Here is a 137,500-nt window from a genome sequence, read left to right as displayed (position 1 = left end):
AGTAACATGCCCATGTCTTACTGTAATACAGTAACATGCCAATGTCTTACTGTAATACAGTAACATGCCCATGTCTTACTGTAATACAGTAACATGCCAATGTCTTACTGTAATACAGTAACATGCCCTTATTGTAATACCGTAACATGCCCATGTCTTATTGTAATACAGTAACATGCCCATGTCTTATTGTAATACCGTAACATGCCCATGTCTTATTGTAATACAGTAACATGCCCATGTCTTATTGTAATACAGTAACATGCCCATGTCTTATTGTAATACAGTAACATGCCAATGTCTTACTGTAATACAGTAACATGCCCTTATTGTAATACCGTAACATGTCTTATTGTAATACGGTAACATGCCTGTGCCTTATTGTAATACAGTAACATTCCAATGTCTTATTGTAATACAGTAACATGCGCATGTCTTATTGTAATACAGTAACATGCCCGTGTCTTATTGTAATACAGTAACATGCCCATGTCTTATTGTAATACCGTAACATGTCTTATTGTAATACAGTAACATGCCCATGTCTTACTGTAATACAGTAACATGCCCATGTCTTATTGTAATACCGTAACATGTCTTATTGTAATACCGTAACATCCCTGTGCCTTATTGTAATACAGTAACATGCCCATGTCGTATTGTAATACAGTAACATGCATGTGCCTTATTGTAATACAGTAACATACCCATGTCTTATTGTAATACAGTAACATGCCCATGTCTTATTGTAATACAGTAACATGCCCATGTCTTACTGTAATACAGTAACATGCCCATGTCTTATTGTAATACCGTAACATGTCTTATTGTAATACCGTAACATGTCTTATTGTAATACCGTAACATGCCTGTGCCTTATTGTAATACAGTAACATGCCCATGTCGTATTGTAATACAGTAACATGCATGTGCCTTATTGTAATACAGTAACATACCCATGTCTTATTGTAATACAGTAACATGCCCATGTCTTATTGTAATACAGTAACATGCCCATGTCTTACTGTAATACAGTAACATGCCCGTGTCTTATTGTAATACCGTAACATGTCTTATTGTAATTCCGTAACATGCCCGTGCCTTATTGTAATACATTAACATGCCCACGTCTTACTGTAATACAGTAACATGCCCACGTCTTATTGTAATACAATAACATGCCCGTGTCTTATTGTAATACCATAACATGCCGTGTCTTACTGTAATACAGTAACATACCCTTATTGTAATACCGTAACATGTCTTATTGTAATACAGTAACATGCCCTTATTGTAAAACCGTAACATGCCCTTATTGTAATACAGTAATATGTCCTTATTGTAAAACCGTAGCATGCCCTTATTGTAATACCGTAACATGCCCTTATTGTAAAACCGTAACATGCCCATGTTGGTTAGAGGGGGCTGGAGCTAGCAGTGTAAGGGTTTGAAGGGTAAGGAAATGTCTTTGTCTGGTATTGAAGATCCACAACTTAGATGTGAGTTGATGTGAGAGGCCAGTGGATGGGTTGGGACATGGGTTTTTAGCTAAAGAAAGACTCTGTGGTCAAAGTCCAGTGTCAGTGGTTGTGTCTTGGACACTCTGCCAGGGCACCAACTCTCCCCTTCACACAGAATAACCTTTCCCTTGTTGTGTTCATGCAATGTTTTCCAATATCCTAACTGAATTGAACACATCAGGGATGTCTGGTAGAACCAATGTCTGTCCTTGAGGGAAGCAGTAGTTGGTGAACCACTATGGCTGTATCTGTAATTTATTGGTCATTATTTAGGATCACTGTGTACATAGGACACACACACTCACACTCACACACACACACCCCCCACACACACACCTGGCAGCAGGGAACTATTGGAAGCAGAACCCTCCCTACATTCCACAAGTTCTGTCTCCTCACACGCTAACATTCTCTACATCTCAGAGATACGCTAGAAAGCCCAGGAGGACAAACACACCTGGAGAGGAAAGAGGGTGTGGGTTTACCTTTAGCTCAAAAGTACACTTGTCAGACATGACAACAATACAGAACATTAACAATAGGTCAACCAATGAACTTTCAACTTTGGCCAGGATTCAAACCACCGCAGATTATCGCACTGATCTTGACTTGTAGAATGTTTACACTATGACAGGTGGAACTGAGTAACAGCAACCAAATCACAAAGCTTAGCCTACTAAAAAAATATGTTTTACACATCACTTTTTAATATGGATGCTTCCAAGTGTGTGATATTATGGGATATCAAGTTAGCCCGAGTCAGTTACTTATGGGATTTCAAATCAAATATAGCCCTTCTTACATCAGCTGATATCTTAAAGTGATGTACAGAAACCCAGCCTATAACCCCAAAAATCAAGCAATGTAGGTGAAGTAGCACGGTGGCTAGGAAAAAACTCCCTAGAAAGGCCAGAACCTAGGAAGAAACCTAGAGAGGAACCAGGCTATGAGGGGTGGCCAGTCCTCTTCTGGCTGTGCCGGGTGGAGATTATAACAGAACATGGCCAAGATCTTCAAATGTTCATAGATGACCAGCAGGGTCAAATAATAATAATCACAGTAGTTGTTGAGGGTGCAACAGGTCAGCACCTCAGGAGTAAATGTCAGTTGGCTTTTCATAGCCGATCATTCAGAGTATCTCTACCGCTCCTGCTGTCTCTAGAGAGTTGAAAACAGCAGGTCTGGGACAGGTAGCAGGTCAGTGTTCCATAGTCGCAGGCAGAACAGTTGAAACTGGAGCAGCAGCACGACCAGGTGGACTGGGGACAGCAAGGAATCATCATGCCAGGTAGTCCTGAGGCATGGTCCTAGGGCTCAAGTCCACCGAGAGAGAGAAAGAAATAGAATTAGAGAGAGCATACTTAAATTCGCACAGGACACCGGATAAGCCCGGAGAAGTACTCCAGATATAACAGACTGACCCTAGCCCCCCGACACATAAACTACTGCAGCTTAAATACTGGAGGGGTCAGGAGACACTGTGGCCCCATCCGATGATACCCCCGGACAGGCCCAAACAGGCAGGATATAACCCCACCCACTTTGCCAAAGCACAGCCCCCACACCACTAAAGGGATATCTTCAACCACCAACCTACCATCCTGAGACAAGGCTGAGTCTAGCCCACAAAGATCTCCGCCACGGCACAACCCAAGGGGGTGCACCAATCCATAACAATTTAGCCCTAGTCAGTTACTTGTGGGATATCAACTTAGCCCTCGTCAGTTACTTATGAAATATCAATCAACCCTCCTAACCCTCCACACTCTCCCACCTCTCCACAACCCTCCTAACCTTCCACATTCACCCAATCTGCCACACTTTCCCAACCGCCCACAACCCTCCTACCCCTCCACACTCTCCCAACCCTCCACAACCCTCCTACCCCTCCACACTCTCACAACCCTCCTACCCCTCCACACTCTCCCAACCCTCCACAACCCTCCTACCCCTCCACACTCTCCCAACCCTCCACAACCCTCCTGACCCTCCACTCTCTCCAAACCCTCCACAACCCTCCTAACCCTCCACACTCTCCCAACCCTCGAAGACCCTCCTAACCCTCCACACTTCCTCCTTTCCCCCAACCCTCCACACTCTCCCAACCCTCGACGACCCTCCTTACCCTCCACACTCTCTCCTAAGCCTCCACAACCGTCCTAACCCTCCACACTCTCACAACTTTCCACAACCCTCCACACTCTCCCAACCCTTGACGACCTTCCAAACCCTTCACACTCCCTCCTAAACTTCCAAAACCCTCATATAACCCTCCACATAACAGTCCACAGCCTTCCTAACCCTCCACAATCCTCTTACTCCTCCACAACCTTCCTAAACCTCCAAACCTTCCACCTCCCTCCGAACCCTCCACAACCCTCCGAAACCCTCCACACTCTCCCAACCCTTGACGACCCTCCACACTCCCTCCTAACCCTCCTAACCCTCTACACTCTCTCAACCGTCCACAGCGCTCCTAAACTTCCAAAACCCTCATAAAACCCTCCACACTCCCTCCTAACCCTCCATAACCCTCCTAACCCTCTACACTCTCTCAACCGTCCACAGCGCTCCTAAACTTCCAAAACCCTCATAAAACACTCCACAGCCCGCCTAACCTTCCACAACCTTCCTAACCCTCCACAATCCTCCTACTCCTCTACAACCTTCCTAAACCTCCTAACTCTCCACATCCCTCCGAACCATCTACAAGCCTCTCCAACCCTCCAAAACCCTCCACACTCTCCCAACCATCCACAACCCTCCTAACCCTCCACACTCTCCCAACCATCCACAACCCTCCTAACCCTCCACACACCCTCCTAACCCTCCACACTCTCCAAACCCTTCCTAACCCTCCACACTCTCCTAAACCTTGTTGACCCTCCTAACCCTCCACAGCCCTCCTACTCCTCCACAAACTTACAAACCCTCCTAACCCTTCACACTCTCCCAATCCCTCCACAACCCTACTAACCCTCCAAACTCGCCCAACCATCGACGACTCTCCACACTCCCTCCTAACCCTCCACAATCCTCCTAACCCTCTACACTCTCTCAACCCTCATATAACCCTCCACACACCTCCTAACACTCTACAGCCCTCCTAACATTCCACAACCTTCCGAACCCTCCACAATCCTCGTACTCCTCCACAACCTTCCTAAACCTCTTAACTTTCCACATCCCTCCGAACCCTCCACAACACTCCGAAACCCTCCACACTCTCCCAACCCTTGACGACCCTCCAAACTGCCTCCACAACCCTCCACACTCCCTCCTAACCCTACCTACCCTCCACACTCTCCCAACCCTCGACGACCCTCCACACTCCCTCCTAACCCTCCAAAACCCTCCTAAACCTCTACACTCTCTAAACCGTCCACAGCCCTCCTAAACTTCCAAAACTCTCATAAAACCCTCCACATCCCTCCTAACCTTCCACAACTCTCCTAACCCTCCACAATCCTCCTACTCCTCCACAACCGTCCTAAACTTCCTAACCATCCACAACCCTCCTAACCCTCCACACTCTCCTAAACCTTGTCAACCCTCCTAACCCTCCACACTCCCTCCTAACCCTCCACAACGCTACTAACCCTCCACACTCTCCCAACCCTCGACGACCCTCCACACTCCCTCCTAACCCTCCACAATCCTCCTAACCCTCTACACTCTCTCAACCGTCCACAACCCTCCTAAACTTTCAAAACCCTCATATAACCCTCCACACACCTCCTATCACTCTACAGCCCTCCTATCACCTCACAATCGTCCTACTCCTCTACAACCTTCCTAAACCTCCTATCCTTGCACATCCCTCCGAACCCTCCACAACCCTCCACACTCTCCCAACCCTTAACGACCCTCCTAACCCTTCACAACCCTCTACATCCTTGTAACCCTCCACACTCTTTCAATCTTCCTAACCCTCTACACTCTCTCAACCGTCCACAAGCCTCCTAAACTTCCAAAACCCTCATAAAACCCTCCACACCCCTCCTAACACTCCACAGCCCTCCTATCCCTCCACAACCTTCCTAAACTTCCTAATTCTCCACAACCCTCCACATTCTCCCAACCCTCCACTCTCTCCCAACCATCCTCAATCCCTCAAATTGAGAATTCCACTGACTGTGGAGGACAGAGAGGGGATTACCATAGTGTGGGATTACCATAGTGTGGGATTACCATTAATATACTGTTGATATTAGGGATGGATGTATTTATGGATATTCTCTGACCATCTAGAATGTAATCTACTCTGACCATCTAGAATGTAATCTACTTTGACCGTCTAGATGTAATCTACTCTGATTATCTAGATGTAATCTACTCTGATTATCTAGAATGTAATCTACTCTGATTATCTAGAATGTAATCTACTCTGACCGTCTAGATGTAATCTACTCTGACCATCTAGATGTAATCCACTCTGACCGTCTAGATGTAATCTCCTCTGACCGTCTAGATGTAATCTACTCTGACCGTCTAGATGTAATCCACTCTGACCGTCTAGATGTAATCTCCTCTGACCGTCTAGATGTAATCTACTCTGACCGTCTAGATGTAATCCACTCTGACCGTCTAGATGTAATCTACTCTGACCGTCTAGATGTAATCTACTCTGACCGTCTAGATGTAATCTACTCTGACCGTCTAGATGTAATCCACTCTGACCGTCTAGATGTAATCCACTCTGACCGTCTAGATGTAATCCACTCTGACCGTCTAGATGTAATCCACTCTGACCGTCTAGATGTAATCTACTCTGACCGTCTAGATGTAATCTACTCTGACCGTCTAGATGTAATCCACTCTGACCGTCTAGATGTAATCCACTCTGACCGTCTAGATGTAATCCACTCTGACCGTCTAGATGTAATCCACTCTGACCGTCTAGATGTAATCCACTCTGACCGTCTAGATGTAATCCACTCTGACCGTCTAGATGTAATCCACTTTGACCGTCTAGATGTAATCCACTCTGACCGTCTAGATGTAATCTACTCTGACCATCTAGATGTAATCTACTCTGACCGTCTAGATGTAATCCACTCCGACCGTCTAGATGTAATCTACTCTGACCATCTAGATGTAATCCACTCTGACCGTCTAGATGTAATCTACTCTGACCGTCTAGATGTAATCTCCTCTGACCGTCTAGATGTAATCTACTCTGACCGTCTAGAATGTCATCTACTCTGACCGTCTAGAATGTCATCTACTCTGATTATCTAGATGTAATCTACTCTGATTATCTAGAATGTAATCTACTCTGACCGTCTAGATGTAATCTACTCTGACCATCTAGATGTAATCCACTCTGACCGTCTAGATGTAATCCACTCTGACCATCTAGAATGTCATCTACTCTGACCGTCTAGATGTAATCTCCTCTGACCGTCTAGATGTAATCTACTCTGACCGTCTAGATGTAATCCACTCTGACCGTCTAGAATGTCATCTACTCTGACCGTCTAGAATGTCATCTACTCTGATTATCTAGATGTAATCTACTCTGATTATCTAGATGTAATCTACTCTGCCCGTCTAGATGTAATCTACTCTGACCATCTAGATGTAATCCACTCTGACCGTCTAGATGTAATCTACTCTGACCGTCTAGATGTAATCTACTCTGACCGTCTAGATGTAATCTACTCTGACCGTCTAGATGTAATCTACTCTGACCGTCTAGATGTAATCCACTCTGACCGTCTAGATGTAATCTACTCTGACCGTCTAGATGTAATCCACTCTGACCGTCTAGAATGTCATCTACTCTGATTATCTAGATGTAATCTACTCTGATTATCTAGGTGTAATCTACTCTGACCGTCTAGATGTAATCTACTCTGACCGTCTAGATGTAATCACTCTGACCGTCTAGATGTAATCTACTCTGACCGTCTAGATGTAATCCACTCTGATCTAGATGTAATCTACTCTGACCGTCTAGATGTAATCCACTCTGACCGTCTAGATGTAATCTACTCTGACCGTCTAGATGTAATCCACTCTGACCGTCTAGATGTAATCTACTCTGACCGTCTAGATGTAATCCACTCTGACCGTCTAGAATGTCATCTACTCTGATTATCTAGATGTAATCTACTCTGATTATCTAGATGTAATCTACTCTGACCGTCTAGATGTAATCTACTCTGACCGTCTAGATGTAATCCACTCTGTCTAGATGTAATCACTCTGACCGTCTAGATGTAATCCACTCTGACCGTCTAGATGTAATCTACTCTGACCGTCTAGATGTAATCCACTCTGACCGTCTAGATGTAATCTACTCTGACCGTCTAGATGTAATCCACTCTGACCGTCTAGATGTAATCTCTCTGACCGTCTAGATGTAATCCACTCTGACCGTCTAGAATGTCATCTACTCTGATTATCTAGATGTAATCTACTCTGATTATCTAGATGTAATCCACTCTGACCGTCTAGATGTAATCTACTCTGACCGTCTAGATGTAATCCACTCTGACCGTCTAGATGTAATCCACTCTGACCGTCTAGATGTAATCTACTCTGACCGTCTAGATGTAATCTACTCTGACCGTCTAGATGTAAACTCTGACCGTCTAGAATGTCATCTACTCTGATTATCTAGATGTAATCTACTCTGATTATCTAGATGTAATCTACTCTGACCGTCTAGATGTAATCTACTCTGACTGTCTAGATGTAATCTACTCTGACCGTCTAGATGTAATCCACTCTGACCGTCTAGATGTAATCTACTCTGACCGTCTAGATGTAATCTACTCTGACCGTCTAGATGTAATCTACTCTGACCGTCTAGATGTAATCTACTCTGACCATCTAGATGTAATCTACTCTGACCGTCTAGATGTAATCCACTCTGACCGTCTATGGCCCCTCTATTCAATAAGCACTTGGACAGACTTGACCACCATCTCATGCAGAAACTGACTGACTTGGTTTACTTTTCAACCCTCTGTCGGTCAGTGTGTCAGAATTCTACCTTCAGTAAATGTCTGTTTCACTCTTGATGGATGAGATGCATTTTATCTGATTTGTATAGTGGTTCCTGTGTAACATTAAACTAAAGGTCTCAAAACACAGGTTCCATTGTTTCTTATTCAGTCAATGAGATCTGAACAACCAGGCACAGATGGTCCTGACTTACTTGTATGGTATGCCAAAATACTCCAAAACATCCTCTTTCCAGGGTAGGCTGAACATACTGAGGGCTTTGTAACGCTAGAGGCTCAGATAGCTAACCTGCGTGCTAGTGGGAGCCTAGCTGTGTGTGTTTTTAAACCATGAAACATTGAACTTGAAGGATTTCTGCGCTGAAAGAAAAATCACATGGTGCCAAAACCGTATTGCCTCCAGTCCTCCTCCTCCTCCAGTCAGTTTGTCCTCGCTGCTCCACACTCTCCGCTCTCTCCTCTGCTCCACTCTCTCCACTCTGTTCCTGTTGCTCCACTCTCTCCTCGCTGCTCCACTCTCTCCTCGCTGCTCCACTCTCTCCTCGCTGCTCCTCTCTCACTCTCCTCGCTGCTCCACTCTCTCCTCGCTGCTCCACTCTCTCCTCGCTGCTCCACTCTCTCCTCGCTGCTCCACTCTCTCCTCGCTGCTCCACTCTCTCCTCGCTGCTCCACTCTCTCCTCGCTGCTCCACTCTCTCCTCGCTGCTCCACTCTCTCCTCTCTGCTCATTGCTGCTCCACTCTCTCCTCGCTGCTCCACTCTCTCCTCGCTGCTGCTCCTCTCTCCTCGCTGCTCCACTCTCTCCTCGCTGCTCCACTCTCTCCTCGCTGCTCCACTCTCTCCACTCTCTCCTCTCTCACTCTCTGCTGCTCCACTCTCTCCTCGCTGCTCCACTCTCTCCTCGCTGCTCCACTCTCTCCACGCTCTGCTCCTCGCTGCTCCACTCTCTCCTCGCTGCTCCACTCTCTCCTCGCTGCTCCACTCTCTCCTCGCTGCTCCACTCTCTCCTCGCTCTCTCCTCGCTGCTCCACTCTCTCCTCGCTGCTCCACTCTCTCCTCGCTGCTCCACTCTCTCGCTGTTCCACTCTCTCCTCGCTGCTCCTCTCTCCTCGCTGCTCCACTCTCTCCTCGCTGCTCCACTCTCTCCACTCTCTCCTGCTGCTCCACTCTCTCCTCGCTGCTCCACTCCACTCTCTCCTCGCTGCTGTCTCCACTCTCTCCTCGCTCTTCACTCTCTCCTCGCTGCTCCACTCTCTCCTCGCTGCTCCACTCTCTCCTCGCTGCTCTGCTCTCTCCACTCTCTCCTCGCTGCTCCACTCTCTGTTCGCTGCTCCACTCTCTCCTCGCTGCTCCACTCTCTCCTCGCTGCTCCACTCTCTCCTCGCTGCTCCACTCTCTCCTTGCTGCTCCACCCTCTCCTGCTCCCGCTGCTCCACTCTCTCCTCGCTGCTCTGCTCTCTCCACTCTCTCCTCGCTGCTCCACTCTCTCCTCGCTGCTCCACTCTCTCCTCGCTGCTCCACTCTCTCTTCGCTGCTCCACTCTCTCCTCGCTGCTCCATTCTCTCCTTGCTGCTCCACTCTCTCCACTCTCTCCTCGCTGCTCCACCCTCTCCAGTGCTGCTCCACTCTCTCCTCGCTGCTCCACTCTCTCCTCGCTGCTCCACTCTCTCCTCGCTGCTCCACCCTCTCCTCGCTGCTCCACTCTCTCCTCGCTGCTCCACTCTCTCCACTCTCTCCTCGCTGCTCCACTCTCTCCTCGCTGCTCCACTCTCTCCTCGCTGCTCCACTCTCTCCTCGCTGCTCTCCACCTCTCACCTCTCCTCGCTGCTCCACTCTCTCCACTCTCTCCTCGCTGCTCCACTCTCTCCACTCTCTCCTCGCTGCTCCACTCTCTCCTCGCTCTCCAACCTCTCCTCGCTGCTCCACTCTCTCCTCGCTGCTCCACTCTCTCCACTCTCTCCTCGCTGCTCCACTCTCCCCACTCACTCCTCGCTGCTCCACTCTCTCCTCGCTACTCCACTCTCTCCTCGCTGATCCACCCTCTCCTCGCTGCTCCACTCTCTCCTCGCTGCTCCACTCTCTCCTCGCTGCTCCACTCTCCCCACTCTCCTCGCTGCTCCACTCTCTCCTCGCTACTCCACTCTCCTCGCTGATCCACCCTCTCCTCGCTGCTCCACTCTCTCCACTCTCTCCTCGCTGCTCCACTCTCTCCTCGCTGCTCCACTCTCTCCACTCTCTCCTCGCTGCTCCACTCTCTCCTCGCTGCTCCACTCTCTCCACTCTCTCCTCGCTGCTCCACTCTCTCCTCGCTGCTCCACTCTCTCCTCGCTGCTCCACTCTCTCCACTCTCTCCTCGCTGCTCCACTCTCTCCTCGCTGCTCCACTCTCTCCTGCTGATCCACTCTCTCCTCGCTGCTCCACTCTCCACTCTCATCTGCTCTGCTCCTGCTACACCTGTGTGTCTCGGTTCGTTTGCCTGTGAAAATATTTGCATTGCTGTCCTCCTTTATTAATACGGTGGGTAAAGATGGGTTGCCAGGATCGGTGGTTAGTAAACCGGTGACGTCAAAGTGACAATATTACATGTTTTGTTTTTAATACAAATATATATATACACTACCGGTCAAAAGTTTTACAACACCTACTCATTCAAGTGTTTTTCTTTATTTGTACTATTTTCTACATTGTAGAATAATAGTGAACACCTCAAAACTATGAAATAACACATATGGAATCATGTAGTGACCCAAAAAAGTGTTAAACAAATTAAAATATATTTTATATTTTAGACTCTTCAAAAATCCACCCTTTGCCTTGATGACAGTTTTGCTCACTCTTAGCATTCTCTCAATCAGCTTCACCTGGAATGCTTTTCCAACAGTCTTGAAGGAGTTCCCACATATGCTGAGCACTTGTTGGCTGCTTTTCCTTCACTCTGCGGTCCGACTCATCCCAAACCATCTCAATTTGGTTGAGGTCAGGTGATTGTGGAGGCCAGGTCATCTGATGCAGCACTCCATCACTCTCCTTCCTGGTCAAATAGCCCTTACACAGCCTGGAGGTGTTTTGGGTCACTGTCCTGTTGACAAATAAATTATAGTCCCACTAAGCCCAAACCAGATGGGATGACGTATCGCTGCAGAATGCTGTGGTAGCCATGCTGATTAAGTGTGCCTTGAATTCAAAATAAATAACAGACAGTGTCACCAGCAAAGCACCCCCACACCATAACACCTCCTCCTCCATGCTTTGCGGTGGGAAATACACATGCGGAGATCATCCGTTCACCTCTGCGTCTCACAAAGACACGGCAGTTGGAACCAAAAATCGCCCATTTGGACTGCAGACCAAAGGAGTAATTTCCACCTGTATTAATATCCATTGCTTGTGTTTCTTGGCCCAAGCAAGTCTTCTTGTCATTGGTGTCCTTTAGTAATGGTTTCTTTGCAGCAATTTGACCATGAAGGCCTGATTCACTCAGTCTCCTCTGTACAGTTGATGTTGAGATGTGTCTGTTACTTGAACTCTGTGAAGCATTTATTTGGGCTGCAATTTCTGAGGCTGGTAACTCTAATCAACTTATCCTCTGAAGAAGAGGTGACTCTGGGTCTTCCATTCCTGTGGTAGTCCTCATGAGAGACAGTTTCATCTTAGCGCTTTATGGGTTTTTCAACTGCACTGAATTTTTCCGTATTAACTGACCTTCATGTCTTAAAGTTGTGGACTGTCATTTGCTTATTTGAGCTGTTCTTGCCATAATATGGACTTGGTCTTTTACCAAATAGGGCTATCTTCTGGATACCACCCCTACCTTGTCACAACACAACTGATTGGCTCAAACGCATTAAGAAGGAAAGAAGTTCCACAAATGTACTTTTAATGTACTTTTAAGAAGGCACACCTGTTAATTGACATGCATTCCTAGGTGACTACCCCATGAAGCTGGTTGAGAGAATGCCAAGAGTGTGCAAAGCTGTCATCAAGGAAAAGGATGGCTATTTGAAGAATCTCAAATATAAAATATATTTAGATTAGTTTAACACTTTTTTTGGTTACTACATGGTTCCATATGTGTTATTTCATAGTTGTGATGTCTTCACTATTATTCTACCATGTAGGAAACAGTTAAAACAAAGATAAAGTAGGTGTTCTAAAACTTTTGATCGGTAATGTATGTGTCTTTGTCATTATGGGGTATTGTGTGTAGATTGATGAGAGGGGGGAAATAATAATTGAATCCATTTTAGAATAAGGCTGTAACATAACAAAATGTGGGAAAAGTCAAGGGGTCTGAACACTATCCAAATGCACTGTATGTACTCACAGAGAGCTGTGACTCTCCTCTCTGTAACTAGATCAACAGTAGTTGCTTTGAAAACTGTATATTTGTCTTACAATAGCATTTTGAACAACGGTCATCTGCTTGCGTTTTTTAGAATGTATCGGTCCCTTCTCTGTAAACACAGTGGGGAGAGGGAGTGAAGCTAACCACATACTAGGTTTGGTTTGCTTCTAGCAGCACTCTGTGATGCGAAGTCAACATCTGTGCTTGGCATGCTCACTTCATTTAAAAGACCATTGCTTGAACATTTTGAGAGAAAAACCGCCAGCAATATTGCTGTTTGTCCCATTAGCAACAACCTAGCCATTATAAACTCATAATCTGTCATAAATGTTGATGTTTTTGCCCAGGAAGTCTTAGCCATGTTGTTTTAAGTCTAACTAAAATGTTTGCTGCAGTATTTCTCCAGGTAAAAAATGTGCATGAAAACTAGTTGTCTCTCGTTGAATGACAACAAAAACTAAATTCAAAGAATCCCGTCCATAGTTCCCACTCCTAGGAGTTGTACTGTTGACCAATCACCGCGGAAGGGGTGTAGACCTATTGAACATTGCCTTGGTGCAAGAACTTTTGAAAGAAAACACCAAAACAAACAAAAACGTCACAAAATGTTGTCATAATATATGCACTAACTGTTTAGACTAGAAAGTATACGACAGGCTTTCAGAGTCAGCGGTCCCCATTGAAACAGGAACAGGCAGATACTGTCATAGCAGGAATCAACATAATGTATAGGCTGTTACTGTTGAACAAATAATGGTTCTAGAACAATCTACACCAACTTTGTGTAGGAAAATCACAAAAAAATTCAGGAAGGCTATATGGATGTCCTAGCCCAGCCTCATAGGAGCCACTACAGGAAGGCTATATGGATGTCCCAGTCTCATAGGGGCCACTACAGGAAGGCTATATGGATGTCCCAGCCTCATAGGGGCCACTACAGGAAGGCTATATGGATGTCCTCAGAGGGGCCTTTGATGTCCTTTGAGACGACTGTACAACCATTAAGATTAATTGTCAGATTCAACAGAAGATCTCTTTGTTTCTTGGGACCTAGAACAAGCATCTCTGTTTTGTCTGAGTTTAAAAGTAGAAAGTTTGCAGCCATCCACTTCCTTATGTCTGAAACACATGCTTCTAGCGAGGGCAATTTTGGGGCTTCACCATGTTTCATTGAAATGTACAGCTGTGTGTCATCCGCATAGCAGTGAAAGTTAACATTATGTTTTCGAATGACATCCCCAAGAGGTAAAATATATAGTGAAAACAATAGTGGTCCTAAAACGGAACCTTGAGGAACACCGAAATTTACCGTCGATTTGTGAGAGGACAAACCATTCACAGAAACAAACTGATATCTTTCCGACAGATAAGATCTAAACCAGGCCAGAACTTGTCCGTATAGACCAATTTGGGTTTCCAATCTCTCCAAAAGAATGTGGTGATCGATGGTATCAAAAGCAGCACTAAGGTCTAGGAGCACGAGGACAGATGCAGAGCCTCGGTCTGATGCCATTAAAAGGTCATTTACCACCTTCACAAGTGCAGTCTCAGTGCTATGATGGGGTCTAAAACCAGACTGAAGCATTTCGTATACATTGTTTGTCTTCAGGAAGGCAGTGAGTTGCTGCACAACAGCCTTTTCTAAAAATTTTGAGAGGAATGGAAGATTCGATATAGGCCGATAGTTTTTTATATTTTCTGGGTCAAGGTTTGGCTTTTTCAAGAGAGGCTTTATTACTGCCACATTTAGTGAGTTTGGTACACATCCGGTGGATAGAGAGCCATTTATTATGTTCAACATAGGAGGGCCAAGCACAGGAAGCAGCTCTTTCAGTAGTTTAGTTGGAATAGGGTCCAGTATGCAGCTTGAAGGTTTAGAGGCCATGATTATTTTCATCATTGTGTCAAGAGATATTGTACTAAAACCCTTGAGCGTCTCTCTTGATCCTAGGTCCTGGCAGAGTTGTGCAGACTCAGGACAACTGAGCTTTGAAGGAATACGCAGATTTAAAGAGGAGTCCGTAATTTGCTTTCTAATAATCATGATCTTTTCCTCAAAGAAGTTCATGAATTTATCACTGCTCAAGTGAAAGCCATCCTCTCGGATTGTTCTTATTTTCCTCAATTAAGATAGAGCCCTTACTGCTGCTCGATCATCCTTCGGTACTGCACGGTACTGTCTTTCCAAGCTAGTCGGAAGACTTCCAGTTTGGTGGAGCAGCAGTAAGGGCTCTTCGGTACTGCACGGTACTGTCTTTCCAAGCTAGTCGGAAGACTTCCAGTTTGGTGGAGCAGCAGTAAGGGCTCTTCGGTACTGCACGGTACTGTCTTTCCAAGCTAGTCGGAAGACTTCCAGTTTGGTGGAGCAGCAGTAAGGGCTCTACGGTACTGCACGGTACTGTCTTTCCAAGCTGGTCGGAAGACTTCCAGTTTGGTGGAGCAGCAGTAAGGGCTCTTCGGTACTGCATGGTACTGTCTTTCCAAGCTAGTCGGAAGACTTCCAGTTTGGTGGAGCAGCAGTAAGGGCTCTTCGGTACTGCACGGTACTGTCTTTCCAAGCTAGTCGGAAGACTTCCAGTTTGGTGGAGCAGCAGTAAGGGCTCTACGGTACTGCACGGTACTGTCTTTCCAAGCTCGGAAGACTTCGGCGCCATTTCCGTTCCAATTTTCTGGAAGCTTGCTTCAGAGCTCGGGTATTTTCTGTGTACCAGGGAGCTAGTTTCTAATGAGAAATGTTTTTAGTTTTTAGGGGTGCAACTGCATCTAGGGTATTGCGCAAGGTTAAATTGAGTTCCTCAGTTAGGTGGTTAACTGATTTTTGTCCTCTGGCGTCCTTGGGTAGACAGAGGGAATCTGGAAGGACATCAAGGAATCTTTGTGTTGTCTGTGAATTTATAGCACAACTTTTGATGTTCCTTGGTTGGGGTCTGAGCAGATTATTTGTTGCAATTGCAAACGTAATAAAATGGTGGTCCGATAGTCCAGGATTATGAGGAAAAACATTAAGATCCACAACATTTATTCCATGGGACAAAACTAGGTCCAGAGTATGACTGTGACAGTGAGTGGGTCCAGAGACATGTTGGACAAAACCCACTCGATGATGGCTCCGAAAGCCTTTTGGAGTGGGTCTGTGGACTTTTCCATGTGAATATTAAAGTCACCAAAGATTAGAATATTATCTGCTATGACTACAAGGTCCGATAGGGAATTCAGGGAACTCAATGAGGAACGCTGTATATGGCCCAGGAGGCCTGTAATCAGTAGCTATAAAAAGTGATTGAGTTGGCTGCATAGATTTCATGACTAGAAGCTCAAAAGACGAAAACGTCATTTTTTTTTTTTTTTGTAAATTGAAATTTGCTATCGTAAATGTTAGCAACACCTCCGCCTTTGCGGGATGCACAGGGGATATGGTCACTAGTGTAGCCAGGAGGTGAGGCCTCATTTAACACAGTAAATTAATCAGGCTTAAGCCATGTTTCAGTCAGGCCAATCACATCAAGATTATGATCAGTGATTAGTTCATTGACTATAATTGCCTTTGAAGTGAGGGATCTAACATTAAGTAGCCCTATTTTGAGATGTGAGGTATCATGATCTCTTTCAGTAATGACAGGAATGGAGGTGGTCTTTATCCTAGTGAGATTGCTAAGGCGAACACCGCCATGTTTAGTTTTGCCCAACCTAGGTCGGGGCACAGACACGGTCTCAATGGGGATAGCTGAGCTGACTACACTGACTGTGCTAGTGGCAGACTCCACTATGCTGGCAGGCTGGCTAACAGCCTGCTGCCTGGCCTGCACCCTATTTCATTGTGGAGCTAGAGGAGTTAGAGCCCTGTCTATGTTGGTAGATAAGATGAGAGCACCCCTCCAGCTAGGATGGAGTCCGTCACTCCTCAGCAGGTCATTGTGGGTGAGTCCCAGAAAGAGGGCCAATTATCTACAAATTCTATCTTTTGGGAGGGGCAGAAAACAGTTTTCAACCAGCGATTGAGTTGTGAGACTCTGCTGTAGAGCTCATCACTCCCCCTAACTGGGAGGGGGCCAGAGACAATTACTCGACGCCGACACATTTTCTAGCTGATTTACACGCTGAAGCTATGTTGCGCTTAATGATCTCTGACTGTTTCATCCTAACATCGTTGGTGCCGACGTGGATAACAATATCCCTATACTCTCTACACTCGCCAGTTTTAGCTTTAGCCAGCACCATCTTCAGATTAGCCTTAACGTCGGTAGCCCTGCCCCCTGGTAAACAGTGTATGATCGCTGGATGATTCGTTTTAAGTCTAATACTGCGGGTAATGGAGTCGCCAATGACTAGAGTTTTCAATTTGTCTAGGACATCCATATAGCCTTCCTGTAGTGGCCCCTATGAGGCTGGGACATCCATATAGCCTTCCTGTAGTGGCCCCTATGAGACTGGGACATCCATATAGCCTTCCTGTAGTGGCCCCTATGAGACTGGGACATCCAAATAGCCTTCCTGTAGTGGCCCCTATGAGACTGGGACATCCATATAGCCTTCCTGTAGTGGCCCCTATGAGGCTGGACTGGGACATCCATATAGCCTTCCTGTAGTGGCCCCTAAGAGACTGGGACATCCATATAGCCTTCCTGTAGTGGCCCCTATGAGACTGGGACATCCATATAACCTTCCTGTAGTGGCCCCTATGAGACTGGGACATCCATATAGCCTTCCTGTAGTGGCCCCTATGAGACTGGGACATCCATATAGCCTTCCTGTAGTGGCCCCTATGAGGCTGGACTGGGACATCCATATAGCCTTCCTGTAGTGGCCCCTATGAGACTGGGACATCCATATAGCCTTCCTGTTGTGGCCCCTATGAGGACATCCATATAGCCTTCCTGTAGTGGCCCCTATGAGGCTGGACTGGGACATCCATATAGCCTTCCTGGGACATCCATATAGCCTTCCTGTAGTGGCCCCTATGAGACTGGGACATCCATATAGCCTTCCTGTTTGGTGGCCCCTATGAGGACATCCATATAGCCTTCCTGTAGTGGCCCCTATGAGGACATCCATATAGCCTTCCTGTAGTGGCCCCTATGAGGACATCCATATAGCCTTCCTGTAGTGGCCCCTATGAGGCTGGACTAGGACATCCATATAACCTTCCTGTAGTGGCCCCTATGAGGACATCCATATAGCCTTCCTGTTGTGGCCCCTATGAGGACATCCATATAGCCTTCCTGTAGTGGCCCCTATGAGGCTGGGACATCCATATAGCCTTCCTGTAGTGGCCCCTATGAGGCTGGGACATCCATATAGCCTTCCTGTAGTGGCCCCTATGAGGCTGGGACATCCATATAGCCTTACTGTAGTGGCCCCTGAGGCTGGACTAGGACATCCATATAACCTTCCTGTAGTGGCCCCTATGAGGACATCCATATAGCCTTCCTGTAGTGGCCCCTATGAGGACATCCATATAGCCTTCCTGTAGTGGCCCCTATGAGGCTGGGAGATCCATATAGCCTTCCTGTAGTGGCCCCTATGAGGACATCCATATAGCCTTCCTGTAGTGGCCCCTATGAGGACATCCATGTAGCCTTCCTGTAGTGGCCCCTATGAGGACATCCATATAGCCTTCCTGTAGTGGCCCCTATGAGGACATCCATATAGCCTTCCTGTAGTGGCCCCTATGAGGCTGGGACATCCATATAGCCTTCCTGTAGTGGCCCCTATGAGGACATCCATATAGCCTTCCTGTAGTGGCCCCTATGAGGACATCCATATAGCCTTCCTGTAGTGGCCCCTATGAGGACATCCATATAGCATTCCTGTAGTGGCCCCTATGAGGACATCCATATAGCCTTCCTGTAGTGGCCCCTATGAGGACATCCATATAGCCTTCCTGTAGTGGCCCCTATGAGGACATCCATATAGCATTCCTGTAGTGGCCCCTATGAGGACATCCATATAGCCTTCCTGTAGTGGCCCCTATGAGGACATCCATATAGCCTTCCTGTAGTGGCCCCTATGAGGCTGGGACATCCATATAGCCTTCCTGTAGTGGCCCCTATGAGGCTGGGACATCCATATAGCCTTCCTGTAGTGGCCCCTATGAGGACATCCATATAGCCTTCCTGTAGTGGCCCCTATGAGGACATCCATATAGCCTTCCTGTAGTGGCCCCTATGAGGACATCCATATAGCCTTCCTGTAGTGGCCCCTATGAGGACATCCATATAGCCTTCCTGTAGTGGCCCCTATGAGGACATCCATATAGCATTCCTGTAGTGGCCCCTATGAGGACATCCATATAGCCTTCCTGTAGTGGCCCCTATGAGGACATCCATATAGCATTCCTGTAGTGGCCCCTATGAGGACATCCATATAGCCTTCCTGTAGTGGCCCCTATGAGGACATCCATATAGCATTCCTGTAGTGGCCCCTATGAGGACATCCATATAGCCTTCCTGTAGTGGCCCCTATGAGGACATCCATATAGCCTTCCTGTAGTGGCCCCTATGAGGACATCCATATAGCCTTCCTGTAGTGGCCCCTATGAGGACATCCATATAGCCTTCCTGTAGTGGCCCCTATGAGGACATCCATATAGCCTTCCTGTAGTGGCCCCTATGAGGACATCCATATAGCCTTCCTGTAGTGGCCCCTATGAGGACATCCATATAGCCTTCCTATAGCTACTGCAACATGGATGAAAGGCCAGTAATACAGCATTTCAGTCTACTTACGGTAAACACTTTCTATCCGTCTCTTTTCATGTTACGTGTTGAAGTATCTTTTCCCGTCCTATTTTCTACCAATGGTTCACCATGGCATAAAAGTGGTCAACCCCAAAAAATGTTAATTGCCGTATGGCATTTCTGTATAAATAGGTCCTGAACAGACCGTGGACTGGAGGACAAAAGAGAGGAAGTGTGCATGTGTCCATGTACAGGAAGTGTGGACAATATAATCTGGTGGGGCCCTTCGAAGCAAAAGTCTCAACTTTAAATCTTCGTCATACTTTTGACTTCTTCTTCTTCATCTTATTATTATTATTATTATTATTATTATTTAGCATGCTACTCCTCTTACACCATTATTTAGCATGCTACTCCTCTTACACTATTTAAACTACAAATGCCTTTCAAACTTTGAAATGTGTAGACTGGCCAGGACCGATGTGTTGACTGGCCAGGACCGGTGTGTTGACTGGCCAGGACCGGTGTGTTGACTGGCCAGGACCAATGTGTTGACTGGCCAGGACCGATGTGTTGACTGGCCAGGACCGGTGTGTTGACTGGCCAGGACCGGTGTGTAGACTGGCCAGGACCGGTGTGTAGACTGGCCAGGACCGGTGTGTAGACTGGCCAGGACCGGTGTGTAGACTGGCCAGGACCGGTGTGTAGACTGGCCAAGACCGGTGTGTAGACTGGCCAAGACCGGTGTGTAGACTGGCCAAGACCGGTGTGTAGACTGGCCAGGACCAGTGTGTAGACTGGCCAGGACCAGTGTGTAGACTGGCCAGGACCAGTGTGTAGACTGGCCAGGACCAGTGTGTAGACTGGCCAGGACCAGTGTGTAGACTGGCCAAGACCGGTGTGCTTACATTTTCATATCTTTTATTAACATTTGGATACTTTTTAAATTTTTTATTTTTTTTGTCTTCCATCCACTTCCTCAACATTCTAAAGGTCCCATTGTGACATCATCACTTCCAACATTTCATTCAGTGTAAATACCACAATGCTACTTTTACACGAATCAGCTACTTTGACAAGAACCAGTGGTAGACATCTGGTCTAAGACCCTGCTATTCAATTGGGAACTTTTATTAACATTTGGATCAAATCTTTTCAAATTATTTTTTTTGTCTTCCATCCACTTCCTCAAGATGTTAAAGGTCGAAATTGTGACTTCTAGTTCCAACAATTCAGTAATAAAGTGTAAATACCACAATGCTAATTTAACTAACAATCAAAAACTTTGTCATAGACAGTGTAAGGGATAAAGAATATGTACATCTTGGTCTATATGAATGCTATTCAAATGGGAACATAATTGTTGATTGGCCAGGACCGATCTAAAACGTTACAGCCGTTTTAGTAACTGCAGCAACAACATTTTCTGTTCCTTTGTTTTTATAAACAACTGACATTTTGACCACTTTCCCAAACAAGTTAGACAGAAACAGCTGCTACGTATCTAACGATACAGTTGTTTTAGTAACCGCATTAACATATTTTTTCCTAACTTTTTCCAAACCTCCGTTTTGACCACTCCAACAAGTCAGACAAAAACGTGTGAAAAAAACGTGTGAAATCTTCCTACTTCTCTGCTTTGAAATCGTTGCATGTTGCATTTATATTTTTGTTCAGTGTAGACGCAGTAAGTCAAGTCAGAAGCTAGCAGATTCATTGCTTACCAACAACAGCTGCAAATTCCAATTAAACTACATCACGTATCAAAGTTCACTGTCCTTGCTTTGTCTGGCAACAATGTCATGAATCTACCAAAGCTGTTTTGTGGGTCAGGGTGCGGTATTTATTTAGTTTCATAGCACAAACATTTGTTAGCATGTTTCTCACACTGGTTTTAGGCATGGAGGGAGGGAGCCTGCCAAGGCAACTGTGGCTTCCCCGGTCTGGACGACCTGGAATGAGCATTAGAAACAGAGAAGGTTTCTAATGCTCACAAGCTTCCTCCTCCTTCTCAAGATCACGCCTCATGCTCTAAATGACTGGATAGTTTGCCTGTCTGTAAAGAAAATGGGGGCTGTACGTTGATTGTGCTGCTCTGATTGGATAGAGCGAAGCTGTGTTATTTCACTCGCTTCATAGTTCACCCGATCGCTTCTCATCGCGCTTCTTTCAGTTTCCACACGCGACAACTGTAGTTTAGCCACTGACCACAACCACACAACTACTGACCACAACAACACAACTGTTGACTACAACAACACAACTACAGACCACAACAACACAACTACTGACCACAACTACTGACCACAATTGCTCAAATATTGACCACACAACTACTGTAAACAATGTAACTTTTGACACAAAAAAAAATTCTGTTAATAATGTAAAATTAACATCTGTACAGAAAGACTCATGTGAAGCCAAATTACAGAGGAGGAGGTTCTTGATGCAATTAAAGCCTTTAAGTCTGGGAAAACTCCAGGGCTGGATGACATACCAGTGGAGGTAGACCAAACTCCAGGGCTGGATGACATACCAGTGGAGGTAGACCAAACTCCAGGGCTGGATGGCATACCAGTGGAGGTAGACCAAACTCCAGGGCTGGATGGCATACCAGTGGAGGTAGACCAAACTCCAGGGCTGGATGGCATACCAGTGGAGGTAGACCAAACTCCAGGGCTGGATGGCATACCAGTGGAGGTAGACCAAACTCCAGGGCTGGATGGCATACCAGTGGAGGTATACCAAACTCCAGGGCTGGATGACATACCAGTGGAGGTAGACCAAACTCCAGGGCTGGATGACATACCAGTGGAGGTTTGTGGTTGTACTCATTGGTTCTGTGGTTATTAGCATGTTTTAACCACTCCTATATAAACGGTAGATTATCAGACTCTCAACAAGGTCTGATTTCATTATTACTGAAACAGGATACAAGTTGGTAAATATAAAGATCCAGTCCATTAAAAAAATAGAGACCCCTTACAATTCAGTGTTGTAATGCAACAATTCTAGCGAAATGTATAGCCCATAGAATTAAAAAGATACTGTCAGGCCTCCCGAGTGGCGTAGCGGTCTAAGGCTGATGCAGTACTAGCTGCATCACTACAGATCCTGGTTCAATCCCAGGCTGTCTGGGTGCAGTGCATGCTGACACGGTCGCCAGGTGTACAGTGTTTCCTCTGAAACATTGGCGTGGCTGGCTTTCGGGTTAAGCAAGCATTGTGTCAAAAAGCAGTGCGGTTTGGCGAGGTCATGTTTCGGAGGACACACGGCTCTCGACCATCGACTCACCCGAGTCCATACTGGAGTTGCAGCAATGGGACAAGACTGTAACTACCAACAACAACGAAAACGAGACATGTACATTATTCATTCTATTATTCATTCTAACCAAACAGGTTTTTTACATGGACTATACATTGGCGATAATATAAGGCAAGTACTGGAAACAATGGAACACTATGAAAAATCTGGGAAACCAGGCCTGGTATTCAAAGCTGACTTTGAAAAGGCCTTTGATAAAGTACAACTGGAGTTTATATATACATGCCTGGAAGATTTCAATTTTGTAGAATCTCTTATAAAATGGGTTTAAAATCATTTATAGTAACCCTAGCTGTGAAATAGTAAATAATGGCTACTTCTCAGAAAGTTTTAAACTGTTGAGGAGTAAAACAAGGTTGTCCACTATCGGCATAGCTATTTATTATTGTCATTGAAATGTTAGCTATTAAAATCAGATTTTTTTTTTTTTAAATGTCCACATTTATTTAACCAGGTAGGCTAGTTGAGAACAAGTTCTCATTTGCAACTGCGACCTGGCCAAGATAAAACATAGCAGTGTGAACAGACAACACAGATTTACACATGGAGTAAACAATTAACTAGTCAATAACACAGTAGAAAAAAAGGGGAGTCTATATACATTGTGTGCAAAAGGCATGAGGAGGTAGGCGAATAATTACAATTTTGCAGATTAACACTGGAGTGATAAATGATCAGATGGTCATGTACAGGTAGAGATATTGGTGTGCAAAAGAGCAGAAAAGTAAATAAATAAAAACAGTATGGGGAACTTCAGCGACTTCCAACTTCAGCGATTTTTGCAATTCGTTCCAGTCACAGGCAGCAGAGAACTGGAACGAAAGGCGGCCAAATGAGGTGTTGGCTTTAGGGATGATCAGTGAGATACACCTGCTGGAGCGCGTGCTACGGATGGGTGTTGCCATCGTGACCAGTGAACTGATCAAACAATAATATCAAGGGATTAGAAATCCAGGACTTAAAAACAAAGGTGTGATTGTGCCCTGATGATTCATGTTTTCTTTTAAATCCACAATAAGAGTCTCTCCACAGCCTCATAGAGGATCTAGATTTTGTTTATTGAGTACAACTGAACTATGATCAGGGCACCATATTACGTATTAGATTGCAAAAAAGTACAACTTTTACATTTGTTTTCCAATAAAATGGTCTGACGGGGATGTGGACATACTCTGTATATCCTGAAATAAATTATCTCACTCCAATACATTTTTATAGAACGTTAGCAAAAATAGATCAGATCTTGCTACCATAGAAAAAAGGTAAATACCTTTCTGTTTGTGGTCAAATCACCCAGATTAACTCTTTAGTCATATCCCAGTTTACCCTGATTAACTCTTTAGTCGTATCCCATTTTACCCTGATTAACTCTTTAGTCATATCCCAGTTTTCCCTGATTAACTCTTTAGTCATATCCCATTTTACCCTGATTAACTCTTTAGTCATATCCCAGTTTACCATTATTTGCTCTAGTCATATCCCAGTTTATCTATTTGCTTATTGTCTTGCCTACACCTAGCGAACAGTTTTTTAAATTATATGAGAAAAAAATATCCCATTTTATTTGGAAGGCAAGCAAGACAAAATTAAATGGCCTATTTATATAATGAATATGAATTCAGAGGGCAGAAATTATTACATATTAAAGCATTAGACCTCTCACTAAAGGCTTCAATCATACAAAAGTTCAACTTAAATCCAAACAGGTTCTCAGGCAAATCAGTAAGAATGTCTCACCCTATGTTCAAGAAGCCTTTTTCCCAAATATTCTGAAAAGAAAATCATCCCCCAAATATCGTTATTTTTAAAACAATTCCTAGAAAGTTGGTTGCCATTTCAGTTTAATCTACCAGAAAAGACAGAACAAATAATACAACCAATATTGTGGTTAAACTGAAATATACTAATTGATCAATACAAATAAACATTTGTTTTTGAATTTAATAAAAATATATTATAATCTTCATAAATTATATCATAAATAAGACTGGTGGATTTATTTCACACATGCAGCTAACACAGACATATGGAAATGTCTGCTCTACCCAACATTACAACCAACTAATTGCGGCGTTATGGCAAAAATGGAAGAGGAGAGTGAAAGGAGGAAAAAGTAAGGAGCTTCTCTGTTCTGATAAATAAGAAAAGTATACCAGTTTCATGTAAGGACCAAAACACTGACAGCTGTGCCATATAGATTGCAAAATAGTTGGGAAGAGATTCTTGACATACCGATTCCATGTCAAATGGTTTATGAACTGATATGGAAAACGACACCGAATTCAAAACTTCACATTTTTCTATTTAAATTATCATACAACATTCTTGCAACCAATAGAATGTTATTTATATGGGGGATACAACCTTCCCAGCTCTGCAGAGTTTACTGCAAAGAGACAGAATCATTAGATCATTTGTTTTGGTACTGTCCATACTGTGTGTAGCTTGTTTTTGGTCACAGCTCCAGGAATGGCTGAATAATTGTAATATTTACCTGGAGCTAACCCTGCAGATAGCACTACTGGGTGATCTGGAAATAATTAGTCAATCGATCAATAATATAATAATACTTTTAGCAAAAATGTTAATTTACAATCTGTAGAAACTATGAGAATAGAAAAGTTCAGAACTTTCAGTTTCAGAACTAACAACACAGTTAAAACATGTATGGCAAATAGAAATCCAATATGGATGGTTAAGAGATAGATGGGAGGGGTTGAATGGAGTGGAAGGGTGGGACTAATAACAAGATAACTAATGTAAAAGATTTGGCAAATAGAAATCAAACCGTATGGACATCAGTAATAGATGGGAGAGGTTGAGGGTAGAGGAAGGACATCAGTAATAGATGGTTGAGGGTAGAGGAAGGACATCAGTAATAGATGGGGGAGGTTGAGGGTAGAGGAAGGACATCAGTAATAGATGGGATAGGTTGAGGGTAGAGGAAGGACATCAGTAATAGATGGGAGAGGTTGAGGGTAGAGGAAGGACATCAGTAATAGATGGGAGAGGTTGAGGGTAGAGGAAGGACATCAGTAATAGATGTTTGAGGGTAGAGGAAGGACATCAGTAATAGATGGTTGAGGGTAGAGGAAGGACATCAGTAATAGATGGGAGAGGTTCAGGGTAGAGGAAGGACATCAGTAATAGATGGAGAGGGTAGAGGAAGGACATCAGTAATAGATGAGGGAGGTTGAGGGTAGAGGAAGGACATCAGTAATAGATGGGAGGTTGAGGGTAGAGGAAGGACATCAGTAATAGATGGTTGAGGGTAGAGGAAGGACATCAGTAGTAGATGGGAAAGGTTGAGGGTAGAGGAAGGATCTCAGTAATAGATGGGAGAGGTTGAGGGTAGAGGAAGGACATCAGTAATAGATGGTTGAGGGTAGAGGAAGGACATCACTAATAGATGGGAGAGGTTGAGGGTAGAGGAAGGACATCAGTAATAGATGGGAGAGGGTAGTGGAAGTACATCAGTAATAGATGGGGGAGGGTAGAGGAAGTACATCAGTAATAGATGGGGGAGGGTAGAGGAAAGACATCAGTAATAGATGGTTGAGGGTAGAGGAAGGACATCAGTAATAGATGGGGGAGGTTGAGGGAGGAAGGACATCAGTAGTAGATGGTTGAGGTTAGAGGAAGGACATCAGTAATAGATGGTTGAGGGTAGAGGAAGGACATCAGTAATAGATGGGAGAGGTTGAGGGTAGAGGAAGGACATCAGTAATAGATGGTTGAGGGTAGAGGAAGGACATCAGTAATAGATGAGAGAGGTTGAGGGTAGAGGAAGGACATCAGTAATAGATGGGAGAGGTTGAGGGTAGAGGAAAGCAATCAGTAATAGATGGGAGACATTTAGGAAGGACATCAGTAATAGATGGTTGAGGGTAGAGGAAGGACATCAGTAATAGAAGGTTGAGGCTAGAGGAAGGACATCAGTAATAAATGGTTGAGGGTAGAGGAAGGACATCAGTAATAGATGGTTGAGGGTAGAGGAAGGACATCAGTAATAGATTGGAGAGGTTGGGGGTAGAGGAAGGACATCAGTAATAGATGGGAGAGGTTGAGGAAGGACATCAGTAATAGATGGTTGAGGGTAGAGGAAGGACATCAGTAATAGATGGTTGAGGGTAGAGGAAGGACATCAGTAATAGATGGTTGAGGGTAGAGGAAGGACATCAGTAATAGATGGTTGAGGGTAGAGGAAGGACACATCAGTAATAGATGAGGGGAGGAAGGGTAGATGATGGGGTAGAGGAAGGACATCAGTAATAGATGGGAGAGGTTGAGGGTAGAGGAAGGACATCAGTAATAGATGGTTGAGGGTAGAGGAAGGACATCAGTAATAGATGGTTGAGGGTAGAGGAAGGACATCAGTAGTAGATGGGAAAGGTTGAGGGTTGAGGAAGGACATCAGTAATAGATGGTTGAGGGTAGAGGAAGGACATCAGTAATAGATGGGAAAGGTTGAGGGTAGAGGAAGGACATCAGTAATAGATGGGAGACGTTGAGGAAGGACATCAGTAATAGATGGTTGAGGGTAGAGGGACATCAGTAATAGATGGGAGAGGTTCAGGGTAGAGGAAGGACATCAGTAATAGATGAGAGAGGTTGAGGAAGGACATCAGTAATAGATGAGAGAGGTTGAGGGTAGAGGAAGGACATCAGTAATAGATGGGAGAAGTTGAGGGTAGAGGAAGGACATCAGTAATAGATGGTTGAGGGTAGAGGAAGGACATCAGTAATAGATGGTTGAGGGTAGAGGAAGGACATCAGTAATAGATGGGAGAGGTTGAGGGTAGAGGAAGGACATCAGTAATAGATGGGAGAGGTTGAGGGTAGAGGAAGGACATCAGTAATAGATGGGAGAGGTTGAGGGTAGAGGAAGGACATCAGTAATAGATGGGAGAGGTTGAGGGTAGAGGAAGGACATCAGTAATAGATGGTTGAGGGTAGAGGAAGGACATCAGTAATAGATGGGAGAGGTTGAGGGTAGAGGAAGGACATCAGTAATAGATGGGAGAAGTTGAGGGTAGAGGAAGGACATCAGTAATAGATGGTTGAGGGTAGAGGAAGGACATCAGTAATAGATGGAAAGAGGGTAGAGGAAGGACATCAGTAATAGATGAAAGAGGTTGAGGGTAGAGGAAGGACATCAGTAATAGATGGGAGAAGTTGAGGGTAGAGGAAGGACATCAGTAATAGATGTTTGAGGGGAGAGGAAGGACATCAGTAATAGATGTTTGAGGGTAGAGGAAGGACATCAGTAATAGATGAAAGAGGTTGAGGGTAGAGGAAGGACATCAGTAATAGATGGTTGAGGGTAGAGGAAGGACATCAGTAATAGATGGGAAAGGTTGAGGGTTGAGGAAGGACATCAGTAATAGATGGTTGAGGGTAGAGGAAGGACATCAGTAATAGATGGGAAAGGTTGAGGGTTGAGGAAGGACATCAGTAATAGATGTTTGAGGGTAGAGGAAGGACATCAGTAATAGATGAAAGAGGTTGAGGGTAGAGGAAGGACATCAGTAATAGATGGTTGAGGGTAGAGGAAGGACATCAGTAATAGATGAAAGAGGTTGAGGGTAGAGGAAGGACATCAGTAATAGATGGTTGAGGGTAGAGGAAGGACATCAGTAATAGATGGGAAAGGTTGAGGGTTGAGGAAGGACATCAGTAATAGATGGTTAAGGGTAGAGGAAGGACATCAGTAATAGATGGGAGAGGTTGAGGGTAGAGGAAGGACATCAGTAATAGATGGGAGAGGTTGAGGGTAGAGGAAGGACATCAGTAATAGATGGGAGAGGTTGAGGGTAGAGGAAGGACATCAGTAATAGATGGAGAGGTAGAGGAAGGACATCAGTAATAGATGAGAGAGTTTGAGGGTAGAGGAAGGACATCAGTAATAGATGGGAGAGGTTGAGGGTAGAGGAAGGACATCAGTAATAGATGGGAGAGGTTGAGGGTAGAGGAAGGACATCAGTAATAGATGGGAGAGGTTGAGGGTAGAGGAAGGACATCAGTAATAGATGGGAGAGGTTGAGGGTAGAGGAAGGACATCAGTAATAGATGGTTGAGGGTAGAGGAAGGACATCAGTAATAGATGGGAGAGGTTGAGGGTAGAGGAAGGACATCAGTAATAGATGGTTGAGGGTAGAGGAAGGACATCAGTAATAGATGGGAGAGGTTGAGGGTAGAGGAAGGACATCAGTAATAGATGGGAGAGGTTGAGGGTAGAGGAAGGACATCAGTAATAGATGGGAGAGGTTGAGGGTAGAGGAAGGACATCAGTAATAGATGGTTGAGGGTAGAGGAAGGACATCAGTAATAGATGAAAGAGGTTGAGGGTAGAGGAAGGACATCAGTAATAGATGGTTGAGGGTAGAGGAAGGACATCAGTAATAGATGGTTGAGGGTAGAGGAAGGACATCAGTAATAGATGGTTGAGGGTAGAGGAAGGACATCAGTAATAGATGGGAAGATGGTTGAGGGTAGAGGAAGGACATCAGTAATAGATGGTTGAGGGTAGAGGAAGGACATCAGTAATAGATGAAAGAGGTTGAGGGTAGAGGAAGGACATCAGTAATAGATGGTTGAGGGTAGAGGAAGGACATCAGTAATAGATGGGTAAAGAGGTTGAGGGTAGAGGAAGGACATCAGTAATAGATGGTTGAGGGTAGAGGAAGGACATCAGTAATAGATGGGAGAGGTTGAGGGTAGAGGAAGGACATCAGTAATAGATGGGAGAGGTTGAGGGTAGAGGAAGGACATCAGTAATACTAGATGGGAGAGGTTGAGGGTAGAGGAAGGACATCAGTAATAGATGGAGAGAGGTTGAGGAAGGACATCAGTAATAGATGAGAGGTTGAGGGTAGAGGAAGGACATCAGTAATAGATGGGAGAGGTTGAGGGTAGAGGAAGGACATCAGTAATAGATGGGAGAGGTTGAGGGTAGAGGAAGGATATCAGTAATAGATGGGAGAGGTTGAGGATAGAGGAAGGACATCAGTAATAGATGGGAAAGGTTGAGGGTTGAGGAAGGACATCAGTAATAGATGGTTGAGGGTAGAGGAAGGACATCAGTAATAGATGGGAAAGGTTGAGGGTAGAGGAAGGACATCAGTAATAGATGGTTGAGGGTAGAGGAAGGACATCAGTAATAGATGGGAAAGGTTGAGGGTAGAGGAAGGACATCAGTAATAGATGGGAGAGGTTGAGGGTAGAGGAAGGACATCAGTAATAGATGGGGGAGGTTGAGGGTAGAGGAAGGACATCAGTAATAGATGGTTGAGGGTAGAGGAAGGACATCAGTAATAGATGGTTGAGGGTAGAGGAAGGACATCAGTAATAGATGGGAGAGGTTGAGGGTAGAGGAAGGACATCAGTAATAGATGGGAGGGTAGAGGAAGGACATCAGTAATAGATGGTTGAGGGTAGAGGAAGGACATCAGTAATAGATGGTTGAGGGTAGAGGAAGGACATCAGTAATAGATGGTTGAGGGTAGAGGAAGGACATCAGTAATAGATGGGAGATGTTGAGGGTAGAGGAAGGACATCAGTAATAGATGGTTGAGGGTAGAGGAAGGACATCAGTAATAGATGAAAGAGGTTGAGGGTAGAGGAAGGACATCAGTAATAGATGGTTGAGGGTAGAGGAAGGACATCAGTAATAGATGGTTGAGGGTAGAGGAAGGACATCAGTAATAGATGGTTGAGGGTAGAGGAAGGACATCAGTAATAGATGGGAAAGGTTGAGGGTAGAGGAAGGACATCAGTAATAGATGGTTGAGGGTAGAGGAAGGACATCAGTAATAGATGGGAGGAAGACATCAGTAATGAGGGTAGAGGAAGGACATCAGTAATAGATGGGAGAGGTTGAGGGTAGAGGAAGGACATCAGTAATAGATGGGAGAGGTTCAGGGTAGAGGAAGGACATCAGTAATAGATGGGAGAGGTTGAGGGTAGAGGAAGGACATCAGTAATAGATGAGATGGTTGAGGTTGAGGAAGGACATCAGTAATAGATGAGAGAGGTTTGAGGGTAGAGGAAGGACATCAGTAATAGATGGTTGAGGGTAGAGGAAGGACATCAGTAATAGATGGGAGAGGGTAGAGGAAGGACATCAGTAATAGATGGGAGAGGTTGAGGGTAGAGGAAGGACATCAGTAATAGATGGGAAAGGTTGAGGGTTAGAGGAAGGACATCAGTAATAGATGGTTGAGGGTAGAGGAAGGACATCAGTAATAGATGGGAGAGGTTGAGGGTAGAGGAAGGACATCAGTAATAGATGGGAGAGGTTGAGGGTAGAGGAAGGACATCAGTAATAGATGGGGAGGTTGAGGGTAGAGGAAGGACATCAGTAATAGATGGTTGAGGGTAGAGGAAGGACATCAGTAATAGATGGTTGAGGGTAGAGGAAGGACATCAGTAATAGATGGTTGAGGGTAGAGGAAGGACATCAGTAATAGATGGTTGAGGGTAGAGGAAGGACATCAGTAATAGATGGTTGAGGGTAGAGGAAGGACATCAGTAATAGATGGGAGAGGTTGAGGGTAGAGGAAGGACATCAGTAATAGATGGGAGAGGGTAGAGGAAGGACATCAGTAATAGATGGTTGAGGGTAGAGGAAGGACATCAGTAATAGATGGTTGAGGGTAGAGGAAGGACATCAGTAATAGATGGTTGAGGGTAGAGGAAGGACATCAGTAATAGATGGTTGAGGGTAGAGGAAGGACATCAGTAGATGGTTGATAGATGGGAGATATTGAGGGTAGAGGAAGGACATCAGTAATAGATGGAGAGGTTGAGGGTAGAGGAAGGACATCAGTACTAGATGGGAGAGGTTGAGGGTAGAGGAAGGACATCAGTAATAGATGGTTGAGATTGGGTAGAGGAAGGACATCAGTAATAGATGGTTGAGGGGTAGAGGAAGGACATCAGTAATGAGGGTTGAGGAAGGACATCAGTAATAGATGGTTGAGGTAGAGGAAGGACATCAGTAATAGATGGTTGAGGGTAGAGGAAGGACATCAGTAATAGATGGTTGAGGGAGAGGAAGGACATCAGTAATAGATGGTTGAGGGTAGAGGAAGGACATGAGTTATAGATGGGAGATGTTGAGGGTAGAGGAAGGACATCAGTAATAGATGGTAGAGGTTGAGGGTAGAGGAAGGACATCAGTACTAGATGGGAGAGGTTGAGGGTAGAGGAAGGACATCAGTAATAGATGAGAGAGGTTGGGGAAGGACATCAGTAATAGATGGGAGAGGTTGAGGGTAGAGGAAGGACATCAGTAATAGATGGGAGAAGTTGAGGGTAGAGGAAGGACATCAGTAATAGATGTTTGAGGGTAGAGGAAGGACATCAGTAATAGATGAAAGAGGTTGAGGGTAGACAAAGGACATCAGTAATAGATGGTTGAGGGTAGAGGAAGGACATCAGTAATAGATGGGAAAGGTTGAGGGTAGAGGAAGGACATCAGTAATAGATGGTTGAGGGTAGAGGAAGGACATCAGTAATAGATGGGAAGGTTGAGGGTAGAGGAAGGACATCAGTAATAGATGGTTGAGGGTAGAGGAAGGACATCAGTAATAGATGGGAGAGGTTGAGGGTAGAGGAAGGACATCAGTAATAGATGGGAGAGGTTGAGGGTAGAGGAAGGACATCAGTAATAGATGGGGGGAGGTTGAGGTTAGAGGAAGGACATCAGTAATAGATGGGAGAGGTTGAGGGTAGAGGAAGGACATCAGTAATAGATGGGGAGGTTGAGGGTAGAGGAAGGACATCAGTAATAGATGGTTGAGGGTAGAGGAAGGACATCAGTAATAGATGGTTGAGGGTAGAGGAAGGACATCAGTAATAGATGGTTGAGGTAGAGGAAGGACATCAGTAATAGATGGTTGAGGCTAGAGGAAGGACATCAGTAATAGATGGGAGAGGTTGAGGGTAGAGGAAGGACATCAGTAATAGATGGGAGGGTTGAGGAAGGACATCAGTAATAGATGGTTGAGGGTAGAGGAAGGACATCAGTAATAGATGGTTGAGGTAGAGGAAGGACATCAGTAATAGATGAGAGAGGTTGAGGGTAGAGGAAGGACATCAGTAATAGATGGGAGAGGTTGAGGGTAGAGGAAGGACATCAGTAATAGATGGTTGAGGGTAGAGGAAGGACATCAGTAGTAGATGGGAAAGGTTGAGGGTTGAGGAAGGACATCAGTAATAGATGGTTGAGGGTAGAGGAAGGACATCAGTAATAGATGGGAAAGGTTGAGGGTAGAGGAAGGACATCAGTAATAGATGGGAGACGTTGAGGAAGGACATCAGTAATAGATGGTTGAGGGTAGAGGAAGGACATCAGTAATAGATGGGAGAGGGTAGAGGAAGGAAGGACATCAGTAATAGATGGTTGAGGGTAGAGGAAGGACATCAGTAATAGATGGTTGAGGGTAGAGGAAGGACATCAGTAATAGATGGGAGAGGTTGATGAGGGTAGAGGAAGGACATCAGTAATAGATGGGAGGTTGAGGAAGGACATCAGTAATAGATGGTTGAGGGTAGAGGAAGGACATCAGTAATAGATGGTTGAGGGTAGAGGAAGGACATCAGTAATAGATGGTTGAGGGTAGAGGAAGGACATCAGTAATAGATGGTTGAGGGTAGAGGAAGGACATCAGTAATAGATGGTTGAGGGTAGAGGAAGGACATCAGTAATAGATGGGAGAGGTTGAGGGTAGAGGAAGGACATCAGTAATAGATGGTTGAGGGTAGAGGAAGGACATCAGTAATAGATGGTTGAGGGTAGAGGAAGGACATCAGTAATAGATGGTTGAGGGTAGAGGAAGGACATCAGTAATAGATGGGAGAGGTTGAGGGTAGAGGAAGGACATCAGTAATAGATGGGAGAGGGGTAGAGGAAGGACATCAGTAATAGATGGGAGAGGTTGAGGGTAGAGGAAGGACATCAGTAATAGATGAGAGAGGTTGAGGAAGGACATCAGTAATAGATGAGAGAGGTTGAGGGTAGAGGAAGGACATCAGTAATAGATGGGAGAAGTTGAGGGTAGAGGAAGGACATCAGTAATAGATGGGAGAGGTTGAGGGTAGAGGAAGGATATCAGTAATAGATGGGAGAGGTTGAGGATAGAGGAAGGACATCAGTAATAGATGGGAAAGGTTGAGGGTTGAGGAAGGACATCAGTAATAGATGGTTGAGGGTAGAGGAAGGACATCAGTAATAGATGGGAAAGGTTGAGGGTTAGAGGAAGGACATCAGTAATAGATGGGAGAGGTTGAGGGTAGAGGAAGGACATCAGTAATAGATGGGGAGGTTGAGGGTAGAGGAAGGACATCAGTAATAGATGGTTGAGGGTAGAGGAAGGACATCAGTAATAGATGGTTGAGGGTAGAGGAAGGACATCAGTAATAGATGGGAGAGGTTGAGGGTAGAGGAAGGACATCAGTAATAGATGGGAGGTTGAGGAAGGACATCAGTAATAGATGGTTGAGGGTAGAGGAAGGACATCAGTAATAGATGGTTGAGGGTAGAGGAAGGACATCAGTAATAGATGGTTGAGGGTAGAGGAAGGACATCAGTAATAGATGGTTGAGGGTAGAGGAAGGACATCAGTTATAGATGGGAGAGGTTGAGGGTAGAGGAAGGACATCAGTAATAGATGGGAGAGGTTGAGGGTAGAGGAAGGACATCAGTAATAGATGGAGAGAGGTAGAGGAAGGACATCAGTAATAGATGGGAGAGGTTGAGGGTAGAGGAAGGACATCAGTAATAGATGGTTGAGGGTAGAGGAAGGACATCAGTAATAGATGGTTGAGGGTAGAGGAAGGACATCAGTAATAGATGGTTGAGGGTAGAGGAAGGACATCAGTAATAGATGGTTGAGGGTAGAGGAAGGACATCAGTAATAGATGGGAGTTGAGGGTAGAGGAAGGACATCAGTAATAGATGGAGAGGTTGAGGGTAGAGGAAGGACATCAGTAATAGATGGGAGAGGTTGAGGGTAGAGGAAGGACATCAGTAATAGATGGGAGAGGTTGAGGTAGAGGAAGGACATCAGTAATAGATGGGAGAGGTTGAGGGTAGAGGAAGGACATCAGTAATAGATGGGGAGGTTGAGGTAGAGGAAGGACATCAGTAATAGATGTTTGAGGGTAGAGGAAGGACATCAGTAATAGATGGTTGAGGTTGAGGGTAGACAAAGGACATCAGTAATAGATGGTTGAGGGTAGAGGAAGGACATCAGTAATAGATGGGAAAGGTTGAGGGTAGAGGAAGGACATCAGTAATAGATGGTTGAGGGTAGAGGAAGGACATCAGTAATAGATGGGAAAGGTTGAGGGTTGAGGAAGGACATCAGTAATAGATGGTTGAGGGTAGAGGAAGGACATCAGTAATAGATGGGAGAGGTTGAGGGTAGAGGAAGGACATCAGTAATAGATGGGGAGGTTGAGGGTAGAGGAAGGACATCAGTAATAGATGGGGAGGTTGAGGGTAGAGGAAGGACATCAGTAATAGATGGGGAGGTTGAGGGTAGAGGAAGGACATCAGTAATAGATGGGGAGGTTGAGGGTAGAGGAAGGACATCAGTAATAGATGGTTGAGGGTAGAGGAAGGACATCAGTAATAGATGGTTGAGGAGGGTAGAGGAAGGACATCAGTAGATGGGAGAGGTTGAGGTAGAGGAAGGACATCAGTAATAGATGGGAGAGGTTGAGGGTAGAGGAAGGACATCAGTAATAGATGGGAGACGTTGAGGAAGGACATCAGTAATAGATGGTTGAGGGTAGAGGAAGGACATCAGTAATAGATGGTTGAGGCTAGAGGAAGGACATCAGTAATAGATGGTTGAGGGTAGAGGAAGGACATCAGTAATAGATGGTTGAGGGTAGAGGAAGGACATCAGTAATAGATGGTTGAGGGTAGAGGAAGGACATCAGTAATAGATGGGAGAGGTTGAGGGTAGAGGAAGGACATCAGTAATAGATGGGAGAGGTTGAGGGTAGAGGAAGGACATCAGTAATAGATGGGAGAGGTTGAGGGTAGAGGAAAGACATCAGTAATAGATGGGGAGGTTGAGGGTAGAGGAAGGACATCAGTAATAGATGGGGAGGTTGAGGGTAGAGGAAAGGACATCAGTAATAGATGGGGAGGTTGAGGGTAGAGGAAGGACATCAGTAATAGATGGGGAGGTTGAGGGTAGAGGAAGGACATCAGTAATAGATGGTTGAGGGTAGAGGAAGGACATCAGTAATAGATGGGGAGGTTGAGGGTAGAGGAAGGACATCAGTACTAGATGGGAGAGGTTGAGGGTAGAGGAAGGACATCAGTACTAGATGGGAGAGGTTGAGGGTAGAGGAAGGACATCAGTACTAGATGGGAGAGGTTGAGGGTAGAGGAAGGACATCAGTACTAGATGGGAGAGGTTGAGGGTAGAGGAAGGACATCAGTAATAGATGGGAGATGTTGAGGGTAGAGGAAGGACATCAGTACTAGATGGGAGAGGTTGAAGGTAGAGGAAGGACATCAGTACTAGATGGGAGAGGTTGAGTGTAGAGGAAGGACATCAGTACTAGATGGGAGAGGTTGAGGGTAGAGGAAGGACAGGAGTTAAAACAAACCAAAGAAAATGATTTTAAAATACAGTGCCTTGCGAAAGTATTCGGCCCCCTTGAACTTTGCAACCTTTTGCCACATTTCAGGCTTCAAACATAAAGATATAAAACTGTATTTTTTTGTGAAGAATCAACAACAATTGGGACACAATCATGAAGTGGAACGACATTTATTGGATATTTTAAACTTTTTTAACAAATCAAAAACTGAAAAATTGGGCGTGCAAAATTATTCAGCCCCCTTAAGTTAATACTTTGTAGCGCCACCTTTTGCTGTGATTACAGCTGTAAGTCGCTTGGGGTATGTCTCTATCAGTTTTGCACATCGAGAGACTGAAATTTTTCCCATTCCTCCTTGCAAAACAGCTCGAGCTCAGTGAGATTGGATGGAGAGCATTTGTGAACAGCAGTTTTCAGTTCTTTCCACAGATTCTCGATTGGATTCAGGTCTGGACTTTGACTTGGCCATTCTAACACCTGGATATGTTTATTTTTGAACCATTCCATTGTAGATTTTGCTTTATGTTTTGGATCATTATCTTGTTGGAAGACAAATCTCCGTCCCAGCCTCAGGTCTTTTGCAGACTCCAACAGGTTTTCTTCCAGAATGGTCCTGTATTTTTCTCCATCCATCTTCCCATCAATTTTAACCATCTTCCCTGTCCCTGCTGAAGAAAAGCAGGCCCAAACCATGATGCTGCCACCACCATGTTTGACAGTGGGGATGGTTTGTTCAGGGTGATGAGCTGTGTTGCTTTTACGCCAAACATAACGTTTTGCATTGTTGCCAAAAAGTTCAATTTTGGTTTCATCTGACCAGAGCACCTTCTTCCACATGTTTGGTGTGTCTCCCAGGTGGCTTGTGGCAAACTTTAAACGACACTTTTATGGATATCTTTAAGAAATGGCTTTCTTCTTGCCACTCTTCCATAAAGGCCAGATTTGTGCAATATACGACTGATTGTTGTCCTATGGACAGAGTCTCCCACCTCAGCTGTAGATCTCTGCAGTTCATCCAGAGTGATCATGGGCCTCTTGGCTGCATCTCTGATCAGTCTTCTCCTTGTATGAGCTGAAAGTTTAGAGGGACGGCCAGGTCTTGGTAGATTTGCAGTGGTCTGATACTCCTTCCATTTCAATATTATCGCTTGCACAGTGCTCCTTGGGATGTTTAAAGCATGGGAAATCTTTTTGTATCCAAATCCGGCTTTAAACTTCTTCACAAAAGTATCTCGGACCTGCCTGGTGTGTTCCTTGTTCTTCATGATGCTCTCTGCGCTTTTAACGGACCTCTGAGACTATCACAGTGCAGGTGCATTTATACGGAGACTTGATTACACACAGGTGGATTGTATTTAATCGTCATTAGTCATTTAGGTCAACATTGGATCATTCAGAGATCCTCACTGAACTTCTGGAGAGAGTTTGCTGCACTGAAAGTAAAGGGGCTGAATAATTTTGCACGCCCAATTTTTCAGTTTTTGAATTGTTAAAAAAGTTTGAAATATCCAATAAATGTCGTTCCACTTCATGATTGTGTCCCACTTGTTGTTGATTCTTCACAAAAAAATACAGTTTTATATCTTTATGTTTGAAGCCTGAAATGTGGCAAAAGGTCGCAAAGTTCAAGGGGGCCGAATACTTTCGCAAGGCACTGTACATTGTGTCTGTAAAATGTTTATATTCTGTATAAGTTGCAAGTAGAAGCCTAAGTGTTATTGTTCATTGGTTTACTCCAATTAGGGGAGGGGTGGGAGGGTTAAAAAGTAATAAAGGAAAATGTATATTTTTTTAAAGATATGTATATATATGTATGTGTATATGTGTATGTATAAACTGTGGCAATAAAAGTACAGTGGGGCAAAAAAGTATTTAGTCAGCCACCAATTGTGCAAGTTTTCCCACTTAAAAAGATGAGAGAGGCCTGTAATTTTCATCATAGGTACACTTCAACTATGACAGACAAAATTGAAAAAAAATCCAGAAAATCACATTGTAGGATTTTTAATGAATTTTTTTGCAAATTATGGTGGAAAATAAGTATTTGGTCACCTACAAACAAGCAAGATTTCTGGCTCTCACAGACCTGTAACTTCTTAGTTAAGAGGCCCCTCTGTCCTCCACTCGTTACCTGTATTAATGGCACCTGTTTTAACTTGTTATCAGTATAAAAGACACCTGTCCACAACCTCAAACAGTCACACTCCAAACTCCACTATGGCCAAGACCAAAGAGCTGTCAAAGGACACCAGAAACAAAATTGTAGACCTGCACCAGGCTGGGAAGACTGAATCTGCAATAGGTAAGCAGCTTGGTTTGAGGAAATCAACTGTGGGAGCAATTATTAGGAAATGGAAGACATATAAGACCACTGATAATCTCCCTCGATCTAGGGCTCCACGCAAGATCTCACCCTATGGGATCAAAATGATCACAAGAACGGTGAGCAAAAATCCCAGAACCACACGGGGGGACCTAGTGAATGACCTGCAGAGAGCTGGGACCAAAGTAACAAAGCCTACCATCAGTAACACACTACACCGCCAGGGACTCAAATCCTGCAGTGCCAGACGTGTCCCCCTGCTTAAGCCAGTACATGTCCAGGCCCGTCTGAAGTTTGCTAGAGAGCATTTGGATGATCCAGAAGAAGATTGGGAGAATGTCATATGGTCAGATGAAACCAAAATATAACTTTTTGGTAAAAACTCAACTCGTCGTTTTTGGAGGACAAAGAATGCTGAGTTGCATCCAAAGAACACCATACCTACTGTGAAGCATGGGGGTGGAAACATCATGCTTTGGGGCTGTTTTTCTGCAAAGGGACCAGGACGACTGATCCGTGTAAAGGAAAGAATGAATGGGGCCATGTATCGTGAGATTTTGAGTGAAAACCTCCGTCCATCAGCAAGGGCATTGAAGATGAAACGTGGCTGGGTCTTTCAGCATGACAATGATCCCAAACACACTGCCCGGGCAACGAAGGAGTGGCTTTGTAAAAAGCATTTCAAGGTCCTGGAGTGGCCTAGCCAGTCTCCAGATCTCAACCCTATAGAAAATCTTTGGAGGGAGTTGAAAGTCCGTGTTGCCCAGCAACAGCCCCAAAACATCACTGCTCTAGAGGAGATCTGCATGGAGGAATGGGCCAAAATACCAGCAACAGTGTGGGAAAACCTTGTGAAGACTTACAGAAAACGTTTGACCTCTGTCATTGCCAACAAAGGGTATATAACAAAGTATTGAGATAAACTTTTGTTATTGACCAAATACTTATTTTCCACCATAATTTGCAAATAAATTCATTAAAAATCCTATAATGTGATTTTCTGGATTTTTTTTCCTCATTTTGTCTGTCATAGTTGAAGTGTACCTATGATGAAAATTACAGGCCTCTCTAATCTTTTTAAATGGGAGAACTTGCACAATTGGTGGCTGACTAAATACTTTTTTGCCCCACTGTATGTGAACCCTTTGGAATTATCTGGATTTCTGCATAAATTGGTCATAAAATTTGATCTGAACTTCATCTAGGTCAGAACAATAGACAAACACAGTCTGCTTAAAGTAATAACACACAAACAATTATACGTTTTCATGTCTTTATTGAACACACCATGTGAACATTCACAGTGCAGGGTGGGAAAAGTATGTGAACCCCTGGATTTAATAACTGGGTGACCGTCCTTTGGAAGCCATAACCACAACCAAACATTTTCTGTAGTTGCGGATCGGACCTGCACAGCGGTCAGGAGGAAGTTTGGACCATTCCTCTTTACAAAACTGTTTCAGTTCAGAAATATTCTTGTGACGTCTGGTGTGAACTGCTGTCTTGAGGTCATGCACACTGCATCTCAATCAGGTTGAGGTCAGGACTCTGACCGGGCCACTCCAGAAGGTGTATTTTCTTCTGTTGAAGCCATTCTGTTGTTGATTTACTTCTGTGTTTTGGGTCGTTGTCCTGTTGCATCACCCACTTCTGTTGAGCTTCATGTGGCAGACAGATAGCCTTACATTCTCCTGCAAAATGTCTTGATAAACTTGGGAATTCATTTTTCCATCGATGATAGCAAGCTGTCCAGGCCCTGAGGCAGCAAAGCAGCCCCAAACCATGATTCTCCCTTCACCATACTTTACAGTTGGGATGAGGTTTTGATGTTGGTGTGCTGTGCTTTTTTTTCTCCACACATAGTGTTGTGTGTTCCTTCCAAACAACTCAACTGTAGTTTCATCTGTCCACAGAATATTTTGCCAGAAGCGCTGTGAAACATCCAGGTGCTTTTTTGCGAACTTCAGACGTGCAGCAATGGGTTTTTTTGGACAAGTGGCTTCTTCCGTGGTATCCTCCCATGAGCACCATTCTTGTTTAGTATCTACGTATCGTAGACTCGTCAACAGAGCTGTTAGCATGTTCCAGAGATTTCTGTAAGTCTTTAGCTGACACTCTAGGATTCTTCTTAACCTCATTGAGCATTCTGCACGGTGCTCTTGCAGTCATATTTGCAGGACGGCCACTCCTAGGGAGAGTAGCAACAGTGCTGAACTTTCTCCATTTATATACAATTTGTCTTACCATGGACGGCTTTTAGAGATACTTTTGTAACCCTTTCCTTTATGCAAGTCAACAATTCTTAGTCTTGGGTCTTCTGAGATCTCTTTTGTTTGGGGTATGGTTCACATCAGGCAATGCTTCTTGTGAAAACAAACTCAAATTTTGTGAGTGTTTTTTATACGGCAAGGCAGCTCTAACCAACATCTAACCAACATCTCCAATCTCATCTCATTGATTGGACTCCAGGGTAGCTGACTCCTGACTCCAATTAGCTTTTGGAGAAGTCATTAGCCTCGGGGTTCACATACTTTTTCCAACCTACACTGTGCGTTTTTAAATGATGTATTCAATATAGACAAGAAAAATACAATAATTTGTGTGTTATTAGTTTAATAAGCAGACTGTGTTTGTCTGTTGTTGTGACCAGTTTATGCAGAAATCCCAAGTAATCCCAAAGGGTTCACATACTTCTTTTCTTCTTGCCACTGTATATATATATATATATATATTGCAAAAATATATATGGGGGATTGGAGGTGATGCAGACAATTACATTAGTCCAACGTTCTAACCACTAGGCTACCCTGCCGTATGAGACAATGAGTAAACATCGGGACTTTGGATACTAGTCAGCTACCTTGACCACCTGGTCTACTTCTCTGCTATTCAAATCTAAAATCAGAACAGCAATATCTACTACCAATCACTACTGCTTGGCTTAAGTAAAGACATGTTAAAGTTCTTCTACTACCACAAAAATACTAGTTAAAGCCCCAACAATTTCTCTTCGTGGAAAATTACTATCTAGTTTTCTTTTAATATCTAGAAAAAGACACCGGTGGTGAAAGTGGGTTAAACCTCAGTCTGTTATTTTATAATTGGAACATTGCAACAGTCTATTCTGAACGGAGGCTAGCTAGGCTGTGTTACTCTGTTGCCAGTCCTCTGTCTGCACTACACAGCAGACTGCAGCTCAAGGCCTCTGGTTGTCCTGTCTTACCTAATGCTTTGCTGCGTCAAGTGTATCGTGTGTACGGTGGCCCTGCAAGATTTGGATGGTGAAGGTCCCTGTCACAGAGACTGTCTCTGCTTCCTGTCTTTACTGCAACAACAGACTGGGGATGCCTTCCAAATGGCTCCCTGTATAGTGCAGTGCTTTAGACCAGAGACCTATGGGGTAAAGGGTGCCATATGGGACACAGCCTGCCTGTCACTCAGAATGCTGACAGGGGAAGTTAGAAAACCCTTCAGTGGAAGCAGATGTCTCTGGAATTTGAACTTTCATGAAGTTAGAGAGAGAGAGATGTATTTTTGGGGGTCCCATTTTTATTTATTTTTTAGCTTCTCTAATTCCCCCAACCCTCCTACACTCTTAGACAAAAAGGGTTCCAAAAGGGTTCTTCGACTGTCCCCGTTGGAAAACCCTTTGACGTTCCAGGTAGAACTCTTTTCGGTTACATGTAGAACCCTCTGGGGAAAGTAAACATGATTAAATAGTTTAAAATGTTGAATGTCTCCGCTCAGATTGCAAGGTGGCCTTTTTCTCCTAATGTACCGATGAACGCTGAGAGGCGGAAAGCAAGTTCACGGAGTGAATATATGTAATTAATAAATGGACATGACAGGCTGTAGTTAATACCATAGACTATCATCTACACTTCCACAGGACAGGCTGTAGTTAATACCATAGACTATCATCTACACTTTGGCAGGACAGGCTGTAGTTAATACCATAGACTATCATCTACACTTTGACAGGACAGGCTGTAGTTAATACCATAGACTATCATCTACACTTTGGCAGGACAGGCTGTAGTTAATACCATAGACTATCATCTACACTTCCACAGGACAGGCTGTAGTTAATACCATAGACTATCATCTACACTTCCACAGGACAGGCTGTAGTTAATACCATAGACTATCATCTACACTTTGACAGGACAGGCTGTAGTTAATACCATAGACTATCATCTACACTTCCACAGGACAGGCTGTAGTTAATACCATAGACTATCATCTACACTTCCACAGGACAGGCTGTAGTTAATACCATAGACTATCATCTACACTTCCACAGGACAGGCTGTAGTTAATACCATAGACTATCATCTACACTTCCACAGGACAGGCTGTAGTTAATACCATAGACTATCATCTACACTTTGGCATGTAGGATCATTATTTATGGACCTTTACATAGATTTATTTTCTTAGCAGAATAGCTCGTGTTTGTTGTTTTTACAAATCAATTGAATTGGCTTTTTGGTTAATGGCCTTTGTGGCCTAGCAGATGGCCTTGGTTTCCTGGCTATTCAATTCACTTTTGTTCGTAGTTTATCATAATTAATCCCAGAGGTACATATGATCACAAAGAAGTATATACATCCAAATAGGTCCAAGTTAAATCCTAGGCAACAGTAAAAAAAAAGATTACTTTGGAAACTGTTGGAATACCCGTCTATAGTACCAGGACGCTCAGTGACCATAGATATTGTTACAGTGACCCTTTTAAAAAAACAACGTGTGTACCTCTAATCATTTGATATCAATGAGATGGGCACATGACATAGTAACAGACAATCTAATGTATATATGTACAAAATGACCAAGTGGAGACCTGGATGGCAGGACAAATCACGTAAGAAATGGTCCCACATCAAACTCTTGGTTCAGACCTTCAGGACTCTTGGTGGACTAATGGTGAATCCAATACAATTCTCTCCTCAGTTATAGATGATCAGTATCTCCTCCTCTCCTGTGAGTCTGAACATGTTCCATACCAATGTATCTCAGAGAGCTGATGTTGTGACGAGCCTCCATGAAATGCTCAGCAAACAGGGTTTCTCTGGTCAGAGGTCCTGATGTTACTGCTGTGTTCTGTTATCCTTGTTTCTCTGGGTAAGGGTCCTGATGTTACTGCTGTGATTTGTTTTCAGAGCTCGTTTCATTGTTCCTACACAGCATAGACCACAAATACACTTGATCAGGTATATCACGTTGTTTGTAGAACACGTAATGATACCCTTAATCTTAATGATCTTCCCTGTGATGGGGGTCTTCCCGTGATGGGGGTCTTCCCTATGATGGGGGTCTTCCCGTGATGGGGGATCTTCCCTGTGATGGGGTCTTCCCGTGATGGGGGTCTTCCCTATGATGGGGGTCTTCCCGTGATGGGGGGGTCTTCCTGTGATGGGGGTCTTCCCGTGATGGGGGTCTTCCCGTGATGGGGGGTCTTCCCGTGATGGGGGTCTTCCTGTGATGGGGGTCTTCCCTGTGATGGGGGTCTTCCCTGTGATGGGGGGGTCTTCCTGTGATGGGGGTCTTCCCTGTGATGGGGTCTTCCCTGTGATGGGGGTCTTCCCTGTGATGGGGGTCTTCCCTGTGATGGGGGTCTTCCCTGTGATGGGGGTCTTCCCTGTGATGGGGGTCTTCCCTGTGATGGGGGGTCTTCCCTGTGATGGGGGTCTTCCCTGTGATGGGGGTCTTCCCTGTGATGGGGGTCTTCCCTGTGATGGGGGGTCTTCCCTGTGATGGGGGTCTTCCCTGTGATGGGGGGTCTTCCCTGTGATGGGGGTCTTCCCTGTGATGGGGGGGTCTTCCCTGTGATGGGGGGTCTTCCCTGTGATGGGGGGGTCTTCCCTGTGATGGGGTCTTCCCGTGATGGGGGGCCTTCCTTGTGATGGGGGGTCTTCCCTGTGATGGGGGGTCTTCACTGTGATGGGGTCTTCCCGTGATGGGGGTCTTCCCTGTGATGGGGGTCTTCCCTGTGATGGGGGTCTTCCCTGTGATGGGGTCTTCCCGTGATGGGGGGTCTTCCCTGTGATGGGGGTCTTCCCTGTGATGGGGTCTTCCCTGTGATGGGGGGTCTTCCCTGTGATGGGGGTCTTCCCTGTGATGGGGGGGTCTTCCTTGTGATGGGGGTCTTCCCTGTGATGGGGGGTCTTCCCTGTGATGGGGGTCTTCCTGTGATGGGGGGTCTTCCCTGTGATGGGGGTCTTCCCTGTGATGGGGGTCTTCCCTGTGATGGGGGTCTTCCCTGTGATGGGGGGTCTTCCCTGTGATGGGGGTCTTCCCTGTGATGTGGGGTCTTCCCTGTGATGGGGGTCTTCCCTGTGATGGGGGTCTTCCCTGTGATGGGGGTCTTCCCTGTGATGGGGGTCTTCCCTGTGATGGGGGGTCTTCCTGTGATGGGGGTCTTCCCTGTGATGGGGGTCTTCCCTGTGATGGGGGTCTTCCCGTGATGGGGGGGTCTTCCCGTGATGGGGGTCTTCCTGTGATGGGGGGTCTTCCCGTGATGGGGGTCTTCCCGTGATGGGGGGTCTTCCCCATGATGGGGTCTTCCCTGTGATGGGGGTCTTCCCTGTGATGGGGGTCTTCCCTGTGATGGGGTCTTCCCGTGATTGGGGTCTTCCCTGTGATGGGGGTCTTCCCTGTGATGGGGGGTCTTCCCTGTGATGGTGGGGGTCTTCCCTGTGATGGTGGGGGGTCTTCCCCGTGATGGGGGGTCTTCCCTGTGATGGGGGTCTTCCCTGTGATGGGGGTCTTCCCTGTGATGGGGGGTCTTCCTTGTGATGGGGGGTCTTCCCTGTGATGGGGGGTCTTCCCTGTGATGGGGGCCTTCCCTGTGATGGGGGTCTTCCTGTGATGGGGGTCTTCCCGTGATGGGGGGTCTTCCCCGTGATGGGGGGTCTTCCCGTGATGGGGGTCTTCCCTGTGATGGGGGGTCTTCCTTGTGATGGGGGGGTCTTCCCTGTGATGGGGGGTCTTCCCTGTGATGGGGGTCTTCCCGTGATGGGGGGCCTTCCCTGTGATGGGGGTCTTCCCTGTGATGGGGGTCTTCCCTGTGATGGGGGGTCTTCCCTGTGATGGGGGGTCTTCCCTGTGATGGGGGTCTTCCCTTTGATGGGGGTCTTCCCTTTGATGGGGGTCTTCCCGTGATGGGGTGGGGTCTTCCCGTGATGGGGTGGGGTCTTCCCGTGATGGGGTTCTTCGCCGTGATGGGGGGGGTCTTCCCCGTGATGGGGGTCTTCACCGTGATGGGGTCTTCCCTGTGATGGGGGGTCTTCCCGTGATGGGGGTCTTCCCTGTGATGGGGGTCTTCCCTGTGATGGGGGGTCTTCCCTGTGATGGGGGTCTTCCTTGTGATGGGGGGTCTTCCCGTGATGGGGGTCTTCCCGTGATGGGGGTCTTCCCTGTGATGGGGGGTCTTCCCGTGATGGGGTCTTCCTCGTAATGGGGGTCTTCCCGTGATGGGGGTTCTTCCCCGTGATTGGGGGTCTTCCCCGTAATGGGGGGTCTTCCCCGTGATGGGGGTTCTTCCCCGTGATGGGGGGTCTTCCCCGTCATAGGGGGTCTTCCACGTCCGCGGTGCTGCTGAACCCTGTTGGACCTTTCAGGGTTTCCTCTTCACCCTTGTTTGTGTCCCAAAAAATATCCACGCCCATGGGATTCATCGCTGTAATACTCAATCCACAGACAGCTGATCGTCCTCGCAGTGTCAGACCACGTGTAACAACACCTGCACAGGATCGGGACATCCGAACATCACACCTGTGGGACAGGTACAGGATGGCAACAACAACAACTGCCCAAGTTACACCAGGAACGCACAGTCCCTCCATCAGTGCTCAGACTGTCCACAATAGGCTGAGAGAGGCTGGACTGAGGGCTTGTAGGCTTGTTGTAAGGCAGGTCCTCACCAGACATCACCAGCAACAACATTGTCTATGTAAACCCACCATCGCTGGACCAGACAGGACTGGCAAAGAGTGCTCTTCACTGACGAGTCATGGTTTTGTCTCACCAGGGGTGATTCGTGTTTATCGTCGAAGGAATGAGCGTTACACCGAGGCTTGTACTCTGGAGCGGAATCGATTTGGAGGTGGAGGGTCCGTCATGGTCTGGGGCGGTGTGTCACAGCATCATCGGACTGAGCTTGTTGTCATTGCAGGCAATCTCTGGTTATGATAACCACTCCCTGGTTATGATAGTCTAGTCTAATGTAGTGTTCACTCCCTGGTTATGATAGTCTAGTCTAATGTAGTGTTCACTCCCTGGTTATGATAGTCAGCACCTCACATCAAATAGGATACAGACTCCTGTCTGCTACTCTACTCCAACAGCACCTCACACCAAATAGGATACAAACTCCTGTCTGCTACTCTACTCCAACAGCACCTCACACCAAATAGGATACAGACTCCTGTCTGCTACTCTACTCCAACAGCACCTCACACCAAATAGGAAACAGACTCCTGTCTACTATTCAACTCCAACAGCACCTCACACCAAATAGGATACAGACTCCTGTCTGCTACTCTACTCCAACAGCACCTCACACCAAATAGGATACCGACTCCTGTCTGCTACTCTACTCCAACAGCACCTCACATCAAATAGGATACCGACTCCTGTCTGCTACTCTACTCCAACAGCACCTCACACCAAATAGGATACCGACTCCTGTCTGCTACTCTACTCCAACAGCACCTCACATCAAATAGGATACCGACTCCTGTCTGCTACTCTACTCCAACAGCACCTCACATCAAATAGGATACCGACTCCTGTCTGCTACTCTACTCCAACAGCACCTCACACCAAATAGGATACCGATTCCTCCCCCTGTGGTTCCTTGCTTTCCTTTTATGTTAATGGACTAAGTCACCTTGTTTAATACCCAGCTGTTAAATAACTGCTCCGGCTGGAAGACTGGATGATGTAATAGCCTGCTATGTATAGAATATAGACCTGTTCAACATGACTGGTATAGAAGTTCAACATGACTAGTATAGAATATATACCTGTTGAACATGACTAGTATAGAATATAGACCTGTTCAACATGACTAGTATAGAAGTTCAACATGATTAGTATAGAATATAGATCTGTTCAACATGACTAGTATAGAATATAGACCTGTTCAACATGACTAGTATAGAAGTTCAACATGACTAGTATAGAATATAAACCTGTTCAACATGACTAGTATAGAATATAGACCTGTTCAACATGACTAGTATAGAATATAGACCTGTTCAACATGACTGGTATAGAAGTTCAACAAGACTAGTATAGAATATATACCTGTTGAACATGACTAGTATAGAATATAGACCTGTTCAACATGACTAGTATAGAAGTTCAACATGATTAGTATAGAATATAGATCTGTTCAACATGACTAGTATAGAATATAGACCTGTTCAACATGACTAGTATAGAAGTTCAACATGACTAGTATAGAATATAAACCTGTTCAACATGACTAGTATAGAATATAGACCTGTTCAACATGACTGGTATAGAAGTTCAACAAGACTAGTATAGAATATATACCTGTTGAACATGACTAGTATAGAATATAGACCTGTTCAACATGACTAGTATAGAAGTTCAACATGATTAGTATAGAATATAGATCTGTTCAACATGACTAGTATAGAATATAGACCTGTTCAACATGACTAGTATAGAAGTTCAACATGACTAGTATAGAATATAAACCTGTTCAACATGACTAGTATAGAATATAGACCTGTTCAACATGACTAGTATAGAATATAGACCTGTTCAACATGACTGGTATAGAAGTTCAACAAGACTAGTATAGAATATATACCTGTTGAACATGACTAGTATAGAATATAGACCTGTTCAACATGACTAGTATAGAAGTTCAACATGATTAGTATAGAATATAGATCTGTTCAACATGACTAGTATAGAATATAGACCTGTTCAACATGACTAGTATAGAAGTTCAACATGACTAGTATAGAATATAAACCTGTTCAACATGACTAGTATAGAATATAGACCTGTTCAACATGACTGGTATAGAAGTTCAACAAGACTAGTATAGAATATATACCTGTTGAACATGACTAGTATAGAATATAGACCTGTTCAACATGACTAGTATAGAAGTTCAACATGATTAGTATAGAATATAGATCTGTTCAACATGACTAGTATAGAATATAGACCTGTTCAACATGACTAGTATAGAAGTTCAACATGACTAGTATAGAATATAAACCTGTTCAACATGACTAGTATAGAATATAGACCTGTTCAACATGACTAGTATAGCAGTTCAACATGACTAGTATAGAATATAAACCTGTTCAACATGACTAGTATAGCAGTTCAACATGACTAGTATAGAATATAGACCTGTTCAACATGACTAGTATAGCAGTTCAACATGACTAGTATAGAATATAGACCTGTTCAACATGACTAGTATAGAATATAGACCTGTTCAACATGACTAGTATAGCAGTTCAACATGACTAGTATAGAATATATACCTGTTCAACATGACTAGTATAGAAGTTCAACATGACTAGTATAGAATATAGACCTGTTCAACATGACTAGTATAGAATATAGACCTGTTCAACATGACTAGTATAGAATATAGACCTGTTCAACATGACTAGTATAGAATATAGACCTGTTCAACATGACTAGTATAGAATATAGACCTGTTCAACATGACTAGTATAGCAGTTCAACATGACTAGTAGAGAATATAGACCTGTTCAACATGACTAGTATAGAAGTTCAACATGATTAGTATAGAATATAGACCTGTTCAACATGACTAGTATAGAAGTTCAACATGACTAGTATAGAATATAGACCTGTTCAACATGACTGGTATAGAATATAGATCTGTTCAACATGACTAGTATAGAATATAGACCTGTTCAACATGACTAGTATAGAATATAGACCTGTTCAACATGACTAGTATAGAATATAGAGTTCAACATGACTAGTATAGAATATAGACCTGTTCAACATGACTAGTATAGAATATAGATCTGTTCAACATGACTAGTATAGAATATAGACCTGTTCAACATGACTAGTATAGAATATAGACCTGTTCAACATGACTAGTATAGAAGTTCAACATGACTAGTATAGAATATAGACCTGTTCAACATGACTAGTATAGAATATAGACCTGTTCAACATGACTAGTATAGAATATAGACCTGTTCAACATGACTAGTATAGAATATAGACCTGTTCAACATGACTAGTATAGAAGTTCAACATGACTAGTATAGAATATAGACCTGTTCAACATGACTGGTATAGAATATAGATCTGTTCAACATGACTAGTATAGAATATAGACCTGTTCAACATGACTAGTATAGAATATAGACCTGTTCAACATGACTAGTATAGAAGTTCAACATGACTAGTATAGAATATAGACCTGTTCAACATGACTAGTATAGAATATAGACCTGTTCAACATGACTAGTATAGAATATAGACCTGTTCAACATGACTAGTATAGAATATAGACCTGTTCAACATGACTAGTATAGAAGTTCAACATGACTAGTATAGAATATAAACCTGTTCAACACTACTATTACACTACTATTACTATAACACTACTATTACTAATTATCTGTAGAAACCAATTAGGAAGTTGTATTATTTAATTAACTAACACTTTCTATTTGTTCCTAGCTTCTACAACTGGGAGACCCAGGTGTCCACGTCCAATGTCAGCGCTAACTACCAGGTGATCGCTGAGAACTCCAGTGGTCTGCTGTTTAAGAACAAGACAGACAGAAAGATTCTCAACGTGGACCCTAAGGTATGTGGTGTGATGGTGTTGTGCTCTCCTCTGGTCTATGTTTCCCAGACAGAGAGAGAGAGAGAGAGAGAGAGAGAGAAGGTGCTGCTGTCAGACAGACAGAGTTAGGTCCCCTGCTGACTGTCAGACAGACAGACAGAGTTAGGTCCCCTGCTGACTGTCAGACAGACAGACAGAGTTAGGTCCCCTGCTGACTGTCAGACAGACAGACAGAGTTAGGTCCCCTGCTGACTGTCAGACAGACAGACAGAGTTAGGTCCCCTGCTGACTGTCAGACAGACAGACAGAGTTAGGTCCCCTGCTGACTGTCAGACAGACAGACAGAGTTAGGTCCCCTGCTGACTGTCAGACAGACAGAGTTAGGTCCCCTGCTGACTGTCAGACAGACAGAGTTAGGTCCCCTGCTGACTGTCAGACAGACAGAGTTAGGTCCCCTGCTGACTGTCAGACAGACAGAGTTAGGTCCCCTGCTGACTGTCAGACAGACAGACAGAGTTAGGTCCCCTGCTGACTGTCAGACAGACAGACAGAGTTAGGTCCCCTGCTGACTGTCAGACAGACAGACAGAGTTAGGTCCCCTGCTGACTGTCAGACAGACAGACAGAGTTAGGTCCCCTGCTGACTGTCAGACAGACAGAGTTAGGTCCCCTGCTGACTGTCAGACAGACAGAGTTAGGTCCCCTGCTGACTGTCAGACAGACAGAGTTAGGTCCCCTGCTGACTGTCAGACAGACAGAGTTAGGTCCCCTGCTGACTGTCAGACAGACAGAGTTAGGTCCCCTGCTGACTGTCAGACAGACAGACAGAGTTAGGTCCCCTGCTGACTGTCAGACAGACAGAGTTAGGTCCCCTGCTGACTGTCAGACAGACAGACAGAGTTAGGTCCCCTGCTGACTGTCAGACAGACAGACAGACAGAGTTAGGTCCCCTGCTGACTGTCAGACAGACAGAGTTAGGTCCCCTGCTGACTGTCAGACAGACAGAGTTAGGTCCCCTGCTGACTGTCAGACAGACAGAGTTAGGTCCCCTGCTGACTGTCAGACAGACAGAGTTAGGTCCCCTGCTGACTGTCAGACAGACAGACAGAGTTAGGTCCCCTGCTGACTGTCAGACAGACAGAGTTAGGTCCCCTGCTGACTGTCAGACAGACAGAGTTAGGTCCCCTGCTGACTGTCAGACAGACAGAGTTAGGTCCCCTGCTGACTGTCAGACAGACAGAGTTAGGTCCCCTGCTGACTGTCAGACAGACAGAGTTAGGTCCCCTGCTGACTGTCAGACAGACAGAGTTAGGTCCCCTGCTGACTGTCAGACAGACAGACAGTTAGGTCCCCTGCTGACTGTCAGACAGACAGAGTTAGGTCCCCTGCTGACTGTCAGACAGACAGACAGTTAGGTCCCCTGCTGACTGTCAGACAGACAGAGTTAGGTCCCCTGCTGACTGTCAGACAGACAGAGTTAGGTCCCCTGCTGACTGTCAGACAGACAGAGTTCAAATCAAATCAAATTGTATTTGTCACATACACATGGTTAGCAGATGTTAATGCGAGTGTAGCGAAATGCTTGTGCTTCTAGTTCCGACAATGCAGTAATAACCAACAAGTAATCTTACTAACAATTCCAAAACTACTGTCTTATACACAGTGTAAGGGGATAAAGAATATGTACATAAGGATATATGAATGAGTGATGGTACAGAGCGGCATAGGCAAGATACAGTAGATGGTATTGAGTACAGTATATACATATGAGATGAGTATGTAAACAAAGTGGCATAGTTAAAGTGGCTAGTGATACATGTATTACATAAGGATACAGTCGATGATATAGAGTACAGTGTATACGTATGCATATGAGATGAATAATGTAGGGTAAGTAACATTATATAATGTAGCATTGTTTATATATTTACATCATTTCCCATCAATTCCCATTATTAAAGTGGCTGGAGTTGAGTGTCAGTGTGTTGGCAGCAGCCACTCAATGTTAGTGGTGGCTGTTTAACAGTCTGATGGCCTTGAGATAGAAGCTGTTTTTCAGTCTCTCGGTCCCAGCTTTGATGCACCTGTACTGACCTCGCCTTCTGGATGATAGCGGGGTGAACAAGCAGTGGCTCGGGTGTTTGATGTCCTTGATGATCTTTATGGCCTTCCTGTAACATCGGGTGGTGTAGGTGTCCTGGAGGGCAGGTAGTTTGCCCCCCCGGTGATGCGTTGTGCAGACCTCACTACCCTCTGGAGAGCCTTACGGTTGAGGGCGGAGCAGTTGCCGTACCAGGCGGTGATACAGCCCGCCAGGATGCTCTCGATTGTGCATCTGTAGAAGTTTGTGAGTGCTTTTGGTGACAAGCCGAATTTCTTCAGCCTCCTGAGGTTGAAGAGGCGCTGCTGCGCCTTCTTCACGATGCTGTCTGTGTGAGTGGACCAATTCAGTTTGTCTGTGATGTGTATGCCGAGGAACTTAAAACTTGCTACCCTCTCCACTACTGTTCCATCGATGTGGATAGGGGGGTGTTCCCTCTGCTGTTTCCTGAAGTCCACAATCATCTCCTTAGTTTTGTTGACGTTGAGTGTGAGGTTATTTTCCTGACACCACACTCCGAGGGCCCTCACCTCCTCCCTGTAGGCCATCTCGTCGTTGTTGGTAATCAAGCCTACCACTGTTGTGTCGTCCGCAAACTTGATGATTGAGTCGGAGGCGTGCGTGGCCACGCAGTCGTGGGTGAACAGGGAGTACAGGAGAGGGCTCAGAACGCACCCTTGTGGGGCCCCAGTGTTGAGGATCAGCGGGGAGGAGATGTTGTTGCCTACCCTCACCACCTGGGGGCGGCCCGTCAGGAAGTCCAGTACCCAGTTGCACAGGGCGGGGTCGAGACCCAGGGTCTCGAGCTTGATGACGAGCTTGGAGGGTACTATGGTGTTGAATGCCGAGCTGTAGTCGATGAACAGCATTCTCACATAGGTATTCCTCTTGTCCAGATGGGTTAGGGCAGTGTGCAGTGTGGTTGAGATTGCATCGTCTGTGGACCTATTTGGGCGGTAAGCAAATTGGAGTGGGTCTAGGGTGTCAGGTAGGGTGGAGGTGATATGGTCCTTGACTAGTCTCTCAAAGCACTTCGTGATGACGGATGTGAGTGCTACGGGGCGGTAGTCGTTTAGCTCAGTTACCTTAGCTTTCTTGGGAACAGGAACAATGGTGGCCCTCTTGAAGCATGTGGGAACAGCAGACTGGTATAGGGATTGATTGAATATGTCCGTAAACACACCGGCCAGCTGGTCTGCGCATGCTCTGAGGGCGCGGCTGGGGATGCCGTCTGGGCCTGCAGCCTTGCGAGGGTTAACACGTTTAAATGTCTTACTCACCTCGGCTGCAGTGAAGGAGAGACCGCATGTTTTCATTGCAGGCCGTGTCAGTGGCACTGTATTGTCCTCAAAGCGGGCAAAAAAGTTATTTAGTCTGCCTGGGAGCAAGACATCCTGGTCCGTGACTGGGCTGGGTTTCTTCCTGTAGTCCGTGATTGACTGTAGACCCTGCCACATGCCTCTTGTGTCTGAGCCGTTGAATTGAGATTCTACTTTGTCTCTGTACTGACGCTTAGCTTGTTTGATAGCCTTGCGGAGGGAATAGCTGCACTGTTTGTATTCAGTCATGTTACCAGACACCTTGCCCTGATTAAAAGCAGTGGTTCGCGCTTTCAGTTTCACACGAATGCTGCCATCAATCCACGGTTTCTGGTTAGGGAATGTTTTAATCATTGCTATGGGAATGACATCTTCAACGCACGTTCTAATGAACTCGCACACCGAATCAGCGTATTCGTCAATATTGTTATCTGACGCAATACGAAACATGTCCCAGTCCACGTGATGGAAGCAGTCTTGGAGTGTGGAGTCAGCTTGGTCGGACCAGCGTTGAACAGACCTCAGCGTGGGAGCCTCTTGTTTTAGTTTCTGTCTGTAGGCAGGGATCAACAAAATGGAGTCGTGGTCAGCTTTTCCGAAAGGGGGGGCGGGGCAGGGCCTTATATGCGTCGCGGAAGTTAGAGTAACAATGATCCAAGGTCTTTCCACCCCTGGTTGCGCAATCGATATGCTGATAAAATTGAGGGAGTTAGGTCCCCTGTTAGGTCGTTAAACACTGAACAGGGTTCTACAAGGTAACTCCACCCTAATCCACTGTCTGCTAGTTCTGGGTGTTAACGTAGATCTCTTTCCTCTCTGCTGGGGGCAGAGTGGGAAGGGAAGGAGCTTTGTGGAGCAGCACAACTATTTTGAACATGAGTTGCAAACTGAGCTTTAGGGACATATTGAGTTCTGCTGTGTTGTTGAGTTCTGCTGTTAAGGGGCGAAATCAAAATCGTTCCAGCTGCGGTTGAGCACCGCCCAGCCCCGACCAGAGCAACGCAGAGTAGAGCAGACCAGGCTGCTTATTAAAACACTAGAGGCCCTGGAAGCCAGACAGAGCAACCAGCAACCACCCACATGCCCAGAACCCAGCCCAGTCCTGAACAGCATGGCACTGCCCCAGCCCAGCTCAGCCCAGCCCAGCTCAACCCAGCAAAGCACAGACCAAGCCGTGGCAAAGCACAGACCAAGCCGTGGCAAAGCACAGATCCAGCCGTGGCAAAGCATAGACCCAGCCGTGGCAAAGCACAGACCCAGCCGTGGCAAAGCACAGACCAAGCCGTGGCAAAGCACAGACCCAGCCGTGGCAAAGCACAGACCCAGCCGTGGCAAAGCACAGACCCAGCCGTGGCAAAGCACAGACCCAGCCGTGGCAAAGCACAGACCCAGCCGTGGCAAAGCACAGACCCAGCCGTGGCAAAGCACAGACCCAGCCGTGGCAAAGCACAGACCCAGCCGTGGCAAAGCACAGACCCAGCCGTGGTGATGATTATAGAATGTTTGCCTGATGTTGCAAGAACCTTCCCAGATCACATGTAGTCTGTTCTTTAAAGGTTCCCAGAACACATGTAGTCTGTTCTTTAAAGGTTCCCAGATCACATGTAGTCTGTTCTTTAAAGGTTCCCAGATCACATGTTGTCTGTTCTTTAAAGGTTCCCAGAACACATGTTGTATGTTCTTTAAAGGTTCCCAGAACACATGTAGTCTGTTCTTTAAAGGTTCCCAGATCACATGTTGTATGTTCTTTAAAGGTTCCCAGATCACATGTAGTCTGTTCTTTAAAGGTTCCCAGATCACATGTTGTCTGTTCTTTAAAGGTTCCCAGATCACATGTAGTCTGTTCTTTAAAGGTTCCCATGTTGCAAGAATGCTGATGGGATTTCTTTAAACTTTTTATAATATTAAGGGAATGTCCTGTACAACCTAACTTAAATGTATGAATGTCATCACAATTGAGCATTTCTCTTGTAATGTACCAACACTGTTCCCACAAACTAAGTTCATGTTCTGAGAACCTTTAAAGAACTCAGAAAGGCTGTTCTGTCAATATTCTGTCAACATCAAAGAAATGTTTTGTGCACCCTGATACAAACATTATGAATATCAGCAGAACTGGACAGTTTGTGTTTTGGGAATCTATCTCTCGTCATATCTTCACAACGTTGCTTAAATAAGCATTCTGGGAATGTTTAAAGAACAGACAAAATCTGATCTGGGAATGTTGTTGTAACATCAGGTGAATGTTTTTTTTGCACCCTATTAGAAACATTGTAGAATCATCCACACAACTGGACAATTTTTGTTTTTTGCTTTATGTAATCTGGGTGGAGGGGCCCCATCTGCTCCCATGCTCACACCTCTTTATGTAATCTGGGTGGAGTGGCCCCATCTGCTCCCATGCTCACACCTCTTTATGTAATCTGGGTGGAGGGCCCCATCTGCTCCCCATGCTCACACCTCTTTATGTAATCTGGGTGGAGGGGCCCCATCTGCTCCCCATGCTCACACCTCTTTATGTAATCTGGGTGGAGGGGCCCCATCTGCTCCCCATGCTCACACCTCTTTATGTAATCTGGGTGGAGGGGCCCCATCTGCTCCCCATGCTCACACCTCTTTATGTAATCTGGGTGGAGGGGCCCCATCTGCTCCCCATGCTCACACCTCTTTATGTAATCTGGGTGGAGGGGCCCCATCTGCTCCCATGCTCACACCTCTTTATGTAATCTGGGTGGAGGGGCCCCATCTGCTCCCATGCTCACACCTCTTTATGTAATCTGGGTGGAGGGGCCCCATCTGCTCCCCATGCTCACACCTCTTTATGTAATCTGGGTGGAGGGGCCCCATCTGCTCCCCATGCTCACACCTCTTTATGTAATCTAGCTGGAGGGACCCCAGATGCTCCCATGCTCACACCTCTTTATGTAATCTGGGTGGAGGGACCCCAGATGCTCCCATGCTCACACCTCTTTATGTAATCTGGGTGGAGGGGTCCCCATCTGCTCCCATGCTCACACCTCTTTATGTAATCTGGGTGGAGGGGCCCCAGCTGCTTCCATGCTCACACCTCTTTATGTAATCTGGGTGGAGGGGCCCAAATCACCCTGGGAAATATGTTTAGCCAGGCCCAGAAACTAACAAATCTTTAAAAAGCAGGATGTTCTGAAAACTATAGCCATGTCTGATAACATCCTCTAGCTAGGATACAGGTTGTTTCTGGTTTTTGGACCTTGTTGGATTTTAAACACATTGTAAATTCTAAAACAATTACGCTGAGTTCATTTAGTTAATTGAGTAATCTAATAATCTAGTTCAAAGGATTTGGGGATATTTCCCAACAGTGTTTCTCCTTTAACCCTGCCATCTGTAGGCCTCACCTGGTGTTCCTGCCATCTGTAGGCCTCACCTGGTGTTCCTTTCCTCTGTAGGCCTCACCTGGTGTTCCTGCCATCTGTAGACCTCACCTGGTGTTCCTTTCCTCTGTAGGCCTCACCTGGTGTTCCTTTCCTCTGTAGGCCTCACCTGGAGACAACTCGTCCAGGACGCCCCTCCAGTCTGAACTCTACAGCCAAGTCGTCATCTATGACCACATCACCAGGAGGACCTAGCCAATCACCTCTCACTGTTTCCTCCCACCACATCACCAGGAGGACTTAGCCAATCACCTCTCACTGTCTCCTCCCTGCTACCACCACCTCACACTGCTAGTAAACACATACTGGAAGTCACTGGAAGCCTCTAGTGTGATGTAATAAAGGTTGTCCCCCCATCAATGCGGTGCTCTTTCTCCTGTCTCTTTCTATAAGCCTCTCCACCTGGGTGTGGGGACTGAGGACTGATGACAGTGCAGCCTAACTGTCCTGTAGGGTGCTGTGCTACACACTGAATGTGAAATCCGATGGAAAACCAAAACAACAACAGAACATACCGTCAGACCTTATGGTAGACTTTACCTCTGATAGAGTCTCATCTTGGATCATATCTACAGACCTTATGGTAGACTTTACCTCTGATATAGTCTCATCTTGAATCATGTCTATACCAAGTCAGAGCTAGTTCATCAATATATTTAAAAAAAATAAATAAAGAAATGGAGGAACCTATTCAACAAAGATCCAGTGTAATATTTTATAAAAATAAAGCGAACTGGATGGAATATTGGGGAAAAATTACCCAAATCATTTTTGAATCTTCAACATAGAAATGCTACCAAAAATAATTTACTGAAACTTGTTACAAATGGCGGAGTCACCCATGATTCACCAAATGATATTTAGAAAGAGGAAGTAAAGTACTTTAAGCATGTTTTGGTTTCAGTCTCCTCCATCTCCTCTAACAGAAGATAATTGTATGGATGTTTTTTCTATTAATAATGCCAAATGAACATCTGTACAGAAAGACTCATGTGAAGGTAAATTACAGAGGAGGAGGTTCTTGATGCAATTAAAGCCTTTAAGGCTGGGAAAACTAGGGCTGGAAGGCATACCAGTGGAGGTTTGTGGTTGTACTCATTGGTTCTGTGGTTATTAACATGTTTTAACCACTCCTATATAAACGGTAGATTATCAGACTCTCAACAAGGTCTGATTTCATTATTACTGAAACAGGATACAAGTTGGTAAATATAAAGATCCAGTCCATTAAAAAAATAGAGGCCCCTTACACTTCAGTGTTGTGATGCAACAATTCTAGCAAAATGTATAGCGCATAGAATTGAAAAGGTTTTGTCGGACATTAATCATTCTAATCAGACAGGTTTTTTACATAGTCAATACATTGGAGATAATAAACCCAGCAAAAAAAAAAAAAGGTCCTCTCACTGTCAACTGCGTTTATTTTCAGCAAACTTAACATGTGTAAATATTTGTATGAACACAACAAGATTCAACAACTGAGACATAAACTGAACAAGTTCCACAGACATGTGACTAACAGAAATGGAAAAATGTGTCCCTGAACAAAGGGGGGGTCAAAATCAAAAGTAACAGTCAGCATCTGGTGTGGCCACCAGCTGCATTAAGTACTGCAGTGCATCTCCTCCACATGGACTGCACCAAATCTGCCAGTTCTTGCTGTGAGATATCACCCCACTCTTCCACCAAGGCACCTGCAAGTTTCCTGACATTTCTGTGGGGAATGGCCCTAGCTCTCACCCTCCGATCCAACAGGTCCCAGACGTGCTCAATGGGTTTGAGATCCGGGCTCTTCGCTGTCCATGGCAGAACACTGACATTCCTGAAATTACGCACAGAACGAGCAGTATGGCTGCTGGCATTGTCATGCTGGGGGGTCATGTCAGGATGAGCCTGCAGGAAGGGTACCACGTGAGGGAGGAGGATGTCTTCCCTGTAACGAAAATTACAACATTACCTCAAAAATGGAAGAGGAAAAATATTGAAGCAACATCTCAAGGCACCAGTCAAGTTAAAGTTTGGTCGCAAATGGGTCTTCCAAATGGACAATGACCCCAAGCACACTTCCAAAATTGAGGCAAAATGGCTTAAGGACAACAAAGTCAAGGTATTGGAGTGGCCATCACAAAGCCCAGACCTCAATCCTATAGACATTTTTTGGGCAGAACTAAAACAGCATGTGCAGGCAAGGAGTCCTACAAACCTGACTCAGTTACACCAGCTCTGTCAGGAGGAATGGGCCAAAATTCACCCAAATTATTGTGGGATGCTTGTGGAAGGCTACCCAAAACGTTTGAACCAGGTTAAACAATTTAAAGGCAATTCTACCAAATACTAATTGAGTGTATGTAAACTTCTGACCCACTGGGAATGTGATGAAAGAAATAAAAGCTGAAATAAATCATTCTCTCTACTATTATTCTGACATTTCACATTCTTAAAATAAAGTGGTGATCCTAACTGACCTAAGAAAGGGGATTTTTACTAGGATTAAATGTCAGGAATTGTGAAAAACTGATTTTAAATGTATTTGGCTAAGGTGTATGTGAACTTCTGACTTCAACTGTATATATATATATTTGCAAGAAGATATTTGGGGGATTGGAAGTGATGCAGACAATTACATTGATGGAAGCTACAATCTATCTGCAATATTAAAGCTGATCTACCCCTTAAAAAATTATTATAATAATACTTTTTAAAAATACCCCCCCAAAATTATATAAAAATCATCAGAATATATTTGAGACTGTTATGTAGGTTTTGTCAGGCAGACAGACAGCTGGTGAGCTTGGTCTCCTGTCCTTGTTCAGACGCAGGTAGACCTGGTGGCCTCATGTTATGATGTTGGGATGCAGTTTACACTTATACTAACTCTGCTCTGATGTTGCAGTCAGTGTGTTGTGAGTGCAGCCGGTCAGTGTGTTTTGAGTGCAGCCGGTCAGTATGTTTTGAGTGCAGCCGGTCAGTGTGTTTTGAGTGCAGCCGGTCAGTATGTTTTGAGTGCAGCCGGTCAGTGTGTTTGAGTGCAGCCGGTCAGTGTGTTTTGAGTGCAGCCGGTCAGTGTGTTTTGAGTGCAGCCGGTCAGTATGTTTTGAGTGCAGCCGGTCAGTGTGTTGTGAGTGCAGCCGGTCAGTGTGTTTTGAGTGCAGCCGGTCAGTGTGTTGTGAGTGCAGCCGGTCAGTGTGTTTTGAGTGCAGCCGGTCAGTGTGTTGTGAGTGCAGCCGGTCAGTGTGTTTTGAGTGCAGCCGGTCAGTGTGTTGTGAGTGCAGCCGGTCAGTGTGTTTTGAGTGCAGCCGGTCAGTGTGTTGTGAGTGCAGCCGGTCAGTGTGTTTTGAGTGCAGCCGGTCAGTGTGTTGTGAGTGCAGCCGGTCAGTGTGTTGTGAGTGCAGCCGGTCAGTGTGTTGTGAGTGCAGCCGGTCAGTGTGTTTTGAGTGCAGCCGGTCAGTGTGTTTAGTTTCACCCTGCTATGAGGCCCAGGGGCAACTCAACTCTACCTTAGTTTCACCCTGCTATGAGGCCTGGGGGCTACTCCACTCTACCTTAGTTTCACCCTGCTATGAGGCCTGGGGGCTACTCCACTCTACCTTAGTTTCACCCTGCTATGAGGCCTGGGGGCTACTCCACTCTACCTTAGTTTCACCCTGCTATGAGGCCTGGGGGCTACTCCACTCTACCTTAGTTTTACCCTGCTATGAGGCCTGGGGGCTACTCCACTCTACTTTAGTTTCACCCTGCTATGAGGCCTGGGGGCTACTCCACTCTACCTTAGTTTCACCCTGCTATGAGGCCTGGGGGATACTCCACTCTACCTTAGTTTCACCCTGCTATGAGGCCTGGGGGCTACTCCACTCTACCTTAGTTTCACCCTGCTATGAGGCCTGGGGGCTACTCCACTCTACCTTAGTTTTACCCTGCTATGAGGCCTGGGGGCTACTCCACTCTACTTTAGTTTCACCCTGCTATGAGGCCTGGGGGCTACTCCACTCTACTTTAGTTTCACCCTGCTATGAGGCCTGGGGGCTACTCCACTCTACCTTAGTTTCACCCTGCTATGAGGACTGGGGGCTACTCCACTCTACTTTAGTTTCACCCTGCTATGAGGCCTGGGGGCTTCTCCACTCTACCTTGGTTTCACCCTGCTATGAGACCTGGGGGCTACTCCACTCTACCTTAGTTTCACCCTGCTATGCCTGGGGGCTACTCCACTCTACCTTAGTTTCACCCTGCTATGAGGCCTGGAGGCTACTCCACTCTACCTTAGTTTCACCCTGCTATGAGGCCTGGGGCTACTGCACTCTACCTTAGTTTCACCCTGCTATGAGGCCTGGGGGCTACTCCACTCTACCTTAGTTTCACCCTGCTATGAGGCCTGGGGGCTACTCCACTCTACCTTAGTTTCACCCTGCTATGAGGCCTGGGGGCTACTCCACTCTACCTTAGTTTCACCCTGCTATGAGGCCTGGGGGCTACTCCACTCTACCTTAGTTTCACCCTGCTATGAGGCCTGGGTGCTACTCCACTCTACCTTAGTTTCACCCTGCTATGAGGCCTGGGGGCTATTCCACTCTACCTTAGTTTAACCCTGCTATGAGGCCTGGGGGCTACTCCACTCTACCTTAGTTTCATCCTGCTATGAGGCCTGGGGGCTACTCCACTCTACCTTAGTTTCACCCTGCTATGAGGCCTGGAGGCTACTCCACTCTACCTTAGTTTCACCCTGCTATGAGGCCTGGGGCTACTGCACTCTACCTTAGTTTCACCCTGCTATGAGGCCTGGGGGCTACTCCACTCTACCTTAGTTTCACCCTGCTATGAGGCCTGGGGGCTACTCCACTCTACCTTAGTTTCACCCTGCTATGAGGCCTGGGGGCTACTCCACTCTACCTTAGTTTCACCCTGCTATGAGGCCTGGGGGCTACTCCACTCTACCTTAGTTTCACCCTGCTCTCTACATGTTTATAGCTGTTTGTCTAAACAAATGAAAAAGACGTAAGAGGTCTGAGAGACTGGGGGGGGGGGGTCTGCTGTAACCCCTCAGGCTGCAGTAGTAGATGTGAAGAATGCTGCCCTGTCTCCACAAAAAGAAAGGAAGCAAGGGAAATGGGCTCCTCCTCCTTCCTTCCCAGATGCCAGGCAGGTCTAGTCCCAAGCAGCACCCTATTCCCTACATAGTGCTTTTGAATAGGATACCGTTTGGGACGGACCACTGGTTTACTGGCCACATCAAAGCCCTCTATCATTTACAAATCACTCATTCAATGACTATTTCCAGTCCACAGAGAAAGAGAACGGGGAGTTTACAAATAATTGAGGAGATAAATATTTGTTGCGGTGACGGGCGGGTATCTGATTTGACTTCGCTGTTCAGTTGGCAAACTGTTAGTTTGATGTGTTTTTATTTCGTTGTTTCCGTAGCTTTGATTGTAGATCACTCTGAAACAGCCTGTAGGAGATGTGGCTGAGATGTCTAATTACCAAAGAACAACAAATCAGGATGGTTCATCACATATTGGTTTGTTTAAGGTCAAAACAGGCACAAGGAAACTCTGGTTTCTGATCATTATTTCAAAGTGATGGAGTTTTAAATGGAATTGGTTTGAGAAAGAATGGCTAGACAGCCAATCAAATCACTGTGTCTGTGTGTGTGTGAGAGAGAGAGAGAGAGAGAGGGAGAGAGAGAGAGAGAGAGGGGGGAACAGAGAGAGGGAGAGAGAGAGAGGGGAACAGAGAGAGGGAGAGAGAGAGGGGATGTCACGTAGAGTAGGCCAGATGGCTAAACTGGATAACCTAACCTCTATAAAAATAAAAAGATGGCGGAACCGCAAAAGTTCTTCTGTGCAAAGGTGTTTATTTACAAGTGATTCCGGAACAGAAAATAACAGTACTGCCATCAACGTCTACCTTATGGGACAGCTTAACAACAATGCTGCCCAATCCACAGCTCAATCCAAAAAATCCCCCTTAGAGACTGGAGAGAGGCTCCTTTTGTAGGGCTAGCCCCTCCCCTCAGAACAATTAACCCTAATTAATTAATCAATTAACAATACAAACCTACATTTTCCATGAACTAAACATACTAAAGGATATACATTGCAACACGGTTTTAAACAATATCACAACATAACATTTACAACATTACATCATTACTGACAATATCTTTCAATATGCCCATATGCATTAATGAGCCATTTGGGACAGGCACTATAAAGCCAACCCAATTCCCTTAGCTCGGGTCCTTTTCCAGCATACCCAGAAGCTACAGAGATGGAGAGAGAGGAACAGAACAAACAAACAATGCACTCATCCACAACATTGATAAGTATAATAATTATTGTATCTCTCAAATATGAACATTGACAAGTGTGAAATGCATGCACCAAGACAGAAGTTAAATTGTGTGTCGACCCACATTGTTAACTTATGGTATAATGGCGCAGGGAGGAGTGATGAATATGTGTGTGCGTTAAAGAACCAAATGCTGCCCGCGGCCAGTGACGGACTTCTACGTCACAGGGGAACAGAGAGAGAGGGGGAGAGAGAGAGGGAGAGAGAGAGAGACAAGGAAAACTCAGACAAGTGGGGACATTTCTCCGGTCCCCACAAGGGAAAAGGCTGTTGTAGACGTAGAGGTCAGGTTTAGGTTTCAGGGGCCGCCGGAAACGTGTAACAGGTGACGGAGAAAATAGGAATTTAAATCGGAATCAATTGGTCCCAACAAGGATAGTAAAACAAACGTGTGTGTGTGTCCATACATTTCTTAATCTAATCATAACCTCGCTGACTGGCTGTGTGGGAGGATGGGTGACGGACTGGCTGGCTGGCTGGGTGGCTGATTGGCTTAGGGGAGGGGGGTGAATGAGGAGAGATGCAGACACATTTAGAACTGTTTAGCTTTACAGGCCTCTGTTTTATCATGTGGTGGGATGCTGTGATGAAACTACCCGGAGGGGAGGGAAGACAAGAGGAGAGGAGGGGAGGGAGGAGAGAAGGGGAGGGGAGGGGAGAGGAGAAGAAGGCAGGGGAAGGGATTGGAGGAGAGGAGAGGAAGGCACTACTCACACCATTCAAATAACACATGCTTGCTCTTGAAATACAGGGTGAGGTTTGGAAGGTGAGGGAAAGTGACAAACCAGCAAGTCCCAATGCCTCCTATTCTCCTGGAATAACTTCATCCCAAATGGCACCCTATTCCATACATAGTGCACAACTTTTGACCAGAGACCCCTGGGCCCACGTAGGGAATAGGGTACATTTGGGATACATACTGGTTTTTATGTGATTAGTTTCACTGAAAGCCCCAGAACAGCTGGTTGAAACTCACTCAAACAGATCATGAGGCTATAGTAAAATAGTAATGATTGTAACAATAAAGTCAGAATTAAATGCCTGATTATAAATAGCTGTTTCCCTTCTGTGTTTCAACTAGAAAACTGCTGCTACTAGATGTCACCAAATGAAGTGGTGAATTTAGGTCAGAGAAGACATTCTAGTTGGAGATGAAGTCTACAACCTCCATAATGGGTAGGAAGTCTACAACTGCTATAATGGGTAGGAAGTCTACAACTTCTATAATGGGTAGGAAGTCTACAACTGCTATAATGGGTAGGAAGTCTACAACTTCCATAATGGGTAGGAAGTCTACAACTTCTATAATGGGTAGGAAGTCTACAACTACTATAATGGGTAGGCAGTCTACAACCTCTATAATGGGTAGGAAGTCTATAACTTCTATAATGAGTAGGAAGTCTACAACTTCCATAATGGGTAGGAAGTCTACAACTTCTATAATGGGTAGGAAGTCTACAACTTCTATAATGGGTAGGAAGTCTACAACTTCTATAATGGGTAGGAAGTCTACAACCTCTATAATGGGTAGGAAGTCTACAACTTCTATAATGGGTAGGAAGTCTGCAACTTCTATAATGGGTAGGAAGTCTACAACTTCTATAATGGGTAGGCAGTCTACAACTTCTATAATGGGTAGGAGGTATACAACTTCTATAATGGGTAGGAAGTCTACAACCTCTATAATGGGTAGGAAGTCTACAACTTCTATAATGGGTAGAGAGTCTACAACTTCTATAATGGGTAGGAAGTCTACAACTTCTATAATGGGTAGGAAGTCTACAACTACTATAATGGGTAGGAAGTCTACAACCTCTATAATGGGTAGGAAGTCTACAACTTCTATAATGAGTAGGAAGTCTAAAACTTCTATAATGGGTAGGAAGTCTACAACTTCTATAATGGGTAGGAAGTGTACAACCTCCATAATGGGTAGGAGGTCTACAACTACTATAATGGGTAGGAGGTCTACAACCTCCATAATGAGTAGGAAGTCTACAACTTCTATAATGGGTAGGAAGTCTACAACCTCCATAATGGGTAGGAAGTCTACAACTACTATAATGGGTAGGAAGTCTACAACCTCCATAATGGGTAGGAAGTCTACAACTTCTATAATGGGTAGGAAGTCTACAACTTATATAATGGGTAGGAGGTCTACAACCTCCATAATGGGTAGGAAGTCTACAACCTCTATAATGGGTAGGAAGTCTACAACCTCCATAATGGGTAGGACGTCTACAACTTCTATAATGGGTAGAAAGTATACAACTTCTATAATGGGTAGGAAGTCTACAACTACTATAATGGGTAGGAGGTCTACAACCTCCATAATGGGTAGGAAGTCTACAACCTCCATAATGGGTAGGAGTTCTACAACTTATATAATGGGTAGGAAGTGTACAACCTCCATAATGGGTAGGAGGTCTACAACTACTATAATGGGTAAGAGGTCTACAACCTCCATATGAGTAGGAAGTCTACAACTTCTATAATGGGTAGGAGGTCTACAACCTCCATAATGGGTAGGAGGTCTACAACCTCTATAATGGGTAGGAAGTCTACAACCTCCATAATGGGTAGGAAGTCTACAACTTCTATAATGGGTAGGAAGTCTACAACTTCCATAATGGGTAGGAAGTCTACAACCTCCATAATGGGTAGGAAGTCTACAACTTCTATAATGAGTAGGAAGTCTACAACCTCCATAATGGGTAGGAAGTCTACAACTACTATAATGGGTAGGAGGTCTACAACTACTATAATGGGTAGGAAGTCTACAACTTCTATAATGGGTAGGAAGTCTACAACTTCTATAATGGGTAGGAAGTCTACAACCTCCATAATGGGTAGGAAGTCTACAACTTCTATAATGGGTAGGAGGTCTACAACCTCCATAATGGGTAGGACGTCTACAACTTCTATAATGGGTAGGAAGTATACAACTTCTATAATGGGTAGGAAGTCTACAACTACTATAATGGGTAGGAAGTCTACAACCTCCATAATGGGTAGGAAGTCTACAACTTCTATAATGGGTAGGAAGTCTACAACTTCTATAATGGGTAGGCAGTCTACAACTACTATAATGGGTATGAGGTCTACAACCTCCATAATGAGTAGGAAGTCTACAACTTCTATAATGGGTAGGAAGTCTACAACCTCCATAATGGGTAGGAAGTCTACAACTTCTATAATGGGTAGGAAGTGTACAACTTCTGTAATGGGTAGGAAGTCTACAACTTCTATAATGGGTTGGAGAAGCTTTCTGCTCTGTTTTAGACCTGGGGGATATTTTAAACTTGGCAGCAGCTACTCTTCCTGGCGTTTATTATGGATACCCATTATTTCCTGACAAGGCAGCAGCTACTCTTCCTGGGTTTTATTATGGATCCCCATTAGTTCCTGTCAAGGCAGCAGCTACTCTTCCTGGGGTTTAGTATGGATCCCCATTAGTTACTGCCAAGGCAGCATGGTCTGCCTCCCATAGTCTGTTCTGGATTTGGGGACTGTGAAGAGACCTCTGGTGACGTGTCTTGTGGGGTATGTATGGGTGTCTGATCTGTGTGCCAGTAGTTTAAACAGACCTCTGGTGGCATGTCTTGTGGGGTATGTATGGGTGTCTGAGCTGTGTGCCAGTAGTTTAAACAGACCTCCGGTGGCATGTCTTGTGGGGTATGTATGGGTGTCTGAGCTGTGTGCCAGTAGTTTAGACAGACAGCTTGGTGCATTCAACATGTCAATAACTCTCATAAATAAAAGTAGTGATGAAGTCAATCTCTCCACCACTTTGAGCCAGGAGAGATTGACATGCATATTATTAATATTAGCTCTCAGTGTACATTTCAGGGCCAGCCGTGCTGCCCTGTTCTGAGCCAATTGTAATTTTCAGAGGTCCCTCTTTGTGGCACCTGACCACACGACTGAACAGTAGTCCAGTTGCGACAACTAGGACCTGTAGGACCTTCCTTGGTGATAGTGTTGTTAAGAAGGTAGAAACTAGGGCCTGTAGGACCTGCCTTGTTGATAGTGTTGTTAAGAAGGTAGAAACTAGGGCCTGTAGGACCTGCCTTGTTGACAGAGTTGTTAAGAAGGTAGAGCAGCACTTTATTATGGAAAGACTTCTCCCCATCTTAGCTACTGTTGTATCAATATGTTTTGACCATGACAGTTTACAATCCAGGGTTACTCCAAGCAGTTTAGTCATCGCAACTTGCTACATTTCCACATTATTTACTCAAAGATTTAGTTGAGGTTTAAGATTTCGTGAATGATTTGTCCTAAATATATTTGCTTTAATTTTTTTAAATATTTAGGACCAACTTAGTCCTAGCCATCCATTCTGAAACTAACTGCAGCTCTTTGTTAAGTGTTGCAGTGATTTCACTCGCTGTCGTAGTTCATTTGTATAGTGTTGAGTCATTCGCATACATAGACACACTGGCTTTACTCAAAGCCAGTGGCTTGTCATTGGTAAAGATTGAAAAAAGTAATGGGCCTAGACAGCTGCCCTGGGGAATTCCTGATTCTACCTGGATTATGTTGGAGAGGCTTCCATTAAAGAACTCCCTCTGTGTTCTGTTTGACCAGTAACTTTTTATTCACAATATAGCAGAGTGTAAAGCCATAACACATACGTTTTTCTAGCAAAAGACTATGATCGATAATGTCAAAAGCCGCACTGATGTCTAACAAAACAGCTCCCACAATTTTTTATGACACATTTATCTCAGCCAATCATCAGTCATTTGTGTAAGTGCTGTGCTTGTTGAATGTCCTTCCCTATAAGCGTGCTGAAAGTCTGTTGTTAATTTGTTTACTGTAAAATAGCATTGTATCTGGTCAAACACCATTTTTTTTAAGTTTAAGGGTTGGTAACAGGATTATTGGTCAGCTATCTGAGCCAGTGAAGGGGGCTTTACTATTCTTAGGTAGCAGAATGACTTATGCTTCCCTCCAGGCCTGAGGGCAGACACTTTTTGGTAGGTAAATAGGAGTGGCAATATCATCTGCTATTATCCTTAGTCATTTTCCATCCAAGTTGTCAGACCCCGGTGGCTTGTCATTGTTGATAGACAACAATTATTTGTTCACCTCATCCACACTCACTTTACGGAATTAAAAATGACAATGCTTGTCTTTCAGAATTTGATCAGTTGTACTTGGATGTGTAGTGTCAGCGTTTGTTGCTGGCATGTCATCTCTAAGTTTGCTAATATTGCCAATAAAAAAAATATTAAAATAGTTGGCAATATCAGTGGGTTTTGTGATGAATGAGACATCTGATTCAATGAATGATGGAGCTGAGTTTGCCTTTTTGCCCAAAATTTAATTTAAGGTGCTCCAAAACTTTTTACCATCATTCTTTATATAATTTACCTTTGTGTCATAGAACAGTTTATTTTATTTTTATTCATTTTAGTCACGTTATTTATACGTCATTTCAACCCCCCAAAATCTATGTGATGACGTTGACTCAATGTGAAAAAATGACTGGATTTGCAAAAAGTCATTAAGGTAATTACATTTCGTCTTATTTTCACCCAACCTTTAACTTGAATCCAATGACATTGTTTGTAAATTTCACATAGAATTTACGTTAGTTGACAACTTAACCATACTGGGTTATAGGTCCATGACAATAACAAGTATCAATACTGGGCTATAGGTCCATGACAATAACACGTATCAATACTGGGTTATAGGTCTATTACAATATTACGTGGAATTTCTCTAATCTGGAATGGAGATCATATGTATCCTAACAGAGAGAGAGAGATAATATTCCTCTGGAATGGAGATCATATGTATCCTAACAGAGAGAGAGATAATATTCCTCTGGAATGGAGATCATATGTATCCTAACAGAGAGAGAGATACTAATCCTCTGGAATGGAGATCATATGTATCCTAACAGAGAGAGAGATACTAATCCTCTGGAATGGAGATCATATGTATCCTAACAGAGAGAGAGATAATATTCCTCTGGAATGGAGATCATATGTACCCTAACAGAGAGAGAGATAATATTCCTCTGGAATGGAGATCATATGTATCCTAACAGAGAGAGAGATAATATTCCTCTGGAATGGAGATCATATGTACCCTAACAGAGAGAGAGAGAGATGTCCATCATGGGACGGACGGATGGGGAAATAATAATTTCCTCCCGAGTGACCCAGAACAAGACCGCAGTGACTTCACAGGAGGATGGGTAGAGGGGCAGGGTGGGAAGCCCTATCTAATACCCGTACATGGATCTGGGGTGTAGGGACGAGCTGCAGCATCCGGATCGCACTGTGATATACAGGATACGTGTGCTTAGCTCTATTGAACTGGCCTAAATAGGGGAGAAAGCCTTTAATACCCGACAATAAGCCATTTCATTCAGCACCGCGCGGCCCAGACATACAGCGCTTTGCAGAAGTAGGTTTCACACGTTGACAGTTGAGATGACATGATGACTCACTCTGTATCACAACTACCAGGGGCCGTTGGTTGGAGACGTGACGAGCATCTGGTTTTCAACACCACAATAACTTAGGTTACTATTAATCAAATAACTTTATTAGAAGAACAATGTATTACTTTAATAAATATTCTAAGACAAATTGAAGTAAGGTTTTTGAGAATTTAGATAAATAATTGAATTTCTCATGAAAAAAAGGAAAATGTTAATTTACTATACTATAGAAACAAGAGAACATAGGTAACCATAACCTATCTGTCCTGAGCATCTCCCCCCTCCCCACTAGCCATTTATATTAACAAGCCCACCATCAGTAATACCCAGCTGGTCCCAGTAGTAATACCCAGCTGGTCCCAGTAGTAATACCCAGCTGGTCCCAGTAGTAATACCCAGCTGGTCCCAGTAGTAATACCCAGCTGGTCCCAGTAGTAATACCCAGCTGGTCCCAGTAGTAATACCCAGCTGGTCCCAGTAGTAATACCCAGCTGGTCCCAGTAGTAATACCCAGCTGGTCCCTGTACCCAGTAATACCCAGCTGGTCCCTGTAGTAATACCCAGCTGGTCCCTGTAGTAATACCCAGCTGGTCCTGTAGTAATACCCAGCTGGTCCCAGTAGTAATACCCAGCTGGTCCCAGTAGTAATACCCAGCTGGTCCCAGTACCCAGCTGGTCCCAGTAGTAATACCCAGCTGGTCCCAGTAGTAATACCCAGCTGGTCCCTGTAGTAATACCCAGCTGGTCCCAGTAGTAATACCCAGCTGGTCCCAGTAGTAATACCCAGCTGGTCCCAGTAGTAATACCCAGCTGGTCCCTGTAGTAATACCCAGCTGGTCCCTGTAGTAATACCCAGCTGGTCCCAGTAGTAATACCCAGCTGGTCCCAGTAGTAATACCCAGCTGGTCCCTGTAGTCCCAGCTGGTAGTAATACCCAGCTGGTCCCAGTAGTAATACCCAGCTGGTCCCAGTAGTAATACCCAGCTGGTCCCAGTAGTAATACCCAGCTGGTCCCTGTAGTAATACCCAGCTGGTCCCAGCTGGTAGTAATACCCAGCTGGTCCCTGGTAGTAATACCCAGCTGGTCCCTGTAGTAATACCCAGCTGGTCCCAGTAGTAATACCCAGCTGGTCCCAGTAGTAATACCCAGCTGCTGGTAATACCCAGCTGGTCCCAGTAGTAATACCCAGCTGGTCCCAGTAGTAATACCCAGCTGGTCCCAGTAGTAATACCCAGCTGGTCCCAGTAGTAATACCCAGCTGGTCCCAGTAGTAATACCCAGCTGGTCCCAGTAGTAATACCCAGCTGGTCCCAGTAGTAATACCCAGCTGGTCCCAGTAGTAATACCCAGCTGGTCCCAGTAGTAATACCCAGCTGGTCCCAGTAGTAATACCCAGCTGGTCCCAGTAGTAATACCCAGCTGGTCCCTGTAGTAATACCCAGCTGGTCCCAGTAGTAATACCCAGCTGGTCCCAGTAGTAATACCCAGCTGGTCCCAGTAGTAATACCCAGCTGGTCCCAGTAGTAATACCCAGCTGGTCCCAGTAGTAATACCCAGCTGGTCCCAGTAGTAATACCCAGCTGGGTACCCAGCTGGTCCCAGTAGTAATACCCAGCTGGTCCCTGTAGTAATACCCAGCTGGTCCCAGTAGTAATACCCAGCTGGTCCCAGTAGTAATACCCAGCTGGTCCCAGTAGTAATACCCAGCTGGTCCCAGTAGTAATACCCAGCTGGTACCCAGCCCAGTAGTAATACCCAGCTGGTCCCAGTAGTAATACCCAGCTGGTCCCAGTAGTAATACCCAGCTGGTCCCTGTAGTAATACCCAGCTGGTCCCAGTAGTAATACCCAGCCCAGCTGGTCCCAGTAGTAATACCCAGCTGGTCCCAGTAGTAATACCCAGCTGGTCCCAGTAGTAATACCCAGCTGGTCCCAGTAGTAATACCCAGCTGGTCCCAGTAGTAATACCCAGCTGGTCCCAGTAGTAATACCCAGCTGGTCCCAGTAGTAATACCCAGCTGGTCCCAGTAGTAATACCCAGCTGGTCCCAGTAGTAATACCCAGCTGGTCCCAGTAGTAATACCCAGCTGGTCCCAGTAGTAATACCCAGCTGGTCCCAGTAGTAATACCCAGCTGGTCCCTGGTCCCAGCTGGTCCCAGTAGTAATACCCAGCTGGTCCCAGTAGTAATACCCAGCTGGTCCCAGTAGTAATACCCAGCTGGTCCCAGTAGTAATACCCAGCTGGTCCCAGTAGTAATACCCAGCTGGTCCCAGTAGTAATACCCAGCCCAGCTGGTCCCAGTAGTAATACCCAGCTGGTCCCAGTAGTAATACCCAGCTGGTCCCAGTAGTAATACCCAGCTGGTCCCAGTAGTAATACCCAGCTGGTCCCTGTAGTAATACCCAGCTGGTAATACCCAGCTGGTCCCAGTAGTAATACCCAGCTGGTCCCAGTAGTAATACCCAGCTGGTCCCAGTAGTAATACCCAGCTGGTCCCAGTAGTAATACCCAGCTGGTCCCAGTAGTAATACCCAGCTGGTCCCAGCTGGTAGTAATACCCAGCTGGTCCCAGTAGTAATACCCAGCTGGTCCCTGTAGTAATACCCAGCTGGTCCCAGTAGTAATACCCAGCTGGTCCCAGTAGTAATACCCAGCTGGTCCCAGTAGTAATACCCAGCTGGTCCCAGCTGGTCCCAGTAGTAATACCCAGCTGGTCCCAGTAGTAATACCCAGCTGGTCCCAGTAGTAATACCCAGCTGGTCCCAGTAGCTAATACCCAGCTGGTCCCAGTCCCAGTAGTACCCAGCTGGTCCCTGTAGTAATACCCAGCTGGTCCCTGTAGTAATACCCAGCTGGTCCCAGTAGTAATACCCAGCTGGTCCCAGTAGTAATACCCAGCTGGTCCCAGTAGTAATACCCAGCTGGTCCCCAGCTGGTAGTAATACCCAGCTGGTCCCAGTAGTAATACCCAGCTGGTCCCAGTAGTAATACCCAGCTGGTCCCAGTAGTAATACCCAGCTGGTCCCAGTAGTAATACCCAGCTGGTCCCAGTAGTAATACCCAGCTGGTCCCAGTAGTAATACCCAGCTGGTCCCAGTAGTAATACCCAGCTGGTCCCAGTAGTAATACCCAGCTGGTCCCAGTAGTAATACCCAGCTGGTCCCAGTAGTAATACCCAGCTGGTCCCAGTAGTAATACCCAGCTGGTCCCAGTAGTAATACCCAGCTGGTCCCAGTAGTAATACCCAGCTGGTCCCAGTAGTAATACCCAGCTGGTCCCAGTAGTAATACCCAGCTGGTCCCAGTAGTAATACCCAGCTGGTCCCAGTAGTAATACCCAGCTGGTCCCAGTAGTAATACCCAGCTGGTCCCTGTAGTAATACCCAGCTGGTCCCAGTAGTAATACCCAGCTGGTCCCAGTAGTAATACCCAGCTGGTCCCAGTAGTAATACCCAGCTGGTCCCAGTAGTAATACCCAGCTGGTCCCAGTAATACCCAGCTGGTAATACCCAGCTGGTCCCAGTAGTAATACCCAGCTGGTCCCAGTAGTAATACCCAGCTGGTCCCTGTAGTAATACCCAGCTGGTCCCAGTAGTAATACCCAGCTGGTCCCAGTAGTAATACCCAGCTGGTCCCAGTAGTAATACCCAGCTGGTCCCAGTAGTAATACCCAGCTGGTCCCTGGTCCCAGTAGTAATAGCTACCCAGCTGGTCCCAGTAGTAATACCCAGCTGGTCCCAGTAGTAATACCCAGCTGGTCCCTGGTAGTAATACCCAGCTGGTCCCAGTAGTAATACCCAGCTGGTCCCAGTAGTAATACCCAGCTGGTCCCAGTAGTAATACCCAGCTGGTCCCAGTACCCAGTAATACCCAGCTGGTCCCAGTAGTAATACCCAGCTGGTCCCAGTAGTAATACCCAGCTGGTCCCAGTAGTAATACCCAGCTGGTCCCTGTAGTAATACCCAGCTGGTCCCTGTAGTAATACCCAGCTGGTCCCAGTAGTAATACCCAGCTGGTCCCAGTAGTAATACCCAGCTGGTCCCAGTAGTAATACCCAGCTGGTCCCAGTAGTAATACCCAGCTGGTCCCAGTAGTAATACCCAGCTGGTCCCAGTAGTGATACCCAGCTGGTCCCAGTAGTAATTCCCAGCTGGTCCTAGTAGTGATACCCAGCTGGTCCCAGTAGTAATACCCAGCTGGTCCCTGTAGTAATACCCAGCTGGTCCCAGTAGTAATAACCAGCTGGTCCCAGAAGTAATACCCAGCTGGTTCCAGTAGTAATAACCAGCTGGTCCCTGTAGTAATAATCAGCTGGTCCCAGAAGTAATACCCATCTGGTCCCTGTAGTAATACCCAGCTGGTCCCAGTAGTAATACCCAGCTGGTCCCTGTAGTAATACCCAGCTGGTCCCAGTAGTAATACCCAGCTGGTCCCAGTAGTAATACCCAGCTGGTCCCAGTAGTAATACCCAGCTGGTCCCTGGTCCCAGTAGTAATACCCAGCTGGTCCCAGTAGTAATGGTCCCAGCTGGTCCCAGTAGTAATACCCAGCTGGTCCCAGTAGTAATACCCAGCTGGTCCCAGTAGTAATACCCAGCTGGTCCCAGTAGTAATACCCAGCTGGTCCCAGTAGTAATACCCAGCTGGTCCCAGTAGTAATACCCAGCTGGTCCCAGTAGTAATACCCAGCTGGTCCCAGTAGTAATACCCAGCTGGTCCCAGTAGTAATACCCAGCTGGTCCCAGTAGTAATACCCAGCTGGTCCCAGTAGTAATACCCAGCTGGTCCCAGTAGTAATACCCAGCTGGTCCCAGTAGTAATACCCAGCTGGTCCCAGTAGTAATACCCAGCTGGTCCCAGTAGTAATACCCAGCTGGTCCCAGTAGTAATACCCAGCTGGTCCTGTAGTAATACCCAGCTGGTCCCAGTAGTAATACCCAGCTGGTCCCAGTAGTAATACCCAGCTGGTCCCAGTAGTAATACCCAGCTGGTCCCAGTAGTAATACCCAGCTGGTCCCAGTAGTAATACCCAGCTGGTCCCAGTAAGTAATACCCAGCTGGTCCCAGTAATAATACCCAGCTGGTCCCAGTAGTAATACCCAGCTGGTCCCAGTATACCCAGCTGGTAATACCCAGCTGGTCCCAGTAGTACCCAGCTGGTACCCAGCTGGTCCCAGTAGTAATACCCAGCTGGTCCCAGTAGTAATACCCAGCTGGTCCCAGTAGTAATACCCAGCTGGTCCCAGTAATATACCCAGCTGGTCCCAGTAGTAATACCCAGCTGGTCCCAGTAGTAATACCCAGCTGGTCCCAGTAGTAATACCCAGCTGGTCCCAGTAGTAATACCCAGCTGGTCCCAGTAGTAATACCCAGCTGGTCCCAGTAGTAATACCCAGCTGGTCCCAGTAGCCATATATATTATCAAGCACAACATCCTTCACCTTCAATGAAAGCTGAGAACGGGACGATTGGCTGTCGATGGAGAGATCTGCCCAGATCTGAACAAAACCAAGAGCTGCTGCCCTCTTCAACACTATTAGCTATTACTTCGAACTGGGAAGAGGGAGTCCTTATTCACACAACCGAGAGAGAGGGAGAGATCATCTTTGATATAACTTTTCAACTGCAAGGCAGACAGAGTGGAGCGCGCTGCAGGAGCACAGCGCACTGTCCGTTTTGTTGGCTATTACCTCTTCTTTGTTTCTTTTAGTGGGTGTCGAGTTTTTCAGGTGATTTTTAAACAAATGAACACTGGTCGAATCTTAAGGTGATGCCACCTATTTTCACTCTTAAGAGGACCTGGGACACGCGCTCTGAGTGGGAGACTAAGACCAGCAAGTTATTCTGACTGAACGTGTCCACCACTATTCTCACTGGGAACATGGTTCTCTGTCCGCAGTTACTGCTGCTGCTCGGATGGAGCTATCTATTCGGTGGATATTGCGCGATGTTGAAAGATCATTTCACTGGTTTGAAAAGAAAAGGTGAATCTGGGCACTCAGGTGCCCCCATGGGGGACAAAGACAGCTCAGAGAAGAATGAGCAAGACCTGCTTTTACAGGATACTATGACGGAACACATGCAGATGCTTTACGACAAATATAACCGTGCAGGATTTCCTTTCAAGGATGGGAATACGGTCCGCAGCTTTAAAGCGCATTGGGGTAAATCTAATTAAATATGTATTTGTCTCATGCCTAATTTAACGAATGTAGACTTAACAATGATATTCTTGCTTAGAAGCCTTTCACAACTATGTAGAGTTACATAAATGTAATTTAAAAAAATATTTGAGCACAAGAGGAATAAAATACACAATAATCCAACATGTGACCCAAATTGGTTGAATCAATGTTGGTTCCACGTCATTTCAACCCACCTAAAATATATGTGATGACGTTGAACTAACATGGAGAACTAATTGAATTTGCAAAAAGTAATCAACATTAGCGCATTTCATATTTTTTTTACGTAGATCCAAGAGTGAAATTGTTTGCTGATTTCAAGTTCGTTTACAACTCAACCAAATGTAAAACAAAACTAGACATTGAATTGATTGATGTTTGTGCCCTGTGGGATGGAACTATACAGGGAGTACCAGTACAGTACCAGTACCAGGTCAATGAGGTAGATATGTACATGAAGGCAGGGCAAAGTTACTAGACATCAGGATAGATAATAATAAGGTATTTGAGGTAGATATGTACATGAAGGCAGGGCAAAGTGACTAGACATCAGGATAGATAATAATAAGGTATTTGAGGTAGATATGTACATGAAGGCAGGGTAAAGTGACTAGACATCAGGATAGATAATAATAAGGTATTAGAGGTAGATATGTACATGAAGGCAGGGTAAAGTGACTAGGCATCAGGATAGATAATAATAAGGTATTTGAGGTAGATATGTACATGAAGGCAGGGCAAAGTGACTAGACATCAGGATAGATAATAATAAGGTATTTGAGGTAGATATGTACATGAAGGCAGGGCAAAGTGACTAGACATCAGGATAGATAATAATAAGGTATTTGAGGTAGATATGTACATGAAGGCAGGGTAAAGTGACTAGACATCAGGATAGATAATAATAAGGTATTTGAGGTAGATATGTACATGAAGGCAGGGTAAAGTGACTAGGCATCAGGATAGATAATAATAAGGTATTTGAGGTAGATATGTACATGAAGGCAGGGTAAAGTGACTAGACATCAGGATAGATAATAATAAGGTATTTGAGGTAGATATGTACATGAAGGCAGGGTAAAGTGACTAGACATCAGGATAGATAATAATAAGGTATTTGAGGTAGATATGTACATGAAGGCAGGGTAAAGTGACTAGGCATCAGGATAGATAATAATAAGGTATTTGAGGTAGATATGTACATGAAGGCAGGGTAAAGTGACTAGACATCAGGATAGATAATAATAAGGTATTTGAGGTAGATATGTACATGAAGGCAGGGTAAAGTGACTAGACATCAGGATAGATAATAATAAGGTATTTGAGGTAGATATGTACATGAAGGCAGGGTAAAGTGACTAGGCATCAGGATAGATAATAATAAGGTATTTGAGGTAGATATGTACATGAAGGCAGGGTAAAGTGACTAGGCATCAGGATAGATAATGATAAGGTATTTGAGGTAGATATGTACATGAAGGCAGGGTAAAGTGACTAGGCATCAGGATAGATAATAAGGTATTTGAGGTAGATATGTACATGAAGGCAGGGTAAAGTGACTAGACATTAGGATAGATAATAATATTAGAGGTAGATATGTACATGAAGGCAGGGTAAAGTGACTAGACATCAGGATAGATAATAATACGGTATTTGAGGTAGATATGTACATGAAGGCAGGGTAAAGTGACTAGACATCAGGATAGATAATAATAAGGTATTTGAGGTAGATATGTACATGAAGGCAGGGTAAAGTGACTAGACATCAGGATAGATAATAATAAGGTATTTGAGGTAGATATGTACATGAAGGCAGGGTAAAGTGACTAGGCATCAGGATAGATAATAATAAGGTATTTGAGGTAGATATGTACATGAAGGCAGGGTAAAGTGACTAGACATCAGGATAGATAATAATAAGGTATTTGAGGTAGATATGTACATGAAGGCAGGGTAAAGTGACTAGGCATCAGGATAGATAATAATAAGGTATTTGAGGTTGATATGTACATGAAGGCAGGGTAAAGTGACTAGACATCAGGATAGATAATAATAAGGTATTTGAGGTAGATATGTAAATGAAGGCAGGGTAAAGTGACTAGGCATCAGGATAGATAATAATAAGGTATTTGAGGTAGATATGTACATGAAGGCAGGGTAAAGTGACTAGACATCAGGATAGATAATAATAAGAGTAAAATAAAGAACAGAGTAACAACAGCAAATTATTAGTGTGAAAGTGTGTGTGGGTGTTGTCGGTATGAGTGTGTGTTTGTGCGTATCTAGTGTATGTGAATGTGTGTGGGTTTTGTGTGAATGTGTGTATATATATATATATATATAGTGAACAAACATTAGGAACACCTGCTCTTTCCATGACAGATTGACCAGGTGAATCCAGGTGAAAGCTATGATCCCTTATTGATGTCACTTGTGAAATTCACTTCAATCAGTGTAGATGAAGGGGAGGAGACAGGTTAAATTCACTTCAATCAGTGTAGATGAAGGGGAGGAGACAGGTTAAATTCACTTCAATCAGTATAGATGAAGGGGAGGAGACGGGTTAAAGAAGGATTTTTAAGCCTTGAGACAATTGAGACATGGATTGTGTGTTTGTGCCATTCAGAGGGTGAATGGGCAAGACAAAATATTAAAGTGCTTTTGAACGGGGTATGGTAGTAGGTGCCAGGCGCACTGGTTTGAGTGTGTCAAGAACTGTAACGCTGCTGGGATTGTCATGCTGAACAGTTAACCTTGTGTATCAAGAATGGTCCACCACCCAAAAGACAACTTGTCCAGCCAACTTGATACAACTGTGGGAAGCATTAGAGTCAACATGGGCCAGCATCCCTGTGGAACAATTTAGAGACCTTGTAGAGTCCACGCCCTGACGGATTGATGCTGTTATGCAACTCGATATTAGGAAGGTGTTTGTATAGTTGGGACTATAAAGCACCTGTTGATCCAAAGCCCAACCACTGAGCCCATTACCCAAACGGAACGGCTGCTTCACCTGTTGTTTAGTAGCCTTGGAAAATGAACGGCTGTTTCACCTGTTGTTTAGTAGTCTAGGGAAATGAACGGCTGTTTCACCTGTTGTTTAGTAGTCTAGGGAAATGAACGGCTGTTTCACCTGTTGTTTAGTAGTCTAGGGAAATGAACGGCTGTTTCACCTGTTGTTTAGTAGTCTAGGGAAATGAACGGCTGTTTCACCTGTTGTTTAGTAGTCTAGGGAAATGAACGGCTGTTTCACCTGTTGTTTAGTAGCCTAGGGAAATGAACGGCTGTTTCACCTGTCGTTTAGTAGTCTAGGGAAATGAACGGCTGTTTCTCAGGTTGTTTAGTAGCCTTGGAAAATGAACGGCTGTTTCACCTGTTGTTTAGTAGTCTAGGGAAATGAACGGCTGTTTCACCTGTCATTTAGTAGTCTAGGGAAATGAACGGCTGTTTCTCAGGTTGTTTAGTAGCCTTGGAAAATGAACGGCTGTTTCACCTGTTGTTTAGTAGTCTAGGGAAATGAACGGCTGTTTCACCTGTAATTTAGTAGTCTAGGGAAATGAACGGCTGTTTCTCAGGTTGTTTAGTAGCCTTGGAAAATGAACGGCTGTTTCACCTGTTGTTTAGTAGTCTAGGGAAATGAACGGCTGTTTCACCTGTAATTTAGTAGCCTAGGGAAATGAACGGCTGTTTCACCTGTTGTTTAGTAGTCTAGGGAAATGAACGGCTGTTTCACCTGTTGTTTAGTAGTCTAGGGAAATGAACAGCTGTTTCACCTGTTGTTTAGTAGTCTAGGGAAATGAACGGCTGTTTCACCTGTTGTTTAGCCCTAACCCTAGGGAAATGGTTTGGACTAACAGTAGCCTTCAAGCCTGTTATACATTTTTGTGACTGTGTTTATGGGTGAGTAGCCAATGATAGGATAGGTCATTTGTGTCTGTGTTTATGGGTGAGTAGCCAATGATAGGACAGGTCTTTGTGTCTGTGTTTACGGGTGAGTAGCCAATGATAGGACAGGTCATTTGTGTCTGTGTTTATGGGTGAGTAGCCAATGATAGGACAGGTCATTTGTGTACGTGTTTATGGGTGAGTAGCCAATGATAGGACAGGTCATATGTGTTTATGGGTGAGTAGCCAATGATAGGACAGGTAATTTGTGTCTGTGTTTATGGGTGAGTAGCCGATGATAGGACAGGTCATCTGTGTTTATGGTTGAGTAGCCAATGATAGTACAGGTCATTTGTATCTGTGTTTATGGGTGAGTAGCCAATGATAGGACAGGTCATTTGTATCTGTGTTTATGGGTGAGTAGCCAATGATAGGACAGGTCATTTGTGTTTATGGGTGAGTAGCCAATGATAGGACAGGCCATCTGTGTTTATGGGTGAGTAGGCAATGATAGGACAGGTCATTTGTGTTTATGGGTGAGTAGCCAATGATAGGACAGGCCATCTGTGTTTATGGGTGAGTAGGCAATGATAGGACAGGTCATCTGTGTTTATGGGTGAGTAGCCAATGATAGGACAGGTCATTTGTGTCTGTGTTTATGGGTGAGTAGCCGATGATAGGACAGGTCATCTGTGTTTATGGTTGAGTAGCCAATGATAGGACAGGTCATTTGTATCTGTGTTTATGGGTGAGTAGCCAATGCTAGGACAGGTCATTTGTATCTGTGTTTATGGGTGAGTAGCCAATGATAGGACAGGTCATTTGTGTCTGTGTTTATGGGTGAGTAGCCAATGATAGGACAGGTCATTTGTGCCTGTGTTTATGGGTGAGTAGCCAATGATAGGACAGGTCATTTGTGTCTGTGTTTATGGGTGAGTAGCCAATGATAGGACAGGTCATTTGTGTCTGTGTTTATGGGTGAGTAGCCAATGATAGGACAGGTCATCTGTGTCTGTGTTTATGGGTGAGTAGCCAATGATAGGACAGGTCATTTGTGTTTATGGGTGAGTAGCCAATGATAGGACAGGTCATTTGTGTTTATGGGTGAGTAGCCAATGATAGGACATGTCATTTGTGTCTGTGTTTATGGGTGAGTAGCCAATGATAGGACAGGTCATATGTGTTTATGGGTGAGTAGCCAATGATAGGACAGGTCATTTGTGTCTGTGTTTATGGGTGAGTAGCCGATGATAGGACAGGTCATCTGTGTTTATGGTTGAGTAGCCAATGATAGGACAGGTCATTTGTGTTTATGGGTGAGTAGCCAATGATAGGACAGGTCATTTGTGTTTATGGGTGAGTAGCCAATGATAGGACAGGTCATTTGTGTTTATGGGTGAGTAGCCTATGATAGGACAGGTCATTTGTGTTAATGGGTGAGTAGCCAATGATAGGACAGGTCATCTGTGTCTGTGTTTATGGGTGAGTAGCCAATGATAGGACAGGTCATCTGTGTCTGTGTTTATGGGTGAGTAGCCAATGATAGGACAGGTCATCTGTGTCTGTGTTTATGGGTGAGTAGCCAATGATAGGACAGGTCATCTGTGTCTGTGTTTATGGGTGAGTAGCCAATGATAGGACAGGTCATCTGTGTTTATGGGTGAGTAGCCAATGATAGGACAGGTCATTTGTGTCTGTGTGTGTTACATCTGTATTTTCTTTCAACTTGATTCAACTTTCCAATGGAATGTCTGGTGTAAACTGGGCTGGTGTGGCCTATGTAACTCCTAAATATAAATGTTTTTTATGTTCAAGAGGACGTTATGCAGTTGTCACACTGGGATATAACCACTGATATGATAGAACTCCCTATTGCCATGTAGAACCTGTCAGCTTTCAGCACCCATACATTAGAAAACAGTGCCTTCTACTGGAATGTGTTGATAATGCAAGGGGGTGGATAAGGTTGGCAATGCCGCCGTCACTGCAGCCTACAGAAAACCCACACAGAAACATTCCCTTCATGTTCTCTTTTGGTTATTAAAAACATTACTTTCCAACAACATTCTGTCAAACCAACATGTGTTAACTGGGAACCAAATGACTAGTGATTGGTTATTATTGCAAGATTTCCCTAGAAAATGCCATTTGAAGCTTTGAAACATTTGAATGATAGGGTTTGTAGACCTGCCTTAAAATAGCCTCTAATTACATTTTTTTTGTTCTGCTCCAGGTTTGAAACTAAATTGAACGATATGCATATAGAGATCCTATAATTCATGTAATTCTATGGACACATGGACCTCTCTGACCTATACTCTCGATTCCAGGGGTGTTCAAATCTTAACCTACTACTGCTGGTTCTCTGTTCTACCTGGTCATTAATGGCACCCACCTGGTGTCAGAGGTATAAATTATTTGAATTTGTGGGCTCTATACTAACTGCCTCGTCCTATTGCTCTCCCAGGCACCATCAACAACAAGCAGCTCCAGGTCTTCAACCTGACTTCTCTCACCAAGTCAGAGGCCATCCTGTCGGCCACGCTCCACTACTACATAGGAGACCACCAGAACAGCACCCAGCACCCGGGCTGCAACAGCACCACCAGGCCCAAGAGCTGTGGAGCCCCTTCACCATTCCGCCATGGCCTCAGGAGACACAGCCACCTCCAGATGGATGTGTGGAGCTTTTCCTCAGTGGATAACCACACCAGGGCTTTGGGCCACTTTGTGATCAACGTGTCTACACTATACAGGGACTTCATCTCTTGGCAGTGGAAGGACGTCACCCGGGTGGTGAACCAAGCCAAGCGTCATCGTGAGCTGCTGATCGGGATAGACGTGGCATCCCAGCCTGGACCCAGGCCCTGGAAGAAGCTCCTCTCAGACCGCTCTCCTTACATCCTGGTCTACGCCAACGACTCGGCCATCTCTGAGCCCGAGAGTGTGGCGTCGACACTACAGAGGCATCAAACAATGACTACAGCTGGAGAAGGGGCTTTCACCTCTGGCTTCAATAGACTGGGGCTGCACGCTCGGAATAACACAGCCGCGCAACAACAGGCGCCTCCTCACAGACGCCGGCGCTCGGCTAGCGTCCTCCTCCCGCTCCAAAACAACGAGTTACCGGGGCCGGAGTACCCATATGAGACGACGGGCTGGGACGAGACCAGCCCCTACGAACCGCTGGAGAACAAGCAGGTCCGTCGGCCGAGGAAAAAGACGCGTGGTAAGAGCCAGAGGCACGGCGGTAAGATGCCCCTGCTGCAGTTTGACGAGCAGACGATAAAGAAGGCTCGTAAGAAGCAGTGGAACGAACCACAGAACTGTGCTCGTCGCTACCTGAAGGTGGACTTTGCAGACATTGGCTGGAGCGAGTGGATTATATCTCCCAAGTCTTTTGATGCCTACTACTGCTCAGGGTCATGCCAGTTCCCCATGCCTAAGGTATGTCTTCATGCTTCATGTAATTAATAATATAATGTGCCAGTATGTGTTTCCCAGACAGAGTCCCCAACCCTCATCCTGGAGAGCTGCAGGTTCTGCTGCTTGGTTAGACAGGGTCCCCAACCCTCATCGTGGAGAGCTGCAGGTTCTGCTGCTTGGTTAGACAGGGTCCCCAACCCTCATCCTGGAGAGCTGCAGGTTGATCAGGCTTTAGTTCAGGCAGGCTTTTGTTCCAAGTTCTTGATGAGCAGAATCAGGTGTAACAAAGTAATGCACACCGAAGCTCTCCAGAGCCTGGCCTGGCAGGCTCAGATAACAGCTACTCACAGACTCTGTTTGTCAACTTCAGTGGCCCTTCAGCACCACTGTGTGGAAGAATGTAGAATTGCTGTTGTCAACCATTGTTTCTCAATTATGATCTTAACACTTGGCTTTCCACATTTTTCTGCTCATGAATCCAAAATTAACATCAAGAAATTCTAGTGACCCCAATTTGGAGAGTAATGTAGTTTATTGGTTTTTGATATTGAAAGACAGGGCATGTGGAATGTTGTGTATTATGACTAGCAGTCTGTGCTGATAGCAATGAACACAACAGTGTACACATGATGTTCTGAGTCAAGAATGGTGACATCGCGCCGGCTCTTTCAGACATCGTCTGGTTAGTTACTCCAGTCTGATAGAACATTGTCTGGTTAGTTACTCCAGTCTGATAGAACATTGTCTGGTTAGTTACTCCAGTCTGATAGAACATTGTCTGGTTAGTTACTCCAGTCTGATAGAACATTGTCTGGTTAGTTACTCCAGTCTGATAGAACATTGTCTCGTTAGTTACTCCAGTCTGATAGAACATTGTTACTCCAGTCTGATAGAACATTGCCTGGTTAGTTACTCCAGTCTGATCGAATATTGTCTGGTTTGTTACTCCAGTCTGATAGAACATTGTATGGTTGGTTACTCCATTCTGATAGAACATTGTGTTACTCCAGTCTGATAGAACAGTGTCTGGTTAATTACTCCAGTCTGATAGAACATTGTCTCATTAATTACTCCTGTCTGATAGAACATTGTCTGGTTAGTTACTCCAGTCTGATAGAACATTGTGTTTCTCAAGTCTGATAGAACATTGTCTGGTTAGTTACTCCAGTCTGACAGAACGTTGTCTCGTTAGTTACTCCAGTCTGACAGAACATTGTGTTACTCCAGTCTGATAGAACGTTGTCTCATTAGTTACTCCAGTCTGATAGAACATTGTCTGGTTTGTTACTCCAGTCTGATAGAACATTGCATGGTTAGTTACTCCATTCTGATAGAACATTGTGTTACTCCAGTCTGACAGAACATTGTCTGGTTAGGTACTCCAGTCTCATAGAACATTGTCTGGTTAGTTACTCCAGTCTGACAGAACATTGTCTGGTTAGTTACTCCAGTCTGATCGAACATTGTCTGGTTAGTTACTCCAGTCTGATAGAACATTGTGTTACTCAAGTCTGATAGAACATCATCTGGTTAGTTACTCCAGTCTGATAGAACATTGTCTGGTTAGTTACTCCAGTCTGATAGAACATTGTCTGGTTATTTACTCCAGTCTGACAGAACATTGTCTGGTTAGTTACTCCAGTCTGATAGAACATTGTCTGGTTAGTTACTCCAGTCTGGTAGAACATTGTCTCATTAATTACTCCTGTCTGATAGAACATTGTCTGGTTAGGTACTCCAGTCTGATAGAACATTGTCTGGTTAGTTACTCCAGTCTTATAGAACATTGTCTGGTTAGTTTCTCCAGTCTGATAGAACATTGTCTGGTTAGTTACTCCAGTCTGATAGAACATCGTCTGGTTAGTTACTCCAGTCTGACCGAAAATTGTCTGGTTAGTTACTCCAGTCTGATAGAACATTATCTGGTTAGTTACTCTAGTCTGATAGAACATTGCCTGGTTAGTTACTCCAGTCTGATCAAATATTGTCTGGTTTGTTACTCCAGTCTGATAGAACATTGTATGGTTGGTTACTCCATTCTGATAGAACATTGTGTTACTCCAGTCTGATAGAACAGTGTCTGGTTAGTTACTCCAGTCTGATAGAACATTGTCTCATTAATTACTCCTGTCTGATAGAACATTGTCTGGTTAGTTACTCCAGTCTTATAGAACATTGTGTTACTCCAGTCTGATAGAACATTGTCTGGTTAGTTACTCCAGTCTGATAGAACATTGTGTTTCTCAAGTCTGATAGAACATCGTCTGGTTAGTTACTCCAGTCTGATAGAACATTGTCTGGTTAGTTACTCCTTTCTGATAGAACATTGACTGGTTAGTTACTCCAGTCTGATAGAACATTGTCTGGTTAGTTACTCCAGTCTGATAGAACATTGTCTCATCAGTTACTCCAGTCTGACAGAACATTGTGTTACTCCAGTCTGATAGAACGTTGTCTCGTTAGTTACTCCAGTCTGACAGAACATTGTGTTACTCCAGTCTGATAGAACGTTGTCTCGTTAGTTACTCCAGTCTGATAGAACATTGTCTGGTTTGTTACTCCAGTCTGATAGAACATTGCATGGTTAGTTACTCCATTCTGATAGAACATTGTGTTACTCCAGTCTGACAGAACATTGTCTGGTTAGTTACTCCAGTCTCATAGAACATTGTCTGGTTAGTTACTCCAGTCTGATAGAACATTGCATGGTTAGTTACTCCATTCTGATAGAACATTGTGTTACTCAAGTCTGATAGAACATCATCTGGTTAGTTACTCCAGTCTGATAGAACATTGTCTGGTTAGTTACTCCAGTCTGGTAGAACATTGTCTCGTTAGTTACTCCAGTCTGATAGAACAGGGTCTGGTTAATTACTCCAGTCTGATAGAACATTGTCTCATTAATTACTCCTGTCTGATAGAACATTGTCTGGTTAGTTACTCCAGTCTTATAGAACATTGTCTGGTTAGTTACTCCAGTCTGGTAGAACATTGTCTCGTTAGTTACTCCAGTCTGATAGAACAGTGTCTGGTTAATTACTCCAGTCTGATAGAACATTGTCTCATTAATTACTCCTGTCTGATAGAACATTGTCTCGTTAGTTACTCCAGTCTGATAGAACATTGTCTGGTTAGTTACTCCAGTCTGATAGAACATTATCTGGTTAGTTACTCTAGTCTGATAGAACATTGCCTGGTTAGTTACTCCAGTCTGATCAAATATTGTATGGTTAGTTACTCTAGTCTGATAGAACATTGCCTGGTTAGTTACTCCAGTCTGATCAAATATTGTCTGGTTTGTTACTCCAGTCTGATAGAACATTGTCTGGTTAGTTACTCAAGTCTGATAGAACATCGTCTGGTTAGTTACTCCAGTCTGAAAGAACATTGTCTGGTTAGTTACTCCAGTCTGATAGAACATTGACTGGTTAGTTACTCCAGTCTGATAGAACATTGTCTGGTTAGTTACTCCAGTCTGATAGAACATCGTCTGGTTAGTTACTCCAGTCTGATAGAACATTGTGTTACTCCAGTCTGATAGAACATTGTCTGGTTAGTTACTCCAGTCTGATAGAACATTGTCTGGTTAGTTACTCCAGTCTGATAGAACATTGTCTGGTTAGTTACTCCAGTCTGATAGAACATTGTGTTACTCAAGTCTGATAGAACATCGTCTGGTTAGTTACTCCAGTCTGAAAGAACATTGTCTGGTTAGTTACTCCAGTCTGATAGAACATTGACTGGTTAGTTACTCCAGTCTGATAGAACATCGTCTGGTTAGTTACTCCAGTCTGATAGAACATTGTCTGGTTAGTTACTCCAGTCTGATAGAACATTGTCTGGTTAGTTACTCCAGTCTGATAGAACATTGTCTCATCAGTTACTCCAGTCTGACAGAACATTGTGTTACTCCAGTCTGATAGAACGTTGTCTCGTTAGTTACTCCAGTCTGACAGAACATTGTGTTACTCCAGTCTGATAGAACGTTGTCTCGTTAGTTACTCCAGTCTGATAGAACATTGTCTGGTTTGTTACTCCAGTCTGATAGAACATTATCTGGTTAGTTACTCCAGTCTGATAGAACATTGCCTGGTTAGTTACTCCAGTCTGATCGAATATTGTCTGGTTTGTTACTCCAGTCTGATAGAACATTGTATGGTTGGTTACTCCATTCTGATAGAACATTGTCTCATCAGTTACTCCAGTCTGACAGTCTGTTACTCCAGTCTTATAGAACATTGACTGGTTAGTTACTCCAGTCTGATAGAACATTGTCTGGTTAGTTACTCCAGTCTGATAGAACATTGTGTTTCTCAAGTCTGATAGAACATTGTCTGGTTAGTTACTCCAGTCTGATAGAACGTTGTCTCGTTAGTTACTCCAGTCTGACAGAACATTGTGTTACTCCAGTCTGATAGAACGTTGTCTCATTAGTTACTCCAGTCTGATAGAACATTGTCTGGTTTGTTACTCCAGTCTGATAGAACATTGCATGGTTAGTTACTCCATTCTGATAGAACATTGTGTTACTCAAGTCTGATAGAACATCATCTGGTTAGTTACTCCAGTCTGATAGAACATTGTCTGGTTAGTTACTCCAGTCTGATAGAACACTGTGTTACTCAAGTCTGATAGAACATCGTCTGGTTAGTTACTCCAGTCTGATAGAACATCGTCTGGTTAGTTACTCCAGTTTGATAGAACATTGCCTGGTTTACTCCAGTCTGATAGAACATTGACTGGTTAGTTACTCCAGTCTGATAGAACATTGTCTGGTTAGTTACTCCAGTCTGATAGAACATTGTGGCTTAAGTCTGATAGAACATCGTCTGGTTAGTTACTCCAGTCTGATAGAACATTGTCTGGTTAGTTACTCCAGTCTGATAGAACATTGTCTGGTTAGTTACTCCAGTCTGACAGAACATTGTCTCGTTAGTTACTCCAGTCTGATAGAACAGGGTCTGGTTAATTACTCCAGTCTGATAGAACATTGTCTCATTAATTACTCCTGTCTGATAGAACATTGTCTGGTTAGTTACTCCAGTCTTATAGAACATTGTCTGGTTAGTTTCTCCAGTCTGATAGAACATTGTCTGGTTAGTTACTCCAGTCTGATAGAACATCGTCTGGTTAGTTACTCCAGTCTGATAGAAAATTGTCTGGTTAGTTACTCCAGTCTGATAGAACATTGTATGGTTGGTTACTCCATTCTGATAGAACATTGTGTTACTCCAGTCTGATAGAACAGTGTCTGGTTAGTTACTCCAGTCTGATAGAACATTGTCTGGTTAGTTACTCCAGTCTTATAGAACATTGTCTGGTTAGTTACTCCAGTCTGATAAAACATTGTGTTTCTCAAGTCTGATAGGTCATCGTCTGGTTAGTTACTCCAGTCTGATAGAACATTGTCTGGTTAGTTACTCCAGTCTGATAGAACATTGACTGGTTAGTTACTCCAGTCTGATAGAACATTGTCTGGTTAGTTACTCCAGTCTGATAGAACATTGTCTCATCAGTTACTTCAGTCTGACAGAACATTGTGTTACTCCAGTCTGATAGAACGTTGTCTCGTTAGTTACTCCAGTCTGATAGAACGTTGTCTCGTTAGTTAGTCCAGTCTGACAGAACATTGTCTGGTTAGTTACTCCAGTCTGATCGAACATTGTCTGGTTAGTTACTCCAGTCTGATAGAACATTGTGTTACGCAAGTCTGATAGAACATCATCTGGTTAGTTACTCCAGTCTGACAGAACATTGTCTGGTTAGTTACTCCAGTCTGATAGAACATTGTCTGGTTAGTTACTCCAGTCTGGTAGAACATTGTCTCGTTAGTTACTCCAGTCTGATAGAACAGTGTCTGGTTAATTACTCCAGTCTGAAAGAACATTGTGTCATTAATTACTCCTGTCTGATAGAACATTGTCTGGTTAGGTACTCCAGTCTGATAGAACATTGTCTGGTTAGTTACTCCAGTCTTATAGAACATTGTCTGGTTAGTTACTCCAGTCTGATAGAACATTGTCTGGTTAGTTAATCCAGTCTGATAGAACATCGTCTGGTTAGTTACTCCAGTCTGACCGAAAATTGTCTGGTTAGTTACTCCAGTCTGACAGAACATTGTCTGGTTAGTTACTCCAGTCTGATAGAACATTGTCTGGTTAGTTAATCCAGTCTGATAGAACATGTCTGGTTAGTTACTCCAGTCTGACCGAAAATTGTCTGGTTAGTTACTCCAGTCTGACAGAACATTGTCTGGTTAGTTTCTCCAGTCTGATAGAACATTGTCTGGTTAGTTACTCCAGTCTGATAGAACATTGTCTGGTTAGTTACTCCAGTCTGATAGAACATTGTCTCGTTAGTCACTCCAGTCTGATATAACATTGTCTGGTTAGTTACTCCAGTCTGATAGAACATTGTCTGGTTAGTTACTCCAGTCTGATAGAACATTGTCTGGTTAGTTACTCCAGTCTGATAGAACATTGTGTTACTCCAGTCTGATAGAACATCGTCTGGTTAGTTACTCCAGTCTGATAGAACATTGTGTTACTCCAGTTTGATAGAACATCGCCTGGTTAGTTACTCCAGTCTGATAGAACATTGTCTGGTTAGTTACTCCAATCAGATAGAGCATTGTCTGGTTAGTCCAGTCTGATAGAACATTGTCTCGTTAGTTACTCCAGTCTGACAGAACATTTTCTGGTTAGTTACTCCAGTCTGACAGAACATTGTGTTACTCCAGTCTGATAGAACGTTGTCTCGTTAGTTACTCCAGTCTGATAGAACATTGTGTTACTCCAGTCTGATAGAATATTGTCTGGTTAGTTACTCCAGTCTGATAGAACATTGTCTGGTTAGTTACTCCAGTCTGATAGAACATTGTCTGGTTAGTCACTCCAGTCTGATAGAACATTGTCTGGTTAGTTACTCCAGTCTGATAGAACATTGTCTGGTAAGCTACTCCAGTCTGATAGAACATTGTGTTACTCCAGTTTGATAGAACATCGCCTGGTTAGTTACTCCAGTCTGATAGAACATTGTGTTACTCAGGTTTGATAGAACATTGTGTTACTCCAGTCTGATAGAACATTGTCTGGTTAGTTACTCCAGTCTGATAGAACATTGTGTTACTCAAGTCTGATAGAACATCATCTGGTTAGTTACTCCAGTCTGATAGAACATTGTCTGGTTAGTTACTCCAGTCTGATAGAACATTGTCTGGTTATTTACTCCAGTCTGACAGAACATTGTCTGGTTAGTTACTCCAGTCTGATAGAACACTGTCTGGTTAGTTACTCCAGTCTGGTAGAACATTGTCTGGTTAGTTACTCCAGTCTGATAGAACATCGTCTGGTTAGTTACTCCAGTCTGATAGAACATTGTCTGGTTAGTTACTCCAGTCTGATAGAACATTGTCCGGTTAGTTACTCCAGTCTGATAGAACATTGTCTCATCAGTTACTCCAGTCTGACAGAACATTGTGTTACTCCAGTCTGATAGAACGTTGTCTCGTTAGTTACTCCAGTCTGACAGAACATTGTGTTACTCCAGTCTGATAGAACATTGTCTCGTTAGTTACTCCAGTCTGATAGAACATTGTCTGGTTAGTTACTCCAGTTTGATAGAACATTGCCTGGTTAGTTACTCCAGTCTGATAGAACATTGTCTGGTTAGTTACTCCAGTCTGATAGAACATTGTCTGGTTAGTTACTCCAGTCTGATAGAACATTGTCTGGTTAGTTACTCCAGTCTGATAGAACAGTGACTGGTTAGTTACTCCAGTCTGATAGAACATTGTGTTACTCAAGTCTGATAGAACATCATCTGGTTAGTTACTCCAGTCTGATAGAACATTGTCTAGTTAGTTACTCCAGTCTGATAGAACAGTGACTGGTTAGTTACTCCAGTCTGATAGAACATTGTCTGGTTAGTTACTCCAGTCTGATAGAACATTGTCTGGTTAGTTACTCCAGTCTGATAGAACATTGTCTGGTTAGTTACTCCAGTCTGATAGAACATTGTCTCATCAGTTACTCCAGTCTGACAGAACATTGTGTTACTCCAGTCTGATAGAACGTTGTCTCGTTAGTTACTCCAGTCTGATAGAACATTGCCTGGTTAGTTACTCCAGTCTGATAGAACATTGTCTGGTTAGTTACTCCAGTCTGATAGAACATCGTCTGGTTAGTTACTCCAGTCTGATAGAACATTGTCTCGTTAGTTACTCCAGTCTGACAGAACATTGTGTTACTCCAGTCTGATAGAACGTTGTCTCGTTAGTTACTCCAGTCTGATAGAACATTGTCTGGTTTGTTACTCCAGTCTGATAGAACATTGCATGGTTAGGTACTCCAGTCTCATAGAACATTGTCTGGTTAGTTACTCCAGTCTGATCGAACATTGTCTGGTTAGTTACTCCAGTCTGACAGAACATTGTCTGGTTAGTTACTCCAGTCTGATAGAACACTGTGTTACTCAAGTCTGATAGAACATCGTCTGGTTAGTTACTCCAGTCTGATAGAACATCGTCTGGTTAGTTACTCCAGTTTGATAGAACATTGCCTGGTTAGCTACTCCAGTCTGATAGAAGATTGTCTGGTTAGTTACTCCAGTCTGATAGAACATTGTCTGGTTAGTTACTCCAGTCTGATAGAACATTGTGTTACTCAAGTCTGATAGAACATCATCTGGTTAGTTACTCCAGTCTGATAGAACATTGTCTGGTTAGTTACTCCAGTCTGATAGAACATTGTCTGGTTATTTACTGCAGTCTGACAGAACATTGTCTGGTTAGTTACTCCAGTCTGATAGAACATTGTCTGGTTAGTTACTCCAGTCTGGTAGAACATTGTCTCGTTAGTTACTCCAGTCTGATAGAACAGTGTCTGGTTAATTACTCCAGTCTGATAGAACATTGTCTCATTAATTACTCCTGTCTGATAGAACATTGTCTCGTTAGTTACTCCAGTCTGATAGAACATTGTCTGGTTAGTTACTCCAGTCTGATAGAACATTGTCTGGTTTGTTACTCCAGTCTGATAGAACATTATCTGGTTAGTTACTCCAGTCTGATAGAACATTGCCTGGTTAGTTACTCCAGTCTGACCGAAAATTGTCTGGTTTGTTACTCCAGTCTGATAGAACATTGTATGGTTGGTTACTCCATTCTGATAGAACATTGTGTTACTCCAGTCTGATAGAACAGTGTCTGGTTAGTTACTCCAGTCTGATAGAACATTGTCTGGTTAGTTACTCCAGTCTTATAGAACATTGTCTGGTTAGTTACTCCAGTCTGATAAAACATTGTGTTTCTCAAGTCTGATAGGTCATCGTCTGGTTAGTTACTCCAGTCTGATAGAACATTGTCTGGTTAGTTACTCCAGTCTGATAGAACATTGACTGGTTAGTTACTCCAGTCTGATAGAACATTGTCTGGTTAGTTACTCCAGTCTGATAGAACATTGTGTTACTCAAGTCTGATAGAACATTGTGTTACTCAAGTCTGATAGAACATCGTCTGGTTAGTTACTCCAGTCTGATAGAACATTGTCTGGTTAGTTACTCCAGTCTGATAGAACATTGACTGGTTAGTTACTCCAGTCTGATAGAACATTGTCTGGTTAGTTACTCCAGTCTGATAGAACATTGTCTCATCAGTTACTTCAGTCTGACAGAACATTGTGTTACTCCAGTCTGATAGAACGTTGTCTCGTTAGTTACTCCAGTCTGATAGAACGTTGTCTCGTTAGTTAGTCCAGTCTGACAGAACATTGTCTGGTTAGTTACTCCAGTCTGATCGAACATTGTCTGGTTAGTTACTCCAGTCTGATAGAACATTGTGTTACGCAAGTCTGATAGAACATCATCTGGTTAGTTACTCCAGTCTGACAGAACATTGTCTGGTTAGTTACTCCAGTCTGATAGAACATTGTCTGGTTAGTTACTCCAGTCTGGTAGAACATTGTCTCGTTAGTTACTCCAGTCTGATAGAACAGTGTCTGGTTAATTACTCCAGTCTGAAAGAACATTGTGTCATTAATTACTCCTGTCTGATAGAACATTGTCTGGTTAGGTACTCCAGTCTGATAGAACATTGTCTGGTTAGTTACTCCAGTCTTACAGAACATTGTCTGGTTAGTTACTCCAGTCTGATAGAACATTGTCTGGTTAGTTAATCCAGTCTGATAGAACATCGTCTGGTTAGTTACTCCAGTCTGACCGAAAATTGTCTGGTTAGTTACTCCAGTTGACAGAACATTGTCTGGTTAGTTACTCCAGTCTGATAGAACATTGTGGCTTAAGTCTGATAGAACATCGTCTGGTTAGTTACTCCAGTCTGATAGAACATTGTCTGGTTAGTTACTCCAGTCTGATAGAACATTGTCTCATTAATTACTCCTGTCTGATAGAACATTGTCTGGTTAGTTACTCCAGTCTGATAGAACATTGTCTGGTTAGTTACTCCAGTCTGATAGAACATTGTGTTACTCCAGTCTGATAGAACATTGTCTCGTTAGTCACTCCAGTCTGATATAACATTGTCTGGTTAGTTACTCCAGTCTGATAGAACATTGCCTGGTTAGTTACTCCAGTCTGATAGAACATTGTGTTACTCCAGTCTGATAGAACATCGTCTGGTTAGTTACTCCAGTCTGATAGAACATTGTCTGGTTAGTTACTCCAGTTTGATAGAACATCGCCTGGTTAGTTACTCCAGTCTGATAGAACATTGTCTGGTTAGTTACTCCAATCAGATAGAGCATTGTCTGGTTAGTTACTCCAGTCTGATAGAACATTGTCTCGTTAGTTACTCCAGTCTGACAGAACATTTTCTGGTTAGTTACTCCAGTCTGACAGAACATTGTGTTACTCCAGTCTGATAGAACGTTGTCTCGTTAGTTACTCCAGTCTGATAGAACATTGTGTTACTCCAGTCTGATAGAACATTGTGTTACTCCAGTCTGATAGAACATTGTGCTACTCCAGTCTGATAGAACATTGTCTGGTTAGTTACTCCAGTCTGATAGAACATTGTCTGGTTAGTTACTCCAGTCTGATAGAACATTGTCTGGTAAGCTACTCCAGTCTGATAGAACATTGTGTTACTCCAGTCAGATGGAACATCGTCTGGTAAGCTACTCCAGTCTGATAGAACATTGTGTTAGTTACTCCAGTCTGATAGAACATTGTCTGGTAAGCTACTCCAGTCTGCTAGAACATTGTGTTACTCAAGTCTGATAGAACATTGTGCTACTCCAGTCTGATAGAACATTGTGTTACTCCGGTCAGATAGAACATTGTCTGGTTAGTTACTCAAGTCTGATAGAACATCATCTGGTTAGTTACTCCAGTCTGATAGAACATTGTCTGGTTAGTTACTCCAGTCTGATAGAACATTGTCTGGTTATTTACTCCAGTCTGACAGAACATTGTCTGGTTAGTTACTCCAGTCTGATAGAACATTGTCTGGTTAGTTACTCCAGTCTGGTAGAACATTGTCTGGTTAGTTACTCCAGTCTGATAGAACATCGTCTGGTTAGTTACTCCAGTCTGACCGAAAATTGTCTGGTTTGTTACTCCAGTCTGATAGAACATTGTCTGTTGGTTACTCCATTCTGATAGAACATTGTGTTACTCCAGTCTGATAGAACATTGTCTGGTTAGTTAATCCAGTCTGATAGAGCATTGTCTGGTTAGTTACTCCAGTCTGATAGAATATTGTCTGGTTAGTTACTCCAGTCTGATAGAACATTGTCTGGTTAATTACTCCAGTCTGATAGAACATTGTCTGGTTAGTTACTCCAGTCTGATAGAACATTGTCTGGTTAGTTACTCCAGTCTGATAGAACATTGTCTGGTTAGTTACTCCAGTCTGATAGAACATTGTCTGGTTAGTTACTCCAGTCTGATAGAACATTGTCTGGTTAGTTACTCCAGTCTGATAGAACATTGTCTGGTAAGCTACTCCAGTCTGATAGAACATTGTGTTACTCCAGTCAGATGGAACATCGTCTGGTAGTTACTCCAGTCTGATAGAACATTGTGTTAGTTACTCCAGTCTGCTAGAACATTGTCTGGTTAGTTACTCCAGTCTGATAGAACATTGTGTTACTCAGGTTTTGTGTTACTCCAGTCTGACAGAACATTGTCTGGTTAGTTACTCCAGTCTGATAGAACATTGTCTGGTTAGTTACTCCAGTCTGATAGAACATTGTCTGGTTAGTTACTCCAGTCTGATAGAACATTGTCTGGTTAGTTACTCCAGTCTGATAGAACATTGTCTGGTTAGTTACTCCAGTCTGATAGAACATTGTCTGGTTAGTTACTCCAGTCTGATAGAACATTGTCTGGTTAGTTACTCCAGTCTTATAGAACATTGTCTGGTTAGTTACTCCAGTCTGATAAAACATTGTGTTTCTCAAGTCTGATAGGTCATCGTCTGGTTAGTTACTCCAGTCTGATAGAACATTGTCTGGTTAGTTACTCCAGTCTGATAGAACATTGACTGGTTAGTTACTCCAGTCTGATAGAACATTGTCTGGTTAGTTACTCCAGTCTGATAGAACATTGTCTCATCAGTTACTTCAGTCTGACAGAACATTGTGTTACTCCAGTCTGATAGAACGTTGTCTCGTTAGTTACTCCAGTCTGATAGAACATTGTCTGGTTAGTTACTCCAGTCTTATAGAACATTGACTGGTTAGTTACTCCAGTCTGATAGAACATTGTCTGGTTAGTTACTCCAGTCTGATAGAACATTGTGTTTCTCAAGTCTGATAGAACATCGTCTGGTTAGTTACTCCAGTCTGACAGAACATTGTCTGGTTAGTTACTCCAGTCTGATAGAACGTTGTCTCGTTAGTTACTCCAGTCTGACAGAACATTGTGTTACTCCAGTCTGATAGAACAGTGTCTGGTTAATTACTCCAGTCTGAAAGAACATTGTCTCATTAATTACTCCTGTCTGATAGAACATTGTCTGGTTAGGTACTCCAGTCTGATAGAACATTGTCTGGTTAGTTACTCCAGTCTTATAGAACATTGTCTGGTTAGTTACTCCAGTCTGATAGAACATTGTCTGGTTAGTTACTCCAGTCTGATAGAACATCGTCTGGTTAGTTACTCCAGTCTGACCGAAAATTGTCTGGTTAGTTACTCCAGTCTGACAGAACATTGTCTGGTTAGTTACTCCAGTCTGATAGAACATTGTCTGGTTAGTTAACTCCAGTCTGATAGAACATCGTCTGGTTAGTTACTCCAGTCTGACCGAAAATTGTCTGGTTAGTTACTCCAGTCTGACAGAACATTGTCTGGTTAGTTTCTCCAGTCTGATAGAACATTGTGTTACTCCAGTCTGATAGAACATTGTCTGGTTAGTTACTCCAGTCTGATAGAACATTGTCTCATTAATTACTCCTGTCTGATAGAACATTGTCTGGTTAGTTACTCCAGTCTTATAGAACATTGTCTGGTTAGTTACTCCAGTCTGATAGAACATTGTCTGGTTAGTTACTCCAGTCTGATAGAACATTGTGTTTCTCAAGTCTGATAGAACATCGTCTGGTTAGTTACTCCAGTCTGATAGAACATTGTGTTACTCAAGTCTGATAGAACATCGTCTGGTTAGTTACTCCAGTCTGAAAGAACATTGTCTGGTTAGTTACTCCAGTCTGATAGAACATTGTCTGGTTAGTTTCTCCAGTCTGATAGAACATTGTCTGGTTAGTTACTCCAGTCTGACAGAACATTTTCTGGTTAGTTACTCCAGTCTGACAGAACATTGTGTTACTCCAGTCTGATAGAACGTTGTCTCGTTAGTTACTCCAGTCTGATAGAACATTGTCTGGTTTGTTACTCCAGTCTGATAGAACATTGTCTGGTTAGTTACTCCAGTCTGATAGAACATTGTCTGGTTAGTTACTCCAGTCTGATAGAACATTGTCTGGTTAGTCACTCCAGTCTGATAGAACATTGTCTGGTTAGTTACTCCAGTCTGATAGAACATTGTCTGGTTACTCCAGTCTGACTAGAACATTGTGTTACTCCAGTTTGATAGAACATCGCCTGGTTAGTTACTCCAGTCTGATAGAACATTGTGTTACTCAGGTTTTAGAACATTGTGTTTCTCAAGTCTGATAGAACATCGTCTGGTTAGTTACTCCAGTCTGATAGAACATTGTGTTACTCAAGTCTGATAGAACATCGTCTGGTTAGTTACTCCACTCTGAAAGAACATTGTCTGGTTAGTTACTCCAGTCTTATAGAACATTGTCTGGTTAGTTTCTCCAGTCTGATAGAACATTGTCTGGTTAGTTACTCCACTCTGAAAGAACATTGTCTGGTTAGTTACTCCAGTCTTATAGAACATTGTCTGGTTAGTTTCTCCAGTCTGATAGAACATTGTCTGGTTAGTTACTCCAGTCTGATAGAACATCGTCTGGTTAGTTACTCCAGTCTGATAGAACATTGTCCGGTTAGTTACTCCAGTCTGATAGAACATTGTCTCATCAGTTACTCCAGTCTGACAGAACATTGTGTTACTCCAGTCTGATAGAACGTTGTCTCGTTAGTTACTCCAGTCTGACAGAACATTGTGTTACTCCAGTCTGATAGAACGTTGTCTCGTTAGTTACTCCAGTCTGATAGAACATTGTCTGGTTAGTTACTCCAGTTTGATAGAACATTGCCTGGTTAGTTACTCCAGTCTGATAGAACATTGTCTGGTTAGTTACTCCAGTCTGATAGAACATTGTCTGGTTAGTTACTCCAGTCTGATAGAACATTGTCTGGTTAGTTACTCCAGTCTGATAGAACAGTGACTGGTTAGTTACTCCAGTCTGATAGAACATTGTGTTACTCAAGTCTGATAGAACATCATCTGGTTAGTTACTCCAGTCTGATAGAACATTGTCTAGTTAGTTACTCCAGTCTGATAGAACAGTGACTGGTTAGTTACTCCAGTCTGATAGAACATTGTCTGGTTAGTTACTCCAGTCTGATAGAACATTGTCTGGTTAGTTACTCCAGTCTGATAGAACATTGTCTGGTTAGTTACTCCAGTCTGATAGAACATTGTCTCATCAGTTACTCCAGTCTGACAGAACATTGTGTTACTCCAGTCTGATAGAACGTTGTCTCGTTAGTTACTCCAGTCTGATAGAACATTGCCTGGTTAGTTACTCCAGTCTGATAGAACATTGTCTGGTTAGTTACTCCAGTCTGATAGAACATCGTCTGGTTAGTTACTCCAGTCTGATAGAACGTTGTCTCGTTAGTTACTCCAGTCTGACAGAACATTGTGTTACTCCAGTCTGATAGAACGTTGTCTCGTTAGTTACTCCAGTCTGATAGAACATTGTCTGGTTTGTTACTCCAGTCTGATAGAACATTGCATGGTTAGGTACTCCAGTCTCATAGAACATTGTCTGGTTAGTTACTCCAGTCTGATCGAACATTGTCTGGTTAGTTACTCCAGTCTGACAGAACATTGTCTGGTTAGTTACTCCAGTCTGATAGAACACTGTGTTACTCAAGTCTGATAGAACATCGTCTGGTTAGTTACTCCAGTCTGATAGAACATCGTCTGGTTAGTTACTCCAGTTTGATAGAACATTGCCTGGTTAGCTACTCCAGTCTGATAGAAGATTGTCTGGTTAGTTACTCCAGTCTGATAGAACATTGTCTGGTTAGTTACTCCAGTCTGATAGAACATTGTGTTACTCCAGTCTGATAGAACATCGTCTGGTTAGTTACTCCAGTCTGATAGAACATTGTCTGGTTAGTTACTCCAGTCTGATAGAACATTGTCTGGTTATTTACTGCAGTCTGACAGAACATTGTCTGGTTAGTTACTCCAGTCTGATAGAACATTGTCTGGTTAGTTACTCCAGTCTGGTAGAACATTGTCTCGTTAGTTACTCCAGTCTGATAGAACAGGGTCTGGTTAATTACTCCAGTCTGATAGAACATTGTCTCATTAATTACTCCTGTCTGATAGAACATTGTCTGGTTAGTTACTCCAGTCTGATAGAACATTGTCTGGTTAGTTACTCCAGTCTGATAGAACATTGTCTGGTTAGTTACTCCAGTCTGATAGAACATTGTCTGGTTAGTTACTCCAGTCTGATAGAACATCGTCTGGTTAGTTACTCCAGTCTGACCGAAAATTGTCTGGTTTGTTACTCCAGTCTGATAGAACATTGTATGGTTGGTTACTCCATTCTGATAGAACATTGTGTTACTCCAGTCTGATAGAACAGTGTCTGGTTAGTTACTCCTGTCTGATAGAACATTGTCTGGTTAGTTACTCCAGTCTTATAGAACATTGTCTGGTTAGTTACTCCAGTCTGATAAAACATTGTGTTTCTCAAGTCTGATAGGTCATCGTCTGGTTAGTTACTCCAGTCTGATAGAACATTGTCTGGTTAGTTACTCCAGTCTGATAGAACATTGACTGGTTAGTTACTCCAGTCTGATAGAACATTGTCTGGTTAGTTACTCCAGTCTGATAGAACAGTCTGATAGAACATTGTGTTACTCAAGTCTGATAGAACATCGTCTGGTTAGTTACTCCAGTCTGATAGAACATTGTCTGGTTAGTTACTCCAGTCTGATAGAACATTGACTGGTTAGTTACTCCAGTCTGATAGAACATTGTCTGGTTAGTTACTCCAGTCTGATAGAACATTGTCTCATCAGTTACTTCAGTCTGACAGAACATTGTGTTACTCCAGTCTGATAGAACGTTGTCTCGTTAGTTACTCCAGTCTGATAGAACGTTGTCTCGTTAGTTAGTCCAGTCTGACAGAACATTGTCTGGTTAGTTACTCCAGTCTGATCGAACATTGTCTGGTTAGTTACTCAGTCTGATAGAACATTGTGTTACGCAAGTCTGATAGAACATCATCTGGTTAGTTACTCCAGTCTGACAGAACATTGTCTGGTTAGTTACTCCAGTCTGATAGAACATTGTCTGGTTAGTTACTCCAGTCTGGTAGAACATTGTCTCGTTAGTTACTCCAGTCTGATAGAACAGTGTCTGGTTAATTACTCCAGTCTGAAAGAACATTGTGTCATTAATTACTCCTGTCTGATAGAACATTGTCTGGTTAGGTACTCCAGTCTGATAGAACATTGTCTGGTTAGTTACTCCAGTCTTACAGAACATTGTCTGGTTAGTTACTCCAGTCTGATAGAACATTGTCTGGTTAGTTACTCCAGTCTGATAGAACATTGTCTGGTTAGTTACTCCAGTCTGAAAATTGTCTGGTTAGTTACTCCAGTCTGATAGAACACTGTGTTACTCAAGTCTGATAGAACATTGTCTGGTTAGTTACTCCAGTCTGATAGAACATTGTCTGGTTAGTTACTCCAGTCTGATAGAACATTGTCTCGTTAGTACTCCAGTCTGATATAACATTGTCTGGTTAGTTACTCCAGTCTGATAGAACATTGTCTGGTTAGTTACTCCAGTCTGATAGAACATTGTGTTACTTCCAGTCTGATAGAACATTGTCTCGTTAGTTACTCCAGTCTGATATAACATTGTCTGGTTAGTTACTCCAGTCTGATAGAACATTGTCTGTTTAGTTACTCCAGTCTGATAGAACATTGTGTTACTCCAGTCTGATAGAACATTGTCTGGTTAGTTACTCCAGTCTGATAGAACATTGTCTGGTTAGTTACTCCAGTCTGATAGAACATTGTCTGGTTAGTTACTCCAGTCTGATAGAACATTGTCTGGTTAGTTACTCCAGTCTGATAGAACATTGTCTGGTTAGTTACTCCAGTCTGATAGAACATTGTCTCGTTAGTTACTCCAGTCTGACAGAACATTTTCTGGTTAGTTACTCCAGTCTGACAGAACATTGTGTTACTCCAGTCTGATAGAACGTTGTCTCGTTAGTTACTCCAGTCTGATAGAACATTGTCTGGTTTGTTACTCCAGTCTGATAGAACATTGTCTGGTTAGTTACTCCAGTCTGATAGAACATTGTCTGGTTAGTTACTCCAGTCTGATAGAACATTGTCTGGTTAGTTACTCCAGTCTGATAGAACATTGTCTGGTTAGTTACTCCAGTCTGATAGAACATTGTCTGGTTAGTTACTCCAGTCTGATAGAACATTGTCTGGTAAGCTACTCCAGTCTGATAGAACATTGTGTTAGTTACTCCAGTCTGATAGAACATTGTCTGGTAAGCTACTCCAGTCTGCTAGAACATTGTGTTACTCAGGTTTGATAGAACATTGTGTTACTCCAGTCTGACAGAACATTGTGTTACTGCAGTCTGATGGAACATTGTGTTACTCAAGTCTGATAGAACATCATCTGGTTAGTTACTCCAGTCTGATAGAACATTGTCTGGTTAGTTACTCCAGTCTGATAGAACATTGTCTGGTTATTTACTCCAGTCTGACAGAACATTGTCTGGTTAGTTACTCCAGTCTGATAGAACATTGTCTGGTTAGTTACTCCAGTCTGGTAGAACATTGTCTGGTTAGTTACTCCAGTCTGATAGAACATTGTCTGGTTAGTTACTCCAGTCTGATAGAACATTGTCTGGTTTGTTACTCCAGTCTGATAGAACATTGTATGGTTGGTTACTCCATTCTGATAGAACATTGTGTTACTCCAGTCTGATAGAACATTGTCTGGTTAGTTAATCCAGTCTGATAGAGCATTGTCTGGTTAGTTACTCCAGTCTGATAGAACATTGTCTGGTTAGTTACTCCAGTCTGATAGAACATTGTCTGGTTAGTTACTCCAGTCTGATAGAACATTGTCTGGTTAGTTACTCCAGTCTGATAGAACATTGTCTGGTTAGTTACTCCAGTCTGATAGAACATTGTCTGGTTAGTTACTCCAGTCTGATAGAACATTGTCTGGTTAGTTACTCCAGTCTGATAGAACATTGTCTGGTTAGTTACTCCAGTCTGATAGAACATTGTCTGGTAAGCTACTCCAGTCTGATAGAACATTGTGTTACTCCAGTCAGATGGAACATCGTCTGGAACTACTCCAGTCTGATAGAACATTGTGTTAGTTACTCCAGTCTGCTAGAACATTGTCTGGTAAGCTACTCCAGTCTGCTAGAACATTGTGTTACTCAGGTTTGATAGAATATTGTGTTACTCCAGTCTGATAGAACATTGTCTGGTTAGTTACTCCAGTCTGATAGAACATTGTCTGGTTAGTTACTCCAGTCTGATAGAACATTGTCTGGTTAGTTACTCCAGTTTGATAGAACATTGTCTGGTTAGTTACTCCAGTCTGATAGAACATTGTCTGGTTAGTTACTCCAGTCTGATAGAACATTGTCTGTTAGTTACTCCAGTTTGATAGAACATTGCCTGGTTAGTTACTCCAGTCTGATAGAACATTGTCTGGTTAGTTACTCCAGTCTGATAGAACATTGTCTGGTTAGTTACTCCAGTCTGATAGAACATTGTCTGTTAGTTACTCCAGTCTGATAGAACATTGTCTGGTTAGTTACTCCAGTCTGATAGAACATTGTCTGGTTAGTTACTCCAGTCTGATAGAACATCGTCTGATTAGTTACTCCAGTCTGATAGAACATTGTCTGGTTAGTTACTCCAGTTTGATAGAACATCGCCTGGTTAGTTACTCCAGTCTGATAGAACATTGTCTGGTTAGTTACTCCAGTCAGATAGAACATTGTCTGGTTAGTTACTCCAGTCTTAGAGAACATCGTCTGGTTAGTTACTCCAGTCTGATAGAACATTGTCTGGTTAGTTACTCCAGTCTGATAGAACATTGTCTCGTTAGTTACTCCAGTCTGACAGAACATTTTCTGGTTAGTTACTCCAGTCTGATAGAACATTGTATTAGTTACTCCAGTCTGATAGAACATTGTCAGCTACTCCAGTCTGATAGAACATTGTATTAGTTACTCCAGTCTGATAGAACATTGTCTGGTTAGCTACTCCAGTCTGATAGAACATTGTGTTACTCAGGTTTGATAGAACATTGTGTTACTCCAGTCAGATAGAACATTGTCTGGTAAGCTACTCCAGTCTGATAGAACATTGTGTTAGTTACTCCAGTCTGATAGAACATTGTCTGGTAAGCTACTCCAGTCTGCTAGAACATTGTGTTACTCAGGTTTGATAGAACATTGTGTTACTCCAGTCTGACAGAACATTGTGTTACTGCAGTCTGATGGAACATTGTGTTACTCCAGTCTGACAGAACATTGTGTTACTCCAGTCTGATAGAACATTGTGTTAATCCAGTCTGATAGAACATTGTGTTACTCCAGTCTGACAGAACATTGTGTTACTCCAGTCTGACAGAACATTGAACAACTCCAGTCTGATAGAACATTGTGTTACTCCGGTCAGATAGAACATTGTCTGCTAAGTTACTCCAGTCTGATAGAACATTGTCTGGTTAGTTACTCCAGTCTGATAGAACATTGTCTGTTTACTCCAGTCTGATAGAACATTGTCTGTAAGCTACTCCAGTCTGATAGAACATTGTCTGGTAAGCTACTCCAGTCTGCTAGAACATTGTGTTACTCCAGTCTGATAGAACATTGTGTTACTGAGTCTGATAGAACATTGTGTTACTCCAGTCTGATAGAACATTGTGTTACTCCAGTCTGATAGAACATTGTCTGGTTAGTTACTCCAGTCTGATAGAACATTGTCTGGTAAGCTACTCCAGTTTGATAGAACATTGTGTTAGTTACTCCAGTCTGATAGAACATTGTCTGGTAAGCTACTCCAGTCTGCTAGAACATTGTGTTACTCCAGTCTGATAGAACATTGTGCTACTCCAGTCTGATAGAACATTGTGTTACTCCGGTCAGATAGAACATTGTCTGGTTAGTTACTCCAGTCTGATAGAACATTGTCTGGTTAGTTACTCCAGTCAGATAGAACATTGTCTGGTATGCTACTCCTGTCTGATAGAACATTGTCTGGTTAGTTACTCCAGTCTGATAGAACATTGTGCTACTCCAGTCTGATAGAACATTGTGTTACTCCAGTCAGATAGAACATTGTCTGGTTAGTTAATCCAGTCTGATAGAACATTGTCTGGTTAGTTACTCCAGTCTGATAGAACATTGTTACTCCAGTCTGATGGAACATTGTCTGTTAGCTACTCCAGTCTGATGGAACATTGTGTTACTCCAGTTGGAATGAACATTGTGTTACTCCAGTCTGACAGAACATTATGTTACTCCAGTCTGATAGAACATTGTGTTACTCCAGTCTGACAGAACATTGTGTTACTCCAGTCTGATGGAACATTGTGTTACTCCAGTCTGACAGAACATTGTGTTACTCCAGTCTGATAGAACATTGTGTTACTCCAGTCTGACAGAACATTGTGTTACTCCAGTCTGATAGAACATTGTGTTACTCCAGTCTGATAGAACATTGTCTGATTAGTTACTCCAGTCTGACAGAACATTGTGTTACTCCAGTCTGATAGAACATTGTGTTACTCCAGTCTGATAGAACATTGTGTTACTCCAGTCTGACAGAACATTGTGTTACTCCAGTCTGATAGAACATTGTGTTACTCCAGTCTGATAGAACATTGTGTTACTCCAGTCTGACAGAACATTGTGTTACTGCAGTCTGATGGAACATTGTGTTACTCCAGTCTGACAGAACATTGTGTTACTCCAGTCTGATAGAACATTGTGTTACTCCAGTCTGACAGAACATTGTGTTACTCCAGTCTGATAGAACATTGTGTTACTCCTGTCTGATAGAACATTGTGTAACTCCATTGTGATAGAACATTGTGCTACTCCAGTCTGATAGAACATTGTCTGGTATGCTACTCCTGTCTGATAGAACATTGTCTGGTTAGTTACTCCAGTCTGATAGAACATTGTGCTACTCCAGTCTGATAGAACATTGTGTTACTCCAGTCTGATAGAACATTGTGCTACTCCAGTCTGATAGAACATTGTCTGGTTAGCTACTCCAGTCTGATGGAACATTGTGTTACTCCAGTTGGAATGAACATTGTGTTACTCCAGTCTGACAGAACATTGTGTTACTCCAGTCTGATGGAACATTGTGTTACTCCAGTCTGACAGAACATTGTGTTACTCCAGTCTGATAGAACATTGTGTTACTCCAGTCTGACAGAACATTGTGTTACTCCAGTCTGATAGAACATTGTGTTACTCCAGTCTGATAGAACATTGTGTTACTCCAGTCTGACAGAACATTGTGTTACTCCAGTCTGACAGAACATTGTGTTACTCCAGTCTGATGGAACATTGTGTTACTCCAGTCTGATAGAACATTGTGTTACTTCCAGTCTGATAGAACATTGTGTTACTCCAGTCTGATAGAACATTGTCTGATTAGTTACTCCAGTCTGACAGAACATTGTGTTACTCCAGTCTGATAGAACATTGTGTTACTCCAGTCTGACAGAACATTGTGTTACTCCAGTTTGATAGAACATTGTGTTACTCCAGTCTGATAGAACATTGTGTTACTCCAGTCTGACAGAACATTGTGTTACTCCAGTCTGATAGAACATTGTGTAACTCCAGTCTGATAGAACATTGTGTTACTCCAGTCTGACAGAACATTGTGTTACTCCAGTCTGATAGAACATTGTGTTACTCCAGTCTGATGGAACATTGTGTTACTCCAGTCTGACGGAACATTGTGTTACTCCAGTCTGACAGAACATTGTGTTACTCCAGTCTGACAGAACATTGTGTTACTCCAGTCTGACAGAACATTGTGTTACTCCAGTCTGATAGAACATTGTGTAACTCCAGTCTGATAGAACATTGTGTTACTCCAGTCTGACAGAACATTGTGTTACTCCAGTCTGATGGAACATTGTGTTACTCCAGTCTGATGGAACATTGTGTTACTCCAGTCTGACAGAACATTGTGTTACTCCAGTCTGACAGAACATTGTGTTACTCCAGTCTGATGGAACATTGTGTTACTCCAGTCTGATAGAACATTGTGTTACTCCAGTCTGATAGAACATTGTGTTACTCCAGTCTGATAGAACATTGTCTGATTAGTTACTCCAGTCTGACAGAACATTGTGTTACTCCAGTCTGATAGAACATTGTGTTACTCCAGTCTGATAGAACATTGTGTTACTCCAGTCTGACAGAACATTGTGTTACTCCAGTCTGATAGAACATTGTGTTACTCCAGTCTGATAGAACATTGTGTTACTCCAGTCTGACAGAACATTGTGTTACTGCAGTCTGATGGAACATTGTGTAACTCCAGTCTGATAGAACATTGTGTTACTCCAGTCTGACAGAACATTGTGTTACTCCAGTCTGATAGAACATTGTGTTACTCCAGTCTGATGGAACATTGTGTTACTCCAGTCTGACAGAACATTGTGTTACTCCAGTCTGATAGAACATTGTGTTACTCCAGTCTGACAGAACATTGTGTTACTCCAGTCTGATAGAACATTGTGTTACTCCAGTCTGACAGAACATTGTGTTACTCCAGTCTGATAGAACATTGTGTTACTCCAGTCTGATAGAACATTGTCTGATTAGTTACTCCAGTCTGACAGAACATTGTGTTACTCCAGTCTGATAGAACATTGTGTTACTCCAGTCTGATAGAACATTGTCTGGTTAGTTACTCCAGTCTGATGGAACATTGTGTTACTCCAGTCTGATAGAACATTGTGTTACTCCAGTCTGACAGAACATTGTGTTACTCCAGTCTGATAGAACATTGTGCTACTCCAGTCTGATAGAACATTGTCTGATTAGTTTCTCCAGTCTGATTGAACATTGCGTTACTCCAGTCTGATATAACATTGTGTTACTCCAGTCTGATAGAACATTGTGTTAATCCAGTCTGATAGAACATTGTGTTACTCCAGTCTGATAGAACATTGTGTTACTCCAGTCTGACAGAACATTGTGTTACTCCAGTCTGATAGAACATTGTGTTACTCCAGTCTGATAGAACATTGTGTTACTCCAGTCTGATAGAACATTGTGTTACTCCAGTCTGATAGAACATTGTGTTACTCCAGTCTGACAGAACATTGTGTTACTCCAGTCTGATAGAACATTGTGTTACTCCAGTCTGATAGAACATTGTGTTACTCCAGTCTGATAGAACATTGTCCTACTCCAGTCTGATAGAACATTTTCTGTTTAGTTACTCCAGTCTGATGGAACATTGTGTTACTCCAGTCTGTTAGAACATTGTGTTTCTCCAGTCTGATAGAACATTGTGCTACTCCAGTCTGATAGAACATTGTCTGGTTAGTTTCTCCAGTCTGATTGAACATTGCGTTACTCCAGTCTGATATAACATTGTGTTACTCCAGTCTGATAGAACATTGTGTTAATCCAGTCTGATAGAACATTGTGTCCAGTCTGATAGAACATTGTGTTACTCCAGTCTGACAGAACATTGTGTTACTCCAGTCTGATAGAACATTGTGTTACTCCAGTCTGATAGAACATTGTGTTACTCCAGTCTGACAGAACATTGTGTTACTCCAGTCTGATAGAACATTGTGTTACTCCAGTCTGATAGAACATTGTCCTACTCCAGTCTGATAGAACATTTTCTGGTTAGTTACTCCAGTCTGATGGAACATTGTGTTACTCCAGTCTGTTAGAACATTGTGTTTCTCCAGTCTGATAGAACATTGTGCTACTCCAGTCTGATAGAACATTGTCTGGTTAGTTACTCCAGTTTGATAGAACATTGTCTGGTTAGTTACTCCAGTCTGATAGAACATTGTCTGGTAAGTTACTCCAGTCTGCTAGAACATTGTGTTACTCCAGCCCGATAGAACATTGTGTTACTCCAGTCTGATAGAACATTGTGCTACTCCAGTCTGAGAGAACATTGTGCTACTCCAGTCTGATAGAACATAGTGCTACTCCAGTCTGATAGAACATTGTCTGGTTAGTTACTCCAGTCTGATAGAACATTGTCTGGTAAGCTATTCCAGTCTGATAGAACATTGTGCTACTCCAGTCAGATAGAACATTGTCTGGTTAGTTAATCCAGTCTGATAGAACATTGTCTGGTTAGTTACTCCAGTCTGATAGAACATTGTGCTACTCCAGTCTGATAGAACATTGTGTTACTCCAGTCTGATAGAACATTGTGCTACTCCAGTCTGATAGAACATTGTCTGGTTAGCTACTCCAGTCTGATGGAACATTGTGTTACTCCAGTTGGAATGAACATTGTGTTACTCCAGTCTGACAGAACATTGTGTTACTCCAGTCTGACAGAACATTGTGTTACTCCAGTCTGATGGAACATTGTGTTACTCCAGTCTGACAGAACATTGTGTTACTCCAGTCTGATAGAACATTGTGTTACTCCAGTCTGATAGAACATTGTGTTACTCCAGTCTGATAGAACATTGTCTGATTAGTTACTCCAGTCTGACAGAACATTGTGTTACTCCAGTCTGATAGAACATTGTGTTACTCCAGTCTGATAGAACATTGTGTTACTCCAGTCTGACAGAACATTGTGTTACTCCAGTTTGATAGAACATTGTGTTACTCCAGTCTGATAGAACATTGTGTTACTCCAGTCTGACAGAACATTGTGTTACTCCAGTCTGATGGAACATTGTGTTACTCCAGTCTGACAGAACATTGTGTTACTCCAGTCTGATAGAACATTGTGTTACTCCAGTCTGACAGAACATTGTGTTACTCCAGTCTGATAGAACATTGTGTTACTCCTGTCTGATAGAACATTGTGTAACTCAATTGTGATAGAACATTGTGCTACTCCAGTCTGATAGAACATTGTCTGGTTAGCTACTCCAGTCTGATGGAACATTGTGTTACTCCAGTTGGAATGAACATTGTGTTACTCCAGTCTGACAGAACATTGTGTTACTCCAGTCTGATAGAACATTGTGTTACTCCAGTCTGACAGAACATTGTGTTACTCCAGTCTGATAGAACATTGTGTTACTCCAGTCTGATAGAACATTGTGCTACTCCAGTCTGATAGAACATTTTCTGATTAGTTTCTCCAGTCTGATGGAACATTGCGTTACTCCAGTCTGATAGAACATTGTGTTACTCCAGTCTGATAGAACATTGTGTTACTCCAGTCTGATAGAACATTGTGTTACTCCAGTCTGACAGAACATTGTGTTACTGCAGTCTGATGGAACATTGTGTTACTCCAGTCTGATAGAACATTGTGCTACTCCAGTCTGATAGAACATTGTCTGATTAGTTTCTCCAGTCTGATTGAACATTGCGTTACTCCAGTCTGATATAACATTGTGTTACTCCAGTCTGATAGAACATTGTGTTAATCCAGTCTGATAGAACATTGTGTTACTCCAGTCTGATAGAACATTCCAGTCTGACAGAACATTGTGTTACTCCAGTCTGATAGAACATTGTGTTACTCCAGTCTGATAGAACATTGTGTTACTCCAGTCTGACAGAACATTGTGTTACTCCAGTCTGATAGAACATTGTGTTACTCCAGTCTGATAGAACATTGTGTTACTCCAGTCTGATAGAACATTGTCCTACTCCAGTCTGATAGAACATTTTCTGGTTAGTTACTCCAGTCTGATGGAACATTGTGTTACTCCAGTCTGTTAGAACATTGTGTTTCTCCAGTCTGATAGAACATTGTGCTACTCCAGTCTGATAGAACATTGTCTGGTTAGTTACTCCAGTCTGATAGAACATTGTCTGGTAAGCTACTCCAGTCTGCTAGAACATTGTGTTACTCAGGTTTGATAGAACATTGTGTTACTCCATCCTGACAGAACATTGTGTTACTCCGGTCAGATAGAACATTGTCTGGTAAGCTACTCCAGTCTGATAGAACATTCTGTTACTCCAGTCTGATAGAACATTGTGCTACTCCAGTCTGATAGAACATTGTGTTACTCCAGTCTGATAGAACATTGTGTTACTCCACTCTGATAGAACATTGTCTGGTTAGTTACTCCAGTCTGATAGAACATTGTCTGGTAAGCTACTCCAGTTTGATAGAACATTGTGTTACTCCAGTCTGATAACATTGTGTTACTCCAGCCCGATAGAACATTGTGTTACTCCAGTCTGATAGAACATTGTGCTACTCCAGTCTGATAGAACATTGTGCTACTCCAGTCTGATAGAACATTGTCTGGTTAGTTACTCCAGTCTGATAGAACATTGTCTGGTTAGTTACTCCAGTCTGATAGAACATTGTCTGGTAAGCTATTCCAGTCTGATAGAACATTGTGCTACTCCAGTCAGATAGAACATTGTCTGGTTAGTTAATCCAGTCTGATAGAACATTGTCTGGTATGCTACTCCTGTCTGATAGAACATTGTCTGGTTAGTTACTCCAGTCTGATGGAACATTGTGTTACTCCAGTCTGACAGAACATTGTGCTACTCCAGTTGGAATGAACATTGTGTTACTCCAGTCTGACAGAACATTGTGTTTCCAGTCTGACAGAACATTGTGTTACTCCAGTCTGATGGAACATTGTGTTACTCCAGTTGGAATGAACATTGTGTTACTCCAGTCTGACAGAACATTGTGTTACTCCAGTCTGACAGAACATTGTGTTACTCCAGTCTGATGGAACATTGTGTTACTCCAGTCTGACAGAACATTGTGTTACTCCAGTCTGATAGAACATTGTGTTACTCCAGTCTGACAGAACATTGTGTTACTCCAGTCTGATAGAACATTGTGTTACTCCAGTCTGATAGAACATTGTGTTACTCCAGTCTGATAGAACATTGTGTTACTCCAGTCTGATAGAACATTGTGTTACTCCAGTCTGACAGAACATTGTGTTACTGCAGTCTGATGGAACATTGTGTTACTGCAGTCTGACGGAACATTGTGTTACTCCAGTCTGACAGAACATTGTGTTACTCCAGTCTGATAGAACATTGTCTCGTTAGTTACTCCAGTCTGATAGAACATTGTGTTACTCCAGTCTGATAGAACATTGTGTAACTCCATTGTGATAGAACATTGTGCTACTCCAGTCTGATAGAACATTGTCTGGTATGCTACTCCTGTCTGATAGAACATTGTCTGGTTAGTTACTCCAGTCTGATAGAACATTGTGCTACTCCAGTCTGATAGAACATTGTGTTACTCCAGTCTGATAGAACATTGTGTTACTCCAGTCTGATGGAACATTGTGTTACTCCAGTCTGATAGAACATTGTGTTACTCCAGTCTGATAGAACATTGTGTTACTCCAGTCTGACAGAACATTGTGTTACTCCAGTTTGATAGAACATTGTGTTACTCCAGTCTGATAGAACATTGTGTTACTCCAGTCTGACAGAACATTGTGTTACTCCAGTCTGATGGAACATTGTGTTACTCCAGTCTGACAGAACATTGTGTTTCTCCAGTCTGATGGAACATTGTGTTACTCCAGTCTGATAGAACATTGTGTTACTCCAGTCTGATAGAACATTGTGTTACTCCAGTCTGATAGAACATTGTGTTACTCCAGTCTGACAGAACATTGTGTTACTGCAGTCTGATGGAACATTGTGTTACTCCAGTCTGACAGAACATTGTGTTACTCCAGTCTGATAGAACATTGTGTTACTCCAGTCTGATAGAACATTGTGTTACTCCAGTCTGACAGAACATTGTGTTACTCCAGTCTGATAGAACATTGTGTTACTCCTGTCTGATAGAACATTGTGTAACTCCATTGTGATAGAACATTGTGCTACTCCAGTCTGATAGAACATTGTCTGATTAGTTTCTCCAGTCTGATGGAACATTGCGTTACTCCAGTCTGATAGAACATTGTGTTACCCCAGTCTGATAGAACATTGTGTTACTCCAGTCTGATAGAACATTGTCTGATTAGTTTCTCCAGTCTGATAGAACATTGTGTTAATCCAGTCTGATAGAACATTGTGTTACTCCATTCTGATAGAACATTGTGTTACTCCAGTCTGATAGAACATTTTCTGATTAGTTTCTCCAGTCTGATGGAACATTGCGTTACTCCAGTCTGATAGAACATTGTGTTACTCCAGTCTGATAGAACATTGTGTTACTCCAGTCTGATAGAACATTGTGTTACTCCAGTCTGACAGAACATTGTGTTACTCCAGTCTGATAGAACATTGTGTTACTCCAGTCTGATAGAACATTGTGCTACTCCAGTCTGATAGAACATTGTCTGATTAGTTTCTCCAGTCTGATTGAACATTGCGTTACTCCAGTCTGATATAACATTGTGTTACTCCAGTCTGATAGAACATTGTGTTAATCCAGTCTGATAGAACATTGTGTTACTCCAGTCTGATAGAACATTGTGTTACTCCAGTCTGACAGAACATTGTGTTACTCCAGTCTGATAGAACATTGTGTTACTCCAGTCTGATAGAACATTGTGTTACTCCAGTCTGACAGAACATTGTGTTACTCCAGTCTGATAGAACATTGTGTTACTCCAGTCTGACAGAACATTGTGTTACTCCAGTCTGATAGAACATTGTGCTACTCCAGTCTGATAGAACATTTTCTGGTTAGTTACTCCAGTCTGATGGAACATTGTGTTACTCCAGTCTGTTAGAACATTGTGCTACTCCAGTCTGATAGAACATTGTCTGGTTAGTTACTCCAGTTTGATAGAACATTGTCTGGTTAGTTACTCCAGTCTGATAGAACATTGTCTGGTAAGCTACTCCAGTCTGCTAGAACATTGTGTTACTCAGGATTGATAGAACATTGTGTTACTCCAGCCTGACAGAACATTGTGTTTCCGGTCAGATAGAACATTGTCTGGTAAGCTACTCCAGTCTGATAGAACATTCTGTTACTCCAGTCTGATAGAACATTGTGCTACTCCAGTCTGATAGAACATTGTGTTACTCCAGTCTGATAGAACATTGTGTTACTCCAGTCTGATAGAACATTGTCTGGTTAGTTACTCCAGTCTGATAGAACATTGTCTGGTAAGCTACTCCAGTTTGATAGAACATTGTGTTACTCCAGTCTGATAGAAAATTGTGTTACTCCAGCCCGATAGAACATTGTGTTACTCCAGTCTGATAGAACATTGTGCTACTCCAGTCTGATAGAACATTGTGCTACTCCAGTCTGATAGAACATTGTGTTACTCTCAGATAGAACATTTAGTTACTCCAGTCTGATAGAACATTGTCTGGTAAGCTATTCCAGTCTGATAGAACATTGTGCTACTCCAGTCAGATAGAACATTGTCTGGTTAGTTAATCCAGTCTGATAGAACATTGTCTGGTATGCTACTCCTGTCTGATAGAACATTGTCTGGTTAGTTACTCCAGTCTGATGGAACATTGTGTTACTCCAGTCTGACAGAACATTGTGTTACTGCAGTCTGATGGAACATTGTGTTACTCCAGTCTGACGGAACATTGTGTTACTCCAGTCTGATAGAACATTGTGTTACTCCAGTCTGATAGAACATTGTGTTACTCCAGTTGGAATGAACATTGTGTTACTCCAGTCTGACAGAACATTGTGTTACTCCAGTCTGACAGAACATTGTGTTACTCCAGTCTGATGGAACATTGTGTTACTCCAGTCTGACAGAACATTGTGTTACTCCAGTCTGATAGAACATTGTGTTACTCCAGTCTGACAGAACATTGTGTTACTCCAGTCTGATAGAACATTGTGTTACTCCAGTCTGATAGAACATTGTGTTACTCCAGTCTGACAGAACATTGTGTTACTCCAGTCTGATAGAACATTGTGTTACTCCAGTCTGACAGAACATTGTGTTACTGCAGTCTGATGGAACATTGTGTTACTCCAGTCTGACGGAACATTGTGTTACTCCAGTCTGACAGAACATTGTGTTACTCCAGTCTGATAGAACATTGTGTTACTCCAGTCTGACAGAACATTGTGTTACTCCTGTCTGATAGAACATTGTGTAACTCCATTGTGATAGAACATTGTGCTACTCCAGTCTGATAGAACATTGTCTGGTATGCTACTCCTGTCTGATAGAACATTGTCTGTTAGTTACTCCAGTCTGATAGAACATTGTGCTACTCCAGTCTGACAGAACATTGTTACTCCAGTCTGACAGAACATTGTGTTACTCCAGTCTGATGGAACATTGTTCCAGTCTGATAGAACATTGCGTTTCTCCAGTCTGATAGAACATTGTCTGATAAGTTACTCCAGTCTGACAGAACATTGTGTTACTCCAGTTTGATAGAACATTGTGTTACTCCAGTCTGATAGAACATTGTGTTACTCCAGTCTGACAGAACATTGTGTTACTCCAGTCTGATGGAACATTGTGTTACTCCAGTCTGACAGAACATTGTGTTTCTCCAGTCTGATGGAACATTGTGTTACTCCAGTCTGATAGAACATTGTGTTACTCCAGTCTGATAGAACATTGTGCTACTCCAGTCTGATAGAACATTGTGTTACTCCAGTCTGACAGAACATTGTGTTACTGCAGTCTGATGGAACATTGTGTTACTGCAGTCTGACGGAACATTGTGTTACTCCAGTCTGACAGAACATTGTGTTACTCCAGTCTGATAGAACATTGTGTTACTCCAGTCTGACAGAACATTGTGTTACTCCAGTCTGATAGAACATTGTGTAACTCCATTGTGATAGAACATTGTGCTACTCCAGTCTGATAGAACATTGTCTGGTATGCTACTCCAGTCTGATAGAACATTGTTGTTAGTTTCTCCAGTCTGATGGAACATTGCGTTACTCCAGTCTGATAGAACATTGTGTTACTCCAGTCTGATAGAACATTGTTACTCCAGTCTGATAGAACATTGTGTTACTCCAGTCTGATAGAACATTGTGTTACTCCAGTCTGATAGAACATTGTGATTAGTTTCTCCAGTCTGATTGAACTGTTACTCCAGTCTGATAGAACATTTTCTGATTAGTTTCTCCAGTCTGATGGAACATTGCGTTACTCCAGTCTGATAGAACATTGTGTTACTCCAGTCTGATAGAACATTGTGTTACTCCAGTCTGACAGAACATTGTGTTACTCCAGTCTGATAGAACATTGTGTTACTCCAGTCTGATAGAACATTGTGCTACTCCAGTCTGATAGAACATTGTCTGATTAGTTTCTCCAGTCTGATTGAACATTGCGTTACTCCAGTCTGATATAACATTGTGTTACTCCAGTCTGACAGAACATTGTGTTAATCCAGTCTGATAGAACATTGTGTTACTCCAGTCTGATAGAACATTGTGTTACTCCAGTCTGACAGAACATTGTTACTCCAGTCTGATAGAACATTGTGTTACTCCAGTCTGATAGAACATTGTGTTACTCCAGTCTGACAGAACATTGTGTTACTCCAGTCTGATAGAACATTGTGTTACTCCAGTCTGATAGAACATTGTGCTACTCCAGTCTGATAGAACATTTTCTGGTTAGTTACTCCAGTCTGATAGAACATTGTCTGGTTAGTTACTCCAGTCTGATAGAATATTGTCTGGTTAGTTACTCCAGTCTGATAGAACATTGTCTGGTTAGTTACTCCAGTCTGATAGAACATTGTCTGGTTAGTTACTCCAGTCTGATAGAACATTGTCTGGTTAGTTACTCCAGTCTGATAGAACATTGTGTTATCCAGAGATGGAATATGTCTGTAAGCTACTCCAGTCTGATAGAACATTGTCTGGTTAGTTACTCCAGTCAGATGGAACATCGTCTGGTAAGCTACTCCAGTCTGATAGAACATTGTGTTAGTTACTCCAGTCTGATAGAACATTGTCTGGTAAGCTACTCCAGTCTGCTAGAACATTGTGTTACTCAGGTTTGATAGAACATTGTGTTACTCCAGCCTGATAGAACATTGTGTTACTCCGGTCAGATAGAACATTGTGTTAATCCGGTCAGATAGAACATTGTGTTAATCCAGTCTGATAGAACATTGTGTTACTCCAGTCTGATAGAACATTGTGTTACTCCAGTCTGATAGAACATTGTGCTACTCCAGTCTGATGGAACATTGTGTTACTCCAGTTGGAATGAACATTGTGTTACTCCAGTCTGACAGAACATTATGTTACTCCAGTCTGACAGAACATTGTGTTACTCCGGTCTGATGGAACATTGTGTTACTCCAGTCTGACAGAATATTGTGTTACTCCAGTCTGATAGAACATTGTGTTACTCCAGTCTGACAGAACATTGTGTTACTCCAGTCTGATAGAACATTGTGTTACTCCAGTCTGATAGAACATTGTCTGATTAGTTACTCCAGTCTGACAGAACATTGTGTTACTCCAGTCTGATAGAACATTGTGTAACTCCAGTCTGACAGAACATTGTGTTACTCCAGTCTGACAGAACATTGTGTTACTCCAGTCTGATAGAACATTGTGTTACTCCAGTCTGATAGAACATTGTGTTACTCCAGTCTGATGGAACATTGTGTTACTCCAGTCTGATAGAACATTGTGTTACTCCAGTCTGACAGAACATTGTGTTACTCCAGTCTGATAGAACATTGTGTTACTCCAGTCTGACAGAACATTGTGTTACTCCAGTCTGATAGAACATTGTGTTACTCCTGTCTGATAGAACATTGTGTAACTCCATTGTGATAGAACATTGTGCTACTCCAGTCTGATAGAACATTGTCTGGTATGCTACTCCTGTCTGATAGAACATTGTCTGGTTAGTTACTCCAGTCTGATAGAACATTGTGTTACTCCAGTCTGATAGAACATTGTGTTACTCCAGTCTGATGGAACATTGTGTTACTCCAGTTGGAATGAACATTGTGTTACTCCAGTCTGACAGAACATTGTGTTACTCCAGTCTGACAGAACATTGTGTTACTCCAGTCTGACGGAACATTGTGTTACTCCAGTCTGATAGAACATTGTGTTACTCCAGTCTGACAGAACATTGTGTTACTCCAGTCTGATAGAACATTGTGTTACTCCAGTCTGATAGAACATTGTGTTACTCCAGTCTGATAGAACATTGTGTTACTCCAGTCTGACAGAACATTGTGTTACTCCAGTCTGATGGAACATTGTGTTACTCCAGTCTGACAGAACATTGTGTTACTCCAGTCTGATAGAACATTGTGTTACTCCAGTCTGATAGAACATTGTGTTACTCCAGTCTGATAGAACATTGTCTGATTAGTTACTCCAGTCTGACAGAACATTGTGTTACTCCAGTCTGATAGAACATTGTGTTACTCCAGTCTGATAGAACATTGTGTTACTCCAGTCTGACAGAACATTGTGTTACTCCAGTTTGATAGAACATTGTGTTACTCCAGTCTGATAGAACATTGTGTTACTCCAGTCTGAGTCTGAGAACATTGTGTTACTCCAGTCTGACAGAACATTGTGTTACTCCAGTCTGACAGAACATTGTGTTACTCCAGTCTGATAGAACATTGTGTTACTCCAGTCTGACAGAACATTGTGTTACTTCCAGTCTGATAGAACATTGTGTTAGTCTGATAGAACATTGTGTAACTCCATTGTGATAGAACATTGTGTTACTCCAGTCTGATAGAACATTGTCTGATTAGTTTCTCCAGTCTGATGGAACATTGCGTTACTCCAGTCTGATAGAACATTGTGTTACTCCAGTCTGATAGAACATTGTGTTACTCCAGTCTGATAGAACATTGTGTTACTCCAGTCTGACAGAACATTGTGTTACTCCAGTCTGATAGAACATTGTGTTACTCCAGTCTGATAGAACATTGTGTTACTCCAGTCTGACAGAACATTGTGTTACTCCAGTCTGATAGAACATTGTGTTACTCCAGTCTGATAGAACATTGTGCTACTCCAGTCTGATAGAACATTGTCTGATTAGTTTCTCCAGTCTGATTGAACATTGCGTTACTCCAGTCTGATATAACATTGTGTTACTCCAGTCTGATAGAACATTGTGTTAATCCAGTCTGATAGAACATTGTGTTACTCCAGTCTGATAGAACATTGTGTTACTCCAGTCTGATAGAACATTGTGTTACTCCAGTCTGATAGAACATTGTGTTACTCCAGTCTGATAGAACATTGTGCTACTCCAGTCTGATAGAACATTTTCTGGTTAGTTACTCCAGTCTGATGGAACATTGTGTTACTCCAGTCTGTTAGAACATTGTGTTTCTCCAGTCTGATAGAACATTGTGCTACTCCAGTCTGATGGAACATTGTTTTACTCCAGTCTGATAGAACATTGTTACTCCAGTCTGATAGAACATTGTGTTACTCCAGTCTGATAGAACATTGTGTTACTCCAGTCTGATAGAACATTGTGTTACTCCAGTCTGATAGAACATTGTGTTACTCCAGTCTGATAGAACATTGTGTTACTCCAGTCTGATAGAACATTGTGTTACTCCAGTCTAGATCCAGTCTGAAGAACATTGTGTTACTCCAGTCTGATAGAACATTGTGTTACTCCAGTCTGATAGAACATTGTCCTACTCCAGTCTGATAGAACATTTTTAGTTACTCCAGTCTGATGGAACATTGTGTTCTCCAGTCTGATAGAACATTGTGCTACTCCAGTCTGATAGAACATTGTCTGGTTAGTTACTCCAGTTTGATAGAACATTGTTGTAAGCTACTCCAGTTTGATAGAACATTGTGTTACTCCAGTCTGATAGAACATTGTGATACTCCAGCCCGATAGAACATTGTGCTACTCCAGTCTGATAGAACATTGTGTTACTCCGGTCAGATAGAACATTGTCTGGTTAGTTACTCCAGTCTGCTAGAACATTGTCTGGTTAGTTACTCCAGTCTGATAGAACATTGTCTGGTAAGCTATTCCAGTCTGATAGAACATTGTGTTACTCCAGTCAGATAGAACATTGTCTGGTTAGTTAATCCAGTCTGATAGAACATTGTGTTACTCCAGTCTGATAGAACATTGTGTTACTCCAGTCTGATAGAACATTGTCTGGTTAGTTACTCCAGTCTGATAGAACATTGTGCTACTCCAGTCTGATAGAACATTGTCTGGTTAGCTACTCCAGTCTGATGGAACATTGTGTTACTCCAGTTGGAATGAACATTGTGTTACTCCAGTCTGACAGAACATTGTGTTACTCCAGTCTGACAGAACATTGTGTTACTCCAGTCTGATGGAACATTGTGTTACTCCAGTCTGACAGAACATTGTGTTACTCCAGTCTGATAGAACATTGTGTTACTCCAGTCTGATAGAACATTGTGTTACTCCAGTCTGATAGAACATTGTCTGATTAGTTACTCCAGTCTGACAGAACATTGTGTTTCCAGTCTGATAGAACATTGTGTTACTCCAGTCTGATAGAACATTGTGTTACTCCAGTCTGATAGAACATTGTGTTCCTCCAGTTTGATAGAACATTGTGTTACTCCAGTCTGATAGAACATTGTGTTACTCCAGTCTGATAGAACATTGTGTTACTCCAGTCTGACGGAACATTGTGTTATTCCAGTCTGACGGAACATTGTGTTACTCCAGTCTGACAGAACATTGTGTTACTCCAGTCTGATAGAACATTGTGTTACTCCAGTCTGATAGAACATTGTAGAACATTGTGTTACTCCAGTCTGATAGAACATGATAGAACATTGTTACTCCAGTCTGATAGAACATTGTCTGATTAGTTTCTCCAGTCTGACAGAACATTGTGTTACTCCAGTCTGATAGAACATTGTGTTACTCCAGTCTGATAGAACATTGTGTTACTCCAGTCTGATAGAACATTGTGTTACTCCAGTCTGATAGAACATTGTGTTACTCCAGTCTGATAGAACATTGTGTTACTCCAGTCTGATAGAACATTGTGCTACTCCAGTCTGATAGAACATTTTCTGATTAGTTTCTCCAGTCTGATGGAACATTGCGTTACTCCAGTCTGATAGAACATTGTGTTACTCCAGTCTGATAGAACATTGTGTTACTCCAGTCTGATAGAACATTGTGTTACTCCAGTCTGACAGAACATTGTGTTACTCCAGTCTGATAGAACATTGTGTTACTCCAGTCTGATAGAACATTGTGCTACTCCAGTCTGATAGAACATTGTCTGATTAGTTTCTCCAGTCTGATTGAACATTGCGTTACTCCAGTCTGATATAACATTGTGTTACTCCAGTCTGATAGAACATTGTGTTAATCCAGTCTGATAGAACATTGTGTTACTCCAGTCTGATAGAACATTGTGTTACTCCAGTCTGACAGAACATTGTTACTCCAGTCTGATAGAACATTGTGTTACTCCAGTCTGATAGAACATTGTGTTACTCCAGTCTGACAGAACATTGTGTTACTCCAGTCTGATAGAACATTGTGTTACTCCAGTCTGATAGAACATTGTGTTACTCCAGTCTGATAGAACATTGTCCTACCAGTCTGATAGAACATTTTCTGTTAGTTACTCCAGTCTGATGGAACATTGTGTTACTCCAGTCTGATAGAACATTGTGTTTCTCCAGTCTGATAGAACATTGTGCTACTCCAGTCTGATAGAACATTGTGTTACTCCAGTCTGATAGAACATTGTAGTTACTCCAGTCTGATAGAACATTGTTGTAAGCTACTCCAGTCTGCTAGAACATTGTGTTACTCAGGATTGATAGAACATTGTGTTACTCCAGCCTGACAGAACATTGTGAGTCAGATAGAACATTGTCTGTTACTCCAGTCTGATAGAACATTCTGTTACTCCAGTCTGATAGAACATTGTGCTACTCCAGTCTGATAGAACATTGTGTTACTCCAGTCTGATAGAACATTGTGTTACTCCAGTCTGATAGAACATTGTCTGGTTAGTTACTCCAGTCTGATAGAACATTGTTACTCCAGTTTGATAGAACATTGTGTTACTCCAGTCTGATAGAACATTGTGTTACTCCAGTCTGATAGAACATTGTGTTACTCCAGTCTGATAGAACATTGTGTTACTCCAGTCTGATAGAACATTGTGTTACTCCAGTCTGATAGAACATTGTGTTACTCCAGTCTGATAGAACATTGTCTGGTTAGTTACTCCAGTCTGATAGAACATTGTCTGTAAGCTACTCCAGTCTGATAGAACATTGTGTTACTCCAGTCAGATAGAACATTGTCTGGTTAGTTACTCCAGTCTGATAGAACATTGTCTGGTATGCTACTCCAGTCTGATAGAACATTGTCTGGTTAGTTACTCCAGTCTGTAGAACATTGTGCTACTCCAGTCTGATAGAACATTGTGTTACTCCAGTCTGATAGAACATTGTCCTACTCCAGTCTGATAGAACATTGTCTGTTAGTTACTCCAGTCTGATGGAACATTGTGTTACTCCAGTCTGATAGAACATTGTGTTTCTCCAGTAGAACATTGTTACTCCAGTCTGATAGAACATTGTCTGGTTAGTTACTCCAGTTTGATAGAACATTGTCTGGTAAGTCTCCAGTTTGATAGAACATTGTGTTACTCCAGTCTGATAGAACATTGTGTCTGATAGAACATTGTGCTGTCCAGTCTGATAGAACATTGTGTTACTCCAGTCTGATAGAACATTGTCTGGTTAGTTACTCCAGTCTGATAGAACATTGTCTGGTTAGTTACTCCAGTCTGATAGAACATTGTCTGGTACTCCAGTCTGATAGAACATTGTGTTACTAGAACATTGTCTGGTTAGTTAATCCAGTCTGATAGAACATTGTTGTTACTCCAGTCTGATAGAACATTGTGTTACTCCAGTCTGATAGAACATTGTGTTACTCCAGTCTGATAGAACATTGTGCTACTCCAGTCTGATGGAACATTGTCTGTTAGCTACTCCAGTCTGATGGAACATTGTGTTACTCCAGTTGGAATGAACATTGTGTTACTCCAGTCTGACAGAACATTGTGTTACTCCAGTCTGACAGAACATTGTGTTACTCCAGTCTGATGGAACATTGTGTTACTCCAGTCTGACAGAACATTGTGTTACTCCAGTCTGATAGAACATTGTGTTACTCCAGTCTGATAGAACATTGTGTTACTCCAGTCTGATAGAACATTGTCTGATTAGTTACTCCAGTCTGACAGAACATTGTTCCAGTCTGATAGAACATTGTGTTACTCCAGTCTGATAGAACATTTGTTACTCCAGTCTGACAGAACATTGTGTTCCTCCAGTTTGATAGAACATTGTGTTACTCCAGTCTGATAGAACATTGTGTTACTCCAGTCTGACAGAACATTGTGTTACTCCAGTCTGATGGAACATTGTGTTACTCCAGTCTGACGGAACATTGTGTTACTCCAGTCTGACAGAACATTGTGTTACTCCAGTCTGATAGAACATTGTGTTACTCCAGTCTGACAGAACATTGTGTTACTCCAGTCTGATAGAACTGATAGAACATTGTGTTACTCCAGTCTGATAGAACATTGTGCTACTCCAGTCTGATAGAACATTGTCTGATTAGTTTCTCCAGTCTGATGGAACATTGTTACTCCAGTCTGATAGAACATTGTGTTACTCCAGTCTGATAGAACATTGTGTTTCTCCAGTCTGATAGAACATTGTGTTACTCCAGTCTGATAGAACATTGTCTGTTACTCCAGTCTGACAGAACATTGTGTTACTCCAGTCTGATAGAACATTGTAGTTACTCCAGTCTGATAGAACATTGTGTTACTCCAGTCTGACAGAACATTGTGTTACTCCAGTCTGATAGAACATTTGTGTTAGAACATTGTGTTACTCCAGTCTGACAGAACATTGTGTTACTCCAGTCTGATAGAACATTGTGTTACTCCAGTCTGATAGAACAGTCTGAGTCAGAACATTGTTGTTACTCCAGTCTGATGGAACATTGTGTTACTCCAGTCTGATAGAACATTGTGTTACTCCAGTCTGATAGAACATTGTGTTACTCCAGTCTGATAGAACATTGTCTGTTAGTTACTCCAGTCTGATAGAACATTGTGTAAGCTACTCCAGTCTGATAGAACATTGTGTTACTCCAGTCTGATAGAACATTGTTACTCCAGTCTGATAGAACATTGTGCTACTCCAGTCTGATAGAACATTGTGTTACTCCAGTCTGATAGAACATTGTTGTTAGTTACTCCAGTCTGCTAGAACATTGTAGTTACTCCAGTCTGATAGAACATTGTGTTACTCCAGTCTGATAGAACATTGTGTTACTCCAGTCTGATAGAACATTGTGTTACTCCAGTCTGACAGAACATTGTGTTACTCCAGTCTGATAGAACATTGTGTTACTCCTGTCTGATAGAACATTGTGTAACTCCATTGTGATAGAACATTGTCTGGTTAGCTACTCCAGTCTGATGGAACGTTGTTTTACTCCAGTTGGAATGAACATTGTGTTACTCCAGTCTGACAGAACATTGTGTTACTCCAGTCTGACAGAACATTGTGTTACTCCAGTCTGATGGAACATTGTGTTACTCCAGTCTGACAGAACATTGTGTTACTCCAGTCTGATAGAACATTGTGTTACTCCAGTCTGATAGAACATTGTGTTACTCCAGTCTGATAGAACATTGTGTTACTCCAGTCTGAGTCTGATAGAACATTGTGTTACTCCAGTCTGATAGAACATTGTGTTACTCCAGTCTGATAGAACATTGTGTTACTCCAGTCTGATAGAACATTGTGTTACTCCAGTCTGATAGAACATTGTGTTACTCCAGTCTGACAGAACATTGTGTTACTCCAGTCTGATGGAACATTGTGTTACTCCAGTCTGATAGAACATTGTGTTACTCCAGTCTGATAGAACATTGTGTTTCCAGTCTGACAGAACATTGTGTTACTCCAGTCTGATAGAACATTGTGTTACTCCAGTCTGACAGAACATTGTGTTACTCCAGTCTGATAGAACATTGTGTTACTCCAGTCTGATAGAACAACTCCATTTGATAGAACATTGTGCTACTCCAGTCTGATAGAACATTGTCTGATTAGTTTCTCCAGTCTGATTGAACATTGCGTTACTCCAGTCTGATAGAACATTGTGTTACTCCAGTCTGATAGAACATTGTGTTACTCCAGTCTGATAGAACATTGTGTTACTCCAGTCTGACAGAACATTGTGTTACTCCAGTCTGATAGAACATTGTGTTACTCCAGTCTGATAGAACATTGTGTTACTCCAGTCTGATAGAACATTGTCTGGTTAGTTACTCCAGTCTGATAGAACATTGTGTTACTCCAGTCTGATAGAACATTGTGTTACTCCAGTCTGATAGAACATTGTGTTACTCCAGTCTGATAGAACATTGTGTTACTCCAGGTTGTGTTACTCCAGTCTGATAGAACATTGTGTTACTCCAGTCTGATAGAACATTGTGTTACTCCAGTCTGATAGAACATTGTCTGTTAGTTTCCAGTCTGATAGAACATTGTGTTACTCCAGTCTGACAGAACATTGTGTTACTCCAGTCTGATGGAACATTGTGTTACTCCAGTCTGATAGAACATTTGTCTGTGGAACATTGTGTTACTCCAGTCTGATAGAACATTGTGTTACTCCAGTCTGATGGAACATTGTTTTACTCCAGTCTGATAGAACATTGTTACTCCAGTCTGATAGAACATTGTGTTACTCCAGTCTGATAGAACATTGTGTTACTCCAGTCTGACAGAACATTGTGTTACTCCAGTCTGATAGAACATTGTGTTACTCCAGTCTGATAGAACATTGTGCTACTCCAGTCTGATGGAATGTCGTCTTTAACCTTCGTAGAACTGTCATGTTTGATGTCATAAGGTGAATGTTGTGGTTCACCTCCTCCTTGTCTTCTGTCCTGTAGTCTCTGAAGCCTAGCAACCACGCCACCATCCAGAGCATTGTGAGAGCGGTAGGGGTGGTGTCTGGTATCCCTGAGCCCTGCTGTGTCCCAGACAAGATGTCTTCCCTCTCCATCCTCTTCTTCGACGAGGACAAGAACGTGGTGCTCAAAGTCTACCCAAACATGACTGTGGACTCCTGCGCCTGCAGATAGGGATTATTACCACACACACACACACACACACACACACATAGAACAATCTCTCTGCAACATAGCCACCTCTCAAGGATCAAGGATATTCCACTTTTGCACTCTCAGAGAGGTTAGCGATTACAATTTACTATCTAAATGAAGATGGACCTTTTCAGGGAAGGACTGCTGGACCTTCCTCCTACTGGAATCCTGAAGCACCCTGGGAAATAGACAGCTGACTAGTCTCATCATCATCATCATCGCTATCACCACCATCATCATCATGGGGTTTTACTTGTTTGAATACAATTAACCAACCGCTGGAAAGGAGGACCTAATGCAGTTTGAGGTAGCACCTTAAAGAGGGAGGCAAAAACACCCAGAATGAAAGACCTTCTGTGATTCCTGAGCTCCAACAGTATTGGGACAGTGACACATTTGTTGTTGTTTTGGCTCTGTACTCCAGTACTTTGAAATTATACATTGACTATGAGGTTAAAGTGCAGACTGTCAACATTCATTTGAGGGTATTTTCATCCATATCGGGTGAACCGTTTAGAAAGTACAGAGCTTTTTATACCTAGTCCACCCATTTTAGGGGACCAAAAGTATTGGGACAAATTCACTTGTGTATTAAAGTAGTCCTTAATGAATCACAATGAGTGAGAAAGTTACAGATGCACACATACCCCCAAGACATGCTAACCTCTCACCATTACAATAACAGGGGAGGTTAGCATACCCCCAAGACATGATAACCTCTCACCATTACAATAACAGGGGAGGTTAGCATACCCCCAAGACATGCTAACCTCTCACCATTACAATAACAGGGGAGGTTAGCATACCCCAACATGCTAACCTCTCACCATTACAATAACAGGGAGGTTAGCATACCCCCAAGACATGATAACCACTCACCATTACAATAACAGGGAGGTTAGCATACCCCCAAGACATGCTAACCTCTCACCATTACAATAACAGGGGAGGTTAGCATACCCCCAAGACATACTAACCCCTCACCATTACAATAACAGGGGAGGTTAGCATACCCCCAAGACATACTAACCCCTCACCATTACAATAACAGGGAGGTTAGCATACCCCAAGACATGATAACCTCTCACCATTACAATAACAGGGGAGGTTAGCATACCCCCAAGACATACTAACCTCTCACCATTACAATAACAGGGAAGGTTAGCATACCCCCAAGACATGATAACCTCTCACCATTACAATAACAGGGGAGGTTAGCATACCCCCAAGACATACTAACCTCTCACCATTACAATAACAGGGGAGGTTAGCATACCCCCAAGACATACTAACCCCTCACCATTACAATAACAGGGGAGGTTAGCATACCCCCAAGACATGATAACCTCTCACCATTACAATAACAGGGGAGGTTAGCATACCCCCAAGACATACTAACCCCTCACCATTACAATAACAGGGGAGGTTAGCATACCCCCAAGACATGCTAACCTCTCACCATTACAATAACAGGGGAGGTTAGCATACCCCAAGACATGATAACCTCTCACCATTACAATAACAGGGGAGGTTAGCATACCCCCAAGACATACTAACCCCTCACCATTACAATAACAGGGGAGGTTAGCATACCCCCAAGACATACTAACCTCTCACCATTACAATAACAGGGGAGGTTAGCATACCCCCAAGACATGCTAACCTCTCACCATTACAATAACAGGGGAGGTTAGCATACCCCCAAGACATGCTAACCTCTCACCATTACAATAACAGGGGAGGTTAGCATACCCCCAAGACATGCATTTTTGAGAGGGGGTATTATATTTGTGCGTCTGTAACTTTCTCACTCAGTACAGCCCAGTACAGCCTCGTCACCCCGGTACAGCCTTGTCACCCCAGTACAGCCTCATCACCCCAGTACAGCCTCGTCACCCCAGTACAGCCTCGTCACCCCAGTACAGCCTCGTCACCCCGGTACAGCCTCGTCACCACGGTACAGCCTCGTCACCCCGGTACAGCCTCGTCACCCTGGTACAGCCTCGTCACCCCAGTATTGCCTCAGTGGGACTCTTCTGGGTTGACTGAAGTGGTCAGACAGACACATTCTATATCCTTCCTCCCCAGTTCTAAGTTTTTTTTTACCATTACCAAGGAACCTCCTCCTCTCCTCAACCTCTTCCTCCACCTCTTCCTCTACCACCTCCTCTTCCTCCTCTCTTCCATCTCTCCGTCCTCCTCCTCCACCTCCTCGCCTCGTCCTCCTCCTCCCTCTCCAACTCCTCGTCCTCCTCCTCCCGCTCCAACCACCTCTTCCTCCCTCTCCTCATCCTCCTCCTCCACCTCTTCCTCCACCTCTTCTCATGCTCCTCCTCCACCTCTTCCTCTACCTCCTCCACCTCTTCTCATGCTCCTCCTCCACCTCTTCCTCTACCTCCTCCACCTCTTCTCATGCTCCTCCTCCACCTCTTCCTCTACCTCCTCCACCTCTTCTCATCTTCCTCCTCCACCTCTTCCTCCAACTCTTCTCATGCTCCTCCTCCACCTCTTCCTCCAACTCCTCCACCTCTTCCACCTCCTCCTCCCTCTCCAACTCCTCCACCTCTTCCTCCTCCCACTCCTACTCATCCTCCATTTTTTACTGCATGGCTATATGTTACAGTGTCTATGTCCTTAATATGACCTTGTTACTCACTATATATGAACATAATGTATACATACGTATTGCCTTGGCTGCTATAGAGAGATATATTTGATTCCAAAGCCAGATATTGTGATGTAGAGTGAATTACATACATATTTTTCATTGTTTAGATAGTTTATCCATAAAGTATAATTGTACATATTGATCGAACTACTAAGAATAATTCATATGCAAAACAAGTAAGCTATATTTCATACGTTCAAGTCTGGGATAAAATGTGGTAAAAACAGTTATAGTTTACCTGAGAATATATTTTATTTGAGTGTTGTAGTTGAATAGGCTGAATAGGTTGGGTGGTAGTGGTAGTGTTGTGGTAGTTGTAGTAGTAGTAGTAGTAGTAGTAGTAGTAGTAGTAGTGGTAGTAATAGTAGTAGTGGTAGTAATAGTAGTAGTTGTAGTAGTAGTAGTAGTAGTAGTAGTAGTAGTAGTGGTGGTAGTAGTAGTAGTAGTAGTAGTAGTAGTAGTAGTAGAAGTAGTAGTAGTAGTGGTGGTAGTAGTAGTAGTAGTAGTGGTGGTGGTGGTGGTGGTAGTAGTAGTAGTAGTAGTAGTAGTAGTAGTAGTAGTAGTAGTAGTAGTAGTAGTAGTGGTGGTAGTAGTAGTGGTGGTAGTAGTAGAATTAGTAGTAGTGGTGGTAGTGGTAGTAGTAGTAGTATTAGTAGTAGTGGTAGTAGTAGTGGTAGTAGTAGTAGTGGTAGTAGTAGTAGTAGTAGTAGAAGTAGTAGTAGTAGTAGTAGTAGTAGTAGTAGTAGTAGTAGTAGTAGTAGTAGTATTAGTAGTGGTAGTAGTGCCAGTAGTGGTAGTGGTAGTAGTAGTAGTATGACTACCAGTTTATTAGGTACACCCATCTAGTACCAGGCCAGTTTATTAGGTACACGTGAAGGAGGAGGACGGCCATTTATGAGATACTGAATCACCACGCTCAAAGTCGTTTAGGTCACTCGTTTTGCCCATTCTAACGTTCATTGGAACAGTAACTGAATGCCTTGAAGCCTGTCTGCCTGCTTTATATAGCAAGCCATGGCCACGTGACTCACTGTCTGTAGGAGCGATCCATTTTGGTGAACGTGGTTGTGTACCTAATAAAGTGGCCGGTGAGTGTAGTTTAGAATAACATAGCCATATCGAGTAACAACATGTTATCTACAACTGGCTTGATCTGAGAGCAGGATGACATCATTATTCAAACCCAAAGTTCATTTAGCCTGACAGGCAAATCGCCAGCACGTATCTCACTAGACATTGGTATTGTCTCTAAATGTATGTGCAGCATACATCACTGAGAGGCTTGAAAGGCATGGCTGGATACCATCACTGGTAGATCGCCCATGTCTTTCTAGTCTGGACGCGGCTATGGATTCAACTATTTCCTACATAATGAAGTCTGTCAACCACATATTTATTTACAGCAGGTAGAATACAATGTAGAGGCAAACGCTAGATTTATTTTAATATAGATTTGTACAGTGTTTTTGTATATAATGCACTATATGTCAATGATATTCTAATGCTGTCTCCTTGGAGAAGGGACCACACTCTTGTTGAATGGATGAATTCAGCTCCCGATCAACTGAAATGGAATTCAGAATCGCCGTTTGAAAAGGCTTCTTTGTGAATAATCTAGACCATTCTATGGAATTATAGATTCACAGAACAACATTCTATGGAATTATAGATTCACAGAACAAGATTCTATGGAATTATAGATTCACAGAACAAGATTCTATGGAATTATAGAATCACAGAACAACATTCTATGGGATTATAGAATCACGGAACAACTGAAGGGACGGAATCAGCTGACGTGGAGCTGAACTGTCTTCAACTAGCAAACACAGATTTACTTTTATAAAAACGGGGTATTTTTTTATAAGAGAACAGAGAGTTTTCAATGAGTGAATTTTGTTGTTGTTGATAATAATCATGGTTGATAATAAAAATGTACATCCTGATAGTATTGCAAATGATATCCAGTAAACACTATTTGTTTTGTGCACACATTTGTTTACATGTAAACTATTGTGCAGTGTTTGTCTGCCACCCTCAAGTATTTTCTTCTTCACATGGTTCCATTTGAGTGATTCATGTATCTGAATGGAGTGCTTCCTTACAGGTCATAAGGTACAGGTATATCAGCAGTTTGATAGACTAGTGTCCTGTCCAGGGGGTGTCCTGTACATCAATCTATCTCACTACAGAAACAGGAGATATTGTAGACTAGTGTCCTGTCCAGGTGATAGACTAGTGCCCTGTCCAGGGGGTGGACTAGTGTCCTGTTCAGGGGGTGGACTAGTGTCCTGTTCAGGGGGTGGACTAGTGTCCTGTTCACTGGGTGGACTAGTGTCCTGTTCAGGGGTGGACTAGTGTCCTGTTCAGGGGTGGACTAGTGTCCTGTTCACGGGGTGGACTAGTGTCCTGTTCAGGGGGTGGACTAGTGTCCTGTTCAGGGGGTGGACTAGTGTCCTGTCCAGGGGGTGGACTAGTGTCCTGTCCAGGGGGTGGACTAGTGTCCTGTCCAGGGGTGGACTAGTGTCCTGTCCAGGGGGTGGACTATTGTCCTGTCCAGGGGTGTACTAGTGTCCTGTCCAGGGGTGGACTAGTATCCTGTTCAGGGAGTGTACTAGTGTCCTGTCCAGGGAGTGTACTAGTGTCCTGTCCAGGGGTGGACTAGTGTCCTGTCCAGGTGATAGACTATTGTCTTGTCCAGGGGTGGACTACTGTCCTGTTCAGGGGTTGACTAGTGTCCTGTCCAGGTGATAGTGGTCCTGTCCAGGGGGTGGACTAGTGTCCTGTCCAGGTGATAGACTATGGTCCTGTCCAGGGGGTGGACTAGTGTCCTGTTCAGGGGGTGGACTAGTGTCCTGTCCCTGGTCCTGTCAGGGGGTGGACTAGTGTCCTGTCCAGGGGGTGGACTAGTGTCCTGTCCAGGGGTGGACTAGTGTCCTGTCCAGGGGGTGGACTAGTGTCCTGTCCAGGGGTGGACTAGTGTCCTGTCCAGGGGGTGGACTAGTGTCCTGTCCAGGGGGTGTACTAGTGTCCTGTCCAGGGGGTGGACTAGTGTTCTGTCCAGGGGGTGGACTAGTGTCCTGTCCAGGGGTGGACTAGTGTTCTGTCCAGGGGGTGGACTAGTGTTCTGTCCAGGGGGTGGACTAGTGTTCTGTCCAGGGGTGACTAGTGTCCTGTCCAGGGGGTGGACTAGTGTCCTGTCCAGGGGGTGTACTAGTGTCCTGTCCAGGGGGTGGACAGTGTTCTGTCCAGGGGGTGGACTAGTGTCCTGTCCAGGGGGTGGACTAGTGTCCTGTCCAGGGGGTGGACTAGTGTCCTGTCCAGGGGTGGACTAGTGTCCTGTCCAGGGGGTGGACTAGTGTCCTGTCCAGGGGGTGGACTAGTGTCCTGTCCAGGGGGTGGACTAGTGTCCTGTCCAGGGGTGGACTAGTGTCCTGTCCAGGGGTGACTAGTGTCCTGTCCAGGGGGTGGACTAGTGTCCTGTCCAGGGGGTGGACTAGTGTCCTGTCCAGGGGGTGAACACGTTTCAACGTGATACAACATGATTCAATGTGATACAATACGATTCAATGCGATACAATACGATTCAATGTGATACAACACGATTCAATGTGATACAATACGATTCAATGCGATACAATACGATTCAATGTGATACAACACGATTCAATGCGATACAACACGATTCAATGCGATACGATACGATTCAATGCAATACCATACGATTCAATGCAATACCATACGATTCAATATGATACAATACGATTCAATGCGATACAATACGATTCAATGCGATACAATACGATTCAATGCAATACCATACGATTCTATGCAATACCATACGATTCAATATGATATAATACGATTCAATGCGATACAATACGATTCAATGTGATACAACACGATTCAATGTGATACCATACGATTCTATGCAATACCATACGATTCAATATGATATAATACGATACAATACGATTCAATGCAAAACCATACGATTCAATGTGAACCATACGATTCTATGCAATACCATACGATTCAATATGATATAATACGATTCAATGCGATACAATACGATTCAATGTGATAACATTTGTTACATAAACACATTCATTTTCCTTTTTATATTCACATCTATTGCTGATGGAGCTCATGAGCTGGGCCTCTCTGAGCTGCATCTGTCTGAGGTGTGTGTGTGTGTGTGTGTGTGTGTGTGTGTGTATTCAATCCACTTTAGAGTAAGGCTGTTAAGTAACAAAATGTGTAAAAAGTGAAGGGGTCTGAATACTTTCCGAAGGCCATGTATCTTGATTAGATATTCACCACCTGAGTCAATACATGTTCGAATCACCTTCTCCAGAGATTCCAGCTGTGAGGCTTTCTGGGTAAGTCTCTAAGAGCTTTTCACACCTGGATTGTGCAACATTTGCCTATTATTCTTTTCAAAATTCATCAAGCTCTGTCAAATTAGTTGTTGATCATTGGTGTTCCAGTCTCCCTACATAGTGATGAGAGGTGTTCCAGTCTCCCTACATAATGATGAGAGGTGTTCCAGTCTCCATACATAGTGATGAGAGGTGTTCCAGTCTCCATACATAATGATGAGATGTGTTCCAGTCTCCCTACATAATGATGAGAGGTCTTCCAGTCTCCCTACATAATGCTGAGAGGTGTTCCAGTCTCCCTACATAGTGATGAGAGGTGTTCCAGTCCCCCTACATAGTGATGAGAGGTGTTCCAGTCCACTATTATATTATGTCAGACCAGCTAGATCTATTGTCTCTGTTATAACATGACAGACCAGCTAGATCTACTGTATCTATGTCTCTATTATAGTATGACAGACCAGCTATATCTAATCTCTCTATTATATTATGACAGACCAGCTAGATCAACTGTCTCTATTATATTATGATAGACCAGATAGATCTACTGTCTCTATTATATTATGACAGACCAGCTAGATCAACTGTCTCTATTATATTATGATAGACCAGCTAGATCTACTGTCTCTATTATATTATGACAGACAAGCTATATCTACTGTCTCTATTATATTATGACAGACCAGCTATATCTACTCTCTCTATTATATTATGACAGACAGCCTAGATCTACTGTCTCTATTATAGTATGATAGACCACATAGATCTACTGTCTCTATTATAATATGACAGACCAGCTATATCTACTGTCTCTATTATATTATGTCAGACCAGCTAGATCTACTGTCTCTGTTATGTTATGACAGACCAGCTAGATCTACTGTCTCTATTATATTATGATAGACCAGATAGATCTACTGTCTCTATTATATTATGACAGACAAGCTATATCTACTGTCTCTATTATATTATAAAAAGACCAGCTATATCTACTGCCTCTATTGTATTATGACAGACCAGCTAGATCTACTGTCTCTATTATATTATGACAGACCAGCTAGATCAACTGTCTCTATTATATTATGACAGACCAGATAGATCTACTGTCTCTATTATATTATGAAGGACCAGCTAGATCTACTGTCTCTATTATAATATGACAGACCAGCTATATCTACTGTCTCTATTATATTATGTCAGACCATCTAGATCTACTGTCTCTATTATATTATGACAGACCAGCTAGATCTACTGTCTCTATTATATTTGTCAGACAAGCTAGAACTACTGTCTCTATTATATTATGTCAGACCAGCTAGATCTACTGTCTCTATTATATTATGTCAGACCAGCTAGATCTACTGTCTCTATTATATTATGACAGACCAGCTAGATCTACTGTCTCTATTATATTATGACAGACCAGCTAGATCTACTGTCTCTATTATATTATGACAGACCAGCTATATCTACTGTCTCTATTATATTATGACAGACCAGCTATATCTACTGTCTCTATTATATTATGTCAGACCATCTAGATCTACTGTCTCTATTATATTATGACAGACCACCTAGATCTACTGTCTCTATTATATTTTGACAGACCAGCTTGATCTACTGTCTCTATTATATTATGACAGACCAGCTAGATCTACTGTCTCTGTCTCTATTATATTATGACAGACCAGCTAGATCTACTGTCTCTATTATATTATGACAGACAAGCTATATCTACTGTCTCTATTATATTATGACAGACCAGCTATATCTACTGTCTCTATTATATTATGACAGACCAGCTATATCTACTGTCTCTATTATATTATGATAGACCAGCTAGATCTACTGTCTCTATTATATTATGACAGACCACCTATATCTACTGTCTCTATTATATTATGTCAGACCAGCTAGATCTACTGTCTCTATTATATTATGACAGACCAGCTATATCTACTGTCTCTATTATATTTATGATAGACCAGCTAGATCTACTGTCTCTATTATATTATGACAGACCAGCTAGATCTACTGTCTCTATTATATTATGACAGACCAGCTATATCTACTGTCTCTATTATATTATGACAGACCAGCTAGATCTACTGTCTCTATTATATTATGACAGACCAGCTAGATCTACTGTCTCTATTATATTATGACAGACCAGCTAGATCTACTGTCTCTATTATATTATGACAGACCAGCTAGATCTACTGTCTCTATTATATTATGACAGACCAGCTAGATCTACTGTCTCTATTATATTATGACAGACCAGCTAGATCTACTGTCTCTATTATATTATGACAGACCAGCTATATCTACTGTCTCTATTATATTATGACAGACCAGCTATATCTACTGTCTCTATTATATTATGACAGACCATCTAGATCTACTGTCTCTATTATATTATGACAGACCAGCTAGATCTACTGTCTCTATTATATTATGACATACCAGCTAGATCTACCGTCTCTATTATATTTTGACAGACCAGCTAGATCTACTGTCTCTATTATATTATGACAGACCAGCTAGATCTAGTGTCTCTGCTATATTATGACAGACCAGCTATATCTACTGTCTCTATTATAATATGACAGACCAGGTAGATCTACTGTCTCTATTATATTATGACAGACCAGCTAGATCTACTGTCTCTATTATATTATGACAGACCAGCTAGATCTACTGTCTCTATTATATTATGACAGACCAGCTAGATCTACTGTCTCTATGTCTCTATTATATTATGATAGACCAGCTAGATCTACTGTCTCTGTTATATTATGACAGACAAGCTATATCTACTGTCTCTATTATATTATGACAGACCAGCTATATCTACTGTCTCTATTATATTATGACAGACCAGCTATATCTACTGTCTCTATTATATTATGACAGACCAGGTAGATCTACTGTCTCTATTATATTATGACAGACCAGCTATATCTACTGTCTCTATTATATTATGACAGACCAGCTAGATCTACTGTCTCTATTATATTATGACAGACCAGCTATATCTACTGTCTCTATTATATTATGACAGACCAGCTAGATCTACTGTCTCTATTATATTATGACAGACCAGCTATATCTACTGTCTCTATTATATTATGACAGACCAGCTATATCTACTGTCTCTATTATATCATGTCAGACCAGCTAGATCTACTGTCTCTATTATATTATGACAGACCAGCTAGATCTACTGTCTCTATTATATTCTGACAGACCAGCTAGATCTACTGTCTCTATTATATTATGACAGACCAGCTATATCTACTGTCTCTATTATATTATGTCAGACCATCTAGATCTACTGTCTCTATTATATTATGACAGACCAGCTAGATCTACTGTCTCTATGTCTCTATTATATTATGATAGACAAGCTAGATCTACTGTCTCTATTATATTATGACAGACCAGCTATATCTACTGTCTCTAGTATATTATGACAGACCAGCTATATCTACTGTCTCTATTATATTATGTCAGACCATCTAGATCTACTGTCTCTATTATATTATGACAGACCAGCTAGATCTACTGTCTCTATTATATTTTGACAGACCAGCTAGATCTACTGTCTCTATTATATTATGTCAGACCAGCTAGATCTACTGTCTCTGTCTCTATTATATTATGATAGACCAGATAGATCTACTGTCTCTATTATATTATGACAGACAAGCTATATCTACTGTCTCTATTATAATATGACAGACCACCTATATCTACTGTCTCTATTATATTATGACAGACCAGCTATATCTACTGTCTCTATTATATTATGATAGACCAGCTAGATCTACTGTCTCTATTATATTATGACAGACCACCTATATCTACTGTCTCTATTATATTATGTCAGACCAGCTAGAACTACTGTCTCTATTATATTATGACAGACCAGCTATATCTACTGTCTCTATTATATTTATGACAGACCAGCTAGATCTACTGTCTCTATTATATTATGAAAGACCAGCTAGATCTGCTGTCTCTATTACAATATTACAGACCAGCTAGATCTACTGTCTCTATTATATTTATGACAGACCACCTATATCTACTGTCTCTATTATATTATGTCAGACCAGCTATAACTACTGTCTCTATTATATTATGACAGACCAGCTATATCTACTGTCTCTATTATAATACGACAGACAAGCTATTTCTACTGTCTCTATTATATTATAAAAAGACCAGCTATATCTACTGCCTCTATTGTATTATGACAGACCAGCTAGATCTACTGTCTCTATTATATTTTGACAGACCAGCTAGATCTACTGTCTCTATTATATTATGACAGACCAGCTAGATCTACTGTCTCTATTATATTATGACAGACCAGCTAGATCTACTGTCTCTATTATATTATGACAGACCAGCTATATCTACTGTCTCTATTATATTATGACAGACCAGCTAGATCTACTGTCTCTATTATATTATGACAGACCATCTAGATCTACTGTCTCTATTATATTATGACAGACCAGCTAGATCTACTGTCTCTATTATATTATGACAGACCAGCTAGATCTACTGTCTCTATTATATTATGACAGACCAGCTAGATCTACTGTCTCTGTTATAACATGACAGACCAGCTAGATCTACTGTCTCTATTATGTTATGAAGGACGAGCTAGATCTACT

At 43.2% G+C, this 137,500-nt stretch overlaps 2 protein-coding genes across 3 annotated transcripts in view; both read left to right on the top strand.

The window, feature by feature from the left end:
* The window catches only part of cfap299 (cilia and flagella associated protein 299), a 264,558-nt gene extending 206,736 nt beyond the window's left edge, over positions 1–57,822 (top strand). The window contains exons 5-6 of the mRNA XM_042320214.1: positions 50,522–50,651; positions 57,565–57,822. Coding sequence (XP_042176148.1) covers positions 50,522–50,651; positions 57,565–57,657 — 223 coding nt within the window. The 3' untranslated portion in view covers positions 57,658–57,822. The remainder of the gene's footprint in view (positions 1–50,521; positions 50,652–57,564) is intronic.
* A 5,929-nt stretch (positions 57,823–63,751) lies between these two features.
* Positions 63,752–126,395, top strand: bmp3 (bone morphogenetic protein 3). 2 transcript variants are annotated; one of them, XM_042320213.1, is made up of 3 exons: positions 63,752–63,784; positions 82,811–83,790; positions 125,550–126,395. In XM_042320213.1, exons 1-3 carry the CDS (start codon positions 63,760–63,762, stop codon positions 125,739–125,741), a joined length of 1,197 nt encoding a protein of 398 aa, XP_042176147.1. In that variant the 5' UTR covers positions 63,752–63,759; the 3' UTR covers positions 125,742–126,395. The 2 variants fall into 2 exon arrangements, with proteins under 2 accessions (XP_042176147.1, XP_024270863.1); XM_024415095.2 differs by lacking the exon at positions 63,752–63,784 and adding an exon at positions 75,750–76,437.
* Positions 126,396–137,500: the final 11,105 nt, after the last annotated feature.

The sequence above is a fragment of the Oncorhynchus tshawytscha genome, linkage group LG04 (genome assembly GCF_018296145.1).
Source record: "Oncorhynchus tshawytscha isolate Ot180627B linkage group LG04, Otsh_v2.0, whole genome shotgun sequence".
Classification (NCBI taxonomy): domain Eukaryota; kingdom Metazoa; phylum Chordata; class Actinopteri; order Salmoniformes; family Salmonidae; genus Oncorhynchus; species Oncorhynchus tshawytscha.
Note: the sequence above shows the minus strand (reverse complement) of the source record. Positions and strands in the feature narration are given on the sequence as shown.

Coding starts and splice junctions, on each gene's coding strand:
- bmp3 (XM_024415095.2), top strand. CDS start 76,155: ATGGTTCTCTGTCCGCAGTTACTGCTGCTGCTCGGATGGAGCTATCTA. Junction 76,438..82,810: donor CAGCTTTAAAGCGCATTGGG/GTAAATCTAATT, acceptor TTGCTCTCCCAG/GCACCATCAACAACAAGCAG. Junction 83,791..125,549: donor GCCAGTTCCCCATGCCTAAG/GTATGTCTTCAT, acceptor TCTGTCCTGTAG/TCTCTGAAGCCTAGCAACCA.